Source organism: Pyrgilauda ruficollis, unplaced genomic scaffold (genome assembly GCF_017590135.1).
Source record: "Pyrgilauda ruficollis isolate IOZ18807 unplaced genomic scaffold, ASM1759013v1 scaffold19, whole genome shotgun sequence".
Classification (NCBI taxonomy): domain Eukaryota; kingdom Metazoa; phylum Chordata; class Aves; order Passeriformes; family Passeridae; genus Pyrgilauda; species Pyrgilauda ruficollis.
Window position 1 is genome coordinate 6,760,186 of NW_024518095.1, and position 108,869 is coordinate 6,869,054.

General features: G+C 38.7%; 1 protein-coding gene across 2 annotated transcripts; it reads left to right on the plus strand.

Annotated features, from left to right (window-relative positions):
* The first annotated feature begins 227 nt into the window (after positions 1 to 227).
* Positions 228 to 92,030, plus strand: LGR5 (leucine rich repeat containing G protein-coupled receptor 5). 2 transcript variants are annotated; one of them, XM_041465686.1, is made up of 19 exons: positions 228 to 603; positions 33,709 to 33,826; positions 37,834 to 37,905; positions 52,352 to 52,423; positions 53,995 to 54,066; positions 64,647 to 64,862; positions 67,219 to 67,290; positions 69,648 to 69,716; positions 72,079 to 72,150; positions 72,967 to 73,038; positions 73,145 to 73,213; positions 73,336 to 73,407; positions 76,341 to 76,406; positions 76,603 to 76,674; positions 77,547 to 77,618; positions 79,486 to 79,611; positions 84,503 to 84,648; positions 86,340 to 86,423; positions 88,048 to 92,030. In XM_041465686.1, the coding sequence occupies exons 1-19, from the start codon at positions 249 to 251 to the stop codon at positions 89,136 to 89,138; spliced, it is 2,988 nt and encodes a 995-aa protein (XP_041321620.1). In that variant the 5' UTR covers positions 228 to 248; the 3' UTR covers positions 89,139 to 92,030. The 2 variants fall into 2 exon arrangements, with proteins under 2 accessions (XP_041321620.1, XP_041321622.1); XM_041465688.1 differs by lacking the exon at positions 33,709 to 33,826 and having other exon boundaries at positions 268 to 603.
* The last annotated feature ends 16,839 nt before the right edge of the window (positions 92,031 to 108,869 follow it).

Sequence of the window (108,869 nt, forward strand, 5' to 3'; positions counted from 1 at the left end):
GGCAGGGTGACCCACTGCGGCGCCCTGCGGCCTGACCGCTCCGCCAACGCCAGCTGGCGGTCCGAGGCGCGGAGGGCAGGCGGAGGGCGGCGTTCCCCCGCTCCCTCCTCCCGCCCGCCCGCCGGGCCCGCGGCCGCCCCCAGCTGCGGCGCGGGCAGGGCCCGCTGCGCTGCGGCGGGCAAGGCCGGGGCGGCGTCAGCGGGCGCGCGGTGCCGGCTCCAGGGCTTTAAAGCAGCGTGTAAGCTGAGATGCTACCACAGACAGCGGCGCGGCGGCGGCGGCCGCAGGAGCTCCTCGAGCCCAGACGGGCGCCCGCCTTTCGCCCCCGCCGCGCCCCGGGGCATGAGAGCGGCCGCCCCGCGGCTCTAGGTACCCCCCGGGCCCCATGGCGACGACCCGCGCTGCCCGCGCCCTCCTGCTGCTGCCGCTGCTGCTGCTGTGCCCGCCGGGGCTGCGGCGGGGGGCGCGGGGCGGCGGGCAGCGCCCGCGGGGCTGTCCGGCGCCGTGCCGCTGCGAGCTGGACGGAGTACTGCTCCGCGCCGACTGCTCCGACCGCGGCCTCACCGCCGTGCCCGCCAACCTCAGCGTCTTCACCTCCTACCTGTAAGTGCGGGCGGGCCGGCCAGGGCGCAGCGGCGGCGGCGGGAGGGCTCGGTCCGGCCTCGGGCGCTGACAGGAGGCGCTCCGTGCCCGGAGAGAACACCCGACTTCAAATAAGTTTCTAATCGCTTTTTAATCAGCGGGCGCGTTGTAAAGCGTTTATAGTTGTCTGGCTATCGCGGTGCCCGATCCGGCGCCCGGAGGATCGCTGTGTGATGTGCCGTTTGGAGGGTAATTAAAAGCGATTGCAACAGCAGAAACTCGATGCGATCCTCCGGGACGTTATCTTCACCTTTGCTTCCCGGGACAGGGCTTTGAACTGCGGCCGCCGCTGATTTAATCGTTAACAGATCTCCCCTCGGCTGGAGCGAAGGCAGTGAATAAAGCGCGCTCCCGGGATGCGGGCAGGGCGCGGGGAGCGGAGTGCCGGTGTCCAGACGCAGGTGCCTGTGTCCAGATGCGGGCTCCGGCCGGCGCACCCCGCCCCTCGGGAGGCTCCCCGGGCCCGTCTGACGGGGCAGCCCCGCCGGCGCGGCTGCGCTGCTGCCGGGCTGCGCTGCGTCTCGGGCGCGCCGAGTTGCAGCGTGTAGGGACAGAGCCGGCGAGAACGGAGAAACTCTGTGTTGGCAAAAAACCCACCCAAAACCGTGCTGAAACTTTCTTTGTTTCCTTATTTTGCGCTCAGTGTTCGTCGTTCAGCCTCTCGTGGTGTCGCGTGTTGAAAGTGCTGATGCTCTAAGTGTTCCTTTGGTGTTCTCCTTACTGATTCCATAGTTTTTTGTGGTTGCATGACCAGTAGGTTGTTAATTTACGGCTTATATCTTGGTACCCAGCATAAGTATGTCTGGTTTTGAACGTGCTTGTCCGGTCTCCGTATTTTGACATGCTGTTAACATGCTTGCTACTATAGTTACTGTGGAGATGGTTTCACAGCGTTGTGTGTCTGGGGTACTAAAGTGATCACTCTGGGTGCACTTCTCATGGTTAGTACCATGCTTCAAAGGACATAAAACACATCTTACATCTGAAAAATAGAATAAAGTAAGCCAGAAATTGATTTCCATGCAAAGTATAAACATGAAAACATAGACAAGGTGGAAATTAAGTGCAACCAACCAAATCTAAGTATATATTAGGGGAAAGCCTAATGTAAAGAAAATAACATACATTTATAAAGTGGGTGATCAGCTGAAAGACCTTTGTTATATACACTGTGCGTGTAAATACTATTCTGAAGTTTTTCTTAAGATCAGTTTTAGCTGATTTCATCAGAAATGTTTCAAAATCAAAGCTATTGATAATGTCAGGAGGCAGGAGTCAGCAGTCAGCATTACTGAACGACCACTTACAGTAGAGCAAAATTTTGGCCATGTGTGATAAAGAGTGATAAAGGTACAGTCCTTAAGATACAAGGTCTGCCACTAATTCCAGAAGTATCAGGTCCCGATTTTGGGTACAGGTAAGATACAATGTTTTCTGGTGCTTTGGAAAACCATAAGCAGAAAGGTGGATAGTGATGTTCTAAAGGCATACATAAGCTGTACACATCCTGTGTTAAGAAGTAGAGACCCTAAATTCCTCACTGCTTGGAGGAATGCTAAAACCAGAAAAACATGGGATAATCTACTCTTTGACTGTTTTATGAAGAGAGCATATGTGTGGTGATGTCAAAATACCATTGCCAGGGTTCTTCTGCCTCTGGTAACCTGCTTCTTGGGAGGATTGTGATCTAGTCTGCCCTTTTGTCTTTAAATCCTTCTGTCCTTCAGAAGGAATGTCTTTCTCCAGTCAAAAATCCTCTGTTGTTCAGTAACATACACCCTGAAATGAAAAAATGTTATTTGGACAGGCAGACTTTTAAATGACCAGGACTGCATGCAGGCAGTATAAAGTATGAAAGAGTAGTTCATACACATAGGCAGCTACACTTACTGTTTTCCAAATTTGCAAGGCTGCTATCCTTGGATTGAATAATTATTGCCTAATTATGCAGAATGGTAGCTCCTGCCTGCCTTCCGTAAGGAACTGTCAGGTCTCATTGTCTGTAGATGGCTAAGCAATGGCAAATTTTAAAACATGCCTGCTTGTTATAGGCATGTTTGCCTCCCTGAGCTTGGTAAGGACCAATCAGCTGCTTCTTGATTATTCTTTCTGGTTTTTTTTTTTTTTTCCCAAAAACCCAAAAATGTCTTTTTCAGCTGTGACAATTTCTACCTCAGATCAAAGCAAGAGATTAGAATTGTGTACTCACCGTTAATCTCTTTCAAGAAAAAAATAATCTTCTTCAGTCAGTTCTGTTCTTGCACCATAGATATATCTGACCAAACCCAGTGTTTAATACTACCTTGGATTAAGTTTGAGCTTTTAAAGTTTTGGGTTTTTTGGAGTTTTTTGTTTTTTTTTATTTCTAAACTTTTTATCTTAGTTTAACACTCACATAGGAGAAAAAGGTTTTCTTGGTCTGCACTGGAGATGGTGAGAGAAGTTGAAATGCTGAGGCCATTAAAGATTTGTTTTATTTTGAGGCAAATGTCTATAGAGCATGATATATTATGGTGACTGAATTTTGCATGTACCATCATTTTTTTATGATGGTGTTCTTGCAGCAGAGCTAAATGTACTCTACAGATGGACTTTCTACAATTTTCTCCATTCTCATTTATAATCCCAGGCAGCAATTCTTTCCTCTCATCAAAAATATTTTTATTTATGATTATGTGTCTGCTGCCATGAACTGTTAGACTTTTTAAGAGCAGGCAAGGAGAATCCATGAGTTTCTTTCCACTCCTTTTTCTTAATTTACTTTTAGGCTAAGTAATGTATTTGGTGTATTCAATGCAACTCCTGTTGACATAAATGAGAATTCCATGTGCTGATGAAGGGCAGGACTGAGTCTCTGTTTCAAATTAAGAACAGGTCACTTTCCTATCAGTTCGCAGTGGAAAGAAGAAGACAGAATCTACAGGTCTTTTGCACATGAGACCCTCATTAATTCTCAAACCAAACCCATGAGTTAGTGAAATATTGTTACCATTTGCTGTGATGTGGAAAATTGGAGAACGGCCTGTCCAAAGTTAGAGGTAAAGTTTATGACAAAGCCAGCCATTAAAGAAATCCTAACTCCATTGTTTAACCACAGGCTTGTCCTACTTCACTTAAATAATTACTCCTTAAAAATTGTGTGAAATCTGGAAACTCCTGTTCAAGAATATTTAATATTCTAATAATATGTAATAATATGTAATATTCTAATTTAGTAATGAAAATAAATTTTCTTTTCAATCTCATGTGATGACAATATAGAAGACAGCATTTATAGATTTTTAGGTTCTTTGTTTTGGGCCTGGACAATACAAAAAAGTAAATTTTTTATAACTGCCAGGGCTGTCTAACAATTTGTATACTATGTTTGTGATCAAAACCTGTCAATGATAATGTTTGCAGAATGTTTGCAAAATGTTAACATCATAGATTGACAGAGACATGCATGAATACAAATATAAATATTGCAGCATGTTGCCTTTTACATTATAGTTTACTTTAAAAGTTTAAATTTAGGTACATTGTAAATATGTGTGCTAACACTTGGTGAAATACGAATCATATAATTTTTTATTTTTCATAGAAATAATTTATTAAGAAAAAATACTTCTCAAAACTTTGATAACATTGATATTATTACAGTAGAACCTATGAAGAAGATATCAGTGCATATTATAAGGTTTCAAATCTATCAATCTTCAGGTAAATTTTGTTCTTCCACTTCATTCATTGCTATGCTATAGTATTTGGTGGTTACTGTAGAGCACAGTCAAAAAAAGACTCTGAAAGTGTTTAAGACTACTAAACATAAATAATGAAAAGAAAAAAGAATGCAATGAACCTGAATGAAAAGATTCCTTACTGTTTTGAAGGTGAAGAAGTATGTTCCCTGAAATTAACAATGCTTCTGACATAAGAAATATAATAATTTCTGTGTCAGGAATACCCAAAATCATTAAGAACAATCCTTCGGGGTAAATTTGCATGTTTTTAGTCATTCTGATCTCACAGTACAAATTCAGGTCTTGTCTGTGTCTTTATCAAAGGTATTTTGGGAATGACCATGGTTTTTCAAGGAGATCAAACAGCAGCATGAGTTATGAAGTGTCTCACACCTTCCAGATTCCTTGACAAGATTTAGGAGTTATATATTTCATAACATGTCTGTCTTTTCTTAGGAAATACTTCTTTACACAGCTACAAACTTTATAGACCTTAAATTCATTAATTGTCATGTGGTTTCAGTTAGTAATCTGAATCTTGTCCTGATTGAGGATGAAGGTGAATCCGGGTTCTGGATTTAGAATTTAGTGCTAAATCTCCCTTTTGGAAGGAAACGTAACATTTCCTCTCTACTCGTGGCAATAGCACATATGCACAGGTGAAATATACCTGTTGATAAATTAGAGGTAAATAAAAACTGAAGAAGTAACAAACTACGCAAAGTATCATGTTTGCCAGTTTTCAAGAGATTTGCTTTAAATTTCAAAACATAGTGTGTCAAGTCAAAGTCAGTTTATTTGAGAAAAATTTCCATTGAAAATGTATTTTGAAATATCCTTCTTCTCACTTGAGAATACAGTGTTAAAAATAACTCTTTACACTGCTTCCTAAAGAGCCTTTTGCTGCTCTGGAAGAAAAAAGGGCTCTCACACATTACCTCTCCCCTTTAGCATTTGCTCTGTGGAAACACTGCATAAATTGGCAGGGAAAAGGAAGCAGTGTTTCAACGGGGAGAGTACAAGGCGCTGACAGAGGGAAGGCACCTTCGCTTTGGTTGGTGTCCGAAGCACATGGGACAATCGGCCGGGCAGAGGGAGCCCGGCTCCAGCTGAGAACGCGTGCACTGGGCTGACCTCCCCAGTCAGCGTGCCAGCAGAGATTACACTTCCCTCAAGTGCTCCTTGTTAACCCAGCCTTTGCTGCAATGTCATTTGTCTTTCAGATGCTTGAAGTTGCTACCAATCTTTCAGTAGTCCAGATTGCTTTCTTTTATTCTGTGTGTTGGCCAAGATAATATTTCATCTGCGTGCACTGCTTTCTTAATTCTCTGTTGGCTATTTAAATGGTCATGATTAATACAATTTATGGTGTTTTCCCTGATTTCCGTACTTGAACTGTCCAGCAGATCTGCTTCTTTTCCCAGTTAAAATCATGGTAAATAAGGTGTGGTTCCTTTGACTTTGAGTAAACTGATTGAAGGCAGAACATGATGTGGTGTTTTTGCCATACCAAAACAGCTTTAGACTTTGGTTAGAAGAAAATACCCTAACATCTTTTAAAAAAATATGATGTGATCAAAGCATGCTTACTCCTCAGAGATTTAGCAATTCATGTGGCAAATCCATATGCTTTATTCTCTGTGCTGTTTGCTGAGAAAACCTGAGAATGTCCTGTACAATTTTACTGATCAGATGTGAGAAATTTATCGCCTGGAGAACCATAAAAGAAATAAATGTGGTAGGGGAAGGGTAGGGCCTGAAAAGATGTTGCTGACACTTGCTGAAGGAGTGCTGTCTTCTTCTGTCTCTCAGAATTGAGGTTTAAATTTAAAAAAGTACAAAGATAGTAGTGAACTGTTGCAATTGTATAGGATGGCAACTCATGGTACCCTTGACTTAGTCCTAGTGCTTTTTTTTATTTTCCTGAAAGTCTAAGGCAATACCTGGTAATTTTTGAATTAGAGAACTTAGAATGAGTATTAAAGAAGCAGCAGCACCCAAGTAGAAATATTGTTCTGGAATGTCTTTGCCATTTAGATGAAAAAGACCCCCAGCCAGCGCATATTATACTAAGCACCAGCAATCCCTGGATCTCTAAGCAGTAATGAAATGGGATTGCAGTGCAAGTTCCCAGGAACTGGTGCAGTTTTATCCGGCTTTGCTCAGACAGTACATTCTGTATCACCTTCCAGATTTATTATTTTGCTGTGTTTTACTAATTTTTAGCTATGAGCTTTGGGTTTTAGGGGCTGTGGCCACAGCACTGAGGTCATTCGCTGAAAGGACAAGTTATATTTTCATGTCTAGTCACTGCTGCAAAAAATAATTAATCTGAAGTGTAGTGTTATCCAACAATGATAATTATAATAATCAGCCACTCCCAAACTGGGACTTTATTGGTAACAAATGGGCTCTTAGTTTGGGTCCAATTGTATGATTTGGCTTCAGTCCTGCAAATACTTATCCAGATACTTAACTTCAGTGTCAGGAATGGTTCCACTGAAATCACATGTGCAAATGTTTGTTGATCAAGGCCTTTAGTAATTCTAAAACAATCATCCCTTTCCCATGTATCAGCCCATTTGTGGGGAATAGCTTCATTAAGCTGTTCTCCATCACTGTCTCATTGCACAGCCTAAAGCATTATGTATATAATAAATCATTTAATACCATTATTTTTCAAACATTTTCAAACTCTTGGACTGATTTGAATATTTAGTTTTATCTGGAATGCACCATCCTCCAACAGTATTAAATTATGTAGCTGCAGTGAAACAATTTTAAGGACATATATTGATTAAAAATTGCTGAAACTTTGTGCATTATACTTCAGGAGTATAGTTGGCTTTGTACAGGTGATACAATATTGTGTGCATGGAGATGTCTGTGCATAGACAGATGTCAGACAAATTTTTTAAAGCATCTATCAGTCTAAAGCAGCACAAGCAACTATAATTCCCACCATACAAAATCTCTCCCCACTTTTGATGACACTTGATTAATTGTTTTCTATTTTGTTGAGAGTAGTGAGAGTAGCCATGCTTAGTGAAATTACTAAACTTAAGCACTAATTACTTAAGTAATGCAGAAGTATTTTTGGGGTTGGGACTTAATGTGCATAATGATTGTGAATAAACTTAACCCTTTTTTTATGCTTGTGTCGTACAGATTTTCCCATGAAAAGTGTACAATAATTTGATGCTGTTATTTATGAAGGGGAGGTAGGAGGTAGAAAAGTGAAGCTGGTGTTTGGTACTGCTACTTTTTTTTTTTTTTTTTTTTTTTTTGTTCTGTTAGTTTCTTCACCTAACACTTCAGCCTGTTTTGCTTGAGGATAGAACAGTTAAAGCACTGATATTACACAGAAATAGGACTTTCCTAGTCCTTGTTTCTGCAGCAGTAGGCATCTTATGATGCCAGTTGTACCATGCCTTCTGGATCCTGTGATAATGAAAATGCTAGTGTAAGTGAATGAAAGAACAGATGTGAGATGATGTCAGCATCAAGGGAAGTGTAGCTGCACTGATTTGGCATTCACTGAGTTGGTAAATGAGTCTCTGTGTACCCTGAGGGGAGAAGGTCACAGCTGGCAAAGGAAGCAAGTAAGATAAGACAAAGTTCTCTCTCATCCGCGATTGAAAATTACATTTTCCGAGCCACCTTGATGAGTAACTTGCCTTTGAGCTTGATCCTTAATCAGCTTGGTGTGGAGGCTGCCTCAGAAATTAAATATTTCTCCTGTTGGTCTCACATATGATGAGGCTGCATTTATATTTGTAGTGGAGGGTGAGACCAAGTTTTCCAGTGTCCAGAAATAAGATTTATCCTTATGAAGAGACAGAAACCAAAGTTTCTTAAACACCCTAATTCAAAGAGGTTGTCATTTTGGAAGCATGAGAAGACAGAAACTGCTTCTGGGAACAGGGACTATGATCAATTAGCCATAACTGGGATTTAGGTAGGGAGACCTTTAAGTTTTTCTGCTCCTGGATATGGTAATTTATGGATTCAAGTAAATCATGCAACTTTTCTCTAGTCTTACTCCATATATGTGATGCCTGGGACAACTACCTACATCTGAATTAGACTAATTTGGTGGCAGCTGAAAAAAGCTGGAGATCTGTAGATTAAGGTCCTTAATTAGGTGCTAATTGTGAGTATGACATGGTAAAATAAGGGAGATCCCAAGGAATTTTCTTCTCTTCTAAAGGGTGTATGTCTGCCTTTCAGTTTTGCTCCTGGCTGTCTGTGTGACCTGAATTCTGTGATATATAAGTTTCTTATTGGAATAAGTAATGTCTGTGCAGGCATCTGAGAGTAATATTTGACCTTCTGACAAGGAAATACAGGATCCATATGCTTGGTGCAATATGGCAGTATTGCCTGCACTTGTGCTGAAGTTGTGCAAAGACAAGGAATTGGAAGCAGTCTAAAAGAGGTGCAGGTTCAACTTCATGACCTGACAAGGGTCTCAGGGAGTACATTCCTGTCCTAGAGTGTCCCTGCATAAAGCCTCACTGTATTGGCTGTAACCTGCAACAGGCACACACAATTACAGGAAGCTTAACAGAGCAACAAAAAGTACATGGAGAACAAAGAGACAGCAGGTTGCTTGGGAATCTGCCTGTATCGATGCCGTAGAGCAGTGGCATGTACCTCTCATCAGGCAGCTCAACCAATTTTAAACATTTTAAACTCTCCGGAGAAGTGGCACTCTGGTCTAGCGCTAAATTCTAAATTCCCAGTTCACATTTGTGCATTATGTATGCAGTAAGACTTTGTAGTGTACAGTTCCTGTGGCAGTTATTATCAGAAACGTTTGTTTCCTTAGTGGAGATAAGACCTGAGGGTATAGTTGTGGTGGGGTGAAGAGTAACGGTGTGCAGTGCTGTTGATAGGTGTTTTTAAAACTTGAGTGTGAGGCACTGTGGAAGAGTATTTGGCAGCAGGAAGAGGGTTTCATGTGGTCTTTTCTAGGCCTAGCACTGGAAAGGGACAATGTGGAAGCTCTTGATCAGAGAATAGCATCTGGGAAGACTGTTCCTCAGCATATGGAGACTTCACTTTGTCTCATACCTGCACATATCTAAAGTAGTGTGAACTGTCAAGTGCCAGAACTGTACTTCCTTCTGACCAAGACAGAAGATGTGAAAAGAAAGACCAGGACAACCCCTTTGGAATATCCTAACTACCTGAAGGCCAGAGACAGTACAGAACATAGTTAAACACATTCTTGGAATCTTGAGGTACACGTTTTTAGAATAAAAAAATGTTTACTGAATATGCACTATGATCTCAGAAATGTTTGTTATCCCACAGCCTTGATGAACAGCACCTGGGCTAACCTCCTTTTTTTCTTATCAGAAACCCTGTCTGCTCCCAGGAACTAGTTCTGCCTAATGAGCTCCTGTTTTTTAATAAACAGCCATGGAAACTTATTTTTCTTGCTTGAATGACAATTCAAGTGGAACAACATTTTTGCTATCAAACTTTCAAAGAAAGTTTCCAACCCGAATTGTGACCACGATGGAAAATTACTAAAGCCAACTAAAGCAATTACTAAAGTGACTAAAGCCAGCTCCCTTATGGCCCTATAAACAGCAGTCCTAAGCGAGACCCTTTGAGCTCTCCACATTCACAGCAGGCTCTGACCAGGAGTCTCCCTCTGTGTGAGACACCTCTCAGAGCCAGCGAACTCTCAAGTTTGCTATACTTGGAGGATCACTGCCAAATGCCACCCATAGAACCTGGGTCAATATCCCCACTCCTTGAGGCTCAGAGCTTCACCTGCAGAGAAGATGCAAAGGCATCTGATATGAGTACTGCACTTAAACAGGAATTTTTCACAGATCTATGCCTTGTACATACTCCTTTAGGTGTTTGTGTGACTGTGACTATGCTATAGCAAATGTGCTATGAATGTTTCTCCCTTTGATTTTTAAGTGAGTTATGTTCATAAGGTAGCTCTATAAATGAATTGCTATTGCACTTATAGGAAATTCTATTGAATCTTTTGACAAATTGTTTAAATTAGGCTATTAAGTGCTGCTAAATTTAAATGTGGTTAAAATCTTTAGGTGCAAGCCATTGGTCAAGTCTAGGGAGGGCTAAGTTTGGCAGGCAGATTTGCTCTAAACTTTGGGACTAAGAGGAAGAGTCTCTCTTACTCCTTTTAATCCTTACCCTTTTTTTCATCCTCAGCCTCCACAGAGATTTTTATTGATTTTTAGATTTTAGTCTGATATTTCTCTGTGTGCTTTAACCATCTCGTTAGCAGTAGAGTGAACCTTGCCAATGAGCTTTGTCATGCTTTCATTTTAATATTAAACCTGCTTTTGCCAGAGATTCTTTGAACAACCTAAGACACCCACTAGTGACACAGATTTTTGTGTGCCATTCCATGTAGGTAAATTAGTAGATTTATGCCAAGGAAGACTTCATGTAGTTTCTGCTGTGCTTATACTAATGGAACTAAGTTAATTGTGTGGAATTGGTACTGCTAAAATAAATTGAATTTGAAAATTTTGAAGATTTTGAAAAGTATTAATTAATATAATTAAATTTAAACCTTTGCTTTGGTTTTAAAGTACCAAGTCTTGACAGAAAACCTTCTATTGTATCATTTTATCCATCATTTTGTCCATCTTTTTGAAATAAACAAAAGTCAGTGTTTTCTTTTGAAAAAAAAGATTTTAAGGCATACCATTGAGTGATCATTATTATTGCCTTGTTTGCATCAGGATGCAGTCTCTGGCCAGTGAGTTGTGTTGTGTCAGGGAGTTGTGTCAACTGTACAAATTTTGCAGGAGTTTCAGGAAGGAAGGAATTTCTTTTGTTTTTCAGTCCTTTTGTGGCCATTGTTGATAGCATTAAGTGAACAGAGCAACAGTTTTTTTGGAGGATGTTTACACAGTGCTGTAGTACATTCATTGCACTCATAGGTAGGAACAACTGTCATACCAAATAGAGTTATCAAAATCACACTTCTGTACATATTGGTGCCTCGGCTGTTCTGCCTTCAATGGCTGTCTCTGGTCAATTTGTGAAGAATCCCATAAACCTGAATCCAGATGCGGTCTGTTTTCTACATTTGTCATCAATCATGGATACGGCGTCTTGTAGTCATGCAGCTCTATGCTCCTGTCTGTCTTTCCATAAAGCAGTGCTGGAAGAGCATCAGATTTCACAAGGAATTTGTAATATCCAGATTTACTGGATGGTACTATTTGCAGTCTTGTATCTCTGTGTGGGAAGTCTATAAGGAAATGCTCCCTTCTCTCAATGTGCTGCTGGTTTAATCCCTTCTGATAAGGGTTTGAAAACTAATGAGGAGCCAGTTTGGTCCCCAGTGAAGCTAGAGCTGAAACTCCTTTCAATAATGTGGATGGAACCCCTGGTATGTCACAGTTAGTTTTATTGTAGAGGATTCTGTTGGGATGTGATGAGTCTAATCTAAGGGAAATTACTCACTCTTTATCAAATATCTCCATGTGTTGAGTACACAAGCAGATTTTTTTTTTTTAGTATTTAGTGAATGAGTAATTACCAGAGTAGTAATTAATTGTTAATGACATTCATTAGTGGTTTGGATTAGCTTCGCATGGAAAGCTTCCATTAAGTTGTGTTCACAGTTTTTATAGAGCATTATTAAGGTGTTTGTTCAATAACAACCAAATGAAAATAAGAAATCTGTGAATCATCATTTAACAATATGATTTTGGTAAATGGATGGATGTCCCAGCCACAGCAGAATTATAACAGAAGGACATAAAGGAAAAAAAATACACCTTACCAGCAAAGGATTATGTCTATGTTCTTTCATTTAGTAATATCACTGCTAGTGTTATATATATATATATTTTTTCTCTACCTGTAAATGGCTTGTCAGAAGAAGTTCCAGAAATTAAAGGACTTAGTAATTTAACACTTATTAGCAGGTTTAGACATTAACTGAGTGTTCCTCTATGCTGCTGAGTCTGTTCATAATGAAATTCCTTGGGTCACCACTAACCGATAGGACGCTTTAGAAGATGGGTCTAAGGAGTGAACAAAGCAGCTGGTGTGTCTGTACACTGTTTAACTCTCAGAGCAGGTCCTGGATCTTTGGGGAAACTGAAGTCTTCAAGCAGAGTGACAAGCAAATGCCCGAGTCAGTCCCCTCAGGTGCAATTAGAGCAAGCCTGTTGCTCCTGCAGTGACCCTGGGTGCACTTTGGGAATGCACAGTCCAAGGCTGTGCAAGCTGACCCGAAACAAACAGGGCTGCACCAAGTGGAAGAATGACAGAGGACAAAGGGAGTTCAGATTTTTTCTTCATACACTATGGCACAATTATTGATGAGGATGAAATATGAGCTGGAATTTTTCAGTGCTTTGAGTACGAGATAGAAGCTTTGAAGTTGCATCATAAGATGATTCTGCAGTGCTGCTTCAGAGCATACAATTCTTGAGTTGGTATTTTAATCATGTACTACATGTATCTCTTCAGTTCTAGTTAAAAAAGATATATTGAATATTTTGTTCTGTGGCAGGGCAAGTATAAAGAAAGAACTACGGGGATTGATTTCAGTAATACTTGATCTTAAAAGTGTAGAAAGAAACCCCAGCAACATTAGTTTATGTTCTCTTTTATATCATTCACCAAAATAGATAATGCAGACCATTAAAATTAAGAGTTTTATTTCCTGTGAATATTGGTTTCATTTCTTTTTTCATAATATTCTTGTTCATGCAGTTGTCTCTGCCAGTTTTAGTAAAAAATGTGTAATTAAATATTTTGATAGGCAAGATAATGGTTATATTTACTCATGGCATGACATCATAAACTAACTTTAAAATTATTGTCAGGCACTCAGAGAATAAATTAACATAATATTTTGAGTATTAACGTATAAATTAATGTTAGACACAATATTGAATGGACACATATTCAAACTGGACAAATGAAAGTGCATGTTAGGCCAATGGAATAATATCCTCAAATGTATGACATTAAACAGATATGCAGTTTTCTGTGAATAAATTAATAAAATACAAGATTCCTGCTATAGAGAAACAAGTCTGGGTAAGTATATACATAAGGCTGAGTGATACTAAAATGAATAAAAGGTTGATTGCCAGTTTGAATACCTGTTCTGTCTCTCATGCTACTCTATCAGTATTTCACAGAGCATGTGGTGCCATTGACTGCACTACTTACAAAGAAGAATGCAACAAGGGATGCTGGAGTAGAGTTTATGCTGCTTCTAAAATTCAGGAGCAGAGGTGGCTGGAGGTGTATTTTACTATTTTAAAATATTTTCCTTCGTAGGTTACTTAAGACAGTGACACAGCTCACAAAGAAAGGCCTTACACTGCTTCTTAGAAAAGCAGTCAGCTCATGTATAGATAGGGAATTGTTCCACCAATCAGAACTGTCAAACAGAGAATTTGAAATGTCTTTGGCTTCTGAGGAGGTTTGCCATGTACTGCTGTCTCATCCCACGGGGGCTGGAGGCAGATGAGGGCTGATCCACTCCTGCTCAGTTCTGTTAAAAATGACGGTCTGTCGGAACTGTACATTTAGTTCAGCCGTTCAAGTCATTGGCTATTCTCGGATCTTAAAAAAAATCTATGTTCTTAACTATCACATGCAGAAGACATGACAATATAACTACAAGCTTTGCTAGCTCTAACTAAAGCTCACCAGTAAAATTATTTGATTTGTTATACATACTGTGTTTTCTGGAGACATAAGTGTAGGCTAATGCCAATGCGTGCATCTTCAGGGTAATGATTTCAGCTGCAGTGCTTCTCTGTAGTGCAGTGCCTCCACACACTCTTTAAGTCCTATCTTTCAACTGTAAAATATATTAAGATACAAAAATTAGTGGTTTTTTCTCAGTATCTGAATCTTCATTCTGTCAAAGTGGAAATACTGCTCAGCTGTACATTAAATTTTTCCTTGGATCCAAAGGTACCTGTGTTCATGGGAGCCTGGCAGTGACATTATTTTGGATACAGCTGTTGACCTAGCTGGTTTGTCTGGAAGGAAAGATGGATTGTGCTGTAACTGGGGTGACATCAGGCAATCAGCTGTGGAAACTATTGCCCCCATATCTTCTGCTCCCTTCCTAGTACGTCTGTTTGCCCTTTGCGTCTCTTAGGTGCCTACACAAATTTTATGACCTTTATTCTTACAATCTTTAATGCCTTACACCAGAAAATAAAGCTGAAAAGCTTTTTCAAGCTTCTCAGATTGCTACTCCAGCTCTAGGAAGAGACTTTTCTGAAGATTTTTGTAGCTATTGAATCTGAATTAGATGTCTTATTTTTTAGGCATTATCTGATAAGATAAAGAAGACTATTTCCTTTCCAAGTTGCACTTGATGGAATACATAGAGATACTGTGTGTGCCTATATAAAGGTTGGGAAAGAGCTTCTTGGGATATGTTTAAGCCTTATAATATTTATTTTGTTGTATGCTTTTACAGTAAGTTGTTTGGGATTTTTAAAATTCCTTTAAATTAAAGTTCTCAAAATAAGTAGTGAGTGTCTAGTGAATACATTTTTTAAAAAATTATTTACTTACCAAAAGGAAAAAAAATACAGAGTAATTGAAATCAATGCCATCATTGCAGAGACTACCTTTGAGAGCCAGTTTGTTCTTTGCTCTAATTACTCTGCCTGAAAGAACAACAGAGTGAAGACATTGAGGACATGTAGGGTTCAGTCCAAAGATTGTAACTGAGGGTATGTAATGAAATCTTACAGCGTTAGTGCTTTAGTGAAAGATATGGGAAAGAGAGAAGGAAAAAGGTGATTTGTATGCTTTATTTTGTGATATGTTTAATCTATACCCTTTCACTTTTGGTCCCACAAGCACAGAATTTCATCTTTCAAAAGGAGAAGAAACGAAAATGGACTCTTTCTCCAAGCTATGAAAGGAAACAGATTTAGGACTGGCTAGATCTGTGGGGAGAAAAAACTAAGAAAAAGTAGACCACCAAAAGTGAACTTCCAAGGTGCCAGCATGTGTGCTGACTCCTGAGAGTCCTGGCTCAAATGCAGTTGATGATTTTGCTTAGCAGGGCAGGGTACTGGGAAAAGAACTTGCTTTCTGCAGCAGAATTCCCTGTGTAGGAGTTACTTGTCTTTGCTAGTTAAGTTTCTGAATTCACAGAATTGGAAGAAGACAGTGCTCAAAGTTTTCTGAAAGATTGGAGTTGGAAGAGGAAACTCAGGAAAAAATTTGCTTCCATATTAAGAGTCCCTCTGAAACAAAGACACGTTTAGACATTCATGTTGGCCTTCCCCTCCCCTTGGAGCCTGTTGTTCCCCCACTCCTGCTCTGGGCTCCATTCAGCTGTGCTGACTCAGCTGTTTGTTGGACTGTGCTCCTAAACAGTTCTGTGAAATAGTCTAGTTTAAAAAGAAACACATTTCTGGTTGAAAAGTATGTATCTGATTTCACTGATGCACTTTAGAATGTAGCCACAGAAACAGCCAGACCAGCGGAGCTGAATGGACAGAGAACATTTTGGGAGTTCAGAGAGCAGGTGAAGGGGATCAGAAAACTTTTCAAGCGCCCTTGCACTGGTTCAGGTTCCTATGCAAAAATGACCCTACAGAAAACCACAAGGACAGGATTTTCTTATCTTTGATTTAGTTTTAGTCATTGGATCACTAGCAAAAGTCTTTTCCCTTGATTAATTTGGTATAGTTAATGAACAGTTATTTTGTAAAAATGTCATTGGCGATGCTTATAACAGACACAAATATAAATTCTTCAGAGTATTCCAGATAAATCTAGAATTTAGCAAAACTGAGCAGACAAACACTCTCAGAGGATCTGAGTTCATTTACAGTGCTTCAATTATTAGTCAACCAAGACAAAAATTTTCAACCAGACATGTCTCTAAAAGCCACAGTTCTTGAATTTGTGAGTCTAGTAAATGTGAAGTATATACACCAAATTTCAGATATATACACACAGATAATTTCAAAATAATGACCGGGTAAAAAGCTTTTTCCTTAAATAAGGAAAGAATTCCTTTTTATTCCATATTGGAGTATGGGCTAAACATTTTTGTCTGCCTAGTGGCAAACTTCACCCTAGATATATATATAAATCATGAGCTTATAGAGCACACAAGGCCACATTTAAGAAAGTGAAAGATTCATCAGATATGACCTTACCATTGAAAATGTCACCTCACTCTCAAAAAGCCATTAAATATGTCATCCAGAACAAATAATTAACATGGATATTAGTTATTAACCCTATAGAAAGAAGTATAGCTTATATGTATATACTGGATATCTTGCTACAAAAATAATTCTATTCCTTTGGATACCATAGCGCTATTATGATACAATAACAGAACAAAAGCATTGTAAGAAGTGATTGCAGCATTTAATTTCAAATATATTTGCTGGGTTTACCATATTCCATATGCAGAAAGGCAATATTCTCTTCTGTCTTCCAGCTGCCATTGTTTGCTGTGAAAATCAGCCAACCAAATTCTGTATCCACAACCAATGCTCGACAAGTAAAACAGATAAAATTACAGCAATCAACCAAATTAATAAAAATAGGTTATCTTCTCATAGTAACCCTTCACCAAAAAAAAAAAAAAAAAAAAAAAAAAAAAAAAAAGGCAAACTTTTTTTTTTTACAAAAATCCCCTAAATCTTTCAATTTTATGTTTTGCTTTTCTAAAATTCCAGAATGTAAGAAATGGTACTCTTGGGACACTAAAGACAATGTACTTTTATAACTGAATTATCTCAATATGAGTCTCTTACAGTAGTCAGAAACTGCACTGTACATGAGAGATACAGCATGACAGCATTCATCAGAACTTATTTTTGTTGCTAAGATTTGTATTTTAACATTTTCAAGGCAGTTCTGTATTTCTGGATTATCAAATATCAAAACCCTCAGATACATTTTAGAATCATCACTGTCTATATGTACTTAACATTATAAGAAACTATATTAAACGCATAACCAGGTAAGTACAGCTGTGTGTTTCTCTTATGTGGTGTTTAAGGCAAAGAAAACTTATATATGCTTCTGTAAAAAGTGTTTATTAAAACTGACTTTGTTTTACAGTTTAGCAAACTCTGCAGGTAGCCTTAAGAGCCTGCTCAATTCATTATCATTAAATCAACAACCAGATCTTCTTTCTGCCATTCCCTGGCAGGATTAATGGATTTGGGCATGATTTGTGTATTTAACAGTGAAAGCTCATGCTGGGTAAGCTAGCAAGCTTGACTAATTCTCAGTTGTGCTAACTTCATAAACCTATTTTAAGGTTTTAACTTTGACTAAAGATTAAAGATAGTGACACATGCTACTACCTTTGAATGAATCTAACATGATTATGGTTAATAAGTGTAACTAAAACATCAAATATGTATTGTACGGTATGTGTGATTATATGTATGATACAGGTATTTTTCAATATTTCGGGGTTTAAAATGAGATTCTACAAAACAATTGATGTATTAATATTAATTAATATATATAAATGCATATATCTAAGTGCTTAAAATATTAAATGATACTTTTTAATTACAGAATTACTAAACTCTGTAACAGAAACAGATAATTTCTATTTCAAAACAACTTACACCTGAATCAGAAAAGTGAGCAATTATTTTATTTGATCTAAAGCTGCTTTCTCAGCAAACCCATTTTAACTCATCAAGCATTCCAGTTTCTATGGTTTTTTTCAGCTTTTCAGACAATCCTAGAATCAGTATTCAGAAAAGCTTGAAGAAAGGAGAAAAGAGAGGAAAAAATATTTTCAGCCTGTCTGACAAGACTACATAAAAAGCTTGTGATCAAAGGATCTTAAATACACGTTACTGGTGTGACAAACAACATTTTTGTCCTTTTATTAGATTTATTTTCGTTCTGAAAACTGGAATGGCCAGAGTATAGTTCGTGAAAGAAAGCTGGCAGGGTTGTATTCTTTGATTCCTAATTAACACCTTCAGTCTCAAAAGAGAACTAACAGAAATACCATAAAATGTTGCAGCTGCATTGTTATTCCGCTTGGTTGGTTTGTTAAAAGTCGGCTGGGCATTGGCAGCTGCAATAAAGGAGAAGCTCAATGGATGTTTTGTATTGTGCCCACTGAAGTGAAAGAAGGCAACCATTTTATTTTCAAATGGGCAGCTGCATAGTGATGTTTAAATGGAGCTAAATGTGAGATTTACTGTTAATTTATAGTAATTGGTTATAAATAAAGTGGCCATATAGCTTGGCTTTTATCTGTTAAAGCCATAGAACACAAACTGAAGGGGGGAATGAGTTATGAAGGGTAAAAAGTGAAGAGTAAAATACTAGAGTGATGAAAAATGCAGTTACTTAGAAGGAGCAGTGGTATTCAGTTTTGCAATGTGATGCAGCAGTCACCTTGGAAGCAAGTATTCAAGCCTTCTTTAGATAGTGCTTTGAGAAGTAAAGGTAGGCATCCCTTTGTCCCAGCGTAGAGGAAACCAATGTTTTAATGCTGGGATTAGAACCAAGTTCAGCTCTGCCTGGAAAGCCCAGGCTTGTATTTTCAGTAGTATAATAAAGGAGATGTTGAACTCTGGTCAGATAAATCTCACTCACATTCAAAAAAAGCAATTAGGGAAATATGTAAATCTAGATGTTTCATCAAATGCTAGCTAAGGGGTTACCAGTTCTTTCCTTGCACAATGACTGAACTAAAGAACTTCAGTGTCTGTGTAAGAACCATTGTCCCAGCCCCAGAGCCCGTTGGAAACCGAGTCCAGACTGGTCGTGGGAAATACCTACATATTTGACACAGGCCCCATTTCTGAGAGAAAAGGGGGTGGAATAGAAAGTATGGAGATTTTACTGTTGCATTCTAATCAGCCATGATCTGCCTAATTTGCTTTGATCAGGAAGATAAACTAATTTTCCTATAGGCTAGATAGAAGTAATTAGCAATCCAATGCTTTCATGCTTTTCTAAAGGGTAAAGAAAAGAATAGCAGAAATTGTAATGGTGGGAGCAAAGTACCCCTTTTTGGCTCATCTGAAAACATTGTTAATTGAAAATAGGATGGTGCCATAGGAGAGAGGCCCTGATTAAGGTGCTTTTTTGGGCTGGGATATCATTGTTCACCATGATCTATAATGTTACTCAGCTACATGTTTCTGAAGATTAATTTCACGTGAGTTTTTGTATATTTAGCTTCTGTTCTCTTTTATGGAAAAAGCATATTCCATGTAAAGAATACATTTGCCATTCTGAGTATGGGGTTTCATTTCACAAGGTATTTTAATATCTTTTTCCACAATTGCATTAGAATAATTCAGTGGTTCATTAATTTCTAGATCTGCTGCTGCCATAAGACTTCAAATGAGGGTTTCTGAGGCCATAATAGTGAAATCAAAAACTTTGTAGCCATAGCCAAAGCCAAATTACTGGATATCCAGTCTCCTGATTCTGTTAGGTAACAATTGCATGGTTCTGTGAGCCTGAACTGTGACTGACATGTGCTGTGGTGTAGTATGCCTCAGCTGAGTTTCCTGGGAGCTGTCACTTCTCCTTGGCTTTGGCCATTCTACTTGAGTATAAATCAAAATATCTTGCAAAAGTTTCACAGTAAACCCCTTAATATGCAGACATAATGGCATGCTATCTTTATCCTGGCAAACTGCTCATTCAGATCTTACTGAATTCCATAGGCTGCAGAATCCCTCATTTTTAATATCTGTCTTCCCTACATTTCCTCGTCTTTATATGAATTGATTCATTCAACAGGCAGTTACAACCAGCTTGCTTAATAATTCTGTCCACCTACCTCTTTGTATTTTCAAAGTTTTATTTAAAAAGTCAGATAAGCTTAAAGACTCTACTTATTTATCATTTATGTTACAGTTGTATTGCAGTCCACAACCATAACTGGGATTGTGGATCCACTATGTCAGGAACCGCTGAGGTATAGGGGCAGGCTCTATAAAAGCTTTCATGGGGAAAAAAAAAAAAGAAAAGCAGCTATTGGTGATGAATGGGAAAAACATTTTATGGTGTGGATAGAGAAACAGGGGCATGTGTTCTATCTCAAAGACGCTCCTATTAAAAAAATAATATCCTTTAAAGATGGAGTTTGGAAAATTAATTTCCCCTGCCAGCAAGATGCATTGAATAGTATTTGGAGGGAAAATAAAAGCTCTGCTCCCGTATGATAGCAGGCTTAAACTGAAATATATAACAAATTTTTCTATTGTTTTTCTACATCCTAAAATACATTGACATTGTGATAATCTGCAGTGTTTGTATTCCAACATATGATGGCAAAAGCTATGTTAGTTTCCATGTGAAAACATGTAGTAACAAACATTAAAACTGATGTAAGGGTTATAAAAAAGTAGAAGCGTTCATTGAAGTAGCACTGAGAGTTGTGTTTAGCCTGGGAATATTTATTTGTTTTGCTTAAGGAGGCAGCAACCCCTCACAGATAAAGCATTAATTTGATATTCAAACCTATATTTTCATTTCCTTATTGCATTGCTTAGTTCCACAGCAAAATTGTCTCCCACTCCATAGTATCTTCAACTCTTACTTAGTAGTTAACTCTCTATGTTGTTCCTTGAAAATTATTGCATAATTGAATATTGCTGTACAAAAAGGGCAGGAGGGAAAAGACAGCAAGCACGTAATTCCCCCCACCTGTTGGCAATAAACATCCTTCTTGCATATGGGTGGGCAGAAGTTGCTCCCCTGGCCCTCTCAAGAGAAGACATAGCAATTCTGTTTCAGACTTTTGAATTACATCACTTTTTCTGTGGGATGTGAGCTACAGTTTAGATTCCTACAGCTGTTATTCTCAAACCTGAGGAAGGACTGGAGATTACTTTTGTGCCTCTTTTTCAGGTGCACAGAAATATTAGTTTCTTAGATTCTTAGAGTTTTTTGACATGAAAAGCATGAGGAAATCAGATTATCTGCAGCTCTTAGAGGAGGAAAACACTGACTCTAATTATGAATGTCCTTTTGCCGTAGTGTTCTGTTTGTTGTGAGGCTGAACTATTACCACTTTCTTGTGCTGATGTGGAAATAGACAATTGTCAAAATGGTGCAGAAAAACAGTTTTACAAGTTTCACAGTTTTGCAATATCACTCCTAGTCCTAAAGAGCTCAACACATGTATGAAGTCAGATCTATGTAGGCTTTTTTAGGAAGATATGTGTGAGCTCTGCCCTTGTTCTGAGCCATCTGGAAACCATCAGCAAAGCACTGAGCCTGACCTTACCTGAGCACTAACCTTACCAAAAAGGATGGTTTTTATCTGGAGACACCTAAGAAACTGCATGGGAGAAAAACTTGTTCCACCTCATTGAGCCTAAAGGAGTCTGAACACAAGATAGAAAACTGCATGAAACTGGACTCTCCAAGCTCTGCTTTCAGGAAACACATTCTGATTTACAGAGATGAAAGATTTCAAAACTGTTTTAATTGTTTTTACAGCCTAAATCAGATTCACCGTCGTTAGGGTTTTACTCATTTTTAGTAAGTCCTCCTTACTAAGTTTTGTGTATTTCTAAAAAGACTAAGCTTCTCCCTTCCAAAAGCACTAGTGGGAAGGATAATCTTTGTGTATCCTGGTGAGGGTTGTCCAGTGATCCCCAGGCTATTTGAAAGTTTTGTGTATTTCTAAAAAGATCTACCTATTTATATTTTATAAAAGAATGCCCAACAAACAAGCCGCAAGTCTTAAAATGTCCTGACAAAAGTAAAGACAGCTTCTCACTTTTCCACATAAAGAAAACTAGTTTCTTTCACTAAAAGAAAAGCTTGAATAACCAACCAGGCATGACAGTATACTTCTGATGTCAGAAAACCTGTGTTGGTGCAGATTAGGAATCATGTTTCTTCATTTATTTTCCTTGTTCTACCACTAGTATAAATACTGTAGATACTGTGGATACATTCTAATTCAGTTGGTCACCCATACCTGCCTTATGGCATTTAAGGCACTCCAGGTTATCTGGGGTGTCTCCATAGGGATGTATATGGTATGGGCTCTACAGGAAGTGCATCCTCTACTATGCAAACAGCGTTGGTTGGGAGCCAGGCAAGTGATCTCAAGTGATGAACCACAGCTAAGACAATCTGGCAGTTTAGTTTACTTTTAGTCAGCCCAGAGCCATGGCATGGTTCCCCCAGAAATCTTAAAGACACACAGAGAATTACAGTATTGTTAACACAGTAACCTGTGTGAAGGGGGAGATTTGGAGTAGAAAACGCCTTTTTCAATTTGTGTGAAAGGCTTCATATGAGGTTTACAGTGAGCTGGGCTGAGTGTGGATGATCTGTTATGCCATATCCAAGTTGCAGAAAGTGTTCAAATTTAAATTACGAGGTTTCCTCCTTTGATAGGAAAAAAAGTGTGGGACATTCAGGGAGGGTGAGGGTTGTCCAGTGATCCCCAGGCTATTTGACCTTGACATTCACAGTAAATTTTCTAATATGGTGGAAAGGTCTTTTTGTTCAAACAATGTGATCTGTCTGGATTGGGGGATATTTGACCGGGGCCTGAATTTTTTTTCTTTTAATATAAAAAATTTTGACTAGCATTGCATTACTGGCATCTCAAACTTTGCCTAGGGTCTCCAATGTGTGATGTGGTTCTGTTTTTCTTCTTTTCTTTCGTGCCTAAACATTTTGACTGTACTATTTCAATAATAATAATAATAATAATAATAATAATAATAATAATAATAATAATAATAATAATAATAAATACCTTATGCCTGTCAAAGTAGCTCATTCCTTGGCTCTGGTTTAAGGTATTGGATACAAAATGCCAAAAAAAAAATTTACCTGGGATTTAAGAGAAGCCTAAAAAATGTTTGTGTGTGCAAAGGGCACAGGTTTTGAGGGACTAATGCCTGTACATTAGCTTTATTTGGAAAAAGTTACATTCAAATTGTATTGTCTTAAAATAAACACAAAGCTCTATGTAACATGTTAGAAATTATTAAACCTTTGAAGTATACTTTTAAGTATATAAAGTTTTTATAAAATATAATAAATTATGAGTGTTTAATAAGGATTAATATCAATTTCTTGTCTGTACTTTAAATATACAACAAACAAAAAACTTCTGACATCTGCTTAAGGGAAATTTTGGACTGTTTCATTAGATGAAGCAATCAGGTTGCGCTTTAATCAGTTTCTTTGTTGAATTAGAAGAAACATACCTTCCAGTCTTAAAATAGTAACATAATAGTAAAGTTGTCAGTCTACGGTTTCTGTTTGAACTGATTACACTTGATAAAAATAACAAGCCGTGACAAATAGTGAGGGCTAGGTTTCAGTAATTCACTGAAGAATGTCTCTACCAAGTCTTTGTGGCAAAAATGTCTTGTTTGCAGGACAAATGCAGAGTTGAAATAACAACCCATGAATACCACTGGTGAAATGGCTATGTACACAAGGTGAATGCTAAAGTTTTCCCTTCTGAATGGACCTTTTAATCCAGGCATTATCTAGGCTCTGAAAAAGTCTTCAGTGGCCTTACGTACAGATTAATGAGAAAATCTGAGACTCGGAGTTGGGCTATTTGCAGAAACAGTTTTCAAGATTTACTGATGGTTGACAAATGCCATTTAAGCTTTCAAAGCCATCAATATGCTATTGAAAGGGATTTAGAGGGAAATCCTCCCACTATAGAGAACGAGGACTTTGAAGGATCTCGGTGGAAGCCCTTGGTCTCGCCACCCCTTGAAACCTTTCACTGGCTTCCCTCAGCATATAGAGCCCTGAAACGCGTGGCTATGGGAAAGGGGGGGTGGCCCCTTTGAAAGGCGTTTGTATGTAACTGAATGTGCCAATCTGCTTTTGTTCAGGCATGAGAACTGAATAGAAGTGTTTCCAGAAAAAGTCTCTTGTGCTCATGATCAGTTTTTCAATGGGCTTTCTGCTAATAGATTTTTAATATGGGAGCTGGAAATGGTGAAATACGAGTTTGAAAATTCTAGTGAATTGAAAAATTGCCCAAGAAAGTCTCTCTGCCCTATAGCATTTGTTAACCATGCAACCATATCCTTCTCTAAAAGTGGCTTTCAAAGAAAAGGAACTTCATACATTATACATGTGGCAAGACAAATCACCTGAGTTTAATTTTTTGAAATAATGTTCTGTATTCCACATTCTAAAACCTTTATTATTTCTTTTCTTTGGTTATTTAAAAACTCATTTTCAAACCATATGTTTTTATTTAAAAATATTCATCATGGCATTGAGTTAGGGAAAAATGATTATGAACCTTAGATGATCATGGGTTTTTTTAGTTAAAGGCGTTTTAATTTAAGATCAGGATGGCTTAAGTCCTTGCTTTTGCCCATGCTGTTCAGAATCAGCAGGATTCAAGTTGAAAATTCTGAATAGCTTAATAAAATTGTACAAATGAAAAAGTGGCAGAACCTGCTGCACAGTTCTGGAAAAAGGGATCTCTGGTGGATTATGCAAGGATATACTGGGGCTTTATTCCTGAAGTTCCTGGGAGATTTGTGGTTTTCAGTCAGAACAAATGCCCACAAAATCCCCTCTGTGTTCCTTTTAATAGCAACAGTATTTATGCATGTAAAACCGTGTGGTGCTGTCTTCCAGCCTGTCACAAGTATGTGAAAGTCGAGATTGAAATGCCAAGGCCATGACTGAGAGGGCATCCTTCACCTCTAATCTTGACATTACTCCCCACTTGGGACAGGAGAACAAAGCCAGGATGTGAGCTGCTGTAGTCTCTTCATACCCAGTGTGTGGTGTGAAGAACATCATTGTGCATCCCACCAACTCCAAACTCCTCATGAAGGGAAAGCAAGGCTGACTGGATTTTGCAGAATGTGGAAAACAGGACAATACATCTCAGCAGAAGACCTGCTTCTGCTAAGTGAGTGCTTTGACTTCTGTCCCATATTTCATTTCTATCTGCACCATTTTCATGCTGGCATCGATTTTGCCACCATCTGGGGAGGGAGAGCAGCAGTAACAGTGTGTGACAGGTACTGTCTTGTGTGAGGAGACCAGTGGTCATGAGAAGCCAATGTCATGTAGCAGTTGGGTGTTGTGGAGTTCATCTGTGTTACTTGTTCATTGCAAAGCAAATGAAGCCTATAGGAGAGCTTCCAGATTGTCTAAGGCTTCTAGTTCTTAAAAAAGGATGGTGCATCTTCACCCAGAAAGAGCCATCTCTAACGCCCCACTTCTCTCCACAGGTTAAGGGAAATGTTTGATTCACTCCAGGTGATGTGCAGGAGAAAAGAAAAAGGATGTTCAGTACCAAACTTTTACTTGCAAACTTTAGAACATTTAGGTAGAATAAGGTACTTGGCAAATTTTAAATAAACTTAGGCAACTTGAACTTACCCAGATACGGATAAGAGGCACTTACAAGGCATTGACTGGAATTTTTTGTCTAGCTTACAATATATTTTTAGAAGAAGTTAGAAGAAGAAAGAGAGAAAGAAAGGATAAGAGTGGGAAGATATTATCAGTGATGTGATGGAAGGAGTGTGGATCCAGCAATGTGTGGAAGGAGCTAACAGTGGGCCTGTTAGCTGAAGGAGCAAGAAGCAAAGAAGTAGCTGATAAGGAGCTGTCTTCAAGGCTGTAACCAAGGAGACCAAGAGGAGTGAGGAAAAGAAGAAAGACGAGAACTACGCAGCTGGATGGAGTATTTTTAGAAAGTTAGTTAAGTCATTGTAACTTTTCACCAATGGTGTTATGTTGATTTATTGTGGCCAGTAGTTAAGGTAGAAGAAGTATAAACTATCACAGACTGTATAAAAAGTCGGACATATTTCGTATTAAAGAGTTGCCAAATGAGACTGCTTCTGGTGTGTCGTGACTGCCCCGACAACGACAGCAATGAATCTTGATTGTTGCAATTTAGATGTCTACTGATCAAAGTGATGGTCACAGTCTTGGTCTGCCAGGGGTGGAGGAAGCCCATGAAACACAAAGTTCAATGGGTTAAGAAATGGTGAGCTTCAAGTGGGAATGCGCAGGTACCTCCTCTGGCAGGGGGCACTTAATTCTACACTATGGGATGCAACACTGTGGATCATGTGCAGTCTTCTGGTGGAAGGACCTAGAAATGAGTCTGGGGGTGCTTCGGGGGTCTTTGATGGTTTATGACACCTAAGACATGACAATTGCCTCTCATTAGAGTAGTTGAGCCAATTATGCCCCTTCAGAGGAGATAAACACCTTCAGACCTACATGTGAATGCCCCAGCATCCCTCCCCCAGAGGGAAGTTTACACCTGAGCCAGTTGTATAAAGGAGGACATGATAAAAAGCACTATCCCACCTCCCAGGATCTGCTGCTTATCAGCCTCTTCCTAGCTCAAACTCCAGCTTCTTGCTAAACAAAGGTTGATTTGTGGTGGTCATCCCCTGGTGCTCACACCCGCTGCACCTGGGCTGTTACCTTGCACACTGTCAGAAAAACACCCACTACTTTTTGCAAATGGTCAATTGTTTGAGCCTTTAACCATTAACATTTCAGTCTCTCACTCCATCACAATGTACATTATTCTGAGTAATCCTTCTGGTTTTCTAATGGAGCTGACTGGAAACTTGAACTTGATGTTAAAGCAAAATTGAGTGAAGACTTTGGAAAAATGAGGGTGAGAAAGGAAAAATGATCAGAATCAGCTCATCACTTTGAAAAAACAGCAGGAATGAAAAGTTAAGTACCAAAAAAAATTGGATCAGTCATGACAACCAAGTAGAAAACAATGAATGGCTGTAGCAGCTGAAAATGTTACACTGTCCACTCCGTAGTGACCTACAGGACATCTTGCCTTCAGCTCAACAGATTTTAGAAATCATAAAATGTCTGAAAAAAATACATTGAAAAATTCCCTGTGAATCTATGAGTTCTACATGCACTATTTCAGACAAGCCAGTGTACTGTTGCATAATTTCCACAACCATGAAATGCTGCCTGTTGGGAACTGGTAGGCCTGGGATGATGTCTTCCATCCATGGGAGTCACTGGGGGTGTTGCTGCCAGCATCAGTGGAGCCAGGTGTTTACCCCCAGGCACTGTTCTAGTGCTGACATTGACTTGCTGTATTAGAGGTTTTAAGGCTTGTAAATAACAGGGCGATTGATTGTTTTCAACATTTTTATAATTTGGAATAGAAGAAGAGACCTTGGAAAGTTCATTTTGTGAGCAAAGTAGGCAAACCAGGCAGGTGCAGTAAGGACACACTATTTCACATGTGCACACAGGTGCAGTACAGTTGGCAGCAACAGTTTACATTTGGTAAAGGTTTGTTTTGGTTACTGATGTTTTGTGATATTGTCTCCAGGAAGATCCAAAACTCATATTTGAAGCCTGAATCAGAGACAGGGCAGAGGATTTGGCTGAACAGCAGCAGTTAGTTGCTTGCCCTAAAACGATTTTCTGTTGATCATCGTAACAATCACAAGACGTGTGGGTCATTGCCCTCAAAATGAGGTTGCCAAACAGTGGACTATGTAAACTCCACAAATAAAAGGAAGGAAACAGGGATCATTTTTCTGGATCAGAGTGCTGCCTCTGCTCCTACTAAATACTGGCTTCTCCCCTGAACAGTCCAGCTGAGCTCAGTAGAAATAGTTCTGAAGTATTTTGCCTCCACATATGAATTGTAAAGCTTTGATCCCATTAATTTAAGTTGTAAAAGGAATTGATTTCTCAAAAGACAACACGTTTTTATACTAAAAAGAGTGCAGCTCTTTCTAGTATGATTATGCTGGTATAAGCACATGAAAAATATGTGCTAGCCCAATACAAAACATGAAGTCTCTCTGCTAGAGATTTTTCCTTGTTAGGGTGGCTTAGAGCATCTCAGCCCTGCTCCTTGACTTGAATTGTTTAAAGCTACCTCATGTATTTCAGTAGTCTGCCTATCTGAAGGGCAGTTGATCAGTTACAAGCAAAGAAAATGTGTGGAGACTAGATACAAGTAATGTCAGTATAAGATAAAGGATCTGGTATTTATGTATACTCAGACTGTTCTATACCAGTCCATGTGAAGGTATCTCATGATGAAAGTGAATTTTGATTACTTAAGAAAAAATAAATCATTACTTGTTGGAGAAATACAGTGGTTTTAAGAGCACTATCATTGTAAGAATCAAGCTATGTATTTCTTGGCACTTACTGGTGCAGAAATGTGGATGTTCAACCAGTTAGGGAAAGATCTGACAGCTTTGTCATTCCTCTGAGCTCTGTGGGAAGTGTTAGAAGAGACTGTCAGCCAGCCAGGAGCTGGCAGATCTAAATGCCTTTTGTGTTTTAGCAAACAGGCTCTGTCAGACGTAAAGGGAAGATGTGCATATAAAAAAGAATCCACAACTTCCTATATCTGAGGAATGTTTACAATATTTAGGTCCTAGGTATAACATGAGCCTGCATTAGTCCAAGCCAAAACTGCCAAGTGAAATAAACCAGTTCTGCTTCACCTTTCTTATGTTTCTCCTCTGTATTTGCGCCTCTGGAGGCACAAACACCAAGGTAGTGATTCAAGTAACTGATTTCAATTAAAACCGATTTTTTTTTCCTGCTGGATATTTTTTTAAATATAGATCAATTGACAACTCTGGTTAAACAGCATCTTTACAAGGAATGAGCAATTCTGGATTAAGGGAGAGATCAGGAGAAATTCTTTTGGTAGCAACATTGAATGAAACTGAGCATGTTGATGATATGACATCCATTGGGTTGTCCATGCAATAAAGAGAAGATTTTGCAGATAATTATTTCAGCTAAGCAACAGCACAAAAATGATCAAAAAAAAGTTCTAAATGATAAAAAAAGTTCTAAAAGTAGAACTCTAGTAGGTGTAATATGTAGCACAGCATCATTTTCTTTGCTGGAACTCTTAATTGCTGTTCAACAACACAAGGTACAACTAAGCAGTTGTAAAAGCAGAAGTGACAGTGCTCTGCTAAAATGATTGGACATGATAATATTAATGGTGTTTTCCAGCCTAAACAGTTCTATAATTCTGAGTCTGTGATTCAGCACCAATGCATAGGAAAATGGAAACTTGTAGGATAAGAGTAGCAAAGAAACTTACCAGCATTTTACTGCTAAATCATCTGACAAAAACAAAAAAAAAGATCAGTTGAGATTAAAGGCATGGACTCATAGTGACTTTTATTTTTGCCATCTCCTTTACTAGACGAGAATTTCACCCAGAGTATGTGCATTTTGGGAATAGCCAGTGTATATATCCACGACACCTGCTACATTATGTCACACAAAGTGGCATTGTGCAGAGATCCGGTGTTGTGGAATTGGAACAGCCCCAGCATCATCCTGCTGTACCTGGGATAATTAGTCTCTCTGAAGGTACCTGATGTGGTAATGCATCTTCCAGCTCTGGACCCAGCTCACTGATCTGTACCTTGGGGACCTATGCACTGTGCAGAGCAGGAGATGTATTTCCTGCTCTGAATGCACAGATCTGTTGTGCAGGGATCTCCAGGTACTCATGCTTACACCATCACTGTTGAAATGTGTTTATAGCAGATGCTCTCAAAGCTCTTTGGGTTTAAATTCTTCAAATCTGTGCTGTGGAATTGAGTTGAGACAAGTTAAGATGCACAGAATAAATTACTTACACTGTATCTTGTTATGAATGAAATCAGGCTAATCATGATAAATTTTCATCCTTGGCAGGCTTACAGTAGTTATCTTGGGTCTTCTGGTGAAGATGAGTTTTAAAATTGGCTTGTGTAACATATAATCTGTGCTGTAAATAATTTATGGTTAAATATTCAGACCAATTCACTATTGGTGAGCCATAATAGTTAATTTAGAAATTTGCACTTTATAACTTCAGGGTCATATTTTGAATATTTATACTCAGATATATTTTGAATTAGTTTCTGCTGTAGACAAGGTGTAGCATGTAATAATTAAACTATGCTGTGCTTTTTGTACATGTTATTCTCTCATATAAATAACCATAATTTAGAAACAGCCTAATTTAAACCAGAAGGATGAAATTATAGACAGGGAATTAGAAGAAAATTGGGCCCCCAATGTCCAGTCATTCAGGAGAAGAAAAAAACCCAAAAAAATAATAATAAGGAAAAAAATGTATTTTTGTTATTTATGTAACAAATAGTTGTAAAAATAAGCAACATCTGGAGTGGCAGAGAATATTCTGAAACCAAGGGTTTATTTTTCCCAGATTTGGTCACATATCTCTTGTCCATTTAACTGTGCTATTCTTTATCAAAGTAAGATAAACAGTACTTGATAAACAAATAATGAAAAACACAATAAACAGTAGTAGTCTAAACAGTAATAAACGGTAGTTGTCTTCATAAATTACAATAAAAACTGATATTATTTTCCTGTTGTATATTGTTTCAGTATTTGAACAAGATTAATCATGTATGCAGTACTCATATGATCTGTTTGAACTAGTGCAGCAGAAACAAGCAGTAACTCACAAAGTAAAAATGTGCTAATACAATCTGTGGGCATGGGTGGAAGAGGAATTCCATCCAATCCTCTTTTAACTGCCTCTACTGGCTTCTGTATTATAAAATACTCCTTTAGTTATTTAAGTTTTTAATATGTGAGTTAAGTACAGCAAATGATTGACATGTTGGAATGTTTTTGTGAATTACCCTGGTAATTATTCCTTAGCAAACTGAGTCTTCAACCTCAAATGAACAGCCATGAAACAGCTTTGAAAGGAAATTAATTTTATCTGGTGAGCATCATGAATTTGATATTAAATTTAAAAAAAAAAAAAAACCAGAGAGCCAGAATCTTTTTACCTAAAATGATATGTCAGATACTTGTCAGATTAATTCAGCACTGGGTGCGTTTGGTCTGATCTTTGATCTTTACTTTCTTTTTTTTGACCCTAATTGTTTGCTCTGACCTGCTCCCTCTGCTGGAGTCTTGGATAAACTGAATGGCAAAATTGTTTCCTGAAAAGATTAATCATGCACATACTGTTTGCTTTACAAATGTTCTGCAGTCCAGTATAAGAAAGACTTTGATGGTTGTTTATATGGAAAAATTGCCTGTGTTCAGGAATACTGCATGGCGTTTAAAATCACTCTGTTACAGAGCTTCTGCAGTAATAAGTCAAATTTTGCTGTCTGTGACATCAGAGGAACTCAGTGGCAGGTGTTGGGAGTGCAAAAGTCTGGCCAAAGCATTTTGTTACTTTGTGTTGAATCCAGATGTGACCTATCAGCCTGGTTTGCCAGGATCCAGTAATGTATGGGCCGATACACAACAGCACAGAAGAGATGTAGACAGAGCCCTCCTGACCTTACTGGATCACTATTTGAGGTTTCCCTAAATTGAAGGCTTGACCCTCACCATAGATATCTATTTACGATTGTGATGGCTGGAACAAGCACCACTGGTGTGACTAGGAAAGGTGTGAGAGGGACAGAGTACTACCCATTTACAGGCATGAAACTCTGTGAGGTGTGCAGGCACGCAGGCTCTCTGCACATGGCCACTTGCTTGTTGCAGGGCATGTTTCAATACAAAGGAGTTGGATGTCTGGAAAGAGTGAGCTTCAATGTCAAGTAACGATAATTTTCTGTAACAAACGTGTAACAACCAGTCAATCCTCTTTTAGCCTTACACCCCTTCCATGTAAATCTGTAGCATGGGATCTGTTGCTGTTAATTTGCTATTGCAAAAAATATTACATAGGGTAATGGATTTTTAAATACTTAGTAATAACATTTGCATTATCAATATACAGGAGGGTAGAAATATCCATGCTACTGTCACTTGTCATTTACCTTGAATACCTTGATTGTGAGATTTCCTACTCTGTGTAATGTCTATAAAGGCTCTCTCTCCTGCTGCTTCCTAGTAATGTGCTACTTCTTCTTCCAGAAGATTTTTCCAAATAAAAAGATGTACTCTTCAAATGCGAATCATTTAGTGAAAATTCATATCTTAATCATAGTTTGCTGTAGCACCCTTCAAAGAATCACAGATGAAGTTTGAAGCTAGTTGTGAAAAGAGCTGCTATGGTTTAATTGTCAGAAAACATTTAAACTGCTTATTTATGCATGCTTATACTCTGCCCTGTGCTGCTCTGCATGGGTGTATTAAACATGCAAATGCATGACTAGCAATTTTCATGTTGACTTTGAAAGATAATGTAATCTAGGGACATTAAAATGAAAATATGGTCTTTTCTCTTAGTCTATTGACAGCTTATGCATTGAACTTTGATAAATTGGTGTAAATACCATGATTGGACAGTGTGATCTAGTGCAAACAGTGCTGGACAACTCATCATCAGTGTAATTTTCCTCTGTTGTATAAACATCCATTTGACTTTGAACATGTCACTTAGCATTAGGTGTCTTCGTTTCCTTTCTGCAAAATGATGGTAATTATTGTTCTATTTATTTATTAATATTCTCAAATCAAAACATCCATAGCAATTTATTTGTAAGAAACAGGAACTTCTGTTACTGCAGTGTTGGCAAATAGATCTATCTCCTTAACGTAGCTGTAGCATAGGAAGATATTTTCCATAAAGGGTGAAGCATTTGCATTAGTAGCTGGCATGCAGTCAATAGCCAATGTGCCCTTCCATCGTACCGTGGATATTAGCTATATCCTGCACTACTAGAAACAGGAGTGCTGTGTTAAAAGGATAGACAGAGCAGGGGAAGAGCAGAAGTAGGATTCACCTATTTTCATTATTTTGTGTTACTACATGTAAGCTAGTATCAAATTTTGCTCTAAATGAATTAAGGAAATTGTCTTAGTTTAGAAACCCTTCTCAGCTGGTAACAACTAAGGGACTACATTCAGCCTATTGGCAGCATTTTATGAGAGTGCTTTATCTTTCAAAAACTTCTATAAAAAGAATTGTTAATACATCCTGGATAAGGCAAGCTTAGAAGAATCAAAATTAATAATAATTCTTGATTTTTTTTAATCAATCAGGTTGCAACTGTTTAAATAAATTTGCTACAAAATTAATTATCTTTAATATTGAATTATTGTATTAGACCTGGATTGGATAGACAGGTTTGTACCACTCAGTATAATAGACTTTTAGCCTAGTAGAAGTTTAGCATGTATCCCTAGGCATACTTTTGTTTTCCTTTAAAAGACATAAATATAATGTGAAAAACCAATCTTCCATGATGAATAGTCACTGAAACATCTCTTGTAATAACAGTTAATAAAAGCTTAGTAATGTGGCCTGCAGACTCATCTATTATATGTTAAGAACTAGTTCACTTAACTTGTTTTACTGGCTTTCTGGAATTTATTGTGAACTACTCACTTTTAAGATGGTAACTGGATGTTTTTTCAGTGTGTTTGTTCACGGACAATAAAACTGGAGGGAACAAAGCCCTGTCGTATTTGCCTTCTTGGATGCTGTTTTGCAAATGCTCAGCATTTACTCATCCACTCACCCAGAAAAAAAACAGGTAGATGCATGGTGCGGTTTTCAATATTTTCTGGTCTTCAAAGATTTAATCAGAGCTAGGATTCCTTTAACAAGTCACCAGAGACACTGCACAGTGATTGATTGGTACAGAGTATAAATAAGATATCATTATAGTGAGCCATGTTGCCAAAGCAGTCACTAAAGCAAAGCTCCTTATCTTTTGAAAAGATGAAAGTTTCATTTGCTGGTATCTTGCTTTTATAGTCAGCAGCTGGAAAAGGCTGCAGGAATGCTGATGAGAGAAGGGACAATGCATTCATCTCACTGTTCAAAATAGCACATTACCTTTTCAGTACAATATGGCAGCTCATGGTGGTTTTCACCAAGGTGGGGCTATGGCTGTCTCTATTCAGAGCATTTGTAAATTTAGGGTATACTCTTACCATATTGCTCCTGCTGTCATCAGTGGGATTTCTGTGTGCTGTGATGCCAGGAGATGGGTGTAGTTCTGTTACAATGAATTATTTAAAGGCTTTCAGTATTTAAATACTTCTAAGTTTTTCATCACTGTAGTTTGTAAGAGTCTGCCAAAATTTGATACAAAATCAGAACCATTCCACTGAGGATAGGTAAAGTTCCAGTACCTTGATTTTAATATTTTTAAGCATTGCATTGCAAATGCTGATGTGCAAGCCCGCTTTCATGCCCTTCTCTTTCCTAGAGAGAGAAATTTGCTAATTTTTGAGGCCAGCACTGAAAGGGGAAATCAGAAAACCCATTTGAAGGAAAGAAACCATCGTATGTGCAGGACATAAGACATATCCTCTTCAATTGTTACTCGTTTTCATAGTAATTATATGTAACCCTAGAGTTCACCACCTAGCTGTTTCTGGCTGTTAGCTGTGCTTGATCTAGCTTATGGCTGTAAATCCCATCCTAGCCATGTCTTCTTGGCAGGTTCAAAATGCTAGCAAACCAAAATGCTGAGAACCTCCTTTATTTGTCTCTAGAGCACTGTGAGGAATTTCTGTTCAGAAGCCCAAATTTTGCAGTATTGTTCACACGAGACCCAGTGACTGATGGCATTGCATTAACTCTTTTTGTTTGTCTCTGAACTTCTCTGAACATCCCCCCAGAAGTAACGTTGTGCCATGGCACTTCTCTCCCCTAGTCATTCCAGTGAACAAAAATTTGATTAAATGCATTCATGGTGATTCTGAAACAAAAGAATATTCTGAATCGAAAAGCTGTGAGCACAGACGAACTACTGCTTTGGCAGTGTAAGGGATGTGTGATTTTTTTAGGGAGAAATAATGTCACCTATTTAGCCAGCTGGTACAGCTGGAAGAAGTAGAGAGCTTTGATTTCTTTGTCTGAAAGTTTCTCTGTTTTTCCAACTGTGTCAGCTAGCCTCATCAAATATATTACCTCTCACTACCATAGTCAGCCTTATATTCTTAAACCATTACAGCTACAAGAATAGCACATTGCCAACGTGGACTGTAATGTCCTGTGTATTAGTTACTGGTATCTTAACAGCTGCTTTAAAAGAGAGATTATTGAGCAAGCTTGGGGAATAATTCCTGTTACCTCCACCGTCCCTGGAAATATTTAAAAGATACATAGATGTGGCACTTAGGGACATGGTTTAGTGATGGTTTAGTGACATGGCAGTGCTGGTTTGAAGATTGGACTGGATGACCTGAAGGGACTTTTCCAACCCAAACCGTTCCATGATTCCGTGAAATATGCATAGGTAATGTTTAGTAGTTCTGTTGCACAAAAACACCTTTGTATGTTATGTTCCAAGAAAAGAATCATGTGGGGGAAAAAAATAACCAATCTAACAGAAGGAAATTATTTAACTGGTAGGTTTAAAAAGAGTTAGAAATTGCTGCAGTGCACACTGGGAAAAAGGAGAGGTTCTCCTCCATCACATACTTTACCACATGAGTGGAGTCTGAAAAGGAGAATGGGACGTAGCAGATCACTGTTGGCAAATCCACCTTTGGGGTCTAAAGATTTTATTAAGGAAAATGCACTTGTTGTTGATTTTCTCCTTGGTCATCAAAGCACATAATGAAAGCCACCTTCTCTTGTTCTAATCCTCTTAAGATATTAGGCTCTGGGTTGACTGCTTCTGACTGGTTCGTCGTGGGGTCCTCTGGGTGATACAAGCACACAAGTATTGCCTGTTAGTAATAGAAGTTAATATGCTAGAAAAGCAGACTTCAGGTTTGTCTCATCAGCCAGAGCACTGCTAAATGCTGGGTTTGGAGAATGCCCTAAATACGTGTGTGTCTGAAGACAAATCATTCCCATCTTCCACCAGGGCTGGCTTTTTAAGTCTAAAATGTGATTTGGCATATTTTCAAAAACCCATTAAGACATGTGTTGAAAATATCATAATCAAAATGATCTTGTTAAAATATTGGGTTTATCTTAATATTCAGTAGTATATAATTCACTACCTGGATGAGTTTTTCTTTTGCCAAATAAATCCATGTTTTTGTTCCTTTGCCAGAATAAATCCTTTGAGCCTTTATCAAAGTGAAAGGGCAATAACCTGCTACACAGTTATGAAAGAATTAGGTGATAAAGTGTTACAATAAAAAATGAATTTAATAAGTACACATTTCTCAAATTTTACTTAGATTTTGAAGTAAATGCAGAAACCTTACTCAATATTGATTTGATAATTGCTGTAAAGTATTAGCACATTTCCTTTATTTTAAAATCTCTATGTGAAGTATGTTTTTAAATTATACATTTTAAAATTCACCAAAAGATCAAACATCTAAATTAACTATGCTGACTAAAAGCATATATTCTGTAATGTGAAACAGACTGTGAGTAATAAGAACTAGATGGAGTAGGAATAGGATGCCTACCCACCAAAGTACAGATAACTTATTTACCTTGTAAGCGCCCAACAGCTGGAAGAAATAAAGTTATCTAAATAGTACCCAAAGTAGCTGGAAACTATAAGCACTGCTACAAATGCATAGATATGTTTAAATAGTGGGGAGTTTTAAATTACTGTATATTGCTTGCATAAAATATGCAAGTCACTCCTAATTTTATTTGAAGAATCTACAGAAATCTTGACACAGTTGTGTAAGTTGTATCTTCCACACAGAATTTTATTATGCAATTTGTTTACATTGGCCCTCAATGAAAAGCAATTATAATGGTACTGTAGGGCATGGGGAAGACAGTGGAAAACAATGAAAAGACAATTTAAGAACAAAAGGGTATTATATGAAATTTAGTCTAAAACATAACTCGAATGAGCTCTGACAGAGCTGATATTGCTGGTAGTTTCCTGTACCAGGAACTACCATGGAACCCCACCAGGAAGTGTGTTACAGAGCAGGATCACATTACACCCTTGTTTTATGGTTCATTTCACTTATTTAATGCAATTTGAGTACCTGTAACAAAAGAGCACTCAAAAAGGGAATGTTTATTATTTGAAAATATGTCATTTCTATAAGTCAAGTTGGGTTTTGGGGACACCTGATGTGCCTGTGTGAGGCAAGGCAGATCAGTATGACCATGCAACAGGCTGTATGGCAAAATCAAAGCATTTCCATATTCATGAGATTTTAAGGATGATGCAGATACTTTGTATCTGTTTGCTTTTGCCTGTCTACTTTAGTAAACCAAGTGTACTACAGTGCTACAAAAACAACAAAAATCATAGTAATTTTCCTTTACTACTCCAAGTACATTTTAATACAGTACAGTGGTTTATTAAAATTATGTTGACTAAAAGTGTTATTTAGTGTTCTAGCTGATTTATAGAGCGTGATAAAACATTCCAAAATCTCTGGAAATGAGGAACATGCTACAGCCTGTATTGGTTTGACAAATCTGTGTTCGTATGAAAAAGGAATGTTTAATGTACTAAGTAGATAATGATTCATCAATTCTGGCAGAGGAACTAATTTTTATTAATGCAGTACTTAAAAATGTGTGGAATGAACAGCTGGATGCCACAGTTGTGGCATGCCATATTAAGTCTCTGTCTGTTTTCCCCTACAGTGATCTCAGTATGAACAACATTACTAAGCTGCCCTCAAACCCTGTGCACAATCTCCGCTTCCTGGAAGAGCTGTAAGTATCATTGTATCCTTGATGGGCCTAGTCAGCACTAGACACATTCCTGTGTTTGTCTCTCATGCTTACTGTGGGAACCAGATAAAACAGGAAAGCTGTCAGCCTGACACTTTTGGCACATGCGGAAACACTTAGTTGAAAAAAAAACAATTGCTGTGATTCTGGAAATGAACTTATAAAAAAGTTACCATGAGGCTACAACTTCTCTAAGCAGAGACAGAGCCAAACAAATTAAAATTTTTAAACAAGGACCGTTTAAAAGAGCTGGATTGCTTTTTGGAAATAGTTAAGCAGCAGGATATTAAAAGTTTGAATACTGGCTCATGTTTATTAAAATCCCAAGTAAAGCTGTAATCAAAACCAAAACCTGCTGCCTTGTTCTGCCAGTGTCAAGGACAATTGAGTCCACATTTCATAGTATGGAGGCTTCTTGTCCTAATCACTTGTAATTACTGTTTCCTTACGCTTATAAGAACTTAGCATCCCTGAAGGCTGACCGTGGAGTGCAGAGTCCTGCAAAAAGCTTAGTTACGCTATCTACTACATGCACCGTGGGGAAAAAGTGCATTGCAAAAACAAGCACAACATCAAAAGAGGAATGTTGGCTTGAAGTGATTGTGACTAACCAAAAGTGAAAAGTATTGTGCATTCATGAGACCTGGATTTGGCAGTGACTCTAGTTATAACGGCCCAGGCTTAAAAGAAAATTTAGGTTTCTGAGGAGTGGTGGAGACTCTATAACTGATGCACCATAGATCTTGTGAAAAAAAGCTGGCACCTGTGTTTACATGAGTACCTCTAAATATTGATTAAAGGCCTTTTATGAAATGTGGCTTTTAAGTTTTTAGAACTGAAAATCTGCTTTTTTTAGCACACTTCGCTGCTAACATGCCATAAAATCCATGTAACATGTGTGCAAATTCATGGTGCTACCCTTCTTGCAAAGATATGGTCTGTTTTAAGCTATGAAATGTGTACAGTCCTCTGCAATTTAGGTGGGTATTGCACTGACAACTTTCAGTGTCCTTGCTAACTCTCAATTGAATTTTGCCATCTGGTCTTTCCAGCCAACATCTACAAAAAAACCCAAAATCCTCCCCCCCAAAAAATAACCATAAAAACAACAACCAACCAGAGCAAACCAAACCAAACCAAAAAAATTGAAACCATTTTGTATGCTAACTTCAGACACTACCCTATTTGCAAGCAGGTTTTCCTTTCTTGTCTTATTTTTTTACTCTCAGCACTTCTATTTGGAAAGCTTTATTTCATTTTAATCTGTCTCTCTTCCTTTACTTACTCCTTTTCTTTGGTTATCAATATCTGTCTTGCCATTAGTGTAACTTTCAAATAATGTAACAAACAGGAACATAACACAGAGGGATGTCGCACACCGAGTGTTACCAATACTAAGTTCATGTGGAGCGAATCATGCCTCAAAGCCCCTGCTTGTGGAGTTCTTCATCATGTTCATGTTTGCATGTCCAATCTCCTGTCAGTTGTAATAACCCTACTAAAACCTGCCAACCCAATTGCTTTCTGGCCATTAAAGGAAAGAATTTAAACAAAAGTTTGGGCTTTTCCTGGAAGGAAATTCTAATACATCCAGGTTAGCTTCACTCTTTCATTTTATGATTAGATCACAGAATCACAGTCAATGGGGTTGGAAAAGACCTTTGAGATCATCAAGTCCCACCTATGACCTAACACCACCTTATAAACTAAACCATGGCACTGAGTGCCACATGCATTATTTTTTTAAACACCTCCAGAGACAGTGACTCCACCTCCCTGGGCAGCTAGATGGCCCAAATTGTAAGACTTAAGTCACTGCCTTGGAAACTGTTCTGTGGTGTATATCATCTTCCTGATCAAGACCTTTGAAGTGTTCTTGCCTTCTGCTTGTGCTGGGCCTACCTTTTTCACTGGAAATATTTAACCTTTATTCTTACAAGCCTGTGCTCCAAATTAAGTCATTCCAGTCTTTCTTTGCTGGTAATACCTGCAAGATATTTATTTTTTTACTATGTTTTGTTCTACATATACATAATCAACGCCTCCATTTGTTTCACACCAGCCAATCACTTCTATTTCTCATTAGTTTAGTGCAGTTTTATGAAATCCTTCCAGTTTTTATTAACTTTTAAAATAAGCTTAAAAAACTGAAGCCTTTAAAAATGTGAGGCCATTGATGTGAGGCATCTTCTCATTGTGCTGAGGGGTTGTTTGGTGTTCAGAGGCATGCAGGGCAATTCAGCCTAGTATTATATAGAAAATGTATAGACAATGGAAAGGGAATTTTTGATTTTATTCTGTTTTGAAGTGGGGAAGAATTGCCATTGTAGTTCACATGCTCCCCTATATTAATTTTTGAGCAGTGATTATACATATGAATTTTTTTTTTCCCATCCACATGATTTTTTTTCTAGTTTACCTGAGAAATCTGTGTTTTGTTTGTTACAACAAACAAAATTTGTTAAAAGCTCAGTTAAAAGGCACTCTGGAGAAACATAACTTAGCCCATAATTCAGACATTGTTAAAGTAAGATTTTATAAGATCTTTACTAAAGCAATGTTTCATAAAATTAAAATCCATCTTAGAAATATCTATCTGATCTTTGAAGTACAAAACAGCAAGAGCTTGAAATGGAGATTTTAGGGTTTTTCTCGTGCTGAAAAAATATCTTACTAATGCCTTTATTACAGTTCTGGTTCAAACATCTGATAAAAGCTCATGATTGAACCACTGAATTTTAGCTAGATGTTCCTCAGTGATCCTCACTGCCTGGTTTGGCAATACTATTAAATTATTATCCTGAAAGAACTGAGGTTTTGTTAAAGCAGTTAAACTAATTGTTTTGATTCCAAAGCAGTGGCATATAAGACAGGTCTGTTTAGCCAGTTCTGACCTTCCAGGCTGAATCTGATCCGCTTTTACAGCCAAGGTTAGGCATCTCTACATGCAGCATTCTTGCAAACCTGATGATCATGACTGGTACTTGTTCTTAACCAAAGACTATGGTCACAGAAGTAAAACATATTGAAAGTATTTTTTGGGTGCATGTTCCTCTGAAAAGTTTGGAAAACATTGAAGTGCTTGAGACTTTCTAACTCTCAAAATAATGAATTCTGAGCAAAATCTTCTATTTGTGAAATCAGATTTAATTTTCTCTTAAAGCATATATGACAGAACTCCCACCAAGAAAGAAGCATGTTTCAGCTGTTTGATTATCAGCAAGTTGCTCTGCATGAACTTGTACAACACTATTAAGTCAAATTCTTCATTATAAATTCAAAATAACTGCAGATATTTATCAGTCTGACTGAATCCAAGACTCACTCTCATGTGCATTATTTCTAGGCATATGTCATTACACAGGATGTGTAGAATGCCTGTTCTAATAGAGCAGTGAATTAGAGTAATGAATGGAAAAAAGATTTTTTTAAAAATCTAAAGGGTGGGACCCTTAACAGTTTCAGAGGCAACTACATCTGAGTGCAGACCTAATATTTTCTGATTAGTTGCACTTCAAAGCAGTGCCTGAAACTATTTTATTTTAGAAATTAATGTCTCAGTGAAATGTGAGGAAGAAAGCCAATAATAATTTAAAACTATTTGAATCAGACCTACCTACAAAATCTCTCCAACTAGATATATATCCACATATAAATATATATGCATACATATATGCACAGACACCCACACATGCACATATATATAAAGCTTTAATTTTAATTTTAAACTCAGGAACATTCCACAGATAAGCAAAGGTTCAAGTGATGCTTAGTAAATTGCTATTTTTCAGCAACTTAAATTGGGTGTTTTAGTAAAAGAGCAACAAAAGGCTGTTGTATTACAATTATTTGACTACTGAGCAGGATGGTCCCAAATAACCTCTTTTCTTCAAAATCAAGCAATGAAGTCACCCCAAATAATTTGCAATCTACATACAAATACAATAATGTTTTCTGACACACATGGTTATTTTAAAATAATCTTGAAAACAAATAAATATATCTACAAAGTTTTTAGATTGATCTTGGCATTATTATAGTGATTTCTCAGGCAAAAGTGCCTTTAAGAGTACAATTTACTCTAATACAGAAGTGCAAAATTGCAGATACAGTACGTAAGAGACGTATTATGTGAATCTTACCATGATTTGTGTTGAAATCCCTCTACACTTCAAAAGTGGTCAAGAAGCCACTGTATATGTGAAAATAAAGTCCTAAATTACCAGGCATGATCCATTATGAGTTAGTTGGTTTTTGTTTTTTCTTTTTACTTCTCCCTCCATTTGCTCTTTCTTGCTGCAAAGAGGTTTTCAAAGGTTAATGGGAACTAGGTGTTCTTTTCCCCACTGACTCTGGGTCGTGGGACTGAGATCTCTGGTCATGTACATTTTTTAAAACTGGAAGCATTTGCTCTTGGGGTCCTGTGCAGCCTTTCGTTTTGTATATTAATGTAGCCATATTAGGACTAGCATTGAAAACAGATTCTGTACTTTTAACTATAATGTAAGCTGGTAGAAAACATGAAAGTGCTGCAGCCATAGTCCAAAACCTTTTTCTGATAGTGGGGGAATCATGTAACTTACTTCAACAATCTTGGAACGTTAACATGAAATACTAAAATATTTCCTAAAGGTTAATCTGCATACATTTAAAAACCCCTAAGGCAAAGGTAAAAATGCTGGCAACTGACAGGGAGAACTAAAATAAACACAGAGTATCATCTAGTGGTCTCAAACTATCCACACATTCCAATGTCACTTCAATACCAGTTTTACAGTTCTTGTACAGCAGGGTTTAGCAGTGCTGGTCCTGGTGAAAATTGGTTTGTGTCACCTCCATCAGCTAAAGTTTCAAGAACTGTCACTGCTAAATGACTTGTGATCTCCTCGACAATTTCAGAGCCGCGCGCAATCTGACGCCTAAGCTGTGAATTCAGCTTCTTCATATAAATTGCAATTTTGCTTTCTTCATTTAATGTGTGCATCATGCAGATCAGACTGTGTCACTGTGTTCAAGATGTGGTGTTTGTCAGTGGGAAATATCTGTCACCAGCCCAGCAAGTGGCCCATGGCACTGTAAATTCTGTTGCTGCAAGACAGTTTTTGTTGATACCTGGGGATTGTGGTTTCCCAGCTTTGCTTTAATATAGAGCTGCATTCAATGTCCTGACAGAGGGAAGTGCACCAGTTGTCTTGAAATAAGTTGGTAAAAACAGTAACAGATGTTTACCTAGTTAATCAGTTGGAAACAACGACAAGTTTTCTACCCTAGTTTTGGCATGCACAGTTTAGGTTTACTAAAAAAGAACAAACCCAAGCAGAGAAGATTCTTACTGTGTGAGCTAACAACTTGTAACCTTTACATCCCCAAAGCAAGGGCCCTGGTGTTCTGGAGCTCTCACTGCCTTTGATGACACCAAAGCTAGTAACAAAGAACTCGCCCATGTGGATGTGTCAGCCTGACATCCTCCAAACTGCCCTTTTTACCATCTTATCAAGAATAATAAGATGAAGATCAGGAAAAAAAAAAAAAAGAGGGAGAGAGAAAAACAACAGAGCAAATGCCTTACTAAATCAAAGCTGCTTGCATTGCTTATTGTATAGCTTGTGCTGACAGATAATTATTCTGGAAATGTTAATGCAAATTTCACAGAGCAACCTTGACACTGAAACTGTTCAGCATCTGTGGGATAAAGGGGAATAAGGGGAGATAGATGGTGGGGTAGGAAAAAGATAAAAGAAAACTGAAAACATTCAGATATGCTTGCAAGCAGAAGCAATAAATGTTCTAGGTTGATATCCAAGAAACCTTGTTAGTGCTGCTGTGTTACTCTTACTGAGTGTCTGTTGAAGTTTGGTTTTGGCTTGTACCTTATAAATGCTTTCTGGTACTTGTAATTTATTATCCAGCAATATTCATTAGGAGCTAGTTTAGAACATCAAAAAGAGTTATTGGAAGTGCTTTTTGTGTTTTGCGATCAATACAGATAGTGACATTACACTTAATTAAACTAGGGTGAAGCGTGCTATATATCTGTAGATCCTGAGGCAGGATTTTAATTTAAGTCTTACACATTCTGTGTGTGCTGCAGTAGCAAGTATGCAGAAATAATTTCCTTTTTTTTTGTCAGTGGAAGTTCATCCTGTTTGTAGACTGCATAATTTCAGTGCAGTGAGAACTTTTGGTACCTACATGTGTCAATTTTTTTGCTTAGGATGATGGGTAAGGAATTCAGACCACATTACATTTATATCTAATAGGTTCTCAAGCACAGTAGAACCAAATTCTTCCCTTGAAGTTGTTTATTTGAATTTCCAAGGAGGAGTAGATGTAATTCCTCCAGTAATTCATTGCTCTTGCCTCACTGAACCACTCAGGAACCAGCAGCAATCTCCAAACCTGAATCTACACAATTTGTGTTCTTTGCCTATTACACTGAAATGACTAAACAGCTAACACATTTTTCATTGTTTCCGTTTGATCATACTGCATGGTGCTGCAGTACACTTCAGGCAGTTCCTGCTATTAATGATTATTATTTCCTACCTTTTCTGATGATACTGACACTACTGGCATAAAACCAAAACCAGCATCAGAAGTGTAAATGACACTTGGGAACCCCAGTCTAGGAAATATTATGTATATGATCCACTGTTTATTGCTCCATCATACTGTAGCATTTAAATACTGAGAAAGAAATTTTAACAGTTTTAAGATAGTTCTGAGAGTTGTGATTTGGTGACAGCATTCTTCAAACAAGGAAATGCTGCCTCTCTGAGAGTCAGTGTGGGATGTCCTGGCCAGTGCTGGAGTCCCTCCTGACAGTTGTCCTTGCTGTGACTGGAAGGCAGTACTTGGATACCTGTTCAGCTAGGGACAGCTTCGCAAAGGAGCAGATCAGTTGTCTTTAGCACTGATTGGATCACAACCATGCCAGATGCAGAAAGGGTCTGTGCCTTTTTTAAGTGGATAAAGAAACAGTGTGTTTTGAACCATGTCCTTAACTGACAAAAATCTATGATCTGTTGCATCAAAGCCAGTTCAAGATCAAATGCACACTGATTTCATTCCAACTGCTTTAGGTCTGTTGGAGTCATTCCAGTTTACACCTTATGAGAATTTGGCACATGCATTTTAAAAGGCAATTAGGCCCTAAAGCAAGAGCAGACTGTGTTATATTTGAATTTCCAACTAAATTATAAGTAGCAATAAACACAACATACAGCACAATTATGACTTGCACACTCTTCTCCCCTTATTTAAGAAAAGAGAATATCTTTACATTTTATTCTTTGATCTCTCTGAGCATCAGATTTTTAATAGATCATTTGACTAAGATTTCTTTTTATATTACAGTAATTTTATAGTTTTAATTAACATGACAGATTGAAATATAAAAAGATAATTAAAATACAGACTAGCATTTAAATTCCTAGGCTAGCAAAGTAACTCTTAAAAACCATTTTGAAATATGTGTTGATATAATCCGTGAATTATTAACATTATAATAAATCACCCATTAATTCATACATTTCTATTACATTGGCCTGAGGATAATCATTAATACATATAAAATCAAATTCTTATCACAGAGTTTTAGTTGACTTTGGTTAAGTGCTATATAAATATCCATATTGTCAAAGCTTTTTTGATGTAAGCAGCAGAACGTTTCATATTACCTGTTTATCAATGTATATGTAAGCTGAAGAAAATTAGAAATAAAAATATATAAATCATATATTGGCTATATATTTATATAAGTGTAGTGAATATATGTGTTGTGTGCTTGTGTGCCTTTAACAAAGTTTGACAGGAAACAAAATTGAGGCAAGATTCAAGATTGGTAAATTCTTCCTTGAACAAAGGCAATTTTTTATACCAGAACAAGTTGTTCTAGAAAAAGATTTAGAAATTTATGTTTTCATGTTATACTTCCACGTTGTTCCTCCCCAAATAGCCATTTCCTCCATTAGAAATTGGATTGTAGGTTTAGGATTGTAGGATTAGGATATTAGTGTTCTTGGTGCAACTCCTCAGAGAGAAGGAAATTACTGGCAAACATGATACTGTGGCAGGATGCAAATGAGAGCCCCATTTCTACTTGTGTCAGCACAAATTTCTCCCCAGACTTCAATGAGACTGATATTTCACCATGGATCTTTATCAGGTATTCAGAACAATTATGGCAGCTGGAGGAGGCAGATCAGGCTTTCAGGAAAGAAGTTTCAAATTACAAAAGAGAGTTTCTTATCTGTACACAAGGTATAAAAGACACGGTCCATGATTACATTAATTTTAATGGAATTTTCTACATAGTAGTGTTTTAGCACCAAATTCAGGAAGGTACCACACACAGCAGAACAATCCCATCTTTTGGGGTTTTTCGCTGTCTCAGGCCTTCTGAACTTTCCATTTACATCCACAAAAGGAAAATTCTTCTATGTGATTTCTTTTCAATTTTCTGTCTGGAGAGGTTGTTAGCTGGAGCATATAATGGAGTAAATGATGAATATAATACCTGTTTTCCAAGAAAACATATAAAACTGACTGGATTGTGACTCTGTTGATATTAACCTGGTCATATATATAGGTATAGGTACAGAAATAGGCATATTGATATAGACCTATCCATTATAACATTGTCTTAACATGTGCAGTCCTTGTTCTCATTCCTTAAATAAAATCAGCAAACCAATTAGTGAACAGAAGTAAAATGCAGAGTCAGAGACAAAGGATTTCAGTTCACAGAATTATTCTTGTAGAAATCTTTCTGTATCTTTGCACAATTGAAGAATGACTTGAGATTGCACTCACAATTCCATTCTGTATAGGATATTGCACTACATGGGAACTGATTAAATATAATGCAACACGAGTGATGCAACGAGATATAACCTAATCTGTATTAAAGGGCATGCACTGGCATTAGTCTAGAAACATTGAGTCAGTCTGGTATTCATATCACAGTTTACTGGCAAATACTATGAGTCAAATTTATTTATCAGAAATTTGAGTGTAATGAATTTCTACTTAATTGTATCTGTTCTGAAATACAACAGTTTCACTGCATTTTCATTTCGTAATAGTGAAGCTTGACTCCTTTTACATTGTTTATTCCCATTATATGTTGAGTCACACTGAGATCCAGTGTCATCTATTCTCCTGTGTTTCAACACCTTGCAATATTTAATAAGTAACTTGTCCCAGAAAACTCCATTGTGCTAATCCTGTTACAACGCAGCATGAATATTGATCAGTGTAAACATATGCTTTTTCCCAAGGAAACAGTTACCTCCTTTTCATGTCTTTTCTTTAGTTTTGATACTACTAGATTTGGAAATATGCTCCACAGATGCTTGATCAGCATTTGCTGGACTAGATCTATCTTAAGCAGAGAAGGAAAGCAGCCACTACCAATATTGTACTGTTAATGTCTTCTGCAGACTGAGAAGTAGCTGGGTTAGATTTCCCACAGGTTCCTTCTACAGTTAGTGGAAATGTGATGTCATTATTAAATGTCACAGTTTTTTATCTGTAGAGAAGACTTTGTACTGTTTCAAGTTCACCTTCATCCCAGTTATAGAGGAGATGCTTGGTACTAGGTAAAGTTTGTCCTGGTGCAGAAAACATCCACACAAAAAGCTGTTAGAGTTGGCAAAGAAAAATTATTGTAGTAGAAATGCAAAGATCACTGTTCTCAGTCACAACTCATATTTGTTTGCTTCCTTCTGATGAATGAAGGTTTTCTTTTCAGACAATCAAAGGAAAACAAGAACAAAGTTTCTGATAATTTTTGGAGCTTTAGTTCTCTTGTCTGGGAATATTCTTTTGTCTGGATGATGACCATTTCTCAGAACTATGACCCTGCAGGAGAGGTCACAATATGTCAAAGGGCTCAACAGATGTGGAGCACTCAAAGGAGAACCAGACACTCCTTTTCTTAGATCTGACCATGGGCCATGAACATGAACATGACCTCCAGCACTACAACTGTTCCAACAGTGAGCACTGATTGCCAGTGCAGCTCAGTGACATTGAAAGATATTTTATAAATTATTGCCATTTAAAAGTGTGGAGGCCACCTGCTTTTCTCTCAGCTCATTTACTTTGCATCTTTTATAAAGAAACTTGCAGTAGTGTAAGAACTATGCCTAAGCCAAAAGTATCCTGACTCCAAGCATAGCAAGTAACAGGTACTGAAGGAGATATGTGGTGGCTCTTCTCTGTAAACTTTTCCAGCCTCCATTAATTTTCAAGATTATTCAAAGCAGTGCAAGTAAAATCTAAATCTGAAACAACATAATTCAAAAAACAGGATCCTCTTTGATTACTTTTTCATTAAGGAGATGTGATATATTTAAGCCTGGATGTACTTAATGGGATATCTCTAATATGAGAGATTTTTTAGCTAATGTCAGATATGCTTAAAATAAAAGAACTTATTTAAATGGATATTCAGAATTGTTCAAACAATAAAAGTCAACCATTTGGATATGTAAGTCTAAAAACAGCCCATTTCATCCCTGCTCTCAGAAATTATTAACTAAGTACTCAGCTATAGAAACAGGTACTGTGTCCATTTTCATTTGTTCAGGGAAAATTATACTTACCCATTCAGACTAAAATTACTATCCAAAGTGCATCCAAAATTCAGTAAAATACTGTGTAGCTTCCCTGAAGTAATTTAGGTAATGGAAAACAAAATACCTGCAGTGGAGAAGAATGAACCCTGGTAGACACTTGATACATACTACAGTGTCATCAAAGGGATGAATTTTCCTTTATGCCAAGGCTGAGAATAGAAATACAGTAACAGCAAGAAAATGCTAGAAGGAAGACATTAAAAATTATCAGGAATAAATAAACCAAATTTCCTGAGCTTTGAGGCATGCCATAAAGGACTGATATGCTAACTTTTATCCAAGAATACTAAAATAATTAGACAACCATCCAAATTAATAATTTTTGCTGATTTTTTACCAAATACTGCAGTGCTGGGAAGTTCTAATGAGCTGGAAAGATGGTGCTATTGTGCCAGAAGTGGTTTCATAATGTGTCATGAAAAGAGATAGTGCTTTTGCTGAGCTTGTTCCAGAGAAAATCATGGAAAGTGCATCATGGAAAAGGGTTTAGCATGCTAAATGAAGGCCAGACAACATTGTTACATTAAGAATAATTGTTGCCAGATGTCTGCCTTTTCTGACACTTTCAGGCTGCTTGGTGAGAGAGCTACAAGGACATACATATCCATACATGGCATTTGTGATACACTTGATGTAGCCCCATGCTGAAGTACATAGGGTTGTACATGAAAAGCATGATCTGCTGCTGCATCAGCAGAGGAATATCATATAAGATAGTTCTAAGCACTGTCTGTAAAATTAATGACAGCTCTTTTCAAACTGAAATATATTCAAAGCCGAACTTCAAGAATGACCTACGGTTAAAAAATAACTCATAAGGAGTAAATACAAAGTTGTGCCTACCAAAAAGTTTAGCATGGTATTTCTACGTCTATCTAAATTGTTTGGACTAGACATTTTTAATAATTAAAAAGTTGTGATCTAAAAGGAAAAGAAGCAAATTTTTTTTTTAAAGGGTTGGAGTGTGAAAAAACCCCAAGTATTAAAAATTACATTTTGGTTAAACAGTTTGGGTAACTACCAGTCAGAACAGCTCAGAAACACGGCTGTACATTTTCAAAAAATGCCAAAAACTAAGGCTTACTGTGGGGAGCCACAAAGATGCTCCAAAGCTGGGAAAAGTGAGTATTTAGCCATTGAAATAATACTTTAAAGCTGCACAGTGTCGTTGCCACAGTCCTGCATTTACAGCCAGGTGATGCATGCTTGGTAATTGGCACAGCCCTCCTCCTGGAGCTCTTAAATAGGTCTGATTTTCTCAGCTAACCCACTTTGTGAAGAGTATTAAGTCCAAATGGGGTATTCACATGTAGTGTGTTGGGCAGTTTGCATTGCCTCTCTTGTGAGTGAAGAAGGGGTGGAGGCCTGAAAGAGCACACTCTTGGGTCTTCAGGCAGGTGGGTTTAGTTCTCTGCTCTTTACCGAGTTTTCCGTATTACACTCACAGCAGTAACTGAAGTGAAAATCTCAATACCTGCACCTTCTTTTTTTTCCAGTAAGGTTTGCAAACCCATAACTTTCTGGTCCATGCTGAGCTCATGTCCAGAATTGTGTCCAATCATGTCATTAAAATGGCAGAGCAACAAGGTGCTGGAGGGATGAAATACTCTAGGTTTTCTTTTAAACAATCATCACAAGAACTGAAATCAGAATTAGACTGGGTTCAGCCTCTACTGGTTAGTGATCCACAAAAGGCATTTACTTCCAGGAGCACAATCTGTTGTTCCTAACCTAGTACATGCCTGCTTGATCCATGAACAACCCAAAAGTCATTGCCATTTGTGTTCAGAATGAAAGCTGAAGTTTGCAGAGGACCCTCACACATCTGAAAATAAGCCCTCACATCTGAGCCTGCCTCATCTTGGAGCAGGAGCAAACCAGGTTTGGTTTTCACATCTGCCTGCAGAATTCAGCTGCATGTGCCCAGTTCTCAGATGTCTGGAGATCAGACTCCACTACATTCTGCAGTGAGAGACAAGCCCAGCAGCTCTGCCTGATGCTCGTTGTCATTGCAGAGCGCAATTACCATTGTGTAACAAAGTGAGCTAGCTCAACATTACAGGTTACATAGTTCAGCAGGGAAATCTGTACAGAAAAGAACCTTTTCCACCAACTGAAAATTCCTGAAAAGTCTCTGGAGCTAAGATCTAGGTGTTTTATTTTTCTTTTCTTTCTTTTTTTTTTGTTCCTTTTTTTTTTTTTCAACATATAGTCAAATGTATCTTTTTATTTTCTGTATGAAAGCAATGGCTAAAAACAAGGTGTGCACAGGACCCTGTAGTTAGCTCTGGGAAAACTCAACCCCAAAAGAAGACAGCATTTAAGGACCAGTCAATGCTGGATCTTTGGGACTCCAGTCAAAAGTACTTGGCCTTTTCCATGAACAGTATTGACAAATCTGGTGCCTATTTCAGCACTGTAGGTTCCTTCCTGGCAGCTTGGTACCTAAGGAACTTCCTGGAACTAGTCCTGTGTTCTTTCCTAAGGGCATTCCAGAGGCTGAATGAGATGTCAGCTCTGGTATCACATCAGCTGGGCTCTGCAATCCTGGTGTGCAATATCTAGGCTGATGGTGTGTACAATTCCACTTGGCTTAACTTGTTCTGCAAAGGGGGTTACATCATATCAATTCGTGGGTTTTGTCAGCCTGGAGTATACACTGGGGCCCTACTGACTCAAAGTAGCTTTACTAGGAAGTTGTCCCTTACCAGTGAGATTTTCAGGTAGGACACAGGTGTCGCAGCAAATTCAGGCTGGATTGTGATGTCAGAAGGCTGAATGCAAGATCATAGAGTGAGTTGGGTTGGAAGGGGCTTTAGAGACCATCTAATTCCAGCCCCTTGCCATGAGCAGAGATACCTTCCACTACACCATGTTGCTCAATACCCATCCAACTTGGCTTTGAGTAATTTCCAGGATCCTCTGGAGTTGGACTGATGGGGAACATGGAAATACCATTACTTCATATCAAATAGATTCTCTCTTTCTTAGACACAAACCTTACAAAATGATGCTGTCTTCTTGTTGTTGTTTGTTTGGGTTTTTTTGTCAGAGTAACATGCTTTACAGTATTTGATGTACTTACCTAGGTGTGTAAAATACCTTTAGGCAATCTGAGAGCAAGGTGCAGTAGAAATAGGGGGGGGGGGGGGAAAGCCCTACAAATTTTAACAAATACACTTTTTGCCAACCTATTACACATCTGTTCACAAGGAAGACTGTTATTCCACCAGTACAGCAGTTTTATGTGTAGTTGTTTCAGAATGAACTCTAATCATTGCTATGTGGATATATTTTTATATTTGTGCAAATGAGTGAAATGTTCACAGAAATCATACATGCACAATTCCAGAAGTTCATGCCTGTAAATCCTATGATGCCAATGGTTATCACTATGTCTGTATTTTAGTTGCTGGGATTGTTCTAAACCCTGAAAAGAATATGATAATTCAATGTACATTCTGAACCATGAGCCCAATTTGCAATGAAATAAAATGTTTTTCTCTGCAGTCCAGCTCTCAGTGAATCAGTGGTGCAGTTACAGACTTCTCTTTTTTGTTGTTGTCTTTTTGGAGTTTTTTTTGTTTTCTTTTCTTTTTGTTTTGCTGTTTTTGGGGGGTTTTTGTTGGGTTTTTTTTAAGTGTATTAATGACAAAACTAGGCTCTTAAACTACTGCCTCTGGCATCAGCCACTCAAACATAGCCGTGTTGCACTTTTTAGCAACCAAATTAATTCCACATGAAGAGAAAAGCTATTCACTCTTTTCCTTTTTCAAACTTTGCAGACGTCTTGCAGGAAATGGCTTGACATACATTCCTAAGGGAGCGTTTGCTGGCCTTTTCAGTCTTAAAGTGCTGTAAGTAAACTGTGTGTTGTTTGATATATTTCTGATTTCCTAAATGCTCTAGGGAACTAATTAACCAGTGAAGTTTTGATCAAGTAAATTACATATTTTGATCAGCTCATTTTGAACAATTCAATTGAAGATGCATGTGAACATCATTAAATCTTTGTTTTTTCACATAGCAAGTATCCTAAACAAAAGTTGGAAAACATTAATAGCCTTCTAAAAACAACTTGCTCATCAAGTAAATGTCTCTGTACAATATCAAAGGTAAAAATGTATTCAGTTAATAGTTTCTGTAATTATCTCAAAAGTCCTGATTCCAGCTGAAATTTTCATGATTGCACAAAACTGAGGGTTCCCTTTTCTTGAGAGACATGGGGGAAAAAGCATTATTGTATACAACACAATGTAATTTAAAACACAGTTGACATTTCTTATCTTGTTCTTTGCAATATAATGACTGTTAGATAAATTATTAAAAATACTACAAAATTGTATCATTTGGAGTAATAAGACAGTACATATACTTACTAAAATTACTAGCAGGCTACATCTCGCAGTGTTTACAGTAGAGGGGATCTTTGCCCATGTAAAATTCACAGAAACTGTATTATTAACAAGAGCAGCAACCTCCTAGGCAGTGTCAAGCCAGGCCTGGTGCTACTGTACAAATCTCTACTGAAAAAACACTTAACAGGAAAAGGAGTATGAAGAGATTCCCACTCCATCTACTTCTGAGTTGGCAAGCTCTAGCTCTTATTGGCCCAAGCAGATTTAAGCCTGCCAGAAATTATTTCATTTACAGTGTTCCATTGAATATGCTTCTTTTGAAGGCAGCAAGTACTACTTCAGATTGATCCACATAGAATATTTATATATGTAGGAGTTGGCCCAGACAAGGGTGTTAGGTAGTATGAATGAAACAGTATTCAAAAGGAGGAAAATATTCTGTAGGAGTGGAAAGTGATTTTTCAATCTTTGCAAGGTAAATGATGTGATAGTTGAGAAAAATGATTTGTCAAGTCATTGCTAGCAACCTTTGGTTTGAGAACATTTATTTCACTGGAAAAAAATTAGCAGCTTATTTATAGAGACAAAATTTTATTCCAACTAAATCGTAAATGTCTCACACGGTTAAGAGTTGATTTGCCATTGTTGCATTTTCCTGAGCAAGGATTTCAAGAGTCAGTCCTTCACAGCTTTATCAGAATAGAATCTCTTCAGAAGGAGAACAATATCAGTGCATGAGAATGAAAAGTTCAAAATCACTGGAGGCAATTAGGAAGTTACAAACCCTACTGGAAGCAAATCAGATTTATTATTTTGGCTTCCTTAGCTGCTTTGAAAATCCTGCTCAAAGCTGATGTCTAGCTGTTAACAAAGCAAATATGCTACAGATATTTGTTTGCCTTGAAGGAGCGGGCCTTTGACAGGGGCAGGGGAACGGACAGCTTGTGTAACTTTCTTTGTAATCTTGAAGTAGGACTAGTACAGAGAAGGTAAGCTTGGAAGGAAATTTGCAGTAGAAAGAAATTATCTTTACTGTGTTGATTCTGGCTTTTGTGCTACTCAAAATGCAGGATGCTGCAGAATAACCAGCTACGCCAGGTTCCTACCGAAGCGCTCCAGAACCTGCGCAGCCTGCAGTCTCTGTGAGTATACCTGATCAATCAACGTGCAACCTTGCATGAGCACTAATATACAATTACCTAACAATTGTCTGTTAATATTGCTTTGTAATACGCTGAACCAACTTTTAATTCTCTTTGAGCTGCTATTCAAGAGAATTGTACTGTCAATTAAACATCAAAAGCAATTGATTTCATTCCAGTAATTTCATTACACTGGCAGCTTCTTTGCAGACTGGTTCATCATTTGAGAAGACACTCGTTGGCCTGCAATGTTTTCTGTCAAAAACATGGCCTCTTGTTAGTATTCTTTACCAGGGAAGAGAAAGAATCCCAAATTACTCCCTTCTTTTTTTTCATTTGGTATAATTTTTTTTCTTTTTAAGCACTCTAGAAAACACTAATAACTAATGAAACAAAGTGCACTAGAAGATATTAATTATATTCTGTGCTTCAGGCAGGCCTCTGTATTTATAGTTCTTGACTGTCCATGCTGACTCAGTCCACAAGCTTCAGTTTTAACAGAACAGCTGCCAGAACTGCTAGACCAAGAGTGAAAATTGGCTGCTTTGTGGTATGAATGAAATTATTTTGGTGTGCTTCTGACCTGTAAGAATGGTTGTACCAGGTTGTGCTAAAAGCTGACCTAGCCCAGCATCCAGCCTGCAATAACAGGTGCCAAAGGAAAAGAAGAAGGTCCAGCAAAGAGTACAATACTGCTTTGGTAAACTGTTCCAGCAGCCAGAGATTTGCACTCAGGGACTCACTGAGTCTGTCGTGGCTTTGATAGCTAAAGGGTTTTCTTCTATGGGTTTGTATAATTGCAGTTTGAGCTGGTGAAACACTCATGATTTTTTGTGACAGCATGTCTGCTGGTCAGCCAGCATGGTGAGGTACCTTCTGGTATGTACTTGGAACTTTTCACTGCATTTGATGTTCTCTGCAGCATCAAGAGAAAGTGGAAGCAGCAGTTCAGTATTCACGTACACCAGATTTATATACCTCTCTTTTATCTCCATTAGTCAATTTTTCAGATGTAATCTGCTAGGATTGTCTCTCATGTGGAAGCTTTTCCATTCCTCTGTCACCCTTGTCATATTGCTGAACTCTTTTTCATTTCTCTTGTATTTGATCTGAGTGATGGACAGATAAGCCCTGTACAGAATTTTTAAAGTGCTTGGCACCATGGGTTTATAGAGGGTTTTTTGTTTGCTTTCCTACTAATTCAAAACTTTGTTTTGTGTATTTTTTTAACCTTTACTGAATGCTAAGCTGCTCTTTTCATTCTTATTGCAACTGCAGGACCTCTTTCTAGCACGTTAGTACTAGACTCAGGAAGTCATCCTGTAAAGCTGGAATTGCTTTTCCCTTAGTGCCTCTCTTGACACCTATCTGTACTGGACTTCATCTGCCATGCTCAGGTTCAGGCACTTTGGCATCAGGATTTTCTTCTGCTGCACTTGCAGTTTATTTTTTGAAGCCACAAAGGTGTTTTTGCTGTCTCAACAGAGGATGCAGTAAATTGAGTCAATTTCTGAACTACCCACAAAATTGTATTGTCACCTGATACAAAAAAAATCACAAAATTTTCTAAAGAAGCTGCTGATTTTGAATCTGCAGCATGAAATAACTAGATGACTGAAAACAGAAAAGCATTTCTTTGCTCAGAGGAAAATGTCAAATGACTCTTCTCTACGCTTTAGTTGACCACCTGATATTGTCACAGAATTACTCTCAAATAAAATTCTTTTCCTAAAACATTACAAGATCCAAATAGAGAATTCAATCTGGAAGGTCAAATAGCTCTCACAAGAAATGTTGCAACAATGTGCACTGATCACCAACATCACAAGTAAAAGTCTGACATTGGCAAGGACAGAATGAGCATCTGTTCCAATCTGGTTAGAGTTGTGTTGGTTGAGAAATGTGCTATGTTGTTTTTTGGGGGTTTTTTTTGTGTGTGTAGGTAAAGAAGTTCCACCAGAAGGTTAATATATTTCATATACATTTTTTTTCAGCCAAAACCTGAAGACCAGAATTAATGAAATTAGTTTATTTTCAGAAAAATCATGTCATCTGTGTATAACTTTGCACTGCACAGACACACATTATACTGTAATAGCTCCCATGTTCTTATGCCTGTCTTGAACTACATTTGCCTCCTTAATAAACAAAGCATTTGTTAAGGTTTCTAAAGGTGAAACAGCCCTAAGAATTAATTATCTTATAATTGTTATTTGGTCAGTGCTTTTTTTCTTTATTGACCAGACACAGACAGAAATATCTCAGCCATATACTTTTGAGGTTACAGTTCTTTCCTTTGATCTTTGAAAAAGTCATGAGAAAATGCTGGTCTAGTGACTATATTAGGTTTTGTTTCTGCTAAACAAACAAAAAAATCTTGCTGAGATCACATCACTCTATACACATTCTGGACCAAAACATGATAAGCCAAGCCAACAAGAGTTCCTTTGTTACTCTGAAAGAGATTGTTGAATTTTCAGTACAGTTGCTAAACAAAATGACAGTCTCACTCAGACTTTGTTGCAAATATTTTTTTCCTTGGGTGAAGAAGTTGAAGAAGTAAACTGGAATTTGTGGAGTCTATTTAAAGGAGTGAATTAAAACAGAGGGAGAATAGGAATGGTCAGTAGAAACCCTTAGACAGCTGCCTAGCAGACCAAGATGGAATGATACGGGTTTGTACAGAAAAACTACTATCACCTGAAAAACGATCACTGGCAAAAGAGACCTCTTTGAGCAAAAGAAAACTATTATTCTTTTGTTTGCTTAAAAGGGGTTGTGCCTGCCAGATAAAGGTGTGCACAGATTCAATTTCTTGTTTCATATAGTCTAGGAATTTTCTGTTCACAAGGTTGTTTTGCGTTGGTTTCTGATTTACAATAGGAGTTATTTCTTGAAGCCTTTGAAATAGCGGGAGTCTTTTCAAGAGTGTAATTAAGAGGTTAAAAGCCTTCTCAAAAGCAGTTTCTATAAGATAACAACTTCTTCTATTTATTGTGTTTAGGTCTGCAGGTGGCATGATTTCTCAAAGCCTCATTAACCCTTTGCTTTAGTTAGCATATATGTGGGGGAAAAAAAAGCTGGTGATGGGACTCAAATCTCTTCCTTTTGTCGTTTTTTCTCAAGAAAGGCAGTCATGCAAAGGGGCAAACCATAGCAACTGCCTTGATACCTTAATAAATGTGAAGAGGATTATGTTAAAATCCTTTTTATAGAATTGTCTGTGCTTAATTGTGCATGTGTGCACAATATGTACATATGCACACACTAATATTTCACATTTACTCATAATGCAAATTCGTCACAAATCCAGGGTATTTCTCGATTATATCCTCTCCCTGTTATCCAGTTCCAGGCTAAAAAATGATAGTATAGGTGTCAATATTGATAGAACCACTGATTGATGCTAAATGGCCTGTGGTACAGAGAATAAGAGCTGATGTGTTGCAGGAACAAGCAACAATTTATTTCACTTTATTGTCCAAGTTGTACTATTACCAGTATGTAGAATGATATTAAAATATTCTCCAATTTTTTAAAAGTCTTTGTAGTTCAGTAGTCAAAACCAGTGATGTGCTGCTTTGATTAATAAATGAGTTCAGCTTGCAGAGCTTGGGCAATGTTTGCATAGGACTCTAGTTCCCTGGATGGCAGGAGGATCAAGGAAGTAACAAGTACGTGAGTACGTGCTGATGTGGTTTTGAGCAGAAGGGTATCTGTGTTATTGTATATGCCATAATTTTCCTCTGAAATCTAGTGTGAACACAAATTATCCAGGTTGCTGGTTCTAACAATTGAAATGGCATTTATTTCTGTCAAGCACAACAGAGTGTGCAGATACCTTGATAGAAAGGGAGGAGCACACAACCACTGATGTGTCACAACTTGGGACTTGGCAGCAGGGTTCAAAGAGTCACTTGAATGCTCTCATCCCTATTAGTCACCTTGAGCAAATGTAGTGCTTTAGAACAGATTATAAGCAGGAAATCTCTGGATTTTGTGTTTCGCACATTATCAATATCTCCATTCTGTGTTTAAATCAAGAAAACTTTTAGTGATTTTTAATATATATGTACAGTTCAAAAACTTCTCACATATGTATATTGATATGTTTTTCAAGTGTCATTTTTAATTAGCATATTATTTTCTGTCAAACTTTCTTCATTTAATGCAGGTATTTGTTTAAATAGGTATCTTTGTTTCTCTAGTACAATCATCTTATTTTTAATTACACACTTTATATAACAGAATTGACATATAAGAACAAGCAGGGCTTGGTCAAAAACTGACAATAACATACCAATATTTTTTTTTACTTTTTTACCAAACATGTTAATATATTTTTGATATTATTAGCCACTGAAAAGCTGCAGATCTCCATTTTCAAATGTTGCTAAATAAAGGAGGAAAGGGTAATTGGCACTGCAGATGGAAAAGCTTCTACTATTCTTTTATTTGGATTATTGTAACACAACCCTTTGCAGGGAATACTATAGATGAAACTTCCATCCCGTTTATTTTCTTGTTTAGACATCATTGTTAATGATGTCTAAACAGCTCTTACTGCTGCATTGTCAGACACACAAACAGTCAAAATTAAGAACAGGTCGGGTGCTGTCTCACTGCCCATGCCACACCAGTCATGAAGAACATTTCAAAGCAAGCATTATTTACTCTATCACTTGATCTCATTCCTGTGACATTTAAAGGACTTTTGCTTTGATAGTGGAAAATAAGGCAGAATACAATATAGCCCACAAAGCACTTTAAACAGTTGATGGATGGAAAAAATAAACCATCTCTTCTCCCTTAACAACCTGCAAAGCTGCAATTTAGTGAAGAAAATTAATTGGACTTTACAAGCAACAGCAAAGTAGTGTCAATGAATTTTTTTAGAATTTTCCAACATAATTTGTAGATTTCTTAAACTTTATTTGTAAGGTATTTCAGTATTTGTGGACCACCTGATGGTGACACCAGATTTTACACAAAATATTATCTAGAATTAATCTCAGATGTTCTCAATAGTTGCCTGTCTGGAACAGGTCAGCAAATGGTTTTTTCATCATGCCCCTACTCCCCCAGATATGTCACATTTCAAGAGAAGTTTCCATGCTTAGCCCAAAAAAGTGCTGGGAGACTTTGAGGGCACATAGTTCTGAAACTCTTCCTGTTCTGGCTTAAAATTTAAAAGCTTTGCTTTTTTTCCTCAGAAGTTGTAAATTTGAACAATTATTTTCCAGTTTGATGCTTCTGTTAATAATCCTGATTTTTAGTTGAAAGACCAAACAACTTTGATGAAGTTACATTCTCTCCAGAGAACAGTTTTCATGAAAAGACAGGAGCCTTAGTTGTGGTTTTCCATGTCACACCCCATGATAATGAAGGCTACAGAAGGTATTATCCTTCTTAAGAAAGCTGGCACCTCAACAGGTACCCACAAACTCCCAGAGGAGGAATTTCCCACTTTCATCATTTGAAATTGGGGTTGTTTGTACCCATGCAGATGTCTACACATACACAAGGATGTCTCAAAACTTGCTGTTGCAGTCTCCTTGTTTTATTGCACGCCTTCACCACCCGGGCTGCTGCAGCCCCAGCAACTACAGAGTGACTGAAACACCAAGCAGCAGTACAGAATGAGACCACCCCTCTCAGTCACAGACATTTTTCTGGATTGATAACCAAGGAGAGGAAGGTAGAGGTGCAAGTTTACCTAAAATGCATTTGCTATTGGGTTTTTTTTTTTTGATGTGCAGCCTCTAACTCAACCAATCAGTTGCTCTCAAAGTGGGGTTCAAAGAGACTGTATTAGACCAGCAATTCCAGGCCAGCTGGTGATGTTTTCTTTCATCCAATAGAAGGTACCAGCATCCAACTCTTTCCTGTCTTATGAGTAATCTCAGAAGAGTGGGGATTTGTCACATCTCTAAAACAGACAGATTTCTCAACCTCAGAACTGCTAGCCTGAGATCATCCTGTATGGCTGAAGCCCGCTGGGGTATGTGGGAGGCAGGAAGCTGCTGTTGGAGTGTTTGGCAGCACAGGGGCTTACAGCAGATTTCCAGTCAGGTCCTGGGGCCATGCAGTGGCCCACTGGTAATCCCAAGCAGCCAAGCAGGGCAGGCCGTGCTTCAGAGCACTCCCAGGCTCTGGCCATGGCCACCTAACCAAGACAGGGTCCTTGGCACATTTTGACCCATGCTAAATAACATTCCCCTGAACTGGGGAATGTGTTCCTGGGGTTCATCTGCTAGATCACGTGCCCCTGGGACTGTCCCCAGCAGGTGACACCTTACTTGGGAGGCTAGGAGAGGTCACTCCAAGCCATTTGGCTGCATCAGACCCATCAAACATGCCTGTCTATCTGTGGGGTCATGATCTGAGTCTGCAGCCGGTTCCTGGGATAACCCAACAGCTGCTGGCCCCCACTTTTTCGCAGTTGTGGAGATTGAAAGTACCCAGTATCAGAGCCGACCTTTGTATAAACATAGCAATGCAGTTGGCCTCTTGTCTGTATGCAGTGTGATAACATCCATCATCTTGAATGCAGGTTTACCAACACCCCTGAGCAGCACATCTGAATGTGAAGAGAAACACTTCAGATTGAGAAACTCCCAGGGCTGCAGAAACCTCCTCATGTAAAACTGAGCAGTGGGACAGAAACAAATGATCCTGAGCTGTGACTTGTGATTTGTCTTTTGTGGTCTTCTTGTTGCCATACAGGGTTCTTTGTATCAGTCCTGTAAAACTGAGTTGTGAGAACTGCTGGACTGCTTTTTACAATAGTCCTAGCATTTTCCCCTGTGGACTGAAGGGGATATCCTGCTTAAAAGACCAGGTTTGAAAAACATGGCTTACAACAGCCCGTTCTATTTTTATTACATCCACTTTTCAAAGCTAGTTTAGATGTCACTTGCCATTACCTGAATGGTACTTTAGTCAATCCTGTGAACAAACCCCCAAGAGAGTCTGTGTGCTGACACGCTAACAAAGATGGTGGGCTGCAGGTGACCCTCTCCTGGCCTTTATGCCCTCCCCAGACTGGCTCTGTCCACAACCCCTGTCCACCTTTGCTCCATTCTTCATGAAGAAACTTGACTGAGGCTCCCTGCATAACAGAGCTGAGTCAGGAGAAGAGGAAGGTGATGGGGGAGGGAGAAGCACCACCTTCTTTAATCCACCATGCCCAAAATCAGTCCTCCTGTGCTCCCACTTCTCTGCCTCCCCTACCTGTTAGGTACAGGTCTTTCCTTTGCTCTTACCTCTCCTGTTTTAAGCTTAAACATCAAGAGAAACATTTTATCCTTGACTTCTTTTTGGCTTCCCTCTTCTCCAGACCTTTCATTGTGTTTTGGCCCTCATCTATTCAAAATGAGGTGATCCATGTAATAGCTGTTCATTTCAGAGGGAAAATGGCTAGGGAGAAATCTCCTTCCTGATCTTCTATCTAGCATTTGATTTAAACCTGAATGAATTAGCAAGGCACTCCAACAAGATATTAAGGAATTTCTTGGTTGTGAGATATACCCAGGTTGGAGCTGGTTTTGAGAGAAGATACAGAAAATGGGAAAAAAAATTATATATATATATATATATATATATATATATATATATATTCCCTTAGAAACCTACCACTGGCATGAAACTTAGCATCCATTCATATTAAATTGAATTAAAAAAGGCAAATAAAATCTTTTTAAAACAGCTGCCTTTGTCTGTACCAGTAAATGAGGTTTTCATTCTGCATGGACAATATCTTTTCATAATGTGTGCACATGGTCACAGAATTCACAGTGTGTCACAGGAAACACTAGTGGGTTACAGTCCACAGAGCTCAAGCATTTGCTTTGAAAGGTTTAGACATTTTAAGTGAGCTCACAGTGAATTTCATAGTGGCTGCTTTATTTACATGCTGCATATCAGAAGAAATCAAGTATTTCTGTTTCCCTAAATTAGCTCTCTCTGGAATATAATAGCAGCTTTCAAACTCACCACATGTTATCTACATATATTTTTCAGTTATAAATAGGGTCATGTTTGTGAGTTAATGGGTTTAGTTCTGAAAGTGCCAAAACTTTGATCAACACATGTAAAACAATTGGCTGAAAAGGGTGATTTTGATCAGTCCTTTATACATCAGTGTGCATTACCTACAGTATGACAGGAAACATAACCACTACTGAAACCTTTTAATATCTGCAAGAGGGAAAACGGTGCTTGGAAATTTAAAAAAGATTAGATAACGAAAGAGCACTTGAGGCAGTACTTCTTATAAGTACTTGCAGGATATGTAATCCAGTTACAGAACCTGAAGCACAAATCATTGCAGCTTTTTTGTTTCTTCCAAGCTTTATTTAAACAATAATTCAACTATCTGGAATTTCATTTACAGTATGGCAGTTCTGTTTTTCTTTCTGTTCTGTGGGTTTTGTTTACATAGCCAGTGGTGGGTTTATATTTGGAAACTTTACCTATTAAAAAACAGTCAGTTCCTTGATTTGCTACGAAGTACTGGTGAGATAAAACTCCTGGTCTCACTGACGACACAGAAATATTGCCATCTCAGCCACAGGGTCACATACAAACAAGTAACTGTTGGCTTCTCCACACAGCCAGGCATGCTGTGGGTGACTCCCATGGAGTGAGCAGGGACATCAGGGCTGCACAGGCAGGCTTCCTATCGAGCGAGATGTTAACTGCAATATTGCAGCACATGGAGTTTGAATAAAGCCTCCATTCTTTAATCAGCGAAACTGTCAAACTAAGGCAACTGTAACTTCTTAGTTTACATACCAGCATCACCCAGGGAAGAAATTTACTTCTGACTGAACACAAAGAAATCTCATCTACTCATTCAAATTATACCTTATTTGAAAACACAGGCATAACGTGGTTGTTGCCTGAGGAAAGAAGGAAGAAAAACATGAGTATTTCTAAACATTTCCAGCCTTACCCATTTGTTGACAGACCACTGAGTTATTTTGGAAGCTCTGTGTCTGCTGCCTGACATGTCAGTTATTATATTGAAAATTTAATTGTACAAGGGCTTTGACACTGAACTTTATAAATTTGTTCCAACTGACCTTGTCTCAGCTATTTGCCAGCCTGGCACGGAGCCTTAGCAGTCATTATTTGTTCTCATGAGGTAGGTAGGGCCAGCATGGAACAGGAGATAGAATGGACCTGACATTTTACATGACTGTAAATGAGGAAGCAGCTTTAAATAAAGAGATTAGTATGCCCACCACAAAGAGTATTGCATTTCTCTCAAAGAGACCAAATTTGGGTTGTACAGAATTACTTCTTTGTACTCCAGGTGTGGCTGTTTGTTCTGTAGTATTTTCAGACATCTATTTAAATTTATTTCTGTTTTACCATTCACTTAATTACGCCTCTCTAAACATTTCATGAAAATTTTTAGAGCACAGCTTTCATGTTATGGAAAAGGTATAAGTCACTGCAATGCATTAAAAGTAGAAAAAGTTTATCAGGGCTCATATCCCCGGCTGGGTGTTGCGGACATCTGAAGTGCCCTTTTAAATCTTTCCCTGAAAGAATCACAATGAGAAAGCAAAACACAGCAAAAACAAAAGCCAGTGAATAGATGGTGTTATATTTGTAGTACCACATCTGAAAAGGTTCGCTGGCTTTAATCCTTAATTACTCAAGTGTAAGAACAAAGCATCACCTGCAGACTCTGCAAAGGTACAACATGCAGTTGAGCTCCCTCTGTTGGCTCTGCAGCAGCTGAAGTGCATTTAGTAACTTCTTTTTCAACACAAATACATCACATTGGCAATACTAATCTCTAGGTAAAAAACATTATGTTCTGCTACTAAAAAAAATGTGAACTTCAGTTCTCATTAGAATCATTAGGATAAACAATATTTGCAGTGAAACAGGCTCCCCAGGGAAGTGTTCACAGCAGCAAGCCTGACAGAGTTCAAGAAGTGTTTGGACAATGCTCTTGGACACATGATGTGACTCTTGTGGATGGTCCTGTGCAGGGTCAGGAGTGGGACTCTATGATCCTTGTGGGCACAGCTCATTCTGTGATTCTATAACTCCGTAATATTAAAGAAAAGGTAAAGCAGGAACCTCCAGAGACTCAGAAGTGAGTTCTCCTTATGGGTCTTGGAATGGGTGTTTAGCATTTGGAAATCCAAATGGCCTTGCAGCTCAGGGATTTGTAGATTCTGAAAGAGAATCTCTGGATGAGTTTCTTGCACTTTTTTGTTCTATGGTTTCAAACAAATGGGAAAGGAAACAAAGTAATACCCCATCTTTAGAGAGACTCTGCTCAAAAATGATCAGTGTGTGCTCTCAGTGAGTTGATGGCTCCAAAGAGCTGTTTCTGCAGAGCCAGCTGGCAGGCAGACATGTAAACATGATTTTAGATCTCAAGGATGAGGCTGCAAGCAAGATGAGAATGTAGAATCTCCAGGCAATGAAAACTGGAAGTGGCAACCCATGCCCATCCTTTGGGGTTATGTTCATGATGATAACTTCTTATAGGCATTGTGCAAAGACACTTTTCTTTTCCTGAAGTCAATTTTCTCTGTTTCTTCTTCTCCTAGGCGTCTGGATGCCAACCACATCAACTATGTACCCCCCAACTGCTTCAATGGCTTGGTCTCCCTTAGACACCTGTGGCTAGACGATAATTCCTTGACAGAAATTCCCGTCCAAGCTTTTAGGAGTTTACCAGCACTTCAGGCAATGACATTGGCACTGAATAAAATTCATTACATACCGGACTATGCCTTTGGAAACCTTTCCAGTTTGGTAGTTCTGTAAGTTTTATTGATTACTTTTTATACACAATGTCTTCTTGCAGGGCTTTGGCCTCTTGGAGAAACAGATTTTTTTTCATCTTTGTACAGTTTGATTAGCGTTTGCTAAACCACTTGTTTTGATCTAGCTTCAAAGTTTCCATCTCAATAAAAATATTGAAAGTAATTAAAAATCACCCTATCTGGTCAGCAAAACAAACAGGAAGGGGTGCATTGTGTGCTGTCTAAGACTGAAAAAGGGAAGATTAGAAACAGGAAACAAATGGAAATCTTTCTGGGGAACTTGGAAAGAATGCCATCCAGTAGAAAAAATATGCATTTCCTGTCATAGAAAGTATATGTAGTTTTGTATTTGGTTACGTTTACATACTGGTTCAGCTAACTGAAACATGCACGGCTGGCATCAAAATCTGGAAGGCGTACTATGAATCATGGTTTCAGCTTCTTATCTTATAGGAATGCACCAAGTGCAAAAAATTTAAACTGGTTGGAGAAACTTAATGAACAAGTAATTTCAGGATGCTTTGGAGAACATCAGCATTATTAAAGAGAGAATTACATAGTCAAGCTGTACAGGCTGTCAGAAACCATGATCTTATGTAAGATACTTAGCATGCTGTAGCATACTCTAGCTCCAGGGTAGGCATTGAACCTGGCACACATCAGGGTTCTTCACTGACAGCTATAGTCACTATCTCTGCCTCCATGGGGCCACAAAATTGGGGATAAACATCTGACTTGTGCTACAAAGCCTTTGCTTTCTCTTTACATTAAATATCAATCCCATTCAAGTAAAAGAATGGGATTCTAGACTTATAAGTCTTCTAGACTTATATCAGCAATGGAAAAGACAAGAGGCTATCTTGAACATTGTTCTCTAGACCCCTACCAGAAATGTAGTGGTAAGAGGACAGTTAAGAAATGCAGGAGAAAATAATTTCTTTTCATGCCATTCTTGCTTCTGCTCAGTTAGGTTTCCCTATTTAAGCTCTGCCTTGCTTATTTCTAATCATCTGGGCTTTATAGTGATTAGTAATTGAATCACTCCTCACAACCTTCAATAGTTGATCTTTTTGGCTCATCAAAATCTTTGTGTGTGGTTCTGCTTTCATTGGGTTGCTATTCTATACAGTATGGCAAATTTTCAGCACAGTGGAAAAGTGCATGGTCAATTGGAGCAAGTCAAAACCTTTATAATCAAAGATCCAAACATAATTGGAATTTGAAGATGCATTCATCATACTAACTAAAGCATCAAAGGTCAGAGTAGTCATTAAAAATATAGAGTTGATTATGTTTCTTCTTAGAAAAAAAAAATCCACAGAACATTTTTATTTTGCTGTCAGAATCCCTGTCTTTGATGGACAGGTAGACTCAATTTCTCTGGGTTGCAGAACATTCAGAGAGCCCCTGATCTTTAACAATATTTTCAGAGTATAATGAAGGGCCTGGCAGCCACTCATTCACAGCCTTTCTTTTCTCCTAAAGCCCTTCTCCTTTAGTTTCCCTCTATTACAGGGGTAGAATTTTGAGGACAAAATAAAACGAAAAATCTGGGGAAAAGGCATTCTTTCTAAATTAAATGACCTGAAGTGGCTACAAGATGAATCTACTCACATTAATTAGCTTCACTCAGAATGGTTTTTTTCCATGTCAGTCTAAAAGACAGAAGTAGGTAGAACTCAGAGTCTTGAGATGGGTGGCAGGGAGGAAGGGATAGAATTGGTTAAAATATATAAAAATTACTTTCAAGTGCTAAATATTTTAGGAAGTATTTACTGATTTTCATCATTTCAAAGAAAGGCAAGTTGCAGCACTTCTAAGATTACTTGCTTTACTCATTTAAGGGAAGCTACAACTTTTTGTGTTATGGCTTTGTGTCTTTCTGCATTCTGCAAGCCTAATGCCCCTTACCTGTCTGCTGTGTTATCCATCTCCTCCATGGCTGCTCTTTTGGGCCATACCCTCTAACACTTTCTGAATACACATCTTCCAAACATACACCTCACACCCCACATACAGTTTTTCAGGCGTGTTACTCAACTAATTAGCTATCATTGAGGATATGTCTATTCATTATGCAAACCCCAGCCTGGAACTACAGGATATAACACTTTTGAACAATCTAGGTGGTTTTAAAACAGATCCCTTCTGTGAAACCAAATGGAGAGGTATTGGGAGAATGGGTGGCAGGCAGTAGAGGTGTCACCTATACATGCTCCTGCAAAAGCATGATTGCATATAATCAATGCATGCCTGAAAATCACTTAATTTTGATTTAACAGTCAAAATGTTTTGCTTTAGTGCACTGTGTGCAGTGTACTTTCCTGACTGTGTGCTTAATGTTCCCCTGCAGACATCTCCATAACAATAGAATCTATTCCCTGGGAAAGAAATGCTTTGATGGGCTCCACAGCCTAGAGACATTGTGAGTTGACCTCTTATTTGTTTCTTTTTTTTTAAGAGTGTTTTCATTAATATTCTGAAAGAATAAAAATAGCCCAAAAGCCAAATGGGGGTTTTGGCTTGCCTAATCGCTACAGGATCTAAGTGATAGTTCACAATGACTCTATATAGTAAATCCTATTTTTGACTATAAAATTAGTTTGCCTTTTTAATAAGCATTGTCAATTGATAAATCATTTGAAAGGCAGTTGAAAACTGTGTGGAGCATAGAAAAAGGAGTGACTATTCATAAACTTATGGTTGCCTAGTTTAGTACTGTTTATTTGTCTTGTTCAATCAATAAAGCTAATAGCTGGATTGGGAAATTGTCCAAGTGAAAAGCTTTAACATTAAGAAACTACCTTACCACAGAGGAGAGTTATAAAATTAGATTAGATGGGTTTATTTTTTTATACCTGGAAAAAGCAAAAATTCTAGGTAGTCAAATTATGCATTTGCTTTACAAGTGGGCGAGATGTTTCAGTTGTATCCAAGTTTTCATCTTTAGAGAGCTTTGATAAAGAATAGCACTGGTAAAGACTGAAGCTTCCTCAAGTTTTCACTGTATTCTGTTTCAGCCAGTTCAAATTTTCTTGAGTTTTCCAGAAAAACCATAATCTACATAAAATACCAAACAGGAATGTAGTGCTAATGGTTAGCAGAAATTATTTTGCTACAGTTAGTCATATACAGATGTTATCTGCTGGAGTCACCCGGACCCCAGAAATGCCACAGGGACAGTAAAAATCTGCATGTGCTTCCTCCCGCACCTGCTGCAGTCAGCTGCATCATTTTCAGTGATTTTGGATGTTTTATCCAACCAGGACAGAGGTTAAAAAACCCAGTTATGAGAAACAAATTGTTTCAGACATGGATATTTCTGGTCTAAAGGTGACTATTTGCTTTCCCATCCACAAACCTGTTTACTGCCCACTTTCATCTGTCATTGAGATTAAGAAGCAAGGAGGTTTGGGCTTCTTGGGGTTTTTTATCACCAGTTTGATTGCACTGATCCCTCAGTATTGAAATGCAGTTTTACAATTTGGACTTTTAGCCTGTGAGTTGAGAGGAAGTCCCTTAGTGTAGCACCGGAAAGGGGGACGGGAAAGGAAGAGGGAAAATGTAGTGGTTTGTTTTGTTTATTTAAGTGATATTCACATGGCACTTGGTCACAAATGGGGAAAAACAGAACAATGGAATAAGTAATTGCAAACCCAGTCCCAGCCACCTGGCACGAGAGAGCTGAAAACACAGAGAACAGTCACAAACCCGGGAATAAATGTAGGTGCAGCCACTTCCCTGCAGCAGGACAGTGTAGCACTTGCCTCAAGCACAGTAATTGCATAATGTATAGACCAGTTCCCAGATAGTCTCAAGATAATCTGAAGAGATCTTGGTGTAAATGGTGGACGCCAGCTTTAAGATCATTTGTTTGCATTGAGGTGTAGGTCTGGAAATCACATATCACTGGAGGGCAAAACCGAACCCACCATGCCTGTAATCTCTTTTTGTCAATAAGCAGGAGAGATTTACAAGCAGGAAGGAAAGCCTTGTTGAGTTCAGACAGCAGTTTCCTGCCTGCATTACTTCAGCCTGATACTATTTCAATTTCAATCTATTGTAAATTGTGGCTTGGGTTTTGCCTGCCTGTTTAAAAAGGCTTTTCCTCCAGTTTTTCAGACTATTTTCTTCACAAAGCATTCCCAGAGAGCATCACAGTAAACTGGCATGTCTCAATTTTAGTTTCAGCCATCTCCTAAATGCTGAAGGATACACATGTCATGCTGAAGGCAGAAGTAGGATTATAATCCATTCAGCCTACCAGAGTAAAGTCTAATTACTGCTACAGCATGAGCAGTACTAACCACACAGCTTGTGTGGTTAGAACTATTCTCTTGACTGTTGTCAAGTCTTAAAATTAACAATACAGTTAGAAATATTTATAGAGAAATGTATTAGACATGTAAAGCGCAGATCACCAAAACCATTGAATATTGTTTTGAAAGAATTTTTTCCCTGTTAATACTTGAATGTAATGCTAAGGGTGGGCAATTTAGAAAACAGCAAATCCCTTAGTAGTACTCAAATTTACTTACATTTTTTTTATTACAAAATAGTTAAAATGTAACTAAAAATAGAATGCTGATAAAAATAGGAACAATAATGTGCTCTAAATAGACTTTGTTGGAAAATATCCATACACTTTTGAGGATTTCCTGTCTTTTTGCTGTATGTATTTATTCAATGCATAGAAGATGATAGTTCATTACAAATGCCAACAATGCTATGTTATCTGTTATGCAGTGCATAACTGAAATAATAATATCTATTTTCACACAGAGATTTAAATTACAACAGTCTGGACGAGTTCCCCACTGCTATCAGGACACTAACAAACCTAAAAGAGCTGTAAGTACAGAGCTCATATTAGAAAGAAGGATGTTTTGTCTACTATGTGATTTCTTTTTGTAATGCTGGTGATTTTATCAGTAATCCTTAAAAACTGATATCCTAGGAAAAACTAATAAGCATGCCAACATACATAAAAAATAATTTTCAGTGTTCAATTTAGACCATTCAAGTTCTGACAACTTTTACTTTTATGTTGCCTTGTGCAGTGGGTCTTTTCCAGGAACTTCCTTTCTGGAATGCAGTAAACAACAAACACAATTAATTCACTTTTAGTCCCAAACACAAGAGTTAGATTTTGCAAACTCTCCAATGTATTAGTCTTCTAGCTAAGAAAGCATGACATCTTTATTAGTCCATCAGGTTTAATTAAATTTTACCAACTGCCCTCCCTCACCTCTATTAAATTAGAGCAATTTCTTTTCAATACATATAGTCATTTCTTTGTAATGTTGTGAATAAAATGCTTTTGTATGCACAGGCATAGTTTGCATCAGGAAAATCAACAATGAAATTAAATTATTCAAATTTATTTTGAAAAATGGTTGAATTATTTAAAATTGAAAGTAATTAAATTATGTTCACACATCATACACACAATGTACATTAATGCATTTGACTTACTTACCATGTTAGTGGTACTATCAGCATAGATTTTTAACAAAAATAAGTAATCACATACTAGTTGGACATGGTTGCACCCCTGGTACATCACAAACTGATCTAAAGCCAATTTTAAGTAGCCACCAGAGATTTTTTCCAGAGCAGGTACCCCCAGATACTGTGGACTCCTGCTCAGCACCTCCAGTGCTGCCAAAATGCAGCTCTGCAAGAGGCAGCAGGGCTATGAGTTTTCCAGCCCAAATGTTCTTAGCTGCTGTTTATGCCACAGAATAAGTGGTTTGAAATACAGTGACCTCAAAGGATTGCCTTTTTGATGACCTCTGGAGCCAGTAGCCAAAAATGGGTGACTCAGTTTGCACCAAATGCACCAGCAAACTGCCTGATGTGCCTGAGGTTGCGTACTGGCCCCCAACAGGCTTTCACCTCTGAGTATCAACTATGTGCGAGAAACATTTGGGGTCTGAAATTGCAACCTGCCACCCCAAATGCAGGACAGACCATGAGGTGGTTCTGTGCTTTGTGTAGCGCTGGGAGCTGATCCTGTAAGGAGGGGATGAGTTCCACAGACCCTCGTGGGAGCCCAGCCCCGCAGAGACCCAGCTCAATGCAGGGCCACCTTCGTAGGGCTGCTTCTGGGTGGGACCTCGTGTCTCTCTCAGAGTTTGGGCTGAAAACACAAACTGCGACCTTTTTGTGCACAGCTAGTAGCAGATATTGCTCTGGGAGGTAGTTGTGCCATTTCCTTGGGTTTTTTCTGCCATGCAAGGGATCCATTCAAAACCAGTCTGTTTACTGGCTCTAGATGTGATGCTCTTCTGCTCAGAGCCTGCGTGCAAAGCAAGCAGGGATGTAAAGCCTTGCTCTGCAGCTCATCACCAGTAGCACAATGCCTAAACCACTAAAACCTATAATGTGGGACCTGTTCAAGTAATGGCCAAGAGTGCTTGCCTCAGTGAACAATTGGAGGCTTAGCAATGCATAAATTTAAGCTGGGAAGACTTCTTCATACCCGACTGAACTAATGGGAGTTTCCCACACAAATCATCATTGTTCTTTTGAAATCTTAGTTGTTCCTTTTGTTTTTCACAATGGAGAATTACTCATATGAATGAAATCCAGTAATTAATGATGAGACAAAGATTTGGCTCTCTGTCCAGCAGGCACAATTACATTTTGTTTGTGTCCACATTTAAAATATCTCAACAAAAAGGTGGTTGTGGGACAATCAACATTACAATATAGTGTATAAAATAATTTCCTTTATAAACTTGTGCCATCCAGCAAAAAAATAGTTGCGGTTTAACAAGCACAGGGGGAATAGCTAACATATTGTTAGCTATTTAATTATTAATATGTAACTATTGATGGTCTTAGTTCATATACTTGTGTATATTTACATTATATCAATATACATACATGCATATACCCTGACTTTTGAAATGCCATTTTGAAGTCTACTTCATCTGAATGGTTTTGTTAATTTAGAGAAGTGCAGAATTTCAGCAATTTTGCTCTTCTCTTCTCTTCTCTTCTCTTCTCTTCTCTTCTCTTCTCTTCTCTTCTCTCTTCTTTCCTTTGCTTTTGCTTTTTTCAGTTCTGTCTTAATCCAGAAAACAAGGACATACCTTTACATACAGACACTCCTTACTACAAACAGAAACCATCATTGTGCATTGTGATGACAGACTGAGTCTTGACTTTTTTTTTCCTTACCATATAAATGGTTTTTTCTTTGTAGGGGATTTCATAGCAATAACATCAAGTCAATACCTGAGCGTGCATTTGTGGGTAATCCTTCACTTATTACAATGTAAGTGATAAGAATCTTTTCAATGACTCTTTGTATTAGAGAATGTGGAACTAAGTATCATATTTGTGGCTAATTGTCAAATAGCTTTTCTTGTGAGTACACTTTGTAGCGCGTCACCATACAAGCAAACAAGCTTGTATCTTTCCAGATTCCTGGAAAGAATGGCAGTTTTCAAGCCCTGATTAAGGGAAGCAAGTAGTGGTCTCTGGCCTTTGACCTTTTATTTGAATGGTTACTTCTAAATCTCTTAGCATTACTGGCAACATAAAAGCTGGTAAAAATTACTCTTGATGGACTCAGTTCTGACTTCCCATCGTCTTACATGAAAATGCACTTAATGCACAACTTCAAATTAAGAAATTACAAAATAATTGTAAGAAAAATAATGATTCATCTTGAGTAATATTCCAAGAGCAAAAGCAGCATGACTTCAAAAGGGCAAGGGAACCTCTTCTGAATAGGGGAAGTTCTGACTTCTTTATGTGCTATCCTTACATTTGTCTCAGGTCATAACAAAATTCGTCATATGTGAAGTTTTGTCTTCGCAAACATGGGAGGAAGAGAGAATATTTTGTTGACTGGCTTCTGGCATTAAACAGGAAAACAGTGACTTATTGAATGTTCAAAATGTGACATGTGACTGATGAATATAGATTACAGGGTGAGAAAAGCCCAGAAGGTGACTTCTGCTGCAACCAGAGGGTCACAGTCTGTGATTCATCATAGAGAATTGACTCATTTGATTATAATATAATAATGTATTTAGAATATTATAAAATATTTTTAATTGTCTTTTTATCCTTTTTTTTTTTCCAGACATTTTTATGATAACCCTATCCAGCTTGTTGGAAAATCTGCTTTTCAACACTTACCAGAACTAAGAACTCTGTATGTGTTTACTTTTTATTTTAGTTTTCTTTTTATATTGCAATACTAGAGTTGTCCCACACTTCCATCACCATAATTTTATTGAAATTGGTTTTTTAAATTGTAGGGCTTTAAATGGTGCTTCACAGTTAACAGAGTTTCCTGATCTGACAGGGACTACAAGTCTGGAGAGTTTGTAAGTGCTAGAGAAGTATTTCTGCTTTGTTTTCTTTTCTTGTATACTGTAAAGAATGGGCTAAAAATTTTTTGGTTTTCAGTCTTCAAAAAGTAATTGTTTTTCATAAATTCTTTCAACAGGACACTCACAGGAGCACAGATCACCTCTCTCCCCAAATCAGCATGTGACCAGTTACCTAATCTCCAAGTGCTGTATGTTTCAGTAAGATTATTAACATGACAGTAATGCAAGAGATTAATTGACAAATGAAACTATTATGATTTCAAAATTACCCAATTACTGCTATTTCTGTGTATCACATTACTTCTTAGGAATTCAGCTCAGGGAGTTGTCCCCTGTGTTATTTAAAAAGTTTACAACCCACTTACCAATCAGGATTTCTCATACATTGCTGAGAAAGATAATTACTTAGCATATTTTTAGGAAAATATATAAAGGTTCTTGATTTTGCTTTAAAAAAGACAGACCTACCTTATTTTCATTCATTCTGTCTCTTCTACAGTAGTTTGGGATTTTTTTTCTCACTAAGGCAAATAATTCATTGAAGTGAATAGAAAATATAAGTAAGGACAGCAGTTTTGAGTGCTTGTAATGTTGCTCTTTTAGTTTCTTTCCCAAGCAGACATAAGTGGCTGACTGAAGTTGTAATAGACTATTCTTTGACATAGCTGGGCATGTTTGGTATACTGAATACACAGTATTATTTTAGCTTGGAAATTTCCTTGGATTTTGCTTAATCACTAACGAAAGTAATTGTTGTGTCCACTTCTTTGAGAACAAGCCAAAAGCACTTTCCTCTATGTCTTACATCACTAGGAATCTATTTGGTATTAATTCTCTGGCCAACATTAAAATAACACTAATTATAATGCATTATTTGAATACCAGAGTGAATGTCAAGAACATTTCCAGAAAAAATTAAGTTTTAGTTAACGGACTCAATATAATCATTTCCAGAATGATAAAAGACAGTCTGCTGCCAGAAAAAAAAGTCTGCACACAGAATTAAGTTTAAAATGTCCTGTAACATTCAAAAACAATAAGTAATCTCAAAACAGAGTGCAAACAAATAATACAGCAATTAATAACTTACAGAGTTCATAGTAGAGTAGGACTGTCCATTGGAAATTCACATTTTTTATTTTTGAGTGCTACCCTACATAATTCAAGCTGATACTTGAAAGAGGAGGGAACTGATTTATCAGCAATTTCAAGTACTCAAGAGCTGCTCTTTCCCCATTGCTGCCAGATTGGAATGAGCCTGCTGAGTCCCCATTTTGCTTTGACATCAGTTCTGGCCGTGCCATGGAGGATGTGGGTGCACTGAACCCACCACCCATGCCTTACTTGGAGACTGCGACCTCGCAGGGGCTCCCTGGCTCAGACACACTCACAAACAAATACACCCAGCTCCCATCCAAGTGCAAGCGCTGCTTTGGAAGGCAGTTTGTGCATCCCGCCGAGATGAACGTGCAGGAGGCTCCTGGCTGTATGCTCACCTGCAGGAAAGGTCTGTGAGAGCACGGTCCCAGCAGCCCTGGAAAGGATCCCTCAGCACAGCTGGGCACAGGGAGCAAAGCCACTTGCCCTCTGCTGCTGCCAAGGGCCAGTGTGTTAAGAAAGTGGGGAAAAAAAGACCTTAAAAATAAACAAGTAAAATATTTCCTGGAGTTCTGACAGAAACTGAGGGGAGAACGGTGTCACGTTTGGGGGTTTTTTGCGTGTGCGAGGAGGGGTGTCAGTATGTACAAAATTCAAGCTGGTAACATATTTTTAAGAAGACCTAAGTGATAAACCTGTGGATGACAGAATAGCCAGTGTCTGCCAGACATACAAAACATCCTTTACCTTGGCCTAAAAGCCTCTAGCTCACTTGAACCCTCCTCTGCAATGTCTGATTTGGGCCACAGTGTACCTTTTTTTGCATACACACAAAACCAAACCAAACCAAACAAACAAAAAACCCCGCACCCCAAACATATTGAGATTTGCTTTTCTACAGAGTAAAATCAGAGTAGAACACCTTAAAGACACACACAGTCATTACTTGCACTACTCTCACTAATCAAATATAAAGTAGTGCAAATGCCCCTCTTGGAAAAATAACAGTGAAAATACAGTTTTGCTAAGGGATTAAATAGGTGGAGATGAACCAGTTTTAGAGAATTTGAGAAGTGAGAAGAATTTCACAAAGTGAAAAGTGAATCTCTTTCATGTGATAATACTGGATAACTGTGAAAAAGGGCATTTTTTCTAATTCTAGGCATAAGCTTTTTTTCTCTATTCTTTTCACATGCAAATTTCCCATTTAGTTTTCCCTGAGCATCACACACACGCACGCATACACACACACACACATATATATATATATTGGATATGACTCTTGGGTGGTGGGGGCTGGTGTCTGGTTCCTTTTCTTTTTCCCCTTCAGTTTCTGCAAATTGCCTGGGCTTGGTTTTGATTAGTTATATTATACTGTAAATCAGTCCAGATGTTCCAGTTATTCTGTAATTTGTTGAGTTTTGGCTCAAGTCTTTTAAGGTTTTTTTTCGCCCATGTAGTGATTGATTTCAAAGTTAGTTCCAATATTTTTGACCATTTCCCTCAGTTATAAGATGTAGCAGTCTAAGGATCAGAGGCAATACTGCTTAATTAAAGTGTAGAATGGGAAGCTGATTGTGGCTCTTGTCAAAAAAATACAGGATCTTCTCTGAAAAAATATGAATATATATACTTAGTAGATTATTTTAAATTGTTAAAGTATTTATCAGAATTTAAACATGATAACTATGAAGTCTGTGATATAAATTCAGTTTATGGATTGAAGACACTGTAAGACACTCAGCAGAAATCTACACTTTAGGCAGGAAATCTTCAGACAATGCAAGGAATTTGCAAATGTGGATATGGAGTTAATAAATCTTGCCTTTTCCCCTCCTCTCTCCTCTTCAGTTAGAAATCAAAATGTGACAGATGAGAAATAAGTGAGTTTGTACACTTCTATTCTTCTGTGACTGTGGATAAAAATAAATTATTTTTAATTGAGCATGAAGGTATACAATGAAAGCTATTTTTCTTTTAACATTCCTTTGATGTTAATACATTTGTTTCTTGTATAATTCAGGGATCTGTCTTATAACCTGCTGGAAGATTTACCCTGTTTTACTGCATGTAAAAAACTCCAAAAAATGTAAGTGTTAAACCACCCTAAAAAGCTTAAAAAGAAGCATCTATGTGTGTTTGAGTATAATTAACTTGGTTATTGCCGGCTGATTTGACATACCCCAGATACATTTTATTGAAGTGGATCATAAGCACAATCTAACACACCCCAAAGTTCCTTCCAAGTGTCTTTGAAACTGAGGAGATGCTTATTGCTATTTCAGTGACTTGCATCACAATGAAATCGCCGAAATCAAAGCAGACACGTTTCGGCAGCTGGCTGCTCTTCGCTCTCTGTGAGTACCCCTAACAGGCATTCACACAGGCTCTCAAAAATATGGGCTCTATGATGTCTGCTCGTGATGTACCCCAAAAGATCCTTAGTTCAGTTTTTCCTCACTGTGGTCTTTCACTGTGAGTTCATAACTGGGAATGGAGAGCAAACATTGTGAGGTTTAGCACCTGCAGCAATGAATTAAAATATATAAGCTTATAGCCATAAAAACTGTCACTTCGAAATGTTTCTGGTGGAAGTAGAGAGACTTACTGGGCCAGAGCTGGTATCTGTTATAATCAGGATCACGTTATAATCAGCTCTAGGGAATGGGAAGTCTTTTTACAGAGAACAGCATCTTAAGATGTGGAGTCCAGTCATGTGCAGGTTTCCAGTTTTCACACAGACTCATGTGCTAGAGGAGTGATTTTGTCAAGAAATCACTCATGGTTGGAATTTTTTGCATAATTGGAGCTGTACATTTTTTTAAGAGTTGCTTTCAGTCTCTTTGACTTTTCAGGGGCAGTGAAAATTGAGATTAGGAAGTTAAGCCTATTGACCATGGGTTGCTGCTTTTAGTCACATGAGAACACTTTAGAAGACTTAGTCCATATAACCCACCCGTCTTTCTGCTGCCTTAGGAAGCTGTGAAGCAGACTGAAATGCCTTGGGCTGTGGCAGGCATTGAGACATTTTAAGTTGCCAGTTGAAAAACACCACAACTGACTAACAAAAAATTTTAAAAATCTGTTGCACTATGAGAAATGCAGGAGCTTATTGAAAATATTGGCACATAATTGATACCTTTTTTATATTGAGGCCTTCTAATCAAGTGTTTGAAAACTTCCATATTCACTCAGTGGGTATGTAATTTTCTACTCACTTTTCTTGTAGGGATTTAGCTTGGAACAAAATTAAAACTATTCACCCCAATGCCTTCTCCTCTTTACCATCTCTGATCAAACTGTAAGTATTTGAATATCTTATCCATTGAATTTTTGCATTTTTCTTGCAAGAGCATACAAAAATTTAATAACTTGGTGCCCCAGCAGAAATTGAGGGTTTCTCTGTTGTAATCATCTGGTCTGTTGAATCCATATCTAAATGTCTACTTTCTTATACTTCCCCAATTCACATTGCAGGAAAGCTGCATACGACACTGTGTAATCATTTGGGGTCCGTGAAGATTATCAGTGCATCTACCTCTTTTCATTCAATTTATTAGCAGTTAATCTGTTGTAGCAGTGGTAAATATTTCCTGTTAGTTGTGTTTTAGGCCTCAGGAATTGGATTAAAAATCAAATAAGAAACTTTTTCATGAATTCATCTCTATTTCATTGTTCCTCGTTTGATGAAACAGTTTCTCCTCTTTAGTAAGTTCAGCCAGAGCAGTTAGTGGTCAAAACATCCACAGCCAGTTTTGCAGGCCTTGTTCACAAGCATTTCTCAGTGCTTACTAATTTTTCTTTTCCTACTTCCAATTGTCACTGTAATACTTTTTTGATATGAATCACTGAGGCATTGGTTGTATGGGGAAGATGTGACAAAAAATTCCTCTGGAGTCATCTTGCTGCATGGTTGTCACAAAAATATGATGCTGGGCATTTGCTCACAGATAATCCGGTAGCTGCTAAACCTAAATTTGGAGAGGTATTATTTTCTGTTGATGTGCAAAGCCCTCTGAATGGTGCATTGACAAATGCCCACACAGACAATTTTGTCTATAATATCCCTTTTGGGGTCCTTCAGAACTTACCCACTTTGTGAGGTGAGCAGTAAATTTGGACAATACAACAGTCAGAGGAGGCTAAAGAAAAATGCCCTTGAACACAACAGTAACACAGTGTGCCAGCATTTCCTGAAATGGGAGTCTCTACCCTTGAGCCACCTCAAGTCAGTGGTCATTTTTAGCATTGCAGTAGGGCCTGAATTTCACCTTTGGTCTTTAATGGTGCTGTGTGCAAGAAAGCAGACACTAAACCAGAGAGGTAGAAGCCCAGTCCATTAACAGATCTTATTTTATGCCTAGGCCTTCGGTTTCAGTGTATAGTCCAGACTTTCCTGTACATAAAAGCATTTCAACTGCATCAGACTGTTTCTTCCTCCTTGACTGTTGACCATCTGAAGTATTGCAGAGTAAGATAATTGTGAGGAGGACTAAAAGACTCATTGAATAAATGGGAGAGAGAGAGAGCAAAGTAGAAAACAGTATCTCTGGACTCCCCCTCTTTCACTACTTTGCTGTATTGTCTTGATCACTTAGCACTTTTTCATTCACCTGTTTTACCTTCCCCAAGTTACCCATCTGTGTTCATCTGCACTGTTGTGTCTTCCCTCAGCCACTCAGACAAACTTCAGCTTGGAAATGTCATCTCCCTCTGCTCCAGCCCAGACCTGTCCCTTCCTGAAATGCACATCTTCCCCACACGCCTGACCTGCTCCTTGGGCAGCTTGCAGGGCGCCCATGCCCTGTAGCATCCCACTGAAACTTTTAAACTGTGGGAAGCTGTTTGGCTCCTTTGAATTCAAATAGTCTGGGGAGAAGGCTTTAAAGTAATTTGCTAGTCTCAAAGCTGTCACTATGAATACTTTAAGTCAAAATTTGGGAACAGAGACCCAACTAACTACGAGATGTTACTGTTAGCTTTCTGCTAGGCATAAAGGTGAGTATTCCTGAGCAGTGCTACAGCTTTGCTGCATTCATTGGGGCCTCTGTTTAATACAGTCATTTTTTATTGAGTTAGAAAACTTTAACCTATTTTTTCAATGTGACACTTCTAGTGCTGAAAAAAAAATGAAAACCATAAGCTGATTTTTATTTGCTGTTACGCAGGGATGTGTCATCCAACCTTTTGTCCTCTTTTCCTGTGACGGGGCTACATGGTTTAACTCATTTAAAATTAACAGGAAATCATGCCCTACAAAGTTTGATAACATCTGAAAATTTTCCAGAACTCAAGTGAGTATATCATTAAAACTAATAAGCCACATTTGTGTTCATGTGCAATGGAAGGTGTGTCAGTCTGTAACGCATGTTACTTCGTATTGTCAGTCTTTGATCTGTGCCATTAAAACTAAAGCAAATATGATAAAAATGATAGACTTCTTTTATTATGCTCACTTTCAACTGAAGAAACTATGAAGGTTTTGAAATATTAACCCCAGTAGTTGCTTAGTACGAGCCACATCTGCTTCCTGGTGATATGTTTCAAAAGCTGTTAAAACAATATCGCTGGCAGCTTAGTGATATGTCCTTCTTCTACTGGGCTGTGCTCACAGAACTCCCATTATACATAATGAGAGCACAGCAAATACAGAGGAAGAATATACTGCTGAAAGACCTGAAAGATTTCACCTCTTATGTTTGAACATGATTTTTCTGTAATCTTTTGATTAAGATTCAGATAATATTTTCCCAGTATTAATAACACACTTCGATACTAATAATTTCTGTGGGTCCTCTCTGTGACACAGGAAGGAAGTGTCCTCTAAAGATTATTTGCAGCTCTTCCAGTCACTGGGTGACCATGGCCTGTATGGAGCTTGAACCTATGACCTTGGCATTATTAGCACAATGCTATAACCAACTAAACTAATTTCAGAGTCATGACAAAGAGGGTTTTGTCTCTGACTTCAGAATATTTGGGAGTTTCCCCTAACTCTCCTTTCATTTTTATTTTTTAATTAGATGATGCCAAGTGCAGCATCTACTTTATCATGTTTTACTGTAAAATTTTGGTATCAGAAAATATGAAACAACTAAACAGTGTGCGCATAGTTAGAAAATCAGAGAGTGGTTGGGGTTGTGAGGGACCTCTGAGGCTATCTTGTCTAACCATCTGCTCAGGCAGGGGCACCTGGAGCCTGTTGCCCAGGACCACATCCAGAGAGCTTTTGAGTATCTCCAAAGATGGAGGGCCCGTCCTTAAGTTTCACTAGATTTGCCTTTTGCACTGGAAAAGGCTCAAGAGCCCGAGCAGGCAGACAGCTCAAGATGTGAGCATTAACAAAAAGGACTGGAGTGTTGGAGTTCTCAGTGAGGGAATGGTGAATAGAAGTGTGGAGCTGTGTACAGCACTGGAGGGATCCAGCCTAGAACACTGCTGTGATGGCATGTTAACACAAACTGAGATAAGAGCTGCAAAAAATGGCTCCAAGGTTAGGGAACAATGCCTTAAAGGTCTTAATAAACCCAAAAATTGTAGTTTGTCACAGGGCAAATTAGGCAGTGACTCCATCAAGTGCATGAAACTATAACATTAACATTCAAAGTACTAGAGACCTTAAACCCCTTTTACATTAGAGATCTTGAGATAGGTCTCAGAGGCCAAGGAGCAAGTACCATAAAAATCATGATTGGTTGAGACAGAGATTATGCCATACTTTTTCTTCTCTCATTGGCTTTGCCCAAATGCTGAGGCTGGTGACAATTCTAAAATAATTGACATTTCTTTAAAAGAATGTAAACACAAGAAAAATGATTACTCCAACCTGGAAAATATATAATGATGCATATACCTTTACCTAGAGGCATAAGAGGTGCTGCAGTAGTCCTAGAATAACCCATTATTTCCATTATTCAACTGAATTATGTGTAACTAAGGTTTTTTAAAATTCTTTTCTCAAATTTCCCTTCAGCAAAATTGTGTACATTATTCAAATGAATAATGAACAGTGTATTTCATCTGGGCAAATTGTTAACAAGGATGTGTCAAACTAACTTAATTCTTTTTAAAAATGTATTCAAACAATGATATCTAGAGTTAGTTAACATCCATAAGAACAAATTATATCCAGTCAGGAGAGAATAGAGTAAAATCCCGACCTACAGTCTGTGTGACTTTTACCATAAATCAAAATGAGGTCAAGATTTCACAGAGGATCACTGCACAGAAAATGCACAAAGCACCAAACTTAAACAGAGCTCTAAAACAAAATGGAATTTCACCATTTGCAATTGTTGTAACTAGCCCGTGGTTACATTAAAGACAAATTCCTGTATAAAAACTTCCTGCTCATCTAAGTTCATCAAAACAGACACATCAAAGAGCTGAGCATCCCCTTCCCCATCATCAGCAACAGCACTAGTGCACTCTGCAGAGCTGAGCCCAGCCTACTGCAGCCAGCCTTGAGGAGGCAGTCAGGCTGCCAGCCACTCCTTCCTTCTTTATCTGATGCTTTGATTCAGTGCTGAAAAGAACTCAGTGCTTTGCTCCATTCATCATAACTGTGCCTTCTGTTCACCATTAACTCCACACCTTTGTGAGGGAGAAAACGACCTTGTGTTCTCTGCTGCTTAATCTAAAAACACAAAAAAGAGGCATTCCTTGCTAGAGGAAAAAAGAATTATCAAGGATACAGATATCATTAGTAAGATAAGGAGTATATAAAAATAAAGTTAGGCAGTGTTTCTAAGAGTTTAATTTGACAAAGTCCAAATCTAATCACCCACATCAAATAAGCACTAGCCATAAAAAGGACTGCCTCCAGCACTGTACACCTGAAAGTTCCTTCTTTTTTCTTTTTTTTTCTTTTTTTTTGTGTTAAATGTAGCTTTTGTGAGGAAAAAAACCAACCAAACAAACAAAAAAACTCCTCCATCACCGAGAAGATCTGATACTTATTTCCCTGCTTTGCAAAGTATGTTTTGTCCTCTGTGTTCTGGGTTGCAGCCATGGTGTGCAGCTGGGCTTTGCACACAGATTAAACAGCATTTGCTAATTTAACGACTATGTGTGTGTCCTAATAACACAGGCTGGGGGGAAAAACAAACATAAACTGTTCAGATTTAAGAATGGATGCTAGAAATACCTACAGAGAGGATAAGAAATGGGAGTCTTGCTGTTTAAATATCATTTAAAAGCCATGGATGTTTTTTGGCTGCATCATCAAAGGAGTGGACCAGTACAATGTGAGAAATCTACATTTCCAGTGTATGACAGGCCAGCAGGCTGGGAGAAGCACAAGATTTGGAAATCTGTCATGGAGCTGTTTGAATAATCAGAGAATAGAATACATTTCTCTCAGTCTCTTGTGCTTAAAATATCCGCTAACTGTTCATTCCCCCATCTATATCAATGTCCTTCCAAAGGTCTGAAGCCACAAGTTGCAGGGATCACCTCACAGAACTGTCAATGTTACTTTTGATAATTGTTTTAGTTGTTCCAAAAGAAAGGGAATTTCTGTTTGGGGATTGGGATTGTTTTTATCCCAGATGATTAGCTATGGGTTAGTCTAGTAATCAATGGGTTTAATATTAGTTTATTTAAGAAAGGCTTGTGGGAAATGTGTTCAAAAATGTTTAATCAAGATAATCTCCTTATGTTAAAAGATGGCATGTGTTATCACATGCAGATGAATGTGTTAGAAATTAAATATTTAAATCTGCTGGCCTGAGGTTGCTTGACAGTTGGGTCTTGGTTATCTTGAACTTTTATTGAGTACCCTAAAAATTTTGTATTGGGTACAAGGGTACAGATTATTGTGGTTAATTTCCAACAGAAATGTAAGGTTATAGAATCCAAATGCTCCCAAATGCACTAATTTAAAAAATCACTTTAGAACTTAAGATTCCATTTGTTCCCCTTTGTACCAAGTTTTGGCTAGCGCACAAGTCTAAGTCCTGTTGGCACTGGGCCTGATTCAGCTTGATTTCTCTGCAGATTTCCCAGGGGGTTAGAGGTTGCTCATTACACTCATTATGTTAATTTACATGATTAACCTGTTGAAAGTAATCTGATAGGAGGATCTAGTTTATTCCTTTTAAGTTAATTCAGAATAATTTCTAACCACGTCTTTATCTTTGAACTTTTTGGTATATTGGGCTTTTGGAATAAAGTGAGTTGTTAGGTTTTACTATGTGCTGTTGGTGAACTGTGCAAATTAAATAGCTTTGCTTCCATAGCATAAAATATCTATGGAATAGAAGTAGTATCTAGAACTCAGAAAGTAGTTCTTCCATGCTCCCCTAGAATTTGCACATCCACAAAGGAATTAAATTCACAGTGTAGCAGAAATGTACAATTTTTTGGCAACAGGAGCCTTCATAATCATTGGAACTCACTGACATATATTAGTGTTAGGAATAAAAGTTATCTTAAAAGAATTAAGAATGAGTATCCTGTGTCTTCCAATGACTGTTCTCCTTTTTAAGACAATTAATAAAGTAAAATTTTTCTCTCAGTGACATTTCACATACAGTGCCTGATTCACTCACTTTTTGGTTTAGAATACTGATTTCTTGATCTTCTGCACAAGAAACAATCTCCTTTTAGTCATCTTACTGAGAAATGAGTTGAGTGTGGAGAGAGGTGAATGAAGCTTGATTTCCAAAAGGTCTAGTTCTTCCTGAAGTGGAGAAATTCAATTTGGGAAGTGTTTTGGTTTTGCCTGGTAGCAGGTTGTGATCTTCGCATGTCCTTTTTTTTAATGAAACCATTAAGAAAGTAACTGTTGGAGAAACTGTTGATTTACACAGTAAAATCATTGAAAATCATAAAAGCAGAAATACAGTTCTGAGTAACATTGACTCAACAGCAAGACATAGATCTCCCACTTTCATGTATCCTATGAAAAAACTTAATAAAACTTCAGTATGTCTTTTCTAAAATTAGCCTAGAAACCATCTGCATTTCCAGTGAGGAATTTTATTTGTGAATCCTCATTTTGTATTATCATGACTGATTTTTACTCAGAGATGTTTTTACTTTCAGTTGTGGATATTTAAACTTTGGATAAACTGTGGCTATAAACTGTGGATATTTCCTTTGTGTTAACTGTAGAGGAGCAGTACAATCCAGTAACTCTGGTGCTTAACCACTGTCATGGTATGCTGCCTTATTCTTCTGCAGGGTCATGGAAATGCCTTATGCCTATCAGTGCTGTGCCTTTGGAGCTTGTGAGAACCACTACAGAATCTCCAGCCAATGGAACAAAGATGATAATAGCAGCCTTGATGACTTTCATAGAAAGGATGCTGGACTGTTACAAATTCAAGGTAACCATCATCTTAGGCTTTTAAGTCTACCTGAAGACTGTGAGCAACCTGTGCTTTTAAATAAATCCAATACTCAACCTGTGCTTTTAAATAAATCCAATACTCTTTACAGTTGTAGATGTGGCCTCTCCCACAGTCTCTTGCTCAGTAATATGTTATTTAAGTATTCTTGCTTAAAACTCATTATTTTAGGTCTGCCATTCAAAAATCTCCCTCACTTATGCACTCATCTTTTCATCCAAATAATAGCTATAATAATGTGGTAAATTAAATCTTCCCTTTATATGAGAGACAGGGTCGTTCAGCTGGTATATAATTCCATACAAGAGCAGGCCAGCTAAGATGTAGTTTCTTGCCAGCCTCAGAATGGAACATGTCCTAGACTTCCCCACACACTTCAGGATGAGAAATAGCCAAAATATGTGGCTACTTTGGCATATTTTTTCATAGAATTGTAGAATCATAGAATATGCTGAATTAAAAGGGACCCACAAGGATCATCCAGTTCAACTCCTGACCCTGCACAGGGCAGCCCCAAGAATCACTCCACATGCCTGAGACCATTGTCCAAACCACTTTCCTTTGGAGCCTGTTCCAGAGCCCAATCACACTCTGGGTGAAGAACCTTTTCTTTATATCCAACCTAAACCTGGCTCAGTTTCATGTCATTTCCTTGAGTCCTGTCCCTGGTCATGAGAGAAAGAGTTTAGTACCTGTGCCTCTGCCTCCCTTTGTGAGGATGTTGAAGACACAGTGAGGTCTCCTCTCAGTCTCCTTCAGAGAAGGAACAGACCAAGTGACCTCAGCTCCTTATACGGCTTCCCCTCAAGGCCCTTCACCATCCTTGTGGCCCTCCTTTGGAGGTTCTCTAATATCTTTAGCTTTATATCTTTCTTATACTGTGACACCCAAACCTGCCCCCAGGACCTGAGGTGAGGCTGCCTCAGTGCAGAGCAGAGCAGGACAATCCCCTCCCAGGCCCCACTGGTGATGCTGTGCCTGGTGCACCCCAGGGCAGGCTTGGCCCTCCTGGCTGCCAGGGCACTGCTGACCTGTGTTCAACTTGCCATGGACCAGGATGCCCCAGTCCCTTTCCATGGCACTGCTCTCCGGCCCCTTGTCCCCAGTTTATGCACATAACCAGGGTCACCAGAGAGCGCATTTGCTCTCCATGACACAAGACTACTGCATTTTTCTTCCCCTTCAGCACTAGGTCTGTTACTGGATCTGTTATGTAGGGCACACATACATTTACACCACCCTGCTGCTTTCTGTGGTATCTCTGCCCCTGCAAACCAGTAGGTCTCAAAGTTCAGCAAGAATAGAGCCAAGAATATGTGCTGGTGATGACAAAAGAAACACAGAACACTTGATTAATTCTTAGTAGTATAGCACAACAGCAGAATTCGTCTTTTAAACGCCTTCGTAGACAGTCATCACACTGCAAATTAGGCAATAGAGAATGTACCTGTAAGGGATTATTTTCAGGGAAGTAAAGATGCCAACTTTTAAAATAATCCTGAGTACATTAATTCAAAACCAAGTAGGCATATGTCTGCTTCTGCTCACGGTTCAGCAGGGAAAGAGATAAGACCAGGCCTTAAATACCACAGGCATTTTTGCAACTTTTATTAAAAAAAACTTTTTCTGAAAATTGCAGTAACAGTTCTGGGTTTTTCTCTCCCCAATAGATGAACGTGATTTTGAGGACTTTTTTCTTGATTTCGAAGAAGATTTGAAATCTCATCATTCAGTGCAATGCTCACCTTCTCCAGGTATGAAACTGCCAGACAGATAGGAATTCAAGGGCAGTGTTAGCAGATATTCGAGATGCAGAACAAACTGTGAATCAGCTACTAGGACAGCCACATGATGTGCAGTAATTTGAGGGGTGTAATACAAATACATTGCACAATAATATAAAGTTTTGCATTGAATTCCACAAAACTATTCAGCCAGTATGAGTGTAGCAAAAGTTTTGCCCAGTCACCAAGCTCTGGGCCCCTTTTCACCAGAATTGATACCCAATCAAGAAAATGAGAGAGGAAAGACTCTTCTCCTAAGATGCAGATGACAAAGGCAGCAGAATCTCTGCTCTCTCAGTCTTTTGCAAAGCTAAAGCAGTTCTTCTGAATGTCACGTGAGCAACTTTAACAACACACAATTTAGGTCTATGTCTAGGAATACCAATCACTACTGCACTGTTGTGTGCAGTCCCTCACAAAGGACACCCAGCACTGTCATTTTCTTTGTAGAATGTAGCCAGCCATGGTCGTAAGTTTTGATATTTTGGTTGAGCAAACATTTTCACTAGCCATTCTTTCATTCTGAAACATGAACCAAAAAACCCTAAGTGACAACTTGTACTTCAGCGTTAATTTTAAGCCATGATTTTTGTTTGCAACAGCAAATAATAGTAAATTTTTTTAAGTTATATAAAGAGGAATAGAAAAGGCAGGAAGTCAAAGAATAGTTATTTGGCTGTCACATATTCTCCAATGGCCTAAAGATAAGTTCTGAGTTCATTACAACATTGCTGCCTTCAAGGTAAGTTATTGGCAGACCTGAGAGGAATTTAACTTGGATTTTTCAAATAGTATCTTAGAAAAACTTGCAAACTGACACAAGAGATCCTTATGCTTACTTAATGGCAATAGCCATAGTCATAGGGAGGTCATTTCAGCTGCAGGTTTTATGTGGTCATGGAAAAGCACAGGCCACTGTGAGGGGCTTGCCTTGCTGGTTTGTGCCAAGACACGTAATGTTTCTCTGACTGCAGAGCGCTCAGCTTCGACTGCACAGCATATGCACTTAGTATATAGGGAATACTTCAAGTATTCAGCAAACTTCGCTCATAATGACCTGACTTCAGACACAGGAGATCCAAAAAGGCAGCACTCCCTAATGCAAAGAGACACAATTTTCTTGGACTGAGTAATGACGTGTTATAAGGTAGCCAAAGTATATCTGTCCATATCCATTACATCACCAGGACTCATTAGAAACCTGTTTTAATATAGTTAGAGGTAACATTTTCAGCTTTTTTCACACACTGACAAATATCACAGCATTTCTTGAAACTACAAGCGTTGGCATTCACACTGCAGTAGTACTACAAGAGTTGACATTCACAAAAAGAAACCCATAGACTACTTGTGATGAAGGCAAAGACTCATGTGCACCACTAATGCAATATGCATCACACATTTAGCAGCATGTTGTCAGGGTCTCAGATTATTCCAGAGAAAGAGCAAATTTTCAGCTCCCTTTTTATACTAAAATTCACTCTTTGGCTGTGCTGAGAATCTGCAAGAAGCATGAACTTTAGTGTCTTAGAAAGCACAAGGGGTTTTGTTGTCTACATGGGCTTCCCTTACCCTTTTTATTTTGGCATTTCAGGTCCCTTCAAACCATGTGACCATCTGTTTGGTAGCTGGCTGATCAGAATTGGAGTGTGGACCATAGTGGGTTTGACCTTTATTTGCAATGCACTGGTGTCTGCTACAGTTTTCAGATCTCCATTGTATATGTCCTCCATAAAACTTTTGATTGGTTTGATGGCCATTGTAAATGCCCTGATGGGCCTGGCCAGCGGAGTACTGGCTAGCGTGGATGCATCCACTTTTGGTAGCTTTGCTGAGTACGGAGCTCAATGGGAAAGTGGAATTGGTTGCCAAATAACTGGCCTTCTTTCCATTTTTGCTTCAGAGGCTTCCATATTCCTCCTTACCCTCGCTGCACTCGAACGTGCATTCTCTGTAAAGCATGCTGCGAAGTTTGAAACAAAATCCTCCACTGCTAGCATAAAAGTTGCCGTTTCCTTTTGCTTTGTGTTGGCACTAATCATTGCAGTGATACCCCTTCTCACGGGAAGCGAGTATGGGGTTTCTCCGCTTTGTTTGCCACTCCCCTTTGGAGAGCCCACTGCCATGGGCTACATGGTAGCCCTGGTATTGCTGAACTCCCTTTGCTTTCTGGTAATGACTGTTGCTTATACAAAGCTCTACTGTAGTTTAGAAAAGGGAGAACTAGACAACGTTTGGGATTGCTCTATGGTCAAACATATAGCCTTGCTTCTTTTTACTAATTGCATTCTTTATTGCCCTGTGGCCTTCTTATCTTTTTCCTCCTTACTAAACCTCACTTTTATCAGCCCAGAAGTGATTAAGTCAATACTTCTAGTGATTGTCCCACTGCCAGCATGTCTAAACCCACTGCTTTATATACTTTTCAATCCACATTTTAAGGAGGATTTGGGAAGTCTGCGAAAGCAAACTTTGATATGGAGGAGATCAAAACATGCCAGTCTGATCTCTGTGAATTCAGAAGACATAGAAAAACAATCTTGTGACTCAACGCAGGCATTGGTAACCTTCACAAGTGCCAGCATATCATATGATATGCCCACCAGCAGTTCCCTAATGCCACCCTCCTATCAAATGACAGAAGGCTGCAATCTTTCGTCAGTCGCATTTGTTCCCTGTCGCTAGTTGCAGAAACAGTACAGAAAATACCTCTGTTTACAAAATTTTTAATCCCAAAAGTAAGTGTGAATGTGTGCATACGAGTGTAGAGTGCCTCTATGCACCTCAGAAAACAGACAGTGACAGAACTTGCAGCAGGCTCCAAATCCAGTACTTGAGCCTGCTCAGCCTGCTCCCGAAATGCTGGGATGAAGGGAGGGAAAGAAAGCTGCTGAAGTTTGTGCAGTTGTATCAGCTGCTCTCTTTTAAAGTAGCACTACTCAGAAAGGGCATCAGTTGGTCAAGAACAAAAATAGCATATTAAAGTTGTAATATTTTTTTCAAAGCATCAGCTGATGTTTTCAGGGGTTGGGTTATTTTTTTCCTGTGTATTGCAATTTGGTTTTAATAATAGTTTTTCAGTGCCATGATTGTTTTTTCTAAGCATCTCTGTACGGCCTTTGTTCAGCAAGGTATCTAAAGGGAAGGGTAGTCCTGTTCAAGTCCTAGAGGTTTCTGCAGAAGACCCTTTAATGAAGTTCCATGTCTGATAAAGCTGATTAAATGGTTTAACTGGCACTGGGTTTGGATTTTGGAAGTCATCTAACTTGACAAAACATTTTTAATTATCAAAAAAAGCTAAAAAATTAAAATGATGTGGAAGAAGTTGATCAAAATCCTCTCAAGCATTTAAAATGCATTTGTAAATGGCAAGGCATTGTCACATGGGTATTTTTCTAATGAGGTTCTGCACAGTTTGGTCCTGAATTGCTTTCATGCCAGTAGAATTACTCCCAGAATTACTGACGATAAAATTGATGACTTGTTTAATCTGAAGGTGGAAAATACTACATAGAAAGTCATCAATATAAAAAAATTGGCATGCTGAGAACTATTAAAGGACACCAAAGGCACTCAGACAGAAACGTTAATTTAAGGTAATTTGTCTAGGAGCAAAAACTGTAATCCTGCTCATGGCATGATCTCTGTCTCACGAAATAGTGATTCTAGAAAGCTGCTAGTTCTTAGTCACTAGCCAGTCGAAGGTTTAGAGGTCACCGTGTCCTTTTGGATAAGGACAGCCAGTATCCTTAGCCAAGGCAATATCAAGTAGGAGTGAAGAGGCTGTGTGATCTGTGTTCTTAGCACTGATGCAAGCACTCCCAGGATATTTCAAACACTTATTGCATTCACATGTTGTAAAGAACATAGTGAAATTGGAAAGGATATGAATATCATAAATGTAAAAGAACTTAAGAAATAAGTGATTTTATCACAGTTTATAAGTAACTGCTTCTGGGTTCAGAAGTTTGAAGGCAGAGGACTACTCATCTGAGAGAAGAATCTGGTATGCTTAACTGGAAATTGACATTAGGGATATGCAGCATAGAAATAAAGGTGAAAATTGTTGATAGGGATGGTCATTAGCTAGTGAAATTACTGTCACCAAAAATCTCTAAATTCATATTGGATGTGTTGCCAAAAAAGATACTGGAGCAGCTGTTGAAATTCAGGGACTTCTGATGGCTGTAGTTTAGGAAAAGACTTGATCAGGTTAACACAGTTCTCTGACTTTAAATCTGTTAATACTTTGCTGAATCAAGGCGTGTATGTTTACATATCAGAAGGATCCTAGTTAGAAAGAAGAGACTTAAGTCCTTGCCAAGTCTACTGTTAAAATATCTCAGACAACAGAGCCACCTAGAATATAATTCTTTGACCTTATCCAAGCCATCAGGGGATATCCCAATATTCTTTTCTCAGAGCTGGCAGCTTTTGCTTAAGTAAGCTGATAATTTGAGACAGAAAAATGCACAAATTTACCTGGTTTTGTTGTTGTTGTTAAAGAGAGTTCCCTAAGGAGTAACATTTAATGGCCCAGTATTCGCTGCTCAGTTAATGGCCACTCAGCCTCCAGGTGAATGAGACTAATTTTTTAACTTTAGGAAGCTTAGGCTAGGCCCAGCAATTAAGGTAATCCGTTACAGATGATCTCTGTTGTTCATCTGTTCCTGTATCTAAAACTTCCTGGGACTCCAAGATGGATTTTCACAATGAAGAATTTGCTGCCAACAATGCATATGCCTTCATTTTCTTGTCCATTCACACTGGCATATTTTTAGTTTTGCAGTTACAGATGGCATCAGTTGACTTTGGCTGATATGTTCATCCTTCAGGGAAAAGAAAATGAACCAATTCTGAAATTATGTATGATAAAGTCAGCTGGGTACTTATCTTAATCCTTTATCTCTTGTGGCTTTTGAAGCAGTGCAGCACACAGCTGCAGAAACGATGCCTGAAACCACTTTGGATTAAACAGAGGATCAGTCAACCATTGCACAATACCTATTACCATGTTTACTTAGCTTTAATTTAACTGGGGTCCATCTGTGCTGCTCTGCTTAATGTCAGTGAGGTTCCTTACAGCTTGCTATATTTAAGAAGTTTGTAAAGAAATTTGAGAAGCAAACAATGTTATAATTCTGAAGGCTAGTTTAAAAAAGCTTCTTTTATCAGAACTTTTTTAGCTTGCAGAAGGTCCTAAAGGCTTTGTGACTTATTTTTATAAGCTTGTTTGAAATATTTTGGTCAGATATTTTTAACTTGAAATTGTTAAAATTCATTTAACAGATTTTTAAAGTAAAATGTGTAAATATAGAACTGTATTTATTATTACAGTGAAATGCAACTACAGTAAAGGACATGAGATTAAGCCCTGTACAGTTTCATATTGATATTTGCTATATTTTCTGCTCATATATGTTACTAGATCCATTATCTGTAAATAATATAATGTAAATGTGTAGTGATTGTAAATAGGTGACATGCTTTCTTTTCTATCAGTGTTCTGAACATATGTAAGTTGTAATAAAATGTGACTACACAGTAAAGAGCATTTAATCATGACCTAACACCTCACAAAATGGTGTGCATTCTCAATTAATCCTTTCCAATGGATTGCAATACTTACACTAACCTCCCTAGGTGTCTGAAGTTCTTGACAAAATATAAGTTACAGGTTGTGTGCTGTAAAAGAAAAAAAAAAGTGTAGGAAAAAAGAAAAAGAATATTAGTGTTTCATTTCAACCCAGACTAAATCTTTTACCAAGACTTCACTCACAGACCCTTGTGAAGAGATCCCACTCCCTGTGCACACTGCTGTAACTTGATGACCTCTCACAATTGCCACAGGTGACACCAGCCCCTCCAGCTGTGTGACCAGGGTGTGCATCAGGTCAGGCACAAGTTACCCACAGCCTGCAGACCATACACGAGACAGGGGCAATTCAGCTGCACTTCTAACTCTGCTGCTTCTAATAGAAGACCGTGAATTCTCCCACATCATTCCCTATTTTCTCTCCGACCCCTGATCTGGCAGGAGAAGCCAATGGGGGGATAACCATCATCTGATATGTGGCAGAGGGGCAGCAGCACCAGCAGGTATGAAATGGATGCAGGTGCTGAGGGCACATGAAAGGTGGGGCTTAAAGGAGGTTGCTCAGGCTGCACCAGAAGTTCCAGCTCAGTTGAATTAAAGGCAGGCAGCAGCTAAGCACAGCTTGTTGTCATTTTGTAGGCAACAAGAACAGGTGAAACAGTGCCTGCATTCTTGTTGAGAGAGACTGCAGCACAGAACAGTTACACCTGTTTGGTTTTTTGGAGATGATAATTGTAGGTCATTCCTATGAAGTATTTGAAAGAATGAAGTAAAATGCCAATGAAGCAAAAACTCTCAGAAAGCAATTGTTTAGTCAGGAATTCATATGGCAAGTAATGAATTACAAAGATTTTTTTAAAAGAAAATAGAATTGTCCTGTTTAAAAAATCCATTTAAATGGATTTTAGAATAGCATGCAGGTTCTCAGGATAGATGAGGCTACTCTGGGGAAGGTCATTTCAGCCAGAAGGACCTGTGCAGAAGAAGTAAGTTTGTTGGGTGAGTTTTAGAATAGTCTTATTAGGATAGGACAGGACCAGTGGAGAATGGGAATAAGAAAGTCATTAATTATCTTTAGGAGTAAAAAACCAGAAGTATGGCAAAGTATAGGGGAGTGCATAGCTCAGGGAGGACAGAGGCCTTCAGGAGACAGGATGCAAATGGGTGGAATTTTATGAGATGTTAATGAATATTTATGACATTTTAAGAAGCATGATGGAGTTCTGTGAAGGATGGGGAGCTCAGAGTGGATACAAAAAGATGGAAGTGTTGTGATGGCTAAGGACATTGAAATGGTGGGAAAACAAGCAAGTAAAGATGAATTCACATGCATGCGTGCACCAGACAGTGTAAGCAATATTAGAGCCGGGAACCATAAGGAAGAAAAATGAAGTTGCATTATTTTAGGAGAAGGATAGTACAACTTAAGTAATGAAGGGAAAGAGAATACCTACAAAGGAAGAATGAGCTGGTTGGTGAAAGCCTCGATGCAGAAGGGAAAAACAGCCACCGGGGGTACACATCTCGATATGTGGAAGAAAGACTTTATTATTAATTATGTACCAAATAGTGAGCAGTAGTGCCTGAGGTCACAACATCAGTGTTCTGGGCAATGACCTAGCACACATGCACAGGGGACTTCTCTCTGAAGGCACTTGTGCCACAGACCTGTAGTGTTGTCTGTAGTAACAACTGAAGGAGAGTTTATTGCAGGTTTGTGCAACGGGTTATTTAAGGAGGCCAGACAGAGCATGCCTCTACTCAGGCTCACCAGATACATTTATTTGGGAACTCAGTCCTCAGAGTAGTTGCAGATGGCCAAGAGAAAAGAGCTAGTCAGAGACACAGTGAAAGCCATAAAGAAGATGGGATCACCTGTAAAATAATGGATGGGGATAAAGGCCAAGCCTTGGCAGACACTAGCAGAGAAGGACAGAGAATGACACCACATCAGCAATGCTGTACCAGGTGGGCATGCAGCTTCAGTATCTGTCCCCAAAGAGAAGAGAACATCCCTGACTAATCTGGTGATTGTAATTATCTCAGCTGGAGAGCAGCCACTTGTGCAGTCCTTGCTGGTGCTGCTGCTCCATATTTGCTTCCTCTCTCTGTGACCTACATGTACTAGACAGTAGAGTGACCTATATATACTAGACAGTGAGAAAGCTGCTACCATGTAAAGTACCAATCTATCTCCTATCCAAATCATCTGTAATAGGAATTTCAGCTTATCAGGGGCACCTCTTTTTTCCTCTGACTGTTGTGTAAAACTGTAATGAAAATGTAATCAGACATTTCTCTGTCGTAGTTTAGGTTGCTGTATGAAAGGTAAGATGCTGAAAATTTCATTGACTGATCACTTAAGAAGGGCTTAAATAATTAAAAATGTAGCAAAAGTAATGTTTTCCTTAGGAAAACACTGGAAGACAAGGTAGTGGAGACAGAAGAGAAGGAATATGGATACAAAAAGCTAACAGTATAAAAACAGAAGTAGGATCACAACAGCAGCAGCAAGTGTCAGAAAATTCTTTCCAGATCAATGAAGAACAGTAATTGTGCAGATGCTCAGGTGCTGCAGAAGACAGCTCTCAAACTCCAGGAGAGCTGTACTGCTTCCACCAAGGGAGGGAAGGGAGGGACCAGGATCTCCACCAGCCATAATAAGCACCTCATGTTCTCTTTCGTTAACATGTGCCAAACAAGGGATAAGTCTGTCCTTCTGCAACAATGTTATTGTGAAAAATAATGTGGAACTAAGCCTAGAAAACTGATTGAACTCTTTATATGTCTTTGCTTGAACAGAATCCCAGCTACATGTGATTAGAAATTTTAAAGAAAAATGCAAATTTACCCATTCTAATATATAAAGCAAAAGAGATTCCATGTGTTGTACCTAACCCTGGCAAATATACTGGAAAGAAAAGGCAGTATCAACATTAGGAACATCTTGTTCATATAATGAGAATCACAGACTTGTGCTCCAGTGACTCTGGAGACACAGGAAACATGAGTATGTTCTCTCCATAAAAAAATTTGTTGTGGCATTTTCAAAATTATCTAAGGATCCAATCTCAGTCATAAGAAAAAACAAACATTAAGAATATTCCTCTTGAGAGCTGGCCCATAGCCAGGATTTCTAAAAACCTTAGTTACAGACAAAGAGTCCACTCAAAATCCCTATTTCATTTTTTTCACAGGTGGCAACTTGTCACCTTTATTTCCACTTGTCAAGTAAAAAATATGCTTTGTTTACAAGAGGAAAACTGTCCATCTGTGAATCTGAATACTTCCACTAAGCTTTATGCATGCACATACCAGATTCTTCTGCAGGCAGCCTTGAAGGTCTCAGGACTCCAAAACTAATTCTTGAAGGAAGTTTCAAACATCTCCTTCTGCATCTGGTGTCATTCTCTCTGTGCAATCACTGTTTTGACAGGTGTCTGCAGTTATTAATTCAGTTCCATACATAACAACAGCTTCTCAGGACTATCTATAGAGGTCACTGCAGTTATTCTCAGCATTTCCCATTCATGAACTAACCCATTCCTGGAGGAAGGACCTCTCCCAGCCTTTTAAAAAAAAGTAATAGGGGAGATTGTTCTACTCAAAACAGGTGTTTCATCTCTCATAGGAAGTACCACAGCCCTCTGGGAAGTCCTTCTAGGTCTCTTTACTGGTTAGTTATGAAAATGAACTCCAGAGAGCTTTGTGTGGCCAGAGAATGAATTCTAGAATATGAAATCAGGGCTTCAGAGTGAGACACTGAATGCTAGTGGTGAATGGCTCAAACAATTGGCCATTTGCAAAAGCAGCAGGTGCTTTGCTGACAACAGCATGCAAGGGAAGAGCCCAGGTGCAGAGGAGGTGCACACCCTCCACCAGAGGCTACAAACAGGGGTTTGAGCCACATGAGGGAAGAGAAGAAACAGATCTTGGGAGATGGGATAGTACTTTTTATCATCCCAGAATCCTACATTACATAACTGGCTCAGGTGTAAAGCTTTCCTCTGAGGGAGATACTGGGACATTTACAGGTAGGTCTGAAGGTTCATCCCTTGTGATGGGGAATAATTGGCTCAACTGTGCTGATGTGAGAGGCAGCTGTCATGTCTTAGAAGGTGTCATAAACCATCAAAAACCCCCAAAATGCCATGTGATCCAAAGTGTTGCATCATACAGTGTAAAACTGCCCTGTCAGAGGAGGTAGCTGGGCATTCCCACTGAGCCTGAGCATACATTAACACACTGGACTTTGTGTTTCATGGGCTTCCCCAGCCCTGGCAGATCAAGACTGCCACCATCACTTCGACCAGCAGACATCTAAATTGCAAGAATCAAGTCTCATCACTGCATCCAACGATGGTGACTGTATACCTTTCTCCCTCCTTTCTCTTCCTCTCTACTTTCTCTTTTTTTCTCTTTCTTCTCCTAAGTTCTTCTTCTCAAAATCTATTGTAAGTCAGACTACAAACTTCTAGTCAGTGCCTCAGTAAGTGCCTTGTTATGTCTGGGTAAGTTAAAGGTGGCTACACCTAAGTTTGTGAAGCTAAAATTTGTGAAGTTCATTACTTTGTCTGGATCTGGTTTTAAAATACCTTACACAAGTACCTTAGCCTGCCTTAATGTTCTAAAGTTTTCAAGCAAATGCTTGTTATTCTACTTCCTGAGAATTTTTTTGTTTCTTCTGTGCACCATCCAGAGTGAATCCAACAACATTCCCCTAAACCCATGGAGTGGATTGCAGCATAACATTTTAATGCATGAAGTGGGAAAACAGTTTCCTGACATAACTGAATGCCTTACTGTGAACGCAAAGTATGAAGAAATTTGCTTAATTTTATATATATTTGTCCCAGTATACAGATAATCCTCCAAACTGTTGGAATTTCTCATGGGTTTTTTGTTAGGGTTTTTTTTTTTTTCTGGGGTTTGTGTTTTTTTCCAAGGTTTTTTGGTAGGTTTGGACAACAGGACATATTCTGGAAAAGCCTCTGCTTCCCTGGAAACCCAGTCCTGCTCAACCTAGTAACCCAGGAGACCTTCTCCATCCTATTCTGGAGGATTTGGAGAGCTAAAGACACCAAGCCCTAAGGTATTGAAGACTGTGTCTCTAAGAGGACAGTGACATTCTTGCTGAGCTGAAATAAGGCAATAAAGCACACAGGATGGAAGCTAGGAACACTGACAGCAGGGTTTGGCATGTGTTCATTGCCACAAAGACAAGGAGTCAGTGTGCTCTGTCAGAGAAAAATACACTTTCACTTGGCAGAGAGGTAAAGTCAGAGCAGGCTGGAAACTGGAGGATCACCATGGGTAGAAAGCTTGTGCAGTTACCTTAGAAAAAATAGAGACTTCAGAAAAATATTCTTTTTGGTGTTTTCTTCAGATAAAGTGCCCCAGCTCTCCAGCCCAAGCTCTCCAGTAAGAGGTTTCTGTCTGTGCAGTGAGGGGTGCCAAAACATCTGCCTCAGGAAATGCCACCTCTGGAATTGAAAGCAGCCTCCTCCTCGTCCTGGAAAAAGCTGCTTTGCAACTGACAGTCATGAGCCCTCCTTGCTCTGGGCTGAAAAGTACCACAAGCAAAACATAAGTTTGCCCATCTCTAGGAGAGCATAGAGAGGTTGTATAGAGATTGAGTTTCTTTTTGTGGGGGAAAAAAAACACAAGAAAAGAGCTTTGAAGATGCTGGAGCAAAAGCACTTTAAAAAAAATCTCATAGTCATCAAGTTTCTCATTTAAAAAAGCAGCAAAGAGAAACCAAAATGACAGTGGGCAGACTGTGTATGGCCCCACAAGCTGGACACAGGGGAGGATTGTATTATACCTTTTATTGGTATTACAGAAATGGTAGGAAAAAAAACCCAATAAATAATTGTGTTTTATTGAGTTCATCAAGTGCTAAGTTTGGTGAACTGACAGACTATTCAAAATTCAAATAGCTTTACACTTCTATTCACTCCACTTAAATAGGAATAGGTAATACTAGCTTGGACAGAAATTAAATACAGGTCAAATTAAAATATCAGTATTTATAATTTCATTTCTATCTCTGAATACTGCTTTTCTACTTACAAAAAACTGATTGGCTTTTCCTTCAAAAAATTGTCTTTTTCCTATTCTCTTGACACTATTCTTTGTACTAGACTGTGGGTGTATGTTGACTATGGGTGTATGTAGGACTTTCCAGGTCTTTAAGCAATTTCCCCCCACCCCCCAGAGGATTTAACAGTAAGAAATTCATTTTGTGAACCATAGATGAACTGTTCTCAGCATCAGTTCCTCTCTACTTTTATTATTATATGTGTTAGGAGAGCCCTTTGGAGCTTTGGTCTCAGACCAGAATCTGACTGCTCTAAGCACTGCAAAAACACAAAAAGCAAAAGCCTAGTTGGAAGCACTCAGAGCTATATCCTGAACACAAGTGAGCATAAAGAGAAAGAAGAAAAATGGGTAAAAAAGCCCACAGACCTTTGCAGCATAGAATTCAGAAGCTTTCCAAGGGATTTCTTCACTTCAGTGGATTTCAGCAAGTGTTTATTCCCATACCAAATATTCCTATTTGCACAGTGGAATTTCTCACATTTATAGGCAGTGAACTACAGCATTGTCCTAAAAACTGTTGCTTTATGGTAGAGTGAAGCACTTCTCATCAAATCTGGGCCCTCATAAATAAAACATATACTCTGATGTTTAATTTTTTTAAATAAATGACAGACAATAGAGCTATTGTCCACTAAGTACCATTCTTACACCAAGAGCCTTTCATAATGACAGCAGCACCTTAAAAGTGCTTTGATCTATGAAGGATCAAATATCTTTGTTTCCTATTAACATAGCTCTCTTTCCCAATAGAGCACAGAGCATTTCTGATAATGGCACTCTTATTACAATAATTAGAAAAAGATTGTTCGGCTCTATTTCCCATTTAGAGCTCCCTGGCAAATTTCTCCTTTTGTGTCATTCAGATTTCCTACTCCAAATACCTCTGTCATAAGGAAAAAATTTTAAAGTTTCACTTTTTATGGCTCAGAAGTTTAGGCTGCCAACGTGATGTTAACCAGCCATTAAAAGATTCAGAAAAAGGATCCAAACTAAAAAGTAAGCCATCACCTTCTAAAAAGAATGTATTTTTAAAATGTGAGTGAGATTTTCAATAAATGTCATAGATCTTTTAATAAGGTAGCAGAAATGTGCCCTGGCTTTATTTGCAAGGGAGACATGAGAAAACACTCCAGGAAAAGCTTCCCCAAGGGATTTGAGGGTGTAATATGACCAGAAGCAGAATTTGCAGGACAGATGACAGACAGAGGAAGACACTTGCTAAGAGAGTATTCCCAGACATCCTATGGGAAGCTTAGATTTCTTACTTTGTGTTGCTCTGCAATCTGCAATACTCAGCCTTTTGCCTCTTCCATCAGGGCTGTAGCTCTGAGGTCGCAGGCAGTCAGGGCTGGATGGAGAAAGTCAGCCTTTTTTTGCCAGGCACTTAGTGCCACCATGTGCCCGAGTGTGCCTCACTGCCGCTGGGAAACGCCTCTACAGCTTCTGGTTCAGCAAGTCCTCCCTTTTCTGAAAGGCTCAGAAGGACAGTTTGAGAAAACTCCCCATGCAAATTTGAGGAATTCTGGCAGCAGGTACCTTTCCAGCCTCTCCAGCCTTGGTGGTGGTGGAGATGGACAAAAGGCTGGCAACAGAAACCCTTTGGCTTCTATGGTTTTCCAGTCTGAAACAGCATCCTTGATCAGCAAGGTGGTTGCAAGGTGGTTTTGCAAGCAAAACATTTTGCATGCAGGAGGGGAACAATCAAAGACTAGATCAACTGATAAACTGATGAAAGAACTCCAGCATTATAAGATAAAAAGATCTCATCAGCAGCACGAGGAAAATTACATCAGGAAAGTCAAAGGCAAAGAAAACAGACCCCAGCCAAGCAGATCTGCAAAAACAGTGACAAGGAATCATGTGCAGAGGACTCCCGTGTGCATGCAGAAGAATGGCCAGGAAATCAAGGAAACTAAGTGTATTGACACTGTTATTCATAGCTGTGTATTTATTGTTTTATGAAAGGCCCATATTCCTGTTTTCTTCAGCTATCTAAAAAGGTAAGCTTTAAATCCAGAGTACTTGGCAGGCTGAAGGTAGGACAGGGAGGTCCTGAATCTATTGATGTGTTCATAATTCCAAAATCGTACAGCACGTGGGACATTAGAAACTGTGTTGGAGAACCAGGGAGGTGGTCAATACTGCAGCTGACTTTGCCCCCATGTGCACAACCTAAATACTTGCAGCCCAGCAAGTGTGCAGGTGGGCAAATCACAGTAAGGATGTATGACACTCCTCAAAAGCAGAAATGCCCTGGAAAGTACCTCCATCTGGACACATTTGACTGCTCAGTCAAGTTGGAATCTTATTGCCATCACCACCACCACAGTTTCTATAGGCTTTATGGAAAAATAATCATCTTGTTAAGTATCCCCTCTTTCACCCTGTATAACTATTTATATACTTGTTTTTAAACCCTACACTCCTGGAAAGGTTGACATGCTAGCTCAGAGGAAGAGATGTGAGCTGCACTGCAGAGCTTCAGCAGAAAGAGAACTCACTCCAGCAGTGCCACCAGCCCAGCTACTATTTCCAGAAAAGGCATCAGGATCCCTTCTTCAGCATTTTGTGCACTCAAGACTTCCAGGGTCCCAGTTCCATCCAGCAAAGAGCCAGGAGGCTTCAGTCAGTGTGTTTGGTTCTGTGAGCTCCTCTGCCTCCAGAGTGCCAGCACACAACTTGCCTCCTGCCTCTAGACACAGTGGCTACTTCTGTACTGTGAATTAAACTGTCTGGGGATATTGCCTGCCCTCAAAGCATCGTCCAGGTGTAGCTACACACACTCACTCCAATCCCTCCTTCCCCCAAAATAGAATGGTCTTGTCCATAAACTGTCTCAGGAGCAGTGTCTGAGTTACACGTTAATTCACTAGACAAAACTGGGACAGGTGCTGTATGGGCCCAAACCACGTCAGGGAGCAGGCTGAACTATTAGCCTCAGCTTAAGTCTGTGTCTTGCCCAATCACATTAATACAACCAATGTTTCTGGAATTTCTGGCATAAATCCAATGGTTCAGAGGGATGGAGTCCAGGGTGTAGGTATCAGTGTGTCCAGCAGAACTGGATGCAGTATATCCAAGGAAACTAAGTGTATTCTTGACTTTGCTTAGAGACTTCTCGTCCACTCCATTGTCCCGTTGCCTGCAATCTAGGAAATACAAAACCCAGTGCTAGATGAGGCCCAGTAGGCAGCCTTATCAGTGGGTGCTTTGTGACTGGATCAAGACTTCTTGACTCCAGGTTTCTATGGATGATTGTGCAGCCATTTCTCCATATTACAGCTTAGAAGTTCCACTACATCAAAAATCAGTGTTCAGTACACAGAGTGAGCCCAGATCCTGGCATTGTACCTGCATGTTCTGTGCTCTTCTAAGTGTTCGCTGAGAAGACCAGGCTGAAACAGTTTTTATTGCTCCATTTCCACAAAAGCTTTTCATTACATAAAGCCTCTGGACTGCTTAGAAGAATTGGGCAGAAAAAGAGGCAGAAAGAAACAAAAAAAATAATCAAGTCTAACCTTTGATCTCAGTTCATCTGATAAAGCCCTGGCACAAGGCCTTCAAAAATAATATAGAACTCTGAAAGGATTATGCTGAACAAGTGATAAAAGCACATGCTTTATTTTCATTGGCACTTTACAGACCCTGACCCTCTTATGTGCTGATTTCAGACACAAAACACTTACTTTTTGCCTCCCAGATGAATTCCGCTGGTCATTTTCCTATCGTGTAATTATAAAGCCATTTACATTATATATGGTGTGGCATCTTTCTCTCTCCACAATAATCTCCAGACAATCCATCAGATTATGCTGAGGCTTTACAGCCAGAAAACATATGGAAGCAGGAGTTCCTACTTACAGAGTCAAAACTACTCCACTGAGCTGGTGCACAAGCGCCACATGCCAGTCAGTCCTCCTCAGCATTTCTCAGCTGAAGCAAACAGATGCACTCTAAAACCACGTTCTTTGCAGTCTGAACAAGACTGTTACCCATAATTCAGTCTTTGGCTTTATCAAGCCCCCTACATTTGGCTTCTGACAACACAGCACTGTAGAATGCACCTGCTACAGGACTTGGTCTTGCTATGCACCATCTTCTGCATCCATCATCAAACCCTCTGCACAGACTGCATGGCAGTCTTTATGCATAGCCTCAGCTATCTTACGACTTTTGTGATAATAATTTTCTTAACCACGGAGTTTGTCCTCTGAGTAGAGAGATTCTTAATTGATCCTCTCTCAGTCACTTTAGAAAGGATGGTATCATACCTGTAATGCACAGTTTGGAACCACTGCCCTTTTGAAAGCATTCTTCAGTGTCTTTGCTCTATGTCAGGTGATGTAAGGAATGTACTGCCACTACTTCCCGCTGTCCCAACAAGGGTTTTCAAAGTTTGACTTCTCTTGATTGTACAGAGTTTTGAACAGTGCAACTCATGGCGTTAATCTTCCTACTGAAATCTATCCAATCTATCCTGGCAGAGAAAGGTGCCTTAAGGTCTCTCCTAGAAGACAAAGGAAGTTCACAGAATGTTTCAAAGTCCTTATTTTTGCTGGGGTAGAGTTAATTTTCTTCCTAGTAGCTGGTATGGTGTTGTGTTTTGCATGTAGTATGAGAATAATGTTGATAACACACTGGTGTATTGGTTGTTGCCATGTAAAGCTTATACAAAGTCAAGGACTTTGCAGCTTCTCGTGGCCAGCCAGGACAGCTGACTCAAACTGGCTAAATGGATATTCCAGACCCTATGGTATCATGCTGAACAATGAAACTGTAACTGGTCGGGATAAGGGGATCCCTGCTCAAGGATGGGCTAGGCAACCATCAGTGCTTGATGAGTAACTGCAGTGCACATCACTGGGAGTGTGGGTGGGGGGTTTTGAGGCAAGTGGGTATTTTCATTTTTTCGTTTTCTCCCTTTTCATTATAACTGCCATTGTAATTGTTAGCATATTATATTATATTTTAATTATTAATATGTTCCTAAACTTCAACTGTTCTTACACCAACCCATGCATTTTACCCTCTTCCTGATTCTCCTCCTCTTCACACCAGGGAAGGAGAGGGTGTGAGTGAGCAGTTGTATAGTACTGAGCTGCTGCCTGGTGTTAAACTGCAACAGTCCTTTTTTTTGGGTGCCCGACATGGGGCAATGAAAGATTGAGATAACAACAAATAAGATTATAGCATGTTAGAACAAACCTGTTATAAACATTCATTATTAAGTCACTGATCACAACGTTGATTTACTTGCTCTCAGAGCTGTTGTGCTTGTTATCAGAGTTGCATCACGTTGTACTTTAATGCTGGTGTATGATATGACAGAATTGCTGGTTATGAAACGAATCCGTTACTTGTACTCGGCACTGCTGTCATCTTCGTCCTTTGTGAGCCGTCCTTTGGAAACTATTCATAATGATATCTTTTACCTTTTCTCCTCAGAGAGCCAATCCATGGGAGAAACATCTCCACACATCTTCCTCTTCTCCTCCAGGCTAGTTACTACAGTTCTTGCAAACTTCAAATATCCTTGGGATGTTCAAACCAGCATGGTTTTATTGCTGTATTCCACTAAACAGCAGAATCTTTCGAGAAAGGAAGGAAAATACTAAAAAACATTTATCTCAACCCATGGATTTTACCTTCCTTCCCATTTTTTTCCCCAACCCAATGGAAAAGGGAGCAGTATTAGCAAGCAGCTGTGTTGTACTTGGTGGCTGACTGGGGTTAAACCACAACACAGAGGGCGAAGAAAGCCTCAGGAGGGAAAGGTGAGAGCTGATGTGATTACATAAAGTAGGTGCTGAAAATATATGGGCTATTCCCACATCACATAAAATCACAACTAAAACCTCCTCTTGGAAGCTAGTAGAAGCAGTTCTTCTGTCTTCCTTCTCATGCTGTATTAATCCTGGTCAATACAAGAGAAAACATCACTCTAAGCTCTGAAACACCTGCAATATATATATATTGATGATGTCATCACGTGAGGCACTAAACAGCAGAATCTTTCGAGAAAGGAAGGAAAATACTAAAAAACATTTATCTCAACCCATGGATTTTACCTTCCTTCCCATTTTTTTCCCCAACCCAATGGAAAAGGGAGCAGTATTAGCAAGCAGCTGTGTTGTACTTGGTGGCTGACTGGGGTTAAACCACAACACAGAGGGCGAAGAAAGCCTCAGGAGGGAAAGGTGAGAGCTGATGTGATTACTTCTGTCTTCCTTCTCATGCTGTATTAATCCTGGTCAATACAAGAGAAAACATCACTGCCCTGAAGACCCATTCTTAGAAGTTCCTCAACCACCTTTCCTCAACCTCACAGTTTTCTCAAACTGACCAGAAAACTTAACTCCAAGGGTCACAAATGGAAGCCAGATTGACAGCCATGAAAATAGAGATAGAAATCAATAAGGATTATTATCTCATGGAGGAGTTCCTCATAGATCACCTGTGGCCATCACATGCTGTGGCAGCACTGAAAAATTACTTAAATCATTAGCTTTTCCACAGATAGTTTTCCCCAGCTCACTCTGAAGCCAGTCACGTATATCACTGTATTTTCTGTGTTATTTTCTGCTAGATCAAGCCTTCCTGACTGCATGAAAGGCTTCTTCCCATTTAATCTTTGTCAACATTTTACTGAGCCATCATACAGTCACTGCTGCCAGTACCCCAGGTGCAGCAGTGCAAACTTTATGGTGGCATTTTATGCTCCCATTAACAGAGAACAAACAGACACATTGGTAATTCATTGCTAACAGCTTTACAAGGTTTGAGTTTCAGTTACAGGCCATACTCTGCTTTATTATCTGCTACTCTGGTAGGACAATAACAAATAGCTGCATGCAATAAAAAAGCAGCAGTTAACATTTATATCCTCTTTTAAGCTAAATTTTGATGTTGGGCTCCTTGCAAACATTAAGCCACCTTAGAGATAAGGATAAGCTGACACTCCTGCTCTGTTCTGGAAAACAAACCTTTTCTGCTCTCACCTCCTTTTTGATTGCTCCTTAAAATAACAGGATGCTTCCCAGTCTCAGGTGAAACGGCAGGTCACGTAAGGACACAGTCTAGACTCTCCAGGCAACATGCAGCTCACTGCCCTGTAATTCTGAATGACATTTAATGGGATGTGAACTGAAATTACCTGTGAGGAGGAAAGGGCTTAGTCAACATCTGACCAGCATAACGAGAGATTCAGGCTCCCCAGGGAAGTGGTGGAGTCACCATGCCTGGAAGTGCTCAAAAGTATGATTGGACCTGGCAGTTCGTGATACGGTTTAGTGGGCATGCTGGTATGAGGGCAAAGGTTGAACTTGATTTTGCAGGTCTTTTCCAGCCTTAACAATTGAATGTGAGCTCTCTGGAGCCTCACAGAAAACAACTCTTCTCACAAAACATTTAGAGAAAAATCCAAGAGAAAAGGGAGCCAAGGAAAAACAACCTATCTTTCAGGATCAACACAATCTTGACCTTGGGTATACTGTGAAATTGAATTCAAGCATCCAGTTGGACACAGCATACATGCAGAACAGCACAGACCAGTGAATGTATGGGGGTTTGGGCTGTATTGGGCTCTTCAAGGAAGCTGCAGGATGTGGAAGTTTCCACAGGCATTTTTCACATGGCTCGTCTGAAGATTATGTGAATTTCTAATGTTTGGTGGGACATTGCCACTTTGTGAAATTAGTTATCCTTTTGAGTAGTAGTTACTAAGCACAGCAGTACAGGTGCACAAGGAATATGCCTGAAGGATTTTGAAAGCAAGACTCTCCTACGCCTTCCCCTCTCAGAGATGAGGCAAGGAGGTCTCACCTGCTGCACAAGATCAACACACCCCCCTTAGTCTTCTCAATTTAAACCATCCATTTTTGTTTCTATCATCTTAACAAAAACCTACACAAATTTTTTAAAACCCTAAAATATAATTTTCATCCAGAATAAAGCCAGGAAGGAAGCCTCTATCAGTAACTGCAATCAGTGCACTGACTATATAAAACAAAAGGTGCAGTGGGGGAACACCTCAATAAAAACATTAAAGACATTATGAAGTCCATAGCTAGTTCTTCAGCTCCTGTATATACTAAGGCAAGAAGTATTTACAAAGTTAGACAAGTGCAAAAGATCACACACTCACAGCTCTGCCTCAGGCAGAGATGGTCAGAAAGGACCAAGACCGCTGGCCTGGCCCTGTGCTTTTTGCCCTTGACTAAAGGAGCATAACTAGGGTGGAAGGTGAGGTTGGTAAGACAAAGGTGATGAAAGCACACAGGTTTATGTACACCAGGAATGTACAGCATCACAAAATCACTGAAGCTGGAAGGGCTCTCTGGAAATCACCAGCTCCAAAGCCCTGCTCAAGAAGGGACATCTACAGCCAGCTGTCCAGAACCATATCCAGGTAGCTTTTTAATGTTTCCACTACCTGTTTGGCCACCTGCACCAGTGCTCAGTCACTTTCAGTTAAAAAAAGTGTCTGTCTCCTGACATTCACCCAAAACCTCCCACATTTCAGTTTATGCCAAATGGTTCTAGCCCTGCCACAGGGCACCACTAAGAAGAGCTTAAGAGCTTGGTTCTTTACATCCTCCTTTTGTACATTGAGAAGCACTTCCCCAGATTTCTTCAGGCTGAAAAGTCCCACCTCTTGCAGCCTTTCCATGTATGTGGGATATTTATCCATTATTTATCTGTGTGGCCACTCAGTGGGCTCTCTTCAGTAACTCCATACCTCTTTTGAACCGAGAAGCCAGACTGCGATGCATGGCTGCAGGAATGGCTTTGCCAGTGCAGATGAGAAAGATCACCTGCCTGGATCTGCTGGCCATATTTTCCCTAATGGAGTACAGGAGGGAAGTAATGGCTTTTGCCACAGCTGAATGTAAGAGCACCAGCTGTCCCCTGGGAACCAGCAAGCACTAAAATAACCAGCACCAAATGCGATCAGCAGATTCAATGCAGACCTACATGAAGATAAAATAAACACTAATTTCCATTTATTCTTCCTAGTAAATGCAGCTGAATGTTTTGCTCATACTAATGTGCCTTTGCAAGAGCCAGGAAATGAAAAAAACTGTAGTGGGAGTAGTTTGGTCCAGTACTGGTGAAGAGCTACACTTTATTTCCACAGAGAGTTAAACTAAATACCAAATAATCAAATACCACCCTTCATACAGTAGCTGCTCTGAGCACAGAACAAGTAGCAGCATAGCTTTACGGAACAAGTTACTGTGCTTTCCCCTCATTTCTCCTCTTAAGCAGCTAGAAGTTTGCTTGACTGACTAGAATTCTTTATTCAGAGTTCGTCACCACCATTGCCTAGAATCAGAAATTGCTTGTAGAATGGAAGTTCTTAGGAAAGATCACTAATGTGAAAGACTAGGATGTAGATTAAATTCATACCCTTGGTAAATTTAAGGCTTCCTGGTAAATAATGAATGATGTTTTGCAAATGATAGCTAGAAATCCCCTAGTTTCTGGAACAGAAAGCCCTCTTACTAGAATATCAGAGCCTGGAGACTATTCCATGCTAAGTACAGATTTGTGGAAGCACTCTTTCCTGGAACTTCTACAATACCCAGCAGTGCATTTTTCTTCTTTCTTGGTAAAAAATAAATGCTGGTGCTAACTCTGAAGACCACAGGGCTTCTTCATACTTTTTCATTTCAGTTTCTAAATTAACAATTCCTATTACAATCAGCCATTTTTATATATACATCAAGCAAGACCGGGTCAAAGGCCACAGGCATCAACCATGAGTATTTTAATCAGAACAATATGGATTAAGGCCAACGGAAATCAAAACACTGTGGGCTTTTGGTTTCCCCTTCCCTACCTCCAAGTATGTTGAGAAGCCATTAAGGGAGAGTATACATAATTAATCCCTGGTGAAAATGTAAAGCTTAATGTCTCCTTTATAAAGGTCTTCTGCTATAAAGTCACAATACAGCAAGGCAAGAAAGGTCACAAAGTAACAGCCGTAAGTGCAATATGAGACTAAGGTAAGGGCTGCACAGGGCAGCTTTGTAAGTGCTCTAGTCCTTGACAGCTTTTCCATTTTCAATAGTGGAATAGGTAAAATGGTATCCCACTAAAAAAACACTGCTGCAAAAAAAATATCAACTACTTATCTGGAAAACTTTAAAGACAAACTATGAAGAAATATTTGGCTAATCTATGTAAGACAGCATTCATCAAACTTAAGTGGGTTTTCAGTAGAACAACTGAATACTGCACTTGTGTGGAGTGTGCAACACTACACAAGTGTGGGAAAAAAAAATCAGGACACCACCCTACTCCAGTAAAAAACAGGTTTGAGTCAGTTTTCAAATACTGGTTGTGTAGTTTGCAGGAAAACTTGGCCATTAAACTGAGTACTTGAAGTTTTATACTTAAGCATGAATTATAAAATTAAGGATGAGTTGTTTAAAAGGACTTAAGGTGCAGAAATACTCTCCATTCCCCAGGATTAAAACCAGTATTTCCCACTTTTTCCTCCTTTAAGAGAGCTGCTTCATGTTTAGCTTCAGATAAAGTAAGGGGTTTGAAAACTACTGGAAACAATATGTCAGACTACTTTGCCTCATTCTCTACCATGAAGACCACTCATTTACTGGCATCTTAATTAAACACCTATGCAACAGGTACTACAGCCACCTTTTGATATGACTTGGCACATATTTCATCTCTCTCTATAGTGTAGATATATCAAC

Bases quoted from the DNA above. Each gene is read 5' to 3' on its own strand.
- LGR5 (XM_041465686.1), top strand. From the start codon at position 249: ATGCTACCACAGACAGCGGCGCGGCGGCGGCGGCCGCAGGAGCTCCTC. The intron at 33,827-37,833 runs GTAGATGCATGG...TTTCCCCTACAG, and splicing joins CTCACCCAGAAAAAAAACAG to TGATCTCAGTATGAACAACA. The intron at 76,675-77,546 runs GTGAGTACCCCT...CTTTTCTTGTAG, and splicing joins CTGGCTGCTCTTCGCTCTCT to GGATTTAGCTTGGAACAAAA.